This window comes from Eleginops maclovinus, chromosome 15 (assembly GCF_036324505.1).
Source record: "Eleginops maclovinus isolate JMC-PN-2008 ecotype Puerto Natales chromosome 15, JC_Emac_rtc_rv5, whole genome shotgun sequence".
Classification (NCBI taxonomy): domain Eukaryota; kingdom Metazoa; phylum Chordata; class Actinopteri; order Perciformes; family Eleginopidae; genus Eleginops; species Eleginops maclovinus.
The window spans coordinates 17513712-17657890 of NC_086363.1; the positions used below are offsets into that span (position 1 = coordinate 17513712).

At 39.8% G+C, this 144179-nt stretch overlaps 7 protein-coding genes and 1 non-coding gene across 13 annotated transcripts; 6 read left to right on the top strand and 2 right to left on the bottom strand.

The window, feature by feature from the left end:
- The first annotated feature begins 3726 nt into the window (after positions 1-3726).
- On the top strand, positions 3727-7084 carry si:ch73-91k6.2 (alpha-1,6-mannosyl-glycoprotein 2-beta-N-acetylglucosaminyltransferase). Its single transcript, XM_063902028.1, has 2 exons — positions 3727-3836; positions 3928-7084. Exon 2 carries the CDS (start codon positions 4178-4180, stop codon positions 5435-5437), a length of 1260 nt encoding a protein of 419 aa, XP_063758098.1. The 5' UTR covers positions 3727-3836; positions 3928-4177; the 3' UTR covers positions 5438-7084.
- A 422-nt stretch (positions 7085-7506) lies between these two features.
- On the top strand, positions 7507-15860 carry brox (BRO1 domain and CAAX motif containing). Of its 2 annotated transcripts, none has more exons than XM_063901498.1 (13): positions 7507-7688; positions 8160-8279; positions 8519-8625; positions 9134-9230; positions 9528-9623; positions 9726-9798; positions 10425-10530; positions 10732-10821; positions 11239-11324; positions 11422-11503; positions 12693-12843; positions 13773-13932; positions 14016-15860. In XM_063901498.1, the coding sequence occupies exons 2-13, from the start codon at positions 8179-8181 to the stop codon at positions 14097-14099; spliced, it is 1233 nt and encodes a 410-aa protein (XP_063757568.1). In that variant the 5' UTR covers positions 7507-7688; positions 8160-8178; the 3' UTR covers positions 14100-15860. The 2 variants fall into 2 exon arrangements, with proteins under 2 accessions (XP_063757568.1, XP_063757569.1); XM_063901499.1 differs by having other exon boundaries at positions 7553-7688; positions 8178-8279.
- Positions 15861-17084: 1224 nt separating this feature from the next.
- Positions 17085-36599, top strand: mep1a.1 (meprin A, alpha (PABA peptide hydrolase), tandem duplicate 1). Of its 2 annotated transcripts, XM_063901496.1 has the most exons (17): positions 17085-17294; positions 17503-17658; positions 18160-18214; positions 18319-18413; positions 20192-20391; positions 25390-25436; positions 25558-25598; positions 25839-25914; positions 26016-26133; positions 30499-30674; positions 31287-31508; positions 32056-32202; positions 32933-33148; positions 34021-34485; positions 35428-35601; positions 35685-35756; positions 35838-36599. In XM_063901496.1, exons 1-16 carry the CDS (start codon positions 17277-17279, stop codon positions 35732-35734), a joined length of 2256 nt encoding a protein of 751 aa, XP_063757566.1. In that variant the 5' UTR covers positions 17085-17276; the 3' UTR covers positions 35735-35756; positions 35838-36599. The 2 variants fall into 2 exon arrangements, with proteins under 2 accessions (XP_063757566.1, XP_063757565.1); XM_063901495.1 differs by lacking the exons at positions 17085-17294; positions 17503-17658; positions 18160-18214; positions 18319-18413; positions 20192-20391 and adding exons at positions 25072-25207; positions 25283-25307 and having other exon boundaries at positions 25392-25436; positions 35838-36595.
- Positions 23194-23275, bottom strand: trnas-gcu (transfer RNA serine (anticodon GCU)). Its single transcript has one exon. It is a non-coding gene; the product is annotated as a tRNA-Ser (tRNA).
- Positions 36600-37866: 1267 nt separating the features above from the next.
- On the top strand, positions 37867-48069 carry mep1a.2 (meprin A, alpha (PABA peptide hydrolase), tandem duplicate 2). The gene is made up of 14 exons (XM_063902096.1): positions 37867-37984; positions 38086-38107; positions 38189-38242; positions 38333-38370; positions 38446-38521; positions 38607-38724; positions 39278-39453; positions 40016-40237; positions 42031-42177; positions 45062-45277; positions 46404-46850; positions 46967-47104; positions 47249-47453; positions 47640-48069. The coding sequence occupies exons 1-14, from the start codon at positions 37922-37924 to the stop codon at positions 47788-47790; spliced, it is 2073 nt and encodes a 690-aa protein (XP_063758166.1). The 5' UTR covers positions 37867-37921; the 3' UTR covers positions 47791-48069.
- On the bottom strand, positions 48020-64214 carry LOC134876880 (adhesion G protein-coupled receptor F4-like). Of its 4 annotated transcripts, none has more exons than XM_063902094.1 (18): positions 64054-64214; positions 61385-61445; positions 60989-61001; positions 59994-60122; positions 58724-58876; positions 58491-58555; positions 58331-58389; positions 56960-57090; positions 55607-55834; positions 54469-54705; positions 54163-54303; positions 53870-54072; positions 53110-53292; positions 51100-52395; positions 50729-50770; positions 50516-50545; positions 50357-50433; positions 48020-49128 (listed from the first exon to the last, which is right to left on the bottom strand). In XM_063902094.1, exons 1-17 carry the CDS (start codon positions 64095-64097, stop codon positions 50365-50367), a joined length of 3084 nt encoding a protein of 1027 aa, XP_063758164.1. In that variant the 5' UTR covers positions 64098-64214; the 3' UTR covers positions 48020-49128; positions 50357-50364. The 4 variants fall into 4 exon arrangements, with proteins under 4 accessions (XP_063758164.1, XP_063758162.1, XP_063758163.1 ...); XM_063902092.1 differs by having other exon boundaries at positions 59994-60125; XM_063902093.1 differs by having other exon boundaries at positions 54469-54701; positions 55603-55834; positions 59994-60125.
- Positions 64215-65443: 1229 nt separating this feature from the next.
- LOC134877241 (trace amine-associated receptor 1-like) lies at positions 65444-73944 on the top strand. The gene is given in 3 exon segments (XM_063902673.1): positions 65444-65524; positions 72954-73049; positions 73051-73944. Coding segments are annotated over 3 exon segments (1071 nt in total).
- A 4174-nt stretch (positions 73945-78118) lies between these two features.
- Positions 78119-80192, top strand: LOC134877225 (trace amine-associated receptor 1-like). The gene is made up of 2 exons (XM_063902651.1): positions 78119-78132; positions 79220-80192. Exons 1-2 carry the CDS (start codon positions 78119-78121, stop codon positions 80190-80192), a joined length of 987 nt encoding a protein of 328 aa, XP_063758721.1.
- Positions 80193-144179: the final 63987 nt, after the last annotated feature.

Below are 144179 nucleotides of genomic sequence, written 5' to 3' on the forward strand. Positions count from 1 at the left end.
ACCGAACATGAAAAAAGGTCCTAAATGTATTATATGTTTTTTGTATATCCAGAAGATAACTGCAGTTTGTTGCCATGAGCAACTTATTTTGAATTTGGGAGTTATTCTGGGTAAAAATAAACACCAGTCACCGAGTATTTAAATATCCATTGAATTCAACAATGTTTAATGGTTTGCAACTCAGAACAGGGAGACAGGAACAGTGAATACAGGCACAAAAATACACTTGTATTTTTTTAAAAGGGCAGACAGGAAATTAAGAGAGGAGAAAGGCATTCAACAAAACCCCCGGAACATATTTCAATTGGGCAGTATGCAGGTTACATGGTATTCCAAGCAAAGTTGTGTTGAACATCGGGTCTATTTCCCTGTAGCTAGTAACTGTAAGAAATAATAATCAATATTATGTGTAATTACAACTCATATTTATTTCAGGTCACCTTCCTGAGAATCAATTTGTCGTTTCCTTTCCATAAACTTTTATGAGAACAATGGGATTGCAAATAACATGTTACTGTTCCTTTCTGCTTTGTACTAGTGCATGCTTTGTACTTTATTCAGGAGGTATATAAAAGTATCTATAACTGCACTGCAATAATAATTGTGTACCAGTAAACCTTGCCTATCGGTACATTCAACAAATCAAATTCAAAGGGAGTACACAACAATAAACTTTATCTAAACAACACTTCCCAGGGTGCTTTTAGCCTTGCTTTGCCAACATTTGCATTGAAAGTTTGCAACGGTGACTCTGACCAAAACCATTTTTCACTATATACACTTATTCCCTGTTACTTTGAGCTACAATTTCAGTGAAAATGATTTTTATTTTAAGATAAACATGGGTTACCTGCTTTGCTGCAAACCAACCACAAGGGGGCGTTAGTGTAAGATCATGATCTTATAATGAGCCAATTAAATAAAACATTTAGGCTTTATCTGTTGTTTAAATGGAAGATGGACACTTATAACAGAACAGCAAATGAGGGGACACAATTTAGGGAATTATGGGGACTTTTGTAACACATGTCATCTCAGGACAATATAGTTTCTGTGCATATAAACAGCTCAAATTATGTATGTTTGGAAGTCTACTAAAAGTTTCAAGACTAAATGACAAAGCACATTTAATTTCAACTTCAGAAAGGTGTATCTCTAATACATATACATTCTGCAGTACTGTTCGGAATGTCCCTGATTAAACCTAGGGAAAAATAGATTTTTGGCACTGTTTTGCCTACTTGATTTCCATAAATCAAGTAGGCAAATAGTTTCTGCCTGGCAACACAGTCCGCATGATTTGAATAGGGAACTATTTGATTAGTGTTACGGTTTATCTGGAAACACGCACACCCATTTCCACTGACATGACTGAGCCTTTTGTTATCTTGAAGGAAGTGGTCCATCAGCCACAGCAATAGCAGGCCTGAGGGTGCATTGCGTTCTTTTGGAGCTAAATGCTAAAATTAGCATGCTAAAAACATTTGAGCAGTCAGTAGTCAGTTATCCTCTGGGGACCAGGAATGACAATATCTCATAGAAATCATGTAAAAAGATGTTGAGATCTTAGACAAGCAAAATAGAGAGTCTGCATTAATGTGTATTATATATCCAATACTGTGCATTATAACTCACATAATTAGCCTGCAAAGGATTACAAAGCATATTACGAACTGTTGTATTAAAGCATCCTACAGCCTGTGTCATTGTGTCAGTCATGTAATCGAGTAACTAAAACCAAATTCACTTTTATATCACATTTTATGCCACAACGTAACCCAGAGTGATTTTGGAATACTGTCGACAAGGGTCTTTGTCTTGCAAAAAAATGCAAGGGGTATAAAGAGTGTATAGTTGTGGAATGTAATTAAGTACTTAGCTTACAAGAACCTCCTGTTTTTACATATTTCAATTTAACGCTATGCTAAATAATATTGCCCTTGTTACTTCGCTTCATTTGTCTTAATGCTTTAGTTACTTTGAATATTACAATTGTTCTTCCCCTTTATGTCAAGACAAAAACTACGCCTCTTGAAATTTGATGATTTTGTATGTTTCTGATCCTCCCAACAATAAAGAGTTTTTTGTATTTTGAGAACATATTCCTAATTCTTAAGCTAAATAGTTATTAGAAATCTTCTCTGATCAGCAAAGATAAAAACATGGCTGTCTTTCTGGGAAACTCATGAATAGGAAATCATTTTTACCCTGAAAGAAATTTGTTCAGGACTCCATCCTGCAGTTTTTACCAAAGATAAAAAGGATTCATGGTAGACGATAAAAATGCATCTACAACACATGACTTGTGTACATACATATACACACAGTTTGCATATGTACGGAGGTAGTTGGTTATTTAAAGTTCATTTTGAATAGTTATACATGATTCTCAAGGCTGACAACAGTTCTACAAACATATGATGACATACTGTACAATTTGACATACTTTGGGGTCATAAGTCAAACAATGTAAATTAATCTAAACAATGTATAGTGATACAATATAACAACAAATGTTCACCACAGTGTTTGCATGGGAATTTCCTTTATAAGACAGGACAACAGTTTTATGGTCGTTGAGCTGTCCCAGACTTTTTTTTCCATCCTGGTTTTATGACAGCATGAGAGGTTTAGTTTCAGTAGGAAAACCCTTTAGCTCTTTTGTTATAGTGAGTTCCTCAATAATCTGTGATTAGGTAGAAGAGAAGTATATGGAATGTTTACACAGTTGATATCTTATATCACATAACAGAGAGACAATGGCAAAAGCTTTTTTTTTGACTACTTCTCATTTGGAAGTTATAGAACAATAATCAAGGAAAACATAATGCTTCACATTGAACCAGCTTTCACACTGCAGAGTAAAACTTTAAATTAAATGAAAAAAGCTGTATAAGTGTTAAAAGCTGGAATTTAATTCCCGGACATGATTTATTGCAATTTTGGATAAATATTTTTGCTTAACTCAGTAATAAACACATTTGCAATATATTTACTACAAGAATAGCTATCTATAGCTATCAGCCTCTGGTTAAGGAGTAGAAAACAACTTTTTGTGAGTTATTTACACTGAATATCATAATATTATGCATTGTTTGACAAATAGCACTGCTATTCTTTCACATAACAGTGTCCTATTTAAGCTGAATACAGTCCCAATATCTGACACCGGTGCCTGCAACTCTAGTTTCATGTCCTGTTTTGAAGCCATTTCACTGGTATCATGTTTTTAGTTTCAGGGATGACACCCATCACGTCTTTTGTTATGTGTTTTGGTAAAATTTCAGCAAATCAGTTTCCAATTCAACCAGTCAAACCTGAACATGCCTTAAAAAATGTGTTGACATAAATAACGTTTCAGAAACTTCAGTTCAAAAACTTTAATAGTGTTTCTAAAACAGTTTAGCTATGGATCTAAAAATCATATGTCAATGTCATAAAATTCACTTTTGATTTCGGCAAAAACTAAGTATATTTAGTACTGTATAGGTAACATTTGAGTTTTAGTCACTTTAAATAATCATATTCAAATTAATAATACAAAATGTATAAATAATCACGTATCATTACAGATACACTTCATTGATTGTTTGGGGAAATCCTCAAGATAATCGACAGTATATGAACATGCCCTCTATTCAAATCTGGTTAATTTACATGTCCTCTCATGTTACACAACCATAGGTAGGACAATGATTCGCTGAGCAGCAGCTCACTCCCCCCCACCGTTGAATGGGTAGTACACGTCAGCAGTCAATGAAGTTGTACCCAAGATGTGTCATGTCCTATCATCCTCTTCCTGGTGTGAGCGTGTTGACACATTACACTTACTTTGGGTAAGTTAAATGGAGCAAACGCTACTTAGCTTATACTTTGACGACGACTTGAAACACAACATATACATAACGTGTTCTACTTTTTCTACAGGTGGTAAAAACAAGCGACTGCTGAGGGAAATGGCTCGGCTTTTAAGAGGAAATACAGTCATGCGAGAAGAAAAGCAGCCGTCATAAAACGTTTGACATTTAGTAAAAGACACGAATCGTTGGACTGTAATATTAAGAGTTTCTCAGCAGGAGGAAAACTGTTGCGAGGAAGTTTACAATGAAGGCGCTCGCGCTAAGGTGAAGGCAAGCCATTTCTGTTTAAGTCCAAAGTCTGTTTTTACCTTAAGAAAATGAGGTTTCGGCTGCTCAAAAAGAATCTGCTCGCGCTGCTGGGTGTTTCCTTTGTCGTTGTGACTCTCCTGTTTTCCACACGTGTATTATTAGTCAACGATAATGACACAACTGGACCCAATAACGTCGAGCCGGGACACAGGATAATGCGTCCTGGTGACCCGGGGAAGTTTAACTTTGGCTCGCCTTCAGAGTTGACTCAGTCCGTTTACAGTGCCAACTACAAGCAGTGTGTTCACAATGCAGATAAGTTTACAGGGGAGCCTCGGCTGGTGCTGGTTGTTCAGGTCCACAACAGGCCTGAATACCTCAGGCTGTTCATCAAGTCACTGGAGAAAGCTGCTGAGGTCCACAGCTTCCTCCTTATTTTTAGCCATGACTTCTTTTCAGAGGAAATAAACGCCATTGTGCACGGGATAACTTTCTGCAAGGTTCTGCAGATTTATTTCCCCTTCAGCACTCAGCTGTATCCCAGCGAGTTTCCTGGGAAGGATCCAAAGGATTGCCCTCGAGACATATCCAAGGACAACGCTCGCAAAACAGGATGCCTCAATGCAGAACACCCTGACTCCTATGGACACTACAGGGAGGCCTTCATCACTCAGACTAAACACCACTGGTGGTGGAAACTGCATTTCGTTTGGGAGCGAGTGCAGGCCATGCAGGGCTACAGCGGCTTTGTGATCTTCCTAGAGGAGGATAACTACATCCTACCTGACTTTTTCCACTACTATAAATCAATGGTGGAGTTCAGGAAGAAAAGCTGCCCCGATTGTGACATGCTGGCTTTGGGTAACCACAATGGCCTTACTGATTTCAACAGACTGTCCAATAAGGTGTTGACCACTGGGTGGATGTCCACTAAACACAACATAGGTATGGCCATCTCCAGAGATGTGTACTACAAACTGATGGGCTGTAACGAGGAATTCTGCACCTATGATGACTACAACTGGGACTGGACTCTGCAGCACCTCTCGGGAACCTGTATATCAAAGCCCATCAAGGTGCTGGTGGCACAGGGCTCGAGGGTTCTACACACAGGAGACTGTGGCCTTCACCAGAAGGAGAACTGCAGGCCAGAATGGGCCACACAGAAGGTGGAGGAGAGCCTTAAAACAGCCAAAGACGGCCTCTTTCCTCAATCTCTCACCCTTCAGGGTGCAGAGGCAGTGGAGCACAAGGCGCACATGAAGAACGGAGGATGGGGAGACGTTCGAGACCATATTCTCTGCAATAACTACGCCAAACGTCTTTGAACTGTAACTTTTCTTGGGTAAAATGTTATTTGGTATTCTGCAGATGTGCCATTCATACATAACTTTTCAGGGTTTCGGAAGCTGCACTGGGTTGTGTTTTCACTTGGAGTGTTCTCTATTTACAGCAAGGTCTTCCATGGAAATTGGACCAAATCAAGTCCAAAAATGCTGCATGTACACAGCAAGCTTTAAATCTTTTTTTAATCACCAAAGCTGCACAGTTGCCAAAGATTTTGTTGATATTTTTTTTGTTTTAAATGCAAGCTCAGCTCAATTTTATTTCACCGGGTTTGTTTTACTCTGGGTGCCTTACAATCCAAAACATTAGCTTACATTTATTGCACAGTGCTGGGTATAGCTATATCAGAACTTATTTGCTACTGTGTTGCATTCATGAACCATTACGTTGAAATGCTTTTACATGTGCCTTTATGGTACGATTTTAAGTGCAACAATAAAAAGGCACGTGTAATGTACTGTACAGACTTAATCAAACGTGTGTGACAATCTAACATATGATGGGAAACTCGTTTATACAACTGTCTTAAAGTGTAATGATAACATTATTTCATGCACATAATGACAATTTGTGTTACTGAATGTAACCTTCACTGTAGACAGGGGGCTTTTTTCTGAGGAGAGGTCAGCTGACACCACTTACTTACTCAGTCTCCCACTCCCCACTGCATTGACCCCTGGCTACAAAAAGAGAGCTGGATTGAAATTGATTTTTTTTCTTCTTCTTATGTTGTGATTGTATATTTGCTTTCTGATAGGTGAAAGTGACCTTTTGGAGTCTTGTTCAAGGTCTGTCTTCCTGCAAACATGAGGCATCTGTGATTCAGCATTTCTATATTTGCACCTTTGTTATAGTTTATTTTGGTATCCTTGCATTGGGACCTTATAAAAAGGTGTTGCTGTTCCTTTTCATTCAATTGTGAGTGAAATGTAAAAACATATTTACACTAAAAGAAACCTGAGAAAATTAAGTAAATATATTGTTGCTATTATAGCCTTAAAGCTGACCAAAAGTGCCTTTTTTTTAACCATTTTTACTTTGTGCCTAAATTGGTTTTAAGAAGAGATTGTTTTTAATAGTGCACTGCTAACATTGTTGTTAACCTAGTATATGCATCTGTCAGTGCTAGCGACTTGTAGTTCACCTCATAAATATATATATTTTTGGGTTTGAGATGTTGAGGGTTAAGTGAATCTTAAATTTCACAGAGATCTTCATTGTAAAATGTTTCATATTTACATCGCGTTGCCATCTTGCTCGCAACAGGTGACAGTGGCTCCATTCAGAGGAGTGGTTTAATCGGATATTGGTGCACCTCAGCGTCCCAAATGGAGATTCCTGGTAAATGAATATGAAGTGAATGTGATAATGATACAGATAAATCTTATGGTATGTTGAAAAGCACAATGGATACTTAAGGAACATGTCATAGCCTTAAACACAAAGATGTACTTTGTAAAAATGACTGGTATGTATGTATGTGGGATGTGTAATGACTCTTTAGTTTGTTGAGAATTATTTTTATTTTTGCTTGTTTTCTTTTCTTTCTGATAATCACTTGAAATAGCTGTTTGTTGTTCACCTAATGTTTGCCAAATGGGGAAAAAAATAAAAGGCAAAATGTTCAATGTTTGTCCCTTCATGGAAAAACACACACTTTTATTTTAAAGGTTTCCTTTTTTTGAAATACTATACAATTAAAGCAACAGGTAATTGTTAAAGAGGTTTGTGTGCACTTTCAGTAGATTCCAGTAGCAACCTGGAGATTTAATGTATTGAAAATAAAACAAATGTGAAATTGGTTCACAGCAAAACAGAATATGGATCTCAATTTTAGTAGTCATCCATATTTTTAAGCAGTTTGCATATTTAACACAACAATCTAAACAAATGTTAGGCCTTTATTAGTAAAATAGTTATCTACAGGAACAAGTTGAGGAAATTACTGGAAATAAAAGCAGAGAACTTGTCATAACTATTCACAGATTAATTTCGTACTCTGATAGGTGAAACATCAGTCATATCCTGTTAGGTAAGTGTGTTACTAATCCTAAACAAAAGAGAAGCCGATCTGACTTTTGTGCTATTATCCGAACACACCTCACATGACTAAACCGCGTGATTTGATTGGTCAGCGTCTACTCAGTGTTTATTTCCGGAAGTAAATTGTTGTCAGTGTCAGACTTTCCACTAGGATTATCAAATCTCACATTTACAGCACCAGAACGTCAGGTAAGCAGTGAAACGGATACTTTATTTGACCGAATACAATCCATTAATTTAAACGTGTGATAAGTCAGTTGTCACACTGATTAAATTATTATTTTTTACATTTCCAGATGTAGCCACCGCCAGCCGTTAGCTGTTGCTCTCCGTAGCTTACGTAATGGACTTTTGTGTACAGATAATTGTTGAAAACACGATTTATACTAGCCTTAAGTAACCACAGAGGGTTAGAATCCATTTTAAACATGGGAAGGGTGGATAGAGCCTCGTGAGGGTGCTAACACGGCCCAGTGAGTCGTAGCGACGGTAAAATGACGTTAGCTAAGATGACACATGAGCTAGCTAATCCTGCCCACTTAAATACCTGTCTATAATATGCAAACTACTTCCTAGGCCATCTATTTTACTGTATAAAACATGTATTATTACCAATATGCAATTCATTCATTCACTGTTTGTCATCCTGTAATTTTCAAGGTGTGTCCTCATCCACAGGATGGCACATTGGTTTCACAGGAACCCCCTGAAGGCAACAGCGCCTGTGTCCTTTAATTTCTATGGAGTGGCAGGAAGCCCCTCTGCCAATAAGATATGCAAGTACGTCTTAACTCTTTATATTACACTGGTTAAAGTTTTATCAAGTTGGACTGACTGTGACCATGAACACTTACTGAATTGTTTTTGCCTACCCTCTCTTTGTGATGATGTGATGTGCTGTGGTGCGCTCCTGTTACTGTCATTTGAGCACCATTTTGCCTTTAAAGGTTGCAATAGGTATTGGATATAATGACTCAGACTACAGGAATTATTGAATGCCATTTGTGTGACACATACAGTGACCTGAGGACTAACAGGGCGAGACTGCTGGAGATGTTCACTGATGTCACCTGCAACCCTGAGATCATGAAAAATGCCACAGATGCATACTTCTCGCTCCTCCAAGGTTAAATGCAATCTGATCTTTTTTTTCCTCTTTGTCTTGTAAGGGTGTTAATCTCCTTAAATCGGAGTGGGTTGGTCGATCAGTCTAAACAAAACGTTCATTAAAATGTTGTTTAAACCTGCAGAAGTTTTGTTAATCCTGGTAGAGATCCCGAAGTTAGCCAAAAAAGCAATTGTGAGCCTAACTTTTTAAGAGATATGCATAAAATGATGTTAAAAGATCTTAATATGTCCATTTGATTGAATGGTGAAGCCTAAAAACAGTTTCAATAGATATGGGAAGAGAAATGTGTTAATACCCCACATCTGATTGTTGATAACAAGTGTTTCATTGCCTAAAACACTGTAATTAAAATAACAACAACAATTGCATACTAGTAATATATTGTTAATGTTGTTATTCATATTTCTCTCTTTTTGCATTCTAACATTGCATTTGTTATTTGTGTTTGCCTTGCACCTAACCCACAGCTTCTCGTTTCTTTGAATATCGGTTTATAACACAATAGGCTTTATCACGTCTTTGGACGGAACTACACAGGAGAACAAGATGAGATTCATTCAGAACTTCAAGTGGACTGACACCTTACAAGGAAACACACCAAGGTAAGAACACTGATTAAATACTTCCATTTTCATTGGATGGAAGTATTCTATTAAGTGTTTATGGTTGCAATTCGAAGAAAAAAACTTAAAAAACAGTCAAAGATAAGTCAATCGTTTCTTTGTTACTCATGATATTCGTGTCTATCTACTGAACGTTCATATTTAAATCTACTTTTTCATTGTGTGTAGAAGTCCTCAAAGCAATGAAGACTTCACATGCTGCCGCTCATTTTGAAACCTTGCATTATTGATTATAGCAGTCTGAATAACCACCGTGTTTCCATCCTCTCCTCACAGTGCCCAGCAGGATGCAGTCTTTGAACTGGTCTCCATGGCTTTCAATGTAGCCCTGTGGTACACCAAGTTTGCCTCGAGACTAGCAGGGAAAGAAAAGTATATGCTTTTTTTGTCTGTATACATTTATGTTAAATCCGTTGTCTACCCTATATTTTTTTTAACTTTCTGACCATACTAACTAATGTTTTTCTGTCTTAGCGTAACAGAGGCTGAAGCGAAAGATGTTCACCGGAGCCTGAAAGTTGCTGCTGGTATATTCAAAACTCTTAAGGTAAGCAACCAAAAACAAGTTAAGACTGTCTCATATTTCCTCATATGCATATTTGTATGGTATACACAGAACCTAAATTAACTTTCTACTAATATTTGATAGAGTACTTAAGCCTCTGAAAAAACATAAATTGCTTTAATAACCTTCTGTTAATTCAGAGACCAAAGCACTTATCAAGAGACTTCCTGACAGTGAAGGACATTTGATCTTAATCCCCTTCATTGATGCCAAAATGTTATTTTGTCAACACCCCATTGGTATAAAGCAGAGGTTTTCAAACTGTGAGGTGTGTGTCCACGGGGGACGGAGCATGTTCTGACAATGAGAATCACTTGTTAGAACTTGCCTGAAAGAAATCACTTAAAAAAAACAACGGGTATAGAAAGCTGCCTTTTACTTGAAGTGGAAGTAAACAGAAACTGATGAAGGCTGATTTCCCGTATTTTCAATGGTGCAAATCTACTAATGTCAACAGATACAACAAAATGTTTTAGCCAACACACACTCCATTGTTATATGGCATCCCCTTTTCTTTAAATATAACTTTTGGCCAACATTTTATCAGCTGATAAATCATTAACTGAAAAGCTGATTTTTAAATCCATGAATTCACATGTTTGCTACAGGACGTCCACATCCCTCGTCTCATCACCCCGGCTGAAAAGGGCAGAGACCTTGAGCCCAGAGCAATGGATGCATACATCATCCAGTGCCAAGCAGAGGCACAAGAAGGTACAGAAGCCCCTAAAACTCTGCACTAGCAACTATAAAGTATTTGCACTCTTTAGCCATGAAAGCAGATAGGTAGGCAATGATGAACAACAAATCGTAATGTCTCCTTGTCATATCCGGGTTGTATTAATCCGTTATATATATATACAGTTTACCTTAAATCATGTTTTAGTTCTTTTCAATTTATTTATTTTTTCACAGTGACAATTGCCAGAGCAATTGAACTGAAGCACAATGCAACACTCATCGCAGCGCTGGCATTTGAGACGGCAAACTTTTATCAAAAAGCTGGTAAGTATTTTGGCATTACATTGGTTTTGCAGTGCTCAGGTACAGTTATGGTAACTTCTATATACATTTTAAAAAATCTAAGCCTGTGATAAAGAAGGGTCTCAAGGATGGAGCCTTGAGGAACACCACTTGTCATATTTGTCTGCTTGGAAGTGTCATTACCTGTAAAAACAAAGTAAAGGTTATGTTATGAAGACAAATGCACATTGCAGAGCTTCACAAAAGCTTACGTTATGACAAAATGACAGACGCTGACTCAACTTCATTTAAAAAGATGCCTGAGTTGCAGTGCCTTTGCAGATCAATGTCTTTTATTTGTGACAAAGTTAAGTCAAAACAAAATATCCAGTATAAGTGTATAACCGGCAGAATGGACATTTATAACAGGCTATTTAAGGTCATTATGTCCGTCCACAGACCACACGTTGAACACCTTGGAGCCAGAATGCAGTGGCAAATGGAGGAAGTACCTTCAGCTGAAGCAGCACTTCTACATGGCTTATGTAAGTTCATGCTAATCCTGATTCTCTTTACAGTACTTTGGTTGGAGACAAATAGATTTTTTTTCATAGAATTGTATTTCATTACTTGTGTTTGCAGGCTTATTGCTATAATGGACAGACGCTGCTGGCAAGTGACAAGTGCGGTGAGGCTATAAGATCCCTCCAGGAAGCAGAGAAGTGTACGTATAACTTTGAGTGTAGTGTTTTAGTGTTACACCTCTAAAGTGTTTTTAACCTCATACTGTATGTAGTTGTACAAGAGTTAAAGTGCCTAAGTAACACGCATTTTAATTAGATAGCACCTTCTAAAACTTAGGCTACAAGATGCTTATTATATGTAACAATTAAAAAAAAGTAATGGAACAACACAAGTATTACAGAGGACAGTTGCACATTTCATTTATCACCTCATCAACAAACCTTTAGTTAGTAATTACGCTTGTGTATTTCACTTGTGTTTTTTATCCATTTTAAGCAAACACACAAGTGAATATATTAAGTCTTTTCAATATAAGTACATTTTTTAGATAAGGTTTATTGTTACACACACACACACACACACACACACACACACACACACACACACACACACACACACACACACACACCGTGTTTTTCCATTATGTACAGTGTATGTATGATATTATGAATGTGTAGATGTCAGAAAATAGAGGCAAACAACTTCTTTCTTTGATGACACAAGGTGTGTATCATTCATTTACGCAGCTCAAGAAACTTTACTCCCAACATCGTACGTTACCATAGGAACACTCTGACACCGTCATGTATGTTTTCTTAATTTTTCTTGATTAAGTTCATTATGGAAAATAACACTCACTTGGGTTTAGTAGCACGCGACATAAGATTTTCATTGCCAACATATACGCTGTATCTGCTGTGCATATGACAAATAAAACCTTGAAACCTTGAAACCATGTAGTTTTAGCATCATTTTTTTTTTAGGTAATTACACTATTATTTATTTTGTATCATTGACACACATAAAATAAATAGTCATATATTTGTATTTCTTACTATCATTATTTTACAAGACATTTAATTTAGCTGACTCTTATCCAAATTGACTCTCTTATCCAAATTGTCAAATTGACGGCTTCATATTTGTATTTAGTGCCTCTACTGTGACATGTCTCCATGCTTTAATGTTCAAAAAGCTCTTTATTTGTCTCATACTGTCTGTGCTGCAGCACCTCTTTTCACCCCTTGTCTGAAACCAGAGCCCAGTCTGCTCTGATTGGATAGCTGGCCATCTCTGCTGTGATTGGTCAACAGCTTAGAGATGTCCCGCCCCTTAGTCCATCACTACACTACAATTTTGTTGTATTTACTTCACTCCTCTCTGTTCAGGTTACTCCCGTGCTGAGGCGCTTTGCAAAGAGTACCGTCAGACCAAAGGTCCGGGCTCCACGGCCAAACCATCAGAGCAGCTGTTCTTCCTCAAACTTGGCGGCGTCATTAAAAACACTCTGGAGAAGTGCCAGAGAGAAAATGGCTTCATGTGAGTCAGTCAGGGCACCGAGACTCACACACTGTACATATACTTTTGTTCCTACGAGGAACATCTACAAACGCGTACAAATGAGATGCAGTTAAAACTAAAATACATTAGATCACTAGAAAAAGAAAAAAAACTCTGAATAATTAAATAAATCTTTAATTTGAATCAAGATTCAGTCAGCTGACTCCTTTTCCATTTTAAACAACATTTTATTGACATTTTTTACTTTTATAGTTTAACCAAATAAAGGATTTTAGCCATTAAATATCTGTATTTTTGGTTCGTGGAGAAACAAGCTCAGCACATTTTAGCGCCTGGTAAAAACCTCCTGAAAGGTGATTATTGAAGGGAATTTAACAGGGAGAATGACCAAAGACAACTCCGGAGGCAGAAAGTCACTTGCTGTGCTTTTTGAATCTGCTCTTAAACACTGCATTAGTCTTGGCCTCTTCCATTTTTTTGTGACCAACTTTTTTCAAGCCATTTTCGATAGATTGCACAAACATACAGATAGAAATGATACAAATGTCAATACAGAAAAAGAAATAAGGCTACTTGCCCGATTCGATCATATCATATCTTATATAAGTTAATCTACTCACACATTTTGACATGGCATTTTATCATTGTGCATTAAGTTGATAATGCCCCCTCTCCTAAATGTCTTCCCACATATCAAGGTAGGAATGTCAACTGTCAAAGCTCTTGTGATCGAAAAGCCTCTAACGATTAACCTTTAGCATTGCTACAGATGTGATTGACAGTTCTTGGACTAAAACATCATAAACGAAAGATTATTTATTGATTAATGAATAGTAGATATCTGGGATTCCATTGTGTGATACCGATTTTCTTAGGCTGCATTTAAGTCTGCAAAAAGCACCCTTTTGTGATGGTCCTGAATTGTGACTTTTGTTATATTTCCTCAGATACTTCCACAAGGTCCCGGCCGAGGCCCCCCAGCTGGAGTTGAAAGCGAGTTACGGCCTGGCTGAGCCAGTCCCCTTCGAGCTGCCGCCTCTCAGTGAGCAGTGCACTCCTGAAGTCTACGCCACCTTCGATCTGACCAAGGGAGCCAAAAATGACAAGGTACTGTGGCAAGACTGCATCTCTGCATGCACAGACCTAAATCAGATTTTTCTACATTAATATTACTGTTTTTCTTTCTCCAGGCGAAGCCCAAGGAGGAGGAGGTGAAACCAGTGAAGGAGCCGGACCTGAAGCCTCAGAAGGACACGGGTTGCGTTATCTCATAAGCTTTCCACACTTTCTATTTTCAGCCTCATGCTTTAATACCATCTATTGTAATGATGGCATCCATGTTTCTAACCTCCATAGGAAAAATGTATTTTTTTGTTATAGAAATCCATGGTAGTTTACATACAGGCTGGAACATCTGTATTATAATTGACAACCCATTATCCTTGCATATAAGCCAGAGACACTCACCAAGTAACATTTTAGATACTGATATTTCAGGTTGTTAGTAGCAACTACATGTTCTAGTAAAACAATAGTAAAAAAGGCCTTATAATTTATAGCAGTTCTATAAATGGTGCCTTTGGCTGTCGGGCAATTCAAACCTCTTACAAAAGTGTCTGTTTTTATTTTAATTTAATTTGTTTTCATAATACCATGCGCCTTTTTGGCACTTGGTTGCTCTGGCCTGATTATAGGAAATAAAGAAAAGAAATTGCTTTAAGTTCAGGAAATACATCTAAATAAAAGTTGCAGTACTTGCTGGCATCTAAAGATATAATTAAAGACACATTTTCATCTTGTACATTTCCCAATACAGAATATAATGCAGCCAGCTGGGTGTTGGAAATGTCATTCCCAAAACCAGAAAACACACTTTTAACAAATAACAGAATTAAAATCGGGACAGACACGAACAAGACTGCCTTGCTGGTGCATTTCTATGATTTTGTTTTTGCTGTTCACAATCATTACTTTTAGATCACATGAGGTATAGTTCTTTTTATACATGATAATTGTGGTTTTTTTTGTACTTCTATTCATTTAAGAAATTACTCAAATGAGGCTGGATGATTACTTCACTTGCTTAGTGATGTTTATCCTGATAATAGCAGTTCTTAATTTATTTCCGTATGTAATGATATTTTAGCTGAAAACACGAATACAATGTAGCTCCAATCATATGTTTTGGTTTGTTTTTATGTTTCAGTGGGTCCATCCGCTGAAACATACTGTGACATGAAAGCTGTTGTCCATAGTTGACACCATGTAAGTAGGTATTGTACATTTTAGAGTGTTTTCCCCTTTCTTAAAGACAATGACATGAGCAAGAGCATGATCAGACAAACATCAGTGTCTGAAATTATTTGAAGTGTTGCTCCAATTTGTCCAAAGTCCCCCATGGTTAAGGCAAAACTATTAATCGCTGAATAAACTGTATCATACTGCCCACATGTACTCATTTATTCCCCTAGGAGACAAGTTTCCTCACTAAATTTCAAAAAGGTGACTGATCCATATTTATAGCACAGAAATCAGACCAGTGCTTTATTCTTTTCCAGGCTACTGTTTATTAAAAGGGTGTGTGGGAATACCATTATAATGTACGCTCCTTCTAATTCATGTTAAATGTATTTCTGAAAGTATTACATCATCCATAACACTCCACATGCTTATACTGTACATGTACATGATTCATCCTACCTATTAAAAGGAGAAAGTACCCAGGCTGTGATATCTTGAGTCTGAGTGATGTAATCAGGGTTATCTCAACTTGGGCTTTGAGATGTGGAACAAAGACTGTCTCAAAGCCATGTTACACACTAAATGTATCCATATGCACCTAATGTAATTATACAGTTTTAACAGTAAGTATACAATATATAATGTGGTAAATCATATACTTTCTATATAAAACTACATCTTTTAGGGAGTTGAATACTGTCAATTCAACTTCAAAGCCTAATGTGTTTCTAAGGTTTTTCACATTTCTGCTTTGCTGACGCGTACATTAAATACACTTTACATTTATTTTCAAACTTTGTTGATTTTCATTTTTTAACAACAGACAGACAGCGTGAAAACAGACAGACATCTTGGGTAAAATAAAATGCTTACCATCATGTAGTAGAAATGAAAATACACATACAAGCATACTGTATATACAAATCACACACTTGTACATACAGTATAGGTATTCACTTAGATACCTCTTTGTGCATACCTGGGTCCTTTCTGTCCCTGATTGACCTTTTAAAAGATCTGTCCTGGGTCTATGATGGTCCATTCATAGATTAAGGTCAGTATATTCGGCCCCAGCACAGGGTCAGGTAAAGCAAGCCTTCCAAACACAGTAAATACGTGGTAGGGACATCAGTTGCTTTTCAAATAGCAATTATTTTTCCAGTACTTTTCAAATGTTTTCTTAGCATGTCTCAGAGAGAAAGTCAGTTGTTCCTTAGTATTACATTTTACATTTTAATAAACATCTGACAACACTTTATACATCAGGCTGAATTCAGGGATAGCAATAACCAAAACAATTTGACACACATGTGTGACTTTATTTAATGGATCCAAAGGTTGTTTTTTTTGTCATATGCACAGTAGCTACGGTGTCGTTTTTGCAGGAAAAGTCCCAGGTAGCTCCCACAATGCAGCATATACTTAAAATATATACAAACAGAATGTAAAATGAAATACTAAACAGTGGGTTAATACTGTATGTACAGTAGGTAATTGAATGTCAAAAGGTACAATAAGAAGATTCACAACATGACGGATTGGAAAGTATCTGAATACATGTAAAAAAATAAATAAATGTGATCCCCTTACAGATAATAATAATAATAATAATAATAATAATAATAATAATAATAATAATAATAATAATAATAATAAATAGATGTAATCAGATCACTGGTACATTTTTAAAAAAAGATGGGAATTACGATGTTAAAATTAAATTTAAAAAAGAACGATGCCCAGGTGCACACATTCAAACACACATTTGATATTGAGGTTATCCAAATGTAATGGAAAGTAATCAGGTTATGTTACTTTATTATCGTGGTTTGGGTTAGGTTACTGATTAACATTTTTTAAACTAGTAACTAACGGAATACATTTTTAAGCCCAACTCTGGATATCAAACAGCTCTTTATCTGACTTTTAGGGCACCTAAGGGACATAAAAAGGGGAATATGTAAAGCCTTAAGGTGTTAGGACATGCTACACAGCGTAACAAGCCCAACCCCTTTAGCCTAAGAATGAAACTGATTGCATTAGGGACAGCTCTAGGGCTGCTCACCTGTGATAAGGTTTGCACTGCTCTGTTTGTCCTCTCAAGTGTCAAGAGTCCGGTGCTTTTCCTCCACAAAGCAGAGTGAGTGTTAGCTGTGACATGAGGAATAACTGAGCGTGTTGCACTGGTGTGAAAGAAAAGCTAATGAAGAATGAACAGCAACCAGGAAGTAAGTGTTGTAATAATGAAGCAAGACAAACAGAGAGGTTATTGTGTGTTGTGCTTAAGGACACTGGAGCAGCGTTAACTTTTAACAGCTCTGTGACTCTAGTTCATATTTACTAACGGTGTAGTCTGTATATAATAGAACCTATGACATAATGTCACAATGTGTAAATACTAACAAAAGCTTCTGTAAAACCGGTCCAATCTGTCAGACATCAGCAGACATACAGGAAACAGGGTTTGGGAGTCCTGCCCTCTCCAAACAGAGGAGGATCATCTACTTCTCCAGCGGTGAAACCATGGAGGAGGAAGACAGTGAGGAGGAAGAGGAGTCAGACAGGCCTCCCTTCACAGAACCTGCAGAGAAGGTGGGACACTGTTTAAGTGAGTAATGGAGTTTAACGGCACAGTTCTAGGCTTTGCAACCACTCAAAACGCTTTATCACAACACAGGTCAACATTTCCCCATCCACACGCTGAGTTACATTCACACACACTTACACAGCATTGGCCAGGAGCAACCTGGGGTTCAGTACCTTTTATTGTGAAAGGTCAGAAGGAAAGAGTTGATCTGGCCGTCATTGCCTGTTTGAAAGTTCAGAAAAACTGACAATATTCCGGAAAGAATATAGTTTGTTTTAAGCGCTGACTGTGTATCTTGTATCTTGTGTAACTGTGTAATTTCTAGTTTTTATGCATGCTTCTTGGCTCTTTGCTGTTACAATTGTTAATTTCCCCTCTGAAGGACATAAAGGTAATCTGATTCTGGTTCTTAAGCCATTGAAATAACATATTGTAATTGTTATCAAGGTGAAGTTCCCCTTTAGGTATGACTCATGTTATTTTTTCTCTTCTGTCTCCTCTCTCAGTCTAGGTTTTCCTTCAGGAATGTGGCTCTTCTAGTCGGGAGGATTTCCCTGCTGAGTACGTATTTAACAATTTAGTACATTCAAAGCATACAATATAAACAATAGATCCAATTTTAGCTTCGGAAGAAGTCTCACTGTCGTCGTTGTTGCCAAAAATAGCGTGTGATTTCCTTGGAGAAAGACTGGCCGGGGTCCTCGGACTGAAAGCAGCCAAATACCAGTACGCCATCGATCAACATCACCGTGACAACAAGGTAAAGTCATACCAACAAGCACCAAGACAAGCATGTTTTCCCAAAGTCAAATGTGCTATGTCACTTCTGAAAGAAACACTGAAGGGGAAAGTCTACATTATTAATGCACTGGTCGATTTTTTGATTTTGTTCCAAACCATGTGGAACAAGTGGAAAAAAAACACAACCAAGAATACACATTTAGATGATCACGTTAACAACCTATTTGTATCAGTAGCAATCTCAGAAGCACTTATACTACAAAAAAGAATTAGGATAAAACAGAAATGACATTTATGAGTTCAACTGTTTTCCCTTTTGTTTACGGTGATTTTATAAAATTTGTTTTCCCTCACCCACAAACACAACACTTATATTTTGAATTCCTTCTATATTCTAAAGTTTTATACAGCGGGGTTTGTATCTATATACTTTATAAAGTAAGTACAATAATGTTCGTATTTCAGAATGTTTCTGCAGCTCCACATTACTTCATACTGATATTTTTATATTTATTTATTATTTTGCCTTTGACCAGATATTGCACTTATTCCCCTTTTTAATATGCATATTGTGATTTTGATAAAAGCTTGGTTAATTGTGCAGCCTTGTTAGAAATGTCTTGTACATTAACAGTGTATTTTTTCAGTGCAGGAAATGTGTGTTAATAATACACTGACAGGTCTATGGAAGGATAGTTAGCTGCAGAGTTGGGTGTAACGCGTTACAAAAGTAACGGAGTTACAGTAAGGTATTACTGTTTGCAGTAACGCAGTAATATAATGCATTACTTCTGAAATGTGGGTAATATAATAGCCGTTACAATTCTCAGTAACGCAGATACAACACAGTTTAACCCGAAATGAGGAGGTGTTTAGTTTCAAAGAATTCACAAACATCGCGAGACATTCCGACACCAGAGAAATAATTGTGCAGGTAGAATAGTAACTCAGTGAGCCTGTTTACTGTTGGTTAAGAGGGCTGCAGAAACAGATTCACAATGCAGAGCTGTACGCCTTGAGAAAAGAACAGAGAAAGACAGGAGTGCGCGCAGGCCAAAGCAACAGAACGTAACTGTCTCTGGGTCTGCTGCTTGAACCCTGAGAAGTTCAGAGACTCGTGTCAGAGTGTTGAAGATATGCAGCCTCTGTCCTCTGTGGAATCACCGGCTTTTAGAAAGCTTGTCAGCCAAATCCCCGTTAACACACCAATGACAAGGTGAGCTAACGTTGAATAGAGGCTCGTTCATATACAGCAGGTCACAGGGCCGTGCAGAGGCTCCACTAACATGTTATTAATAACACACAGAGACGTAATGTTACCGGTATCATATTATCCAGCCCACTTAAACGGAGCATGAGTTAATTTCAGCATACTGCCATAGATAGCTTTAATTAATGAGCTGCAATAAACTACATTTTAGCATTTAAAGCCCTACTTTTGAGGTTATTTTTGGTGAAAGTAACTAAAAGTAACGCAAAACAACAACGTGTAGGAAATATAGGCCTGTAATTATAATATTATGAATGAAATGTGCGTTATTTGGAAGAAAATCGAGGTGTGACAGTGACATTGCTCTATAGTGGAATCCCCGTTCCCCCCCTTGTCCGTTCCATTTGGAAGACCCAGAGGTGAACTGTCAACCGCGGCTGCGCCCCCTCCCCTTTCCCCTTCTCACGCAGCTTCTGTGCACCGCACCTTCTCAGCAAGCAGGGGCGCCTGCAGATGCAGGGGGCGCCAATTTGCCAATTCCCCACAGTGATATGATAAACACTGCTCTTCCTGTACCTCACTCACAGACAAAAGGCAGCGGGGCCTCAGAGAACCTGGTGGAGGGAGGGTGGGACACGATCCGCCTGTCTAGAGGACCGGAGGGGAGTCATTATGGAGCTACGGGAGAAGAACGATGCCCGGCTGATTCACAGGCGAGCTGGGATCAGAAACCTCTGGACACAAGTGAAGGGTGTTACAACAGAGCGTATCAAGCAGATGAGCTTCAATCGAAATAAAACTAAGAGGAGAAAATCAGAGGGAAGAGGGGTGGTGATTTGATGTGAAAACCTTGGTTTAGAGTGCACTGTGTAACAACTTATAGAGCCCATAATATAATATGTAATGCATACGGATCACTCCTGGGGCCGCCTGGTGGTAACACAGCTCCGTAACATAACTAATAATATAATATAACTGGTTGGATCTGGTGGAATACAGTAAAAATGTCAAATATCACTTATTTCTTCAAAATGAAATTACATAAAATAAAATAATAAAAAAGTGGTTTCATTGGAAGTCAATAAGGCATTTTTGGCCATGAAGGTCTCAAAAAAATAATAATAATAATGCAATCAAATTAATTTCGTTGCTAATCTTTGACATATCCAAGACTTTAACAACCACCAAGCCCCATCCCCGTGCTGTTTATTGTATTGAAAATAATTCATTTGTTGTGTTTTTTTGTAATAAATAATGAGACAAGTCAAATAATTCACAGGCATTTAAAGGGTTAAAACCCTGAAAATTATTGAATGTTTGGTATTTTTTTTTGTGCATGTAAACCTGATAAAACAAGGTGAAAAGTTGACAACTATTAACTTAACAGCCCCGCTGGCTTAACCAAACTTGGAGCCAAAACTACTCTGAAATGCACAAATGTTCATGATGATTTGCTTGTAAATAGTATTTTATGTCTGTTTTTCTTCTTATCGCTTTCAAAGAGGGAGTGGGCGTTCCTCCCGGTGCAGGATATGCTGTCCAATAGCCAATGTCATCATCCAATCAGAATACATGTTGTCCAACATGTGATTGGACCTAAGCCAATCACACCAGGGCTGAAATTGGACGTAAGACAATCACGTGGGTTAGTTAGGAATTGTTAGGACCTGGAAGGAAAAGTGTTAAAGGACTTATGAAACGAATTTTAATTGTTGGAATTTCACAGTTTTGGGTGCTGATTCTAAAGGTTCTAAGCCTTGCGATTAAAATGAGATATTGTCTGGATAATAATTTATCCGGGAAGTCATGTTAAAACGGGCTCAAAAGGAGCCACATTTTGTCTTTTTGTGCGAATTCATTTTTTTATGCGTGACGCCATAGGGTTGACACAGAAGTTCTAGTAGTCTAACTGTAATGGCGGCGTCTATGGCTAAGACATCAAAGCACGTTGGAAAATATTGTGTTGCTGGAGGGCCAAATGGTGTTAGTTGCAAAAATAGCAGCTTCACTGAAGGCATCTCTCTGCACATGTTTCCGAAACAAAAAAATACTGGAACTGAGGCTGACAAGGAGAAGGCAAAGACAAGAGCATCTGTATCTGTAGGCCTACTAGAACTATCTGTCTCGCTCCTTTCACTTATTTCGGAAATTTCCAGATCTGACATTACTGGACTTGTTTTTTTAATATACATATAATAGTGTTCGCTTACTGTTCGCTTCTGAGAAAATACTCTTGAGCCTGCGTCAAAGCAAAGCATCTTCCTTGTCAACCGTTGCCATAAACAAAATGAACTAAGGTAGATGTAGCTGGTTGATCGATACATTTCGGCATAATAATGGGGATAACGCCATTGTTTATTAAGCTTACATTAAAACCATGTTATTATCACACAAGTTTTTTTTAAGTGGCTGGATTTCAAAGTGCCACTTCGTTAGGTTTCAACGTGTCAAAGACAGCGCAGCAGAATGCCATAGGCCTACCTGCGAAACCGGCATGTTCAAATCTTTTCCAGTTTACCACAGCAAACATACACTATTGTGTCATTTGATTGATAACATCTTAATAATAATAAGCGTGTAGTAGAAGCGATGGCTGTTTTGTGCCCGCCGATCCTGTGCCGAAAATGGTAACTTTCTTTCATTTCCATTAGCCTACCCATAGCCTACGGGAGGTGCAGAGAGCCTCTACAATATAGATATTAAATCGATTTGTGTGGCTTAAATTCAACGAAAGTTTTTCCACATAATGTTAGAGGTGTGTTCTTTCGACCTGCTGATGTTTGTATCAGAATTTTGGTTCCTTGATGAGATATAGGTCCATCAAATGTATGTTGTTTTCGCAGCCAGCCATACCAGCAAATAAGGGAGTCAACCCTATGACGTCACGGTCACATGGCCAATTTCGCACCCAAGGCCACATAATTCACACTTTTAAATGGCCGTTTTAACAAGTTATGCCCGGAAAATTTAGTTCAAGTTGGATTGATGGTTTAAGAAAAAGTCAAAATTTCATTTGAATGATAGATGAAAATTCATTTCAGTTGCACTTTTTAAGAGTTGGTAGGAATGGCTAAAACCTGGTAGGACTTATTATGATTTGGATTGGAGGGACGACAGATTCTTCTTACTAAATTCTACAGAGAGTAATAGAGAAGAACATTTCCCAGTTTGGGATAAATAAAGTACTTTTGATTCTGAAATACTTCTGAAAAGAAAGGGCAGCAGTCGAACAGGAGGTTAAAGTACGTACGTTTACCTTCTTACATCCTTGAGTTTAACATGCATCCATAATCTTTCTCCCCTTATTTTTGTAGGTTCTCTACTATTTGTCTATTTGACAAATAAATAAAATACCCAAAGAAAACTAATCAGAGTCTAGACAGCTCGGTGTGAGTAAAACTGTCTCAGACAAGTTTAGGGAGTCTGCAATTAGATGTAGTTTTTGATGTTGCACTTATACGACCTGTATAATTAACAAACACTCCGCGTATTGCAATGTTTCAGACGGATAGTATTTGTTGATGAGCCTGTGAAAAGTGGATATCCCTTATTTTTACAGTCAATGGTATCAGCAGAAAAGAAAATGATCCGACGAGGATGGGATTCGAACCCACGCGTGCAGAGCACAATGGATTAGCAGTCCATCGCCTTAACCACTCGGCCACCTCGTCTATGGTTCCCAATTTCAGTACAAGTCACTCCTTCTGTGTAGCACAAGTGAATAAAAGGATTTCCAAATTGATTAAAGAGTGTTGGATGATTCTGCAAGTAATTCTCTCTTTAGTTTGAACAATCACATTCAATGGATGACACTCACTGTCCTAGTAATTCGCAAATCCGACATTGCGCGCAAGTGGATCTTAAGGCTTTTCCCGAGAAATCGGCAGAGCTTATACGGCAAATAAACAAATAAATAAGTTACTATTGGTCTTCTGATTCTGTCATATCACCAATATCCCCACCATAACCACACAGTGCTAGTATGTACAGCGAGTATGTACGGCGACTCTATCACAGTCAGAATCTCCGTTAGCAAAGCGACTACTAAATACAAGTTGAACATGCGATCATCCTGACAGGACGGAAAATTAAATCGTTTATTGTTTTGTCATACTTTCGGCTTACACATGGTGTTGCTTATATGAGTAATAATCAAGTTTCCAAACCTTTTTCCCGTGTTCCGTGTTAGTGCGGTGGAAACCGTTATTTCCATTTAAACTGTAAAGCGATAACCGCGCCCCCTCCCACGTCACGTGACCATACTGTTCGGAACACTGTTAGGACTTCGGTTGAAACTCTTTGATCTATTTAGGAATATATTCGGACCTCTTTCGGACCTTGTTTGGACTAGTTTGGACCTTTTGTAATGTGTTAGGACATCAGAGTGCACGATACCTGTCACCTACATTATTTAAAGGCTTTTCACTTTCATTAGTATTCACGGAGTCACAAAACATTAGTTAAACTAGTTATGGCAAGAACGTAGCTTGCTAACGAGCTGTGCTAAATTTTCAAAAATGTGGAGCAAATCTCTCACCCTTAACCAAGCACAACATGCCTGCCCGGTTAGATTGAGGAACGTTGTGATTGCGAGATGAATAGCGAGGTTTTTACAAGCGCTGTCAGAAATATCTAACGTTTCGATTTTAAATGGATATATTATGTTGAGTGAGATTGGAGAGAACAAGGAGCTCCTTTATTGCTCAAAGCAGTACATGTTCTTTCGATATTCGTAATGTGGAAATAAATCAGCAAAACCACCGAATTCTCCATTTTCAACTGCTCCCTTAAACGTGTGGTCTATATACGATCTCACCACTTTATATCCAATCTCGTTTACAATCTAGACGCAAACTATTACCTTTGAATGAAACAAACACTAAAGGAATAAACGCAGAATAGTCCCTGCCTGGGTATTTGTTGCCATCTAGTGGTGCAATTAGATCATTGCATTTAACAAAAGTTCTTTACAAATCCTTATAGAGATTCTTCAATACACCTGAATGCTTCTGCAATGTTGGAAAAACATCTGGAGAAAAGCAAAGCCAACATTGGCACAACATCTCCTGTGGTACGTGAAGTCTGCACAGTAAAATGGTTTATATTTGGCAGTGGTTTGATGCATTCTGATTCCTTCACCACATAAGCCTCATGAGGGCCACCACTGATCGGATGTTTTTTTTTGTGGGGGCAAAACGTAGAAATGTAAATACATTTCCAATCATTGCAAAATTAAATAAATATGATGATAAATCGTGTTACCATTATAATTTGGAAAAATATCGTGATATGAGTAATCCGTCATACCGCCCTTCCCCTCCATCAGATTATAAAATAGTTTGGAAGGATGGTGTAAAAACAGGAGCATGCCACTGCAGACTTATGCACATGTCCACTCCATAAAGTAACTCACTAATGAGTAACACTGTTAAGTCAAAGTCATTCAGTTACTCTTTATAACCCACATGAATTTCATCACGGGCTAAAGGTCTTAGCTTGTTAACATGCACATTTATAGCAAAGCATTTACTTGGTGACACAGTGTGAGGATGGAGCGAGTGCTGTTATTGTTCGGATTGGTGGCTCTGGCCGCTTCATTCACTGTAAGTATTTATGATAGTAAGTGTAACGTGATCAACTATTAACTTTACTTACAATGTTTTTAATGTTTTATCCAGATACCTGTTTCCCCTGAGGTTCATGGTAGGCCAAACCATGATCATTCTTAAAAGAAATAACAGTTGTTGAAAGGTGATGAATAGAATTTAAGGCTTGTTTGTGTTACAGAGGTGTATGAGAATGGCGAGGATGAGAACCCCATCCTGAATAAAGGTGATATGCAGCACTTCAATTGTCCATTTCTCCTGCTCCTGAGAATAATGTGTAAAATAATGAGTAAAACTGAATTTTTGTGGCTCATTCAAATAAATGTGTCGTTTGTCTTGCACTGCAGGATCAGACACCAACCTGTTCGAAGGGGACATTTTAATTCCAGTACGTTTTATTTCGTAGCTTATTTGTGAAAAATGCTAAATCATTGCTAATAATGTTTTATTGGCAGCTTTCTCCTGTAATATCACATGTTGACTGTTGATCCACCTCTTGATTTACAACAGTGATATATTTATTTCAGATAACTATAAATGCTTTATTGTGTGTTTTTATTAGCCCTGATAAGGTTTTAGGACATGATATGTTAACATAGTAATTTATGAAAACCATCTTATGATACAGGAGGGAAGGAATGCCTTGATTGACAAGAGATACAGATGGAAATTTCCAATTCCTTACATTCTGGGTGATGATTTGGGTGAGTTTAGTTGGAATATTCAGTACATTCTGAAAACTACATTGACTGTAAATACTCACTGTCTTATTTGTGTCCTTCTTTTTTGTTGTTTGACCTCTTAGATCTGAATGCCAAGGGTTGCGTCCACCAGGCCTTTGAGATGTACCGGCTGAAGTCCTGTATCGACTTCAAGCCTTATGAGGGAGAGAAGACGTACATCAAGTTTGAAAAGAGAGGAGGGTATGGCTGTGTTTGCAAAATAAGCTGTTGGAGAATAGATACCAGTGTATAGAGCTAAACATTTAAATAGGTTTTGTGCAAAATGTTATTTTCCCCCAATACCATGCTGATATTATCCACCTCAATTTGGTCTATTCTCAATCACATCTTTTTTCCCACCCTGTTGCAGAAAATGAGTATCTCCTGTAGTGGAGTAAAGATATAATTATGCTTACATGATGGCTTTACCTCAATAATTTAGACACTGTACAAAGTATGAGTACATATAGTATAGGAGCCTATTATGGGTGGCTATGGCTAAGGGATCTGTGGTTAAATCCTCAACATGTTAAAGTGTCCTTGGGCAAGAAACCCCAAAATGTTGAGTGTATAGAAGTTGCATTCGATAAAAGCCTTGTACAGACACTTACAATCAATGAAAACCTTTTAAGAAAAAGAAGAAAGAATTCTTACTGGTCAAACAGAGGGGAAATTTACATTCCGCATTTGACCCAACGTAGTGTTAGGAGCAGTGGGCTGCCATATGGACGATGCCTTGCTCAGGGACACCTCGGTAGCACTTGGTGTTTCTGGGACTTGAACCGTAACCTTCCAGTTCCTAAGCCAAGTCCCATGGACTTCGCTACCACTTTAAAAAATAGGCATTAAAGGTCACAATTCATGCAAAATGCACTTTTTTTATGTGTTTTATACATAAATATGGTGTATAAGTAGACTCACAAAGTGTCAGAAAGTAAAGTTGTTTTTATATATATATATATATATATATATATATATATATATATACATATATATATATATAATACATATAATGGCACTGTTCTGGCACTGGAGAAAGCTATGTGCTGTATCAGAAACAATGCGCCACGTGCAGTGATGGGCAAGTTACTTCCAAAATGTAATACAGTACATATTACTTATTACTGTCTTTTTAAAGTAATAAGTAACATTACATTATTACTGTCTCTGAAATGTAACTTTACTTTGAGTTACTTTCACCAAAATAACCGCAAAAGTAGGGCTTTAAATGCTAAAATGTAGTTTATTGCAGCTCATTAATTAAAGCTATCTATGGCAGTATGCTGAAATTAACTCATGCTCCGTTTAAGTGGGCTGGATAATATGATACCGGTAACATTACGTCTCTGTGTGTTATTAATAACATGTTAGTGGAGCCTCTGCACGGCCCTGTGACCTGCTGTATATGAACGATTCTCTATTCAACGTTAGCTCACCTTGTCATTGGTGTGTTAACGGGGATTTGGCGGACAAGCTTTCTAAAAGTCAGTGATTCCACAGAGGACAGAGGCTGCATATCTTCAACACTCTGTCACGAGTCTCTGAACTTCTCGGGTTCAAGCAGCAGACCCAGAGACAGTTACCTTCTGATGCTTTGGCCTGCGCGCACTCCTGTCTTTCTCTGTTCTTTTATCCGAGTCTGCAGCTCTGCATTGTGAATCTGTTTCTGCAGCCCTCATAACCAACAGTAAACAGGCTCACTGAGTTACTATTCTACCTGCACAATTATTTCTGTGGTTTCAGAATGTCTCGCGATGTTTGTGAATTCTTAGAAACTAAACACCTCATCATTTCCGGTTAAAATGTGCTGTATCTGCGTTAATGAGAATTGTAACGGCTATTATATTACCCACATTTCAGAAGTAATGCATTATATTACTGCGTTACAGCTAAAAGTAATACATTACTGTAACTCCGTTACTTTTGTAACGCGTTACACCCAACTCTGGTGTTGGTCTGTGTTTATATTAGCAAGCATTGTTGACACTCAGAGCTAACATTGAATGTATCGATGCCGATATTTAGTTTTAAAGCCTTTACTGGCCAATGCTTATAAATTACTGATATCAGCTAGGACCTGGCGTACACATGCGTGGACATCACATTTTTGGTCATATGACCACAGTCGTTAATTCTGCTGAACTGTCGCCTCATGGCCACGTATGTGGGCACTTACACTGCCATCTGGTGGTGTCAGAAGAGTACAACACACTACGGTAAAAACCATTTTAAATGGCGGCAAACACAAGGGATAATTCAAGTGGCAGCTCCAAACACAAACCTCGACAAGATAAGAAGTCCTATCATATTTCAAGGCTTTTTCTGATTTAGATATTTATCAAAGCATTGTACGTTTGTCATGACATGCAAATTTGACAAAAAATGTGTAAAAATAACAATTTGGTATGCCTCTAAACATGATGTACACATGTGTACATAGGGACTTAGGTTGGTCAAAAATGCTAATATGTTAGCAAAAATGTGCACAAGTAAAATGAGGTTTACCACTTTTTTGGTGCCTGTATTTTGATGTCCTGCATCCGATACCCAACAATCAGGATGTAGCCTACTGGTCCAAAGCCTTGAGAATCACTGCCATCACTGACAGATTCACGCGCGACAGATTCTTCAGACTGAGGGGATCAATAAAAGTGCTAATTGATGATGATGTGCCAGAAGATCTGAGGAAGAGGGACAAATTCTGGAAGGTGAGGCCTTTTCTGGATCGGATTCTGCAAGGCTGCAAGTCTCAGAATCGACCTGAATGCGCATCTATTGATGAGCAGATGATTCCTTTCACAGGAGCCTGTCCATGCAGACAATATCTGCCAATGAAGCCAAACCCAGTTGGCATAAAGAACTTCGTTTGTGCTACAGCAGATGGCATTGTGCTGGACTTTGATCTGTATCAAGGTACAGGTGCACTGCTTGAGCAGGTCGAAGAAGAGGTGGGCCTGGGGTTGGGAGGCTTAGTCTTGGCTCGTCTGTGTCAAACTCTGCATCGTGGCACGAAAGTGTATTGTGACCGGTTCTTCACAAGCATCCGAGGTGTGGAACAAATGATGAAGAAGGAGATGTACATTACTGGTACAATAATGAAGAACAGACTCGCTGGCGCGAAGGAGAAGCTACCCTCTGACAAAACCATGAAAAACACAGGAAGAGGTACCTCATCAGAACTTTCCACTGAAGACGGAAAGTTGTGTGTAGTGAAGTGGTATGACAACAAACCAGTATTGATGATGTCTGTTGTTCATGGCACAGAGCCTGAAGACACCTGCCAGCGCTGGGACAAGAAATTGAAACAATATGTGACTGTCTCGCGATCAAGCATTGTCCTTGAGTACAACCTCAAGATGGGTGGAGTCGATTTGATGGATAGAATGATTAGCTACTATCGCATGAGCGCCCGTACTAAGAAGTGGACGATGCGGATGCTAATGCACTTCACAGATCTGGCTTTAGGTAACAGCTGGCTACTCTACCGCAAAGACCTCGCAATATGTGCTGCACCAAAGAAGAGCATCATGCAGTTCCTTGAGTTCCGTACGGAAATGGCTACGACCCTCTTGGCCCAGCATCACGGTCAAGGAAGCGATGCAGACCTGTCTGAACAGTCAGAGGAAGAAGACAACTCAAATCAAGGGAAGAAACGTCCTGTGACGGCAGTGCCCCATGTCTCGGTCCGCAGGAGGGCGAATGCCCATCTCCCAGAGATGATCAGCCTGAAGAACGCGGCGCGCTGCAGGGTAGCAGGCTGCACTGGAATAACCCGAGTGCGTTGTGTGACCTGCAAAGTGTTCTTGTGCTTGCAAGGCGATCGCAACTGTTACACAGCCTTTCACACATAGACACACATACACTGCAGCACAACACACACACACACACACACACACACACACACACACACACACACACACACACACACACACACACACACACACTGCTGCAATGCAAAATTTCACATAAGCCATACTGTAACTGTGACTCTCCAAAGGGGGCAAAAATGTTTTGTTTTTTTTCATTTTGTTTTGTTTTTTCACAATGATGTTCAAAATACATACAATAGTTGCCTATGTGGTATTATTAGATGCAACAGTGACAATGCAAAATGCTTTGAATGTTTTATATTTTGTTACAGGCATATGATGTCTTCCTGCAACTGCAAAAATGCAGTGTTTTCATGTTGTTTTTACTCTCCGATGTTCAAAACATGTTGCAAAACATGCAACATTATGTGTGTATAAGTTATTAATACATGCAAAAGCAGCCAGGAAAAAACTGCTGTGTTCAAGGTGGAAATAAAAGAGTTTTTCACTCTATTACAAAAAGGTGACTTTAATGTGTTTTATGGAAATTCAGACCGAGTGTCCACATATGTGGACATCATTTTTCTCTAAAAGTACATCATGTCAAAAGATGATACTTAGTTTTTATACTTATCAGGTTCCAATAAGCCCAAATAGCAAAGAGAAATAAAAAATGCATATAAAAAAACAGCTCGGGTCTTAGGAGGTGATGGGTCTAAATGAAGCTCACTTCATTTGACTGCTTCTCCTGTCCCAGGTGTTTCTCCAGCGTTGGGGACCAGCAGACCGGTCAGATTCTTTCCCTGGGGTCGGGGTGTGACCACAAGGCGGTGATCGAACACGAGCTGCTGCACGCTCTGGGATTCTACCACGAACAGTCCCGCACAGACCGGGACGACTATGTGGACATCTGGCTGGATCAAGTATCTCCAGGTTTGTCCATGAACTTCATGGTCTCTCCAATCATTCTTGTTTTTATGTTACAAATATTTCCTTACTGGAATAATTATATGACATCTTAATTTTAGTCCTCTGTGGCATTCCTTTTTTTCTTGAGCCAATTTTAGGGAGCTTAACGATATATTTGTGTCCTCCACCCCCATCATTTATTTCATTCAGAGGTTTAAAAAATACAAGTACAGTCGTAAGACATAATGAAGACATGTGAAAGGGACCCCCTGATAAGCTATACGAATAGGGACCCAGACATTTAATGTAAAGTATTTATATTATCTATTTTGTTATAATTGATATACTGTAAAAAATAATGTGTAAGTTATATTGATTGAAAAGATGCTAAAAGTGATGATTTGTCCAGCCAATTGGTGGTCCTGTGTCCCCCACAGCAAAAAGATCACCCCAACTTCAACCCCTATTTTTAATGAACATATACATGTCTTGTGCTATAATATAAAAAGGATTCAAATGGCGGTATGACGTGAAAAACTGTAGTAGATGCCTGACCGCTACAGCTTGCCATAGAGATGGTTAATAACCTGCAACATCCCTTATTGTGGCATAGTGACAACATGACATTTCCCACAGGAATGGGACACAACTTCAACAAATACAACGATGACTTCATCACCGATCAGAACACGGCGTACGACTATGAGTCCATCATGCACTACAGGCCCTTCTCCTTCAATAAGAACGAATCCATCCCTACCGTCACCACCAAAATCCCAGAGTTCTACAACATCATTGGCCAATACCTGGACTTCAGCAAGATGGACACCCTCAGGCTCAACCGGATGTACAACTGCTGTACGTAGATGAGTTTGTTTCCCATGTTGTTGTGTTTATCTTAAAAGTTAAGAATGGCCATAAATGATTGTAGTCTTGAGGCGGTGGGATTTAGGTATTGAAATTAAAAGAGAAATGGATACAGTATTGGAGGCGGGCCTGTTCATTCCCATGAAAGTTACTCAATGGACAGCAGAAAAAACGTTCTCCAATAGAGCATGCGCACTTGCGTATTGCTTTTAGTCCCGCCTCCAATCTTCTGCATCACTGATTCAAAAGATTGGGGATGGAAAATAACTCTGGATTTGGCTTTTAGCATAAATCCATTATAGCTTTTTGTAACTTTTCTAACATGTTGATTTAAATAGGAGCCATTCAAGTGTCCGTATTTGGTCATTGAATAACCCTTAAAAAATGTAAGTCAATGGGTAAACAGTATTTTTTGTAGTTCCACCAGTTGGTTTCAAGACCCAGCTCACTTCCTGGGGGCTTTAATAAATTATGTGCAAAAGCCTGCTGAGCTCAAAATGATTCCAAACTTTTAATATTACCCCCCTTCCACCCACAGCGGGTCCGCTCACCCTGCTGGACCAGTGTGCCTTTGAGTATGCCAGCATCTGCGGGATGATCCAGGCCTCCACTGATGACGCCGACTGGGTCCATACCAAGACCAGTGTGAATGAAGAGGATCACACACTCCTGGGAAGATGCAGAGGTCAGTGTCTCTTGAAAAATACCAATCATTATTCTCAGTAAAGAAGACATGAAAGAAATGTGCAAAAGTGACGTGAATGAGAAATGACCTGTACATTTTGTTAATCAGTAACCAAGTACCACGATATAAAGGTAAGGTTCCTTAGCTAATTAGTTTTTTGTTTGATTGTCAAATGCACTGCAAATAAATACATGAAAAAATAAATATCAATTAGATGGCTTTTACTTAAATGTATTATGTAAGAAATGAATTATGAAGCCAGGCCAAACTCTTTAATATTTGCCTCAGTGTGAAATCAATGGGTGTACCTCAAACTTTTATGATGTCTACAATACTCAAGGCGCCTGTCATGCCTGCATATTTTTCTTTAATGCCACAGTAAACGACTCAGTGACAGAATTTCCCACACAGTGTTGCATTCCTTGAATTAGAGGCCATAATGATGACCTGGATGATAAGCTAGGGTTTCACATGAGACTAGTTTCAGTTGTTGTGAGTCTCATGAAGTTTTGTAATATGTAAGAATGGGCTTGGTTATATATCGTTTATAATGTTTGCAATTATGCTAGTAATCCCAATTTAAAAATCTCCCAGTAATCTGCTGCCATCTTATTTGATGTCACTGTAAAGGAATACATTTGGAGTTTTTTGTATGCTGATTATCCTATTACATGTAATCCATTACTCCCCAAGCCTGGATGTTAGAGCATGTCCTGTCTTCCGTCTCCAGATGCTGGTTACTTCATGCACTTCAGCACCATGACTGGAAAGCCAGCAGAGTCGGCTCTGCTGGAATCCCGGACCCTCTATCCAAAGAGGAAGCTCCAGTGTCTGCAGTTCTTCTACAAGATGACCGGAAACTCCCAGGACAGGCTGGTGATCTGGGTCAAGATGGATGATGGCACAGGGGCTATTCGTAAAATGATGAAAATACACACCTTTAATGGTATTTAAAATAGTGGCATGTTTATAAGAACACATCTCACAGCAGCATCCTGGAAAAACACAGCTTTGCCTAAAGGCAAATATTAATTTGTTTACAGGTTAAAAGTATATTCAAATCAAGTTATTTTAGAACATCGGAAAATATACTTGCAAAACAGTTACTAACTGCTGAGAAAACATAACACACACAAAGGCCCATAGTTGGCAGGGACAGGTTTGAAAAAATGTTTAATATTTTAAAGGTGTAGTTCCACCCTTCAGGAAAAAGTTATGCCAAGGCTTATATGACAAAATGGAAAGCACTGTATTAAAACAATGAAGCTACAGCCAACATGTGATTAACATAGCTTTGCATAATAACTCGAAGCAGGTGGGGAAAAAAGTCTGGCTCTTTCAAAGTAGTCCAAGGTTGACAGGAATGGTTGAATATGACCTCAGGGTCGAAACACATTTCACAAAACACAAAAACAGCAACTCAAAAAACACAACAGTATTTGATAAAAAAAACAATTGACAAAGCAGAAAAGTATTTCACAGAACACAAGTGCAAAGAGTAACCAGCACAACATTTCCTCTAAGATTGGAAAGATACTTAAGTATTGGACAATGTTTCCTCCAAATATTTCTTCTTCTTATGAGCATAGAACAGCTGGGCTGAATATTGAATTTTTAGCTGTCAGTCAGGTGGCTGGTATATTTCTTTATGGTGTTTATCGATCACATTCAGCGGTGCAGCTTTATGGACTTAGTATTTATACCTATGTTTTTATTTTCTTATGATCATTCAAATTTTGGCAAGAAAGTGAATAGTGTTATTCCCAGAATGTCAAAGTAGTTCTTTGCAGTAAACAACTGTCCTTCCCTGTGCTCCAGCCGATTCTGACCACAAATGGAAGATCGCCCATGTCCCAATGGAGGTGGGGGTAAAATTCCGCTATGCCTTCCAAGCTGTGCGCGGTGATCCCTCTGCATCTGCCGGTGGCATCTACATAGACGACATCAGCCTGACCGAGACACGCTGTCCCAATGCTGTGTGGACGATCCCGAACTTCTCCAAGATCATAGAGACGGCCAACATCAACACAGTGATTGACAGCCCTCGTTTCTACAGCCCTGAGGGTTATGGTTACGGTGTCCGTGTGTATCCCTTGTCCACGTACACAGATTACACAGGGAACTACACTGGGCTGTACTTCTACCTCACCAGCGGGGTCAATGATGCTGTTCTGCAGTGGCCAGCAGTAAACAGACAGGCGACCTTGGTGGTAATGGACCAAGACCCTGACATTAAGCTACGGATGTCCACAGCTCGCAGCCTCACTACTGACATGAGGATGAGTAAGTGCTCCTTGTCTATTTCCCCCAGGGGCAACAAAGAGGCCCTATTATGCTTTTGGGGCTTTCCCCTTTTCTATAGTTTGTTTATATAGGTTTTTGTGCTTGCAAAGTTCCCTCCGCGGTGAGTTCCTCTCCGCAAACCAATGCTAAGATCTTGTCTAGTATTGATTATATCACCATGTATATAGTAGATTAATCAACATTCGTTTTGAAGGACAGCCTTTTATTAGTAAGTAACCATTGTAGGACGATGCCCTTTCTTATTACAGGTGATCCTGAAGGGGACATGAATGTATCTTAAAACATCTGACGAAGATAAAATCTCTTCAAACCAATCCATCCAATACAGGGGATTTTTTTTAAATAACTCAAGTATGACGGCGCTAATGTCACTTCCGGACAACATTTTGTCCCCGCCCATTTTTCGGCGAAAATAATGCATTAGAGCGAAACGGAAAATAATAGTTTCTTCATGTCTTAAAGCTGCTGAGTCATATATTGCACTTCAAACAACAAATAAATCCAGAGTTACGGTTTCATTACTTCCTCTACAGAAAAAAGGAGAGTAAAAGAAAGGATGTCATTCTGAAATCACAGTTTCTCGTCCACCGGCAGACCCACCGGACATCCATCCCATATTTATTCAGAGTGTTAAAACTAAACTGTCTCTGCCATCATCATTTGACACGATTTTCATATTTTTTGAGTTATTTTACAGTTCTTGACGAACAGAAATATTGTTTTCTGGCATTACTTTAACATTTTATGGGGAAAAGCACCCCTGTTACCCGCTTTACACAAAACCCTGCAAAAGTTGTTCTGATCCCCTTTTTCAAAACAATCAACCATAACACAACCAAGAAACAGTACCATTAAAACAGGATTGGGGTCAACAATGAAACGCCTACTCACTTGGCACCTCTGTCTTTTTGTTTCCTCTAGCATCAGATGGAAAGCTGTTTTGGGACAACCCCTCCAAGGTGGGAAAGTATGACGAGTCCTGCCGCTGCTACAAAAGTCAGACATGGGGCTGGAGGAACTTTGTCAAGCATTTTGACCTCAGGAGGCGCAATTACCTCAAGAACGATGACCTCATCATCTTCATCGACTTTGAGGGTAAGGTGGTGTTTTCTTGTTCAATATTTGTTGTGTTGGGGGGAGGATAAAGGCATGAGAAGTCATTATTTTTCCATCCACAGATATAAGATCACTGATCAAAACTGAAGTTCCCATTAAACCGGCGGAGTAGGGTCACACAGGGTAGACTGGAGGTAGGATATCAGACACAAATAACATCAAATGTGTTTGTGAAGTTACTTGTTGTGAAAAGATATATTTTGCGACATTTGCAGAAACGATGGAAAGAACAACGTTTGACCATGGATAAAGGATGGAAGACACTGCTGTGACACAATCATCATCTTCTTTAAAAAAGCTTGAAATTTGACGTTATATTTGGTGTCTAATTTATATATAAAAGGTGACATACTCTATATTCAGAATAAGCCATTGTAAATCATTTTTATCATAATGTGTTTTCCGCATTGAACTCCTCTAATAAAAACGATTAAATGAAGCTAGCAAAGAACAATCCTTTGGTGTGTTTCTTTTCTTTTGCGATGTACAAATGGTTTCCATTAGAGACAATGAAATAAGAGGAATGAATGCTTTAAGCTTCAAATGAACAAAAAAGTATTTATATTTGGTTTCAATTTCTTAAGAAATGCTTTACCCTTTAATTCTTTTTTTAATAAAATGCTTTACCCTTTGTTTATCGCTCTTAAAGGGGAACCCCACCAATTTACACCGAAATCAGTAAAAAGTCTATACAGTTTTATTTAAAAAATGTATAGCTCTGGAACTAGATAAAATATCAAATTCAGGATAGCCAGTTGCTAAATATGTTATTAAATGTGGAATGACTTTTATATTTTATTACTTTCAAATAACTGTTTCAAACTGGGAAATAATGATGAAACGTCCTCAAAACATAATCAAGCTTTTTTTGACCTAAAGTAACGATAGAGCCCTTTTCTGACTTTTTTATTTCACAGTGGGATACTTGTTTAGGGCTTTCTTGTCCAAATACATAGGCGCAGTGTTTTTTTTTCTGAGAAGCATGTCCAAAGGCATTGTGCATGAGTTAAAAATAAATAAAATAAACCAAAAATAAACATGTATGTATCCACTGTTTTTGTTTATTCATTTATTAGTCTTTGTATTCTGTATTTAATTTTATTATATGTTTAACTCATGCATAATGCCTGTAAACATGCTGCTGGGACAAAAATGTTTCCAATTGAGGATTAAAAAAGTATATCTAATCTAATCTAACGCGTCTTGGTGTGGTTGGCTGTTGCAGGGTTGGCAGAATCATGAGGCTTTAAGCACATAGATATGACAAGTAATTAAAAATTAACTGCTAAATTAATGGAGCTGCTCTCTGCAGCACTCTCTCAATGTCATCTGATTGTGTGTTGAATTTTTCCTTCAATCGAAATGTATTTTTTACGTCTACTCTATGCTATTTGTATTTTTTTATTTTTATGTCTTTTACTGTTAACTGTATTCTATGTGATATCAATTTTCTGTGAAACACTTTGAACTGCATTTATTGTATGAAAGGTGCTATACAAATAACAACTATTATTATTATTATTATTATTATTATTAGTAATAAATTAATAGAGCCTGTCTGGACACAAAGTGTTCCCAAAGGCTTTGCAGGCCAGCTTTCTTTGAAAATAGGCCAAAAGAGCAAGTGTAGGAGATTACATTTACTTTGTAATTTAATAATGAAACCCGTTGGTTCCCTACACCGGTCATCGGTTCAAGCAAAGTAATGCTGGTTGCATTATGGGAAAAATAGGATCCCACTCAGACCTGTGAATCACAGCCTACTTTGGAGCCACAGCTCACAGACATTTTTGTATTTATCATGTCATTACATTACATGTCACTTATTAGAAAAATCTCAATATCGCCTAGGAGAGCCAATGGGCTAGAACCGGCCCTGGTCCATGATGTGATCACTTCTTCTCCCAGCAACCACAACTGTAGCTGTCATGTTGACCAAGGCTTATTCCGGTGGGGTCTGGGTCATGAGCGTTTTTACATAATTGTAAAATACAGGTAACCACATTCTCAAAGAGGTCAAACCTGTAAACAACATAACTACCTGTTTTATTGGATTCCAGGTCAGTGTTCATATCACTTTATTGCAAATTCTGTTGCCTTTGTACTGGGTCAGTGTTGTTATTGCTGTAATTGCCTGTGCATGCCAGAAAACCTGCGTATGTCAGTGGTATCAGATTGTGAGAACACATGTGAAATTCCTGTTACTTATTATGCACTATAATGCTGATCAAAGTCCCCCTCCAGCTGCTGGATTCATTGGCGTGTTAACACTGGCATCAGAGACACACTGCATAACAATATGGGCTCAGGAGACATTTTGAGGAAAGTTGCTGCGCTTATTGGAGTATTTGCAGTTTTGAAGGTAGGGCATTTACATTCTTTTTAAATGGAACCTCATTGAGAAACAGAAATGAAGAGCAAAGTCAGGGTTGATATTAAAACACATTTCTGTTTCTGTGCTAGGTGCAAGCTGTTCCACTCACCGGTTGGTTGCTTCATTTATCATGTGCACATAAAACAGGCTTTTCTTTGACTTTTTTACTCTAACAATATGTACATCTTCCAGGTGACAATGCAGATGCTGGTGAACTGAGGGACGACATACTTGAGATCAATAGAGGTATCGTTGTTAAGCCCTGTTGATGCATGTGATTGTATGTTTGTTGCCTTACATTCATATGCACTAAACATGTGTTTTACGCAATTTTAGGGTTAAACCACCTGTTTGAGGGAGACATTGCGGTTGATGTAAGTATACATGGCGTCTGATTAGTGATGAACAAACTAAAAAGAATATGACAAAAGCTTCAATGTGTCTCGCAGCCCAGCAGGAATGCAATCGTTGATCAAACAAGAAGGTGGAAGTTTCCCATCCCCTATATCCTAACGGATTCTTTAGGTACGCAAAGGAAAATATTTCAACCAACAAATTCATTGAGTAGGTAAATATAAATGTGCTGATTAGGAGATTTTCCTTTTCCTAGATCTGAATGCTAAAGGTGTGATCCTCCAGGCTTTTGAGGAGTACCGTTTGAGGTCCTGTGTGGACTTCAAGCCCTATGAGGGAGAAAGCAGCTATGTCTCCTTCACTAAGCTGGATGGGTGAGCTGCAATGATTCAAGAACTGTTGCATAACTTTGTGAGCCATGCTGCCAAGTCATCAAAACCATAGACTTGTGTAGGAATGAGTCCTCAAAGCCAGTTATTGGTTAACATTTGACCACCTCTGGTTCACTCATCTCAAGGTCTATGTTATTTTGAATGTCCGGAGATGTGTCATAAAAAACAGCGGTTGCTAAAAAGTGACAAAATACAATTGAAAACGTCACCACGCCACACATTGGCTGCCTTTAGCTTAGTGCTGGTGATCATGTCACCGTGATGTAGTAGGCTTATAGCCTTAGTTCATAAAAGTAGAGTATCCTTAGCAAAGGAAGGCAAAAGAAACCCCAGTATCAGAAATATGTGTTTGCCACTGATCTTCCAAAATCAATTGGAAAAAGTCCCATTGCTTTTGAGCCCTTTTGATGGTCAACACCAAGTAATCTCTGCACCACTATGTTAAGATCTGGAAGGTGTGATGAAATGCTATATAGTGCTCAGTAACAGCCCCGTAGTTTTATTGTTTTGTTTGAATTTTCCTTTCCTTTATCAGATGCTGGTCATTTGTTGGAGATGATAACGTAGGCCAGAATGTGTCCATTGGGGCAAGATGCGACACTAAGGCAATCGTGCAACATGAGCTCCTCCATGCTCTCGGCTTTTACCATGAACAGTCTCGCTCAGATAGAGATGACTATGTCAAAATCTGGTGGGACCAGATTGAAGAAGGTGGGTCACAAAATTGTATTCTTTGTTTTACTTAGTGCTGTGACCAGGATTAAGAAATACATCATATTTGTCCATCAGAAACCCATCACCAAACAGACTGTGAGACATTATTCTACTGTTTAATTTGATTTTTTTGGTAAGTCTTTTGCAGAAGTGACCAAATTAAGATAAAGGGGTGGAGCTGCTAGCATAGCAAATACTTTGTTATAGCTAGCTATCTTGGTAGTAGAGCCATTCTAACAAACGTTAACTGTGATTAATGGGGATGCTTATTTTCAAAACAGATCCATAAAATAATACACATACTTACCGGAAAAAAACAGGGGACTCCTTGGTGTCTCAAGTACAACAGAACACTGAATGACACATTTTTAGGAAGCAAAAATGTTACAATCAACTGTTGTGAACAGAAAACACACTGTGAAAGTGAAAAGTTCTAAGAAGCAAAACAAAAAGGGAGGAGTTTTAGCATATACATATGCTATGTGGTAGTTCTGTTTAAAGGAGTTGATATACTTAGTCTCGTGACTATCAACATGACCTTGTTACTTTCTCCTCACAGGGATGGAGCACAATTTCAACAAATATGAGGATGACTTCATCATGGATTTGAACACACCATATGATTATGAGTCCATTATGCACTACAGGCCTCTGTCATTCAACAAGAACGAAAGCATCCCCACAATCACCACCACCATACCGTACTTTAATGAGGTCATTGGTCAGCGGCTGGACTTCAGTGCTGTAGACATCACCAGAGTCAACCGCATGTACGACTGTGGTAAGCAATTCTAGGTTCGAGAAACGCAACTGGTTCACATTCTTTTTGTGGCAGGGAAAGATTCCGTGTGTATAAGTACATTCACTAGCAGGGACCACGCCACACCATGTGATGTTTGTAGGCTTATTGAAAGAAGTGACAATGAATTGATATGGAGGGGGTGATGAGATGATTATGAAAAATGCGTTCTGTTTGTCTGGTCGGTTGGACATGCTGTGGTCCATGCAGAGGGAGACTCAGAGTGGGGGTTCCGTCTCCGGCATGATTCCGCTCGGGCTGATTACGGGCCTCCAGACAATTCCTAGAATTAGAAATTTAAAATATACACAAGTTAAATATGAATGGAGACAGGCAGATGATGGGGGGTTGTAGGGATGAAGGATGTCGGAATGAAGGGATGAGGAGATGCAGGGATGAGGGTATGTAGGGATGAAGGGATGATGGAATGAGAGGGGTGAAGGGATTTAGGGATGAAGGGATTTAGGGATGAAGGGATGTAGGGATGAAGGGATGAAGGGATGACAGGATTTAAGGATTCAGGGATGAACAGATGTAGAGGTCTATCGTTAAACGGGGTTGATAGGTGAAAGAATGAAGGAGTTTGACTAAGTATGAGGTAGAAGGGGAACTGTATGAGTAGAAGCGAGAGGATGGGTGGGTTACGACAACCAAGACAAGCGATGGCCGGATGTTTGGCCTTAGAGATGGGGTTGAGGCGTGGCCATGCTCCTGAACATAGGTTAACATATTTTATTGATGTATTGTCACACGACTATACTTAGAATTCATACACTTTATAAACAAAAATATTGGGACACTCCGGTATATGGGGGTTGTTTTTGTAGGATTAGCCTAGACCCCTTAGTCTTAATGCTTCATCTTACCAAGTAATTCTGGACCATTGTATGCTTCCAACTTTGTGGAAACAGTTTAGGGAAGGCCCTTTTCTCTTCCAGCATGATTGTGCCCTCTAGTCCGACATCAGTGTCTGACCTCACAAATGCCCTCTGGATGAATGGAATCAGAATCAGAATCCCTTTATTCGTCCCACAGAGGGGAAATTTAAATTTGCTACAGCAGCAACAGAGCCAAAGACAGCTTTACAAAAGAAAATACCCAATTAAAAAATATGAAGATAAAGAAAAGCACACAATTTACAAAATACACATCCTGTAGTGTGATATAGCAGCCAGGTAATATTGCACAGTTATTAATGATGGCATATTTCTGTTTATATACTGCACATAAATTGAAAAAAAACTGGTCCGTTTTTTTGTTTTGTTGTATGTATGCGGGGTCTACCAGGGGCCATGCTGGTTGTACAGTCTGACCGCTGCAGGAAGAAAGGACCTGTGGTATCTCTCCGTGAGACACCACGGGTGCAGCAGCCTGTCACTGAAGGAGCATGGGCAAACATTCCCACAGACATACTCGAAAATCATGTAGAAAGTATTCCCAGAAGAGAGGAAACTGTTATAGCGGCAAAGGGGGGACCAACTTCACTTTAATGCCTAACAATTTGGCATTTGGGTGTAATGTGTAGCTGTCCCAATACTTTTGTCTACATATTGTATCATTGTAAAGCTGCACTAAAAGAATAATCCCCTTACTCTTTAGTCCCCCTATCTATTTTGAGCCTTTTCCGCTAACCCTAGAGTGGCCATAAACTCTTTAATCTCTTTATGTGAAAACCCAACTAAAACTTTGTTGATCAGACATATTTCCTAATTCCCTGAACCCTCTGTAGAGCTTTAGACTTTGTGTATTGACCATTGATAACTGTTTTCTTCCAGCTAACACCCACACCCTCTTGGACCAGTGCTCCTTTGAGCTGATCAACATCTGTGGAATGGTCCAGAATGAAGCAGACAACGCAGACTGGGTCCAGACACTGAGCAACCCAGCAGATCCAGACCACACTCTGGCAGGGCGCTGTAGAGGTACTGAGCTAAATTTCTAGATCGTACAAAGAAAAAATATTAATCTGAATGTGTAACGTCACAAAAAATACTTTAAAGCCCATGAGGTGAAAACAACACATTGGTCAACAAGACTAAACCCTATTTTTGTTAAACCCACATTCACATACAGCCTCAATGCACAGCAACACACTCATGTATTTGCTTTCTACATAATATACAATTTTTCTTGGCTTTTTAGACATTCTGTTAAATTCTCTTATAACAGAACATAATAACCTCTTTAACATATTATAACCTTGAAAATCAAATATTGGCATATGAATGCAGAATCTGTTGACAACCAGCCATGATTTTGGTATTGGAAGCCTTCTAGCTACCATTTGTAATCAGAGTACAGAGCACATTGTCGGAACTGCAACTAGCTATTGTCAAAAGGCAATTCAGTCTTTATATTAGCTCAAAATTAGATTTCTAAATTGGCTACTTAATACGTTCCTGTCGTGGCCTTTACCTCCATCACCATTCCTGTGTCTCAAGTTGCTAATTGTACTGTGAACAAACCCCTGATCGTTGACGAGAAAGTCAAGAGCCAGTCTGAGTATGTCGTGGTGGGGAGAGGAGCAGGCTGGGCCGAAACGCAGTTAAAAAAAAGAGGGAAGCCATTTTAAATTGGAAATGAAGCTGGTACAAAAATAAATATCAGACAACCCACACCAGGAAACAATGACGCAAGCTGACAGGGAACAATAGGGAAGACCGTCATACAGTGGGGCAAAAAAGTATTTAGTCAGCCACCAATTGTGCAAGTTCTCCCATTTAAAAAGATGAGAGAGGCCTGTAATTTTTATCATAGGTATACTTCAACTATGAGAGACAAAATGAGAAAAAAAATCCAGGAAATCACATTGTCTGATTTTTAATGAATTAATTGGTAAATTCCTCGGTAAAATAAGTATTTGGTCACCTACAAACAAGCAAGATTTCTGGCTCTCACAGACCTGTAACTTCTTCTTTAAGAGGCTCCTCTGTCCTCCACTCGTTACCTGTATTAATGGCACCTTTTTGAACTCGTTATCAGTATAAAAGACACCTGTCCACAACCTCAAACAGTCATACTCCAAACTCCACTATGGCCAAGACCAAAGAGCTGTCAAAGGAGACCAGAGACAAAATTGTAGACCTGCACCAGGCTGGGAAAACTGAATCTGCAATAGGTAAGCAGCTTGGTGTGAAGAAATCAACTATGGGAGCAATTATTAGAAAATGGAAGACATACAAGACCACTGCTAATCTCCCTCGATCTGGGGCTCCATGCAAGATCTCACCCCGTGGGGTCAAAATGATCACAAGAACGGTGAGCAAAAATCCCACAACCACACGGGGGGACCTAGTGAATGACCTGCAGAGAGCTGGGACCAAAGTAACAGAGGCTACCATCAGTAACACACTACGCCGCCAGGGACTTAAATCCTGCAGTTCCAGACGTGTCCCCCTGCTTAAGCCAGTACATGTCCAGGCCCGTCTGAAGTTTGCTAGAGGGCATTTGGATGATCCAGAAGAGGATTGGGAGAATGTCATATGGTCAGATGAAACCAAAATCGAACTTTTTGGTAAAAACTCAAGTCGTCGTGTTTGGAGGAGAAAGAATGCAGAGTTGCATCCAAAGAACACCATACCTACTGTGAAGCATGGGGGTGGAAACATCATGCTTTGGGGCTGTTTTTCTGCAAAGGGACCAGGACGACTGATCCGTGCAAAGGAAAGAATAAATGGGGCCATGTATCGTGAGATTTTGAGTGAAAACCTCCTTCCATCAGCAAGGGCACTGAAGATGAAGCGTGGCTGGGTCTTTCAGCATGACAATGATCCCAAACACACCGCCAGGGCAACAAAGGAGTGGCTTCGTAAGAAGCATTTCAAGGTCCTGGAGTGGCCTAGCCAGTCTCCAGATCTCAACCCCATAGAAAATCTTTGGAGGGAGTTGAAAGTCCGTGTTGCCCAGCGACAGCCCCAAAACATCACTGCTTTAGAGGAGATCTGCATGGAGGAATGGGCCAAAATACCAGCAACAGTGTGTGGAAACCTTGTGAAGACTACAGAAAACGTTTGACCTCTGTCATTGCCAACAAAGGGTATATAACAAAGTATTGAGATGAACTTTTGTTATTGACCAAATACTTATTTTCCACAATCATTTGAAAATTAATTCTTTAAAAATCAGACAATGTGATTTCCTGGATTTTTTTTTCTTATTCTGTTTCTCATAGTTGAGGTATACCTATGATAAAAATTACAGGCCTCTCTCATCTTTTTAAATGGGAGAACTTGCACAATTGGTGGCTGACTAAATACTTTTTTGCCCCACTGTATATACAGTATCTCACAAAAGTGAATACAGCCTTCACATTTTTGTAAATATTTTATTATATCTTTTCATGGGACTACGCTGAAGATATGACACTTTGATACAATGTAAAGTAGTCACATTGTCATATCTTCAGTGTTGTCCCATGAAAAGATATAATAAAATACTTACAAAAATGTGAGGGCTGTATTCACTTTTGTGAGATACTGTATAAATATGGATAAGGCAGGAAAAAACACCAGGGCAGCAGCTGAACACAATCAGACAATCACACACAGGTGGAAAGAATCAGGGCAATTACAAAGGTAGCAAAAACAAGACATGGAAGAGAGAGAAAACAAGGCAAGAGGAGAAAATGCATTTAAAAATAGAACAGGAAACCAAAATCAAGATCAAGAGAAGAAATGTTGCCCTCAGAGACTTATCGTCATCAGAATAATATCCAGTGGGTTCTTAGACTGAAACATCAATAACAATATGCTTTGATCCTACTCCTTATTAGAACTCACTCAACACAATGGTTGCTTCTTCCTTTAGATTCCGGCTACTTCATGAAGTTTGACACATCTTCCGCCGCAACTGGAAACAGTGCATTGCTCGAGTCACGTATCCTCTATCCAAAGAGAGGCGAGCAGTGCCTGCAATTCTTCTACAAGATGACTGGAGCAGCCGGGGACCAACTGGTGATATGGATAAGGACTGATGACGGAACAGGGACCGTACAAAATGACAGGAAGATCCACACCATTACAGGTATTTAATTATAATTACTATGCCAGCACAGAAGTTGTCTATTTGAAGTCTTTTGAAATGGAAAACCCTTTCTATCGATGTAGTTCTGGCAGCAGTGATGGGCAAGTTACTTCCAAAATGTAATACAGTACATATTACTTATTACTGTCTTTTTAAAGTAATAAGTTACATTACATTATTACTGTCTCTGAACTGTAATGCGTTACACTACTTTTGCGTTACTTTGAGTTACTTTCACCAAAATAACCTCAAAAGTATAAACTGTAGTTCATTGCAGCTCATTAATTAGAGCTATCTATCTATCTGGCAGTACATGCTGAACATTAGGGAAAGAGCTAGAAATTAAACTCATGCTCCGTTTAAGTGGGCTGAATAATATGATACCGGTAACATTACGTCTCTGTGTGTTATTAATAACATGTTAGTGGAGCCTCTGCACGGCCCTGTGACCTGCTGTATATGAACGAGTCTCTATTCAACGTTAGCTCACCTTGTCATTGGTGTGTTAACGGGGATTTGGCTGACAAGCTTTCTAAAAGTCAGTGATTCCACAGAGGACAGAGGCTGCAGATCTTCAACACTCTGCCACGAGTCTCTCAACTTCTCGGGTTCAAGCAGCAGACCCAGAGACAGTTACCTTCTGATGCTTTGGCCTGCGCGCACTCCTGTCTTTCTCTGTTCTTTTCTCTGAGCCTGCAGCTCTGCATTGTGAATCTGTTTCTGCAGCCCTCTTAACCAATATTAAACAGGCTCACTGAGTTACTATTCTACCTGCACAATTATTTATCTGGTTTCAGAATGTCTCGCGATGTTTGTGAATTCTTTGAAACTAAACACCTCATCATTTCGGGTTAAAATGTGTTGTAACTGCGTTACTGAGAATTGTAACGGGTTTTATATTACCCACATTTCAGAAGTAATGTGTTACATTACTGCGTTACAGCTAAAAGTAATACATTACTGTAACTCCGTTACTTTTGTAACGCGTTACACCCAACACTGGTTGGCAGTCACTGCATTATAAGACTTATCAGAAAATTCGGTGTTGATAATGCTTTTTGTACGTGGAAAAATAATTCCCTATCCCAATCAATTTAAAATGAATTCCCTGCTTCTTGTCTTTCAGGTAATGGAGATGCTGCCTGGAAAATAGCCCATGTGACTCTCAAGGTGACAGAGAAGTTCCGATATTTCTTCCAAGGCATCAGAGGATCATCCACCTCCTCGGGTGCCATCTTGATCGATGACATCACTCTTACTGAGTCCATTTGCCCCAGTGCTGTCTGGCAGATCCCCAAATTCTCCAACCTCCTCACCACCACCCTACCTGGCACCCCGGTAAAAAGCCAGTGCTTCTACAACTCGGAGGGCTACTCATTCGGTATCAATGTTTACCCAAGGGGAAAAGACAGTGCGTACCCAGACTATGTTGGCATGACCTTCTACCTGTGCAGCGGGGAAAATGATGCAGTGATGGAGTGGCCAGCCAAAAACAGACAGGCAACCATCGTTGCTATGGACCAGGACCCTGATGTAAAACTGAGGATGTCTTCTACAAGAAGCTTCACCACAGGTAACGGCATTTAGAAAGAAGAGGGGTTTCTATCAAAGGAAGGGTTTTGCTTTTTTAAATTTCTGCTTTAGAAATCAATCCATAACACTGTTTTTCTTGACTCTTACCCCCCTCAGACACTGATCCCCGCTGGAACAAACCAACAGCTACTTCAGTTCAAGAATTTGGCTGGAGCACTTTTATTTCAATCAAGCATCTGCAGAGTAGGAGCTTCCTCAAAAACGATGACCTCATCATTACGGCTGAATTCAACGGTGAGAATGTGAAATATCAGCTCTTCCACGCGTCTATACTGGACCTACCCTAAATAAATGTTCTGCCAGATAACAGCTAGTTTTATATCTTCAGCTTCCAGGATTTCTTTTTACATTTTTTATTAATCTAACTTGTTTCATTAGATCTGACTCATCTGATCAAGACTGAGGTGCCTGTCACACAGGCCCCACCAAGTGATGAAATCCAGGATGAGAAGCCTGCCATCGAGGTGAAAATGAGACCGGAGGCTCGTAAACACAGAGAATCACGGGCTGCCAACCCGTGTGGCCCCAACCACTGCTTAAACGGAGGCATGTGTGTGGAGAGTGAAGGGGAAGCCTCATGCAGGTGTGTGTTTGATTTGACATACAGCGTGTGCCTATTTGAATGATTTAAGATGTTCATTTTTGTACATTAACCACTAGAGTTATCTCATTTGATGCTGGCTAAGTTACTTTTGCAATCCAGATGACACAGCCACCAGAAAAAAACATTTATTGTGCATCAAAGTCATTTAATGTGTGCTTCTTTCAGGTGTGCATCAAGCCAGACCACTTATTATTCTGGTAAGAGGTGTGAGAAAACAAACATGGACAGAGGCATTCTGGGAGCTCTGATTGGTGGCGCAGCAGGAACCGTAGTGCTGACACTGGCTATCTTCACCATCATCAGGAGAGCTCAGTGACACATCTTCAGGGGAATAATGTCCTCTGCATTCACCCAGCAGTGAAATTACAGCAAACTATTGAAGTGAGAAGTATTTATAAAATGTGATAAGCTAATTTTTGAACACAAAATGCATTTGTTTAGGGTATTTTGTGTTTGCTTCTTACATTTCTTAGAATGAGCCATGAAATCTCTTGAATGTATCCATTAACTCTGTTTGATATGTATGATAGAAATAATGACACCCATTGGATTTAAACTTCTTCATTGGGTAATACAAATAAAATACATGATATTCCTTGTCTTTACTTCAATACATATGTTTGGATACATACACTGGTTAGACACACAGGTTATAGTTCAAATCAAGTAGTTAACATTTACAGATTCAAGCAAAATTATCAAACCATGCCGAACAATCTTATGTCAAGCGTCTTTGAGCATTAGGAAAAGCGCTATATGAATCTCATGTATTACTATTATTAAACTTGTTAAAGGGGCCCTATTATGCTAATTTTCTGATTCACATTAGTATGTACTGTCTCTACTGGGACATGTCTCCATGCTTTAATGTTCAAAAAGCTCTTTATGTTTCTCATACTGCCTGTGCTGCAGCACCTCTTTTCATCCTCTGTCTGAAACCACAGCCCACTGCTCTGATTGGTTAGTTGGCCAGCCCTGTTGTGATTGTTCAACCGTTTAGAGATGACCCACCCTTTAGCCTATCACGTACAATGTGATGGAGCGTAAGCCAATAGAAGCCCGAGTGTTACTCACTATGTTACAGAGTCAAACAAAGGAGACCAATGGAGGCGTTTCAGGCAGGGGCGAGGGGGGTTGTGCTGGAGAGAAACTCCCTTTAGAGGGATTTTAGCCTTTGCAGTCCATTTACATGCATAACAACAAACTATATAACACACTGTACGATAGGGAAACCCCCAATAAGCATAATAGGGCCCAGAGAAAAAACTAAATATACAGCTCAAACACCATGTACACAATACAAAACATCCAGATACAGCTTCCTCTTAAAGCTAAACAGTTAAGTATTGTGTTTAACTTGTGGCACATAACAAACAAATGGAAATAGTCTGTATCAACTTCACCCTTAAAATATAAATGTATGCTTTAGCTAAATTCTAATCTTCAATTCTTTCTGCAGCAGAATATGACTTCATGGATGATAACCATTAGTGTAAGACTTACAAATAATAATAATGCTCAGTGCTATCAAATGAAATAAAAATAAACCTAGTTTTAAAACATTACTGTAACTATCTAGGAACTAAATGTATAATCCAACACAAAGCAGGATCGGTGGAGCTGCAGACAAGAGTGCTGTTTCCGTCTCCGCAATCTGAAATGTAGATATGAACAAGTGTTAAGAGTATTCATAGACTTCACATTTTCTTCTTACATTTAAAAAAAATTAAACAATAAAAGACCAAAATGTTATTAGTTGGTCCAAAAGGCAAGAGGGAAGAGCTCTCAACCAGGCTAGGAAACCTCAAACTAAAACACATATTCTGGGAATCATTTAGATTCAGACTTAAGATTTGAAACACATATAAGCAGGATAACCAAGACAGCTTTCTTCCACCTAAAAAATATTGCCAAAGTAGGCACATTAAGAAGCAACAAAAATGTTTACTACAGCTACGCAGATGACCCATCACTGATCTTTCCATCGACGTTGGCACCTCTGTTGTTTCACCGACTCAGACTACAAGGAACCTGGGAGTGACCCTGGCCAATCAACAGTCCTTTACTTCTAACAATGCTGCTACAACCCGATCCTGCAGATACACTTTCTACAACATCAGGAGGATACGTCCCCGGCTGTCCCAGGAGGCAACACAGGTCCTGGTCCAGGCTCTGGTCATCTAACGCCTCGACTACTGATTTAGAATGCTGAAGCCTGACTAGTCTTCAACCTCTCCCCGAGTTCTCCCACACTGCACTGCTCCTTCGCTCCCTTCACTGGCTGCCTGAATCCGCTTCAAGACAGTGGTACTGGCCTACCGAGCTTTGAAGAGATCAGCCTCTTCCTACATCCAGGCATTGGTTAAACCATACAATCCAGAACGTGCACTTCGTTCAGCATCTGCCAATCGGTTTGCTACTCCATCTCTGCGAGTAGGACCCAGATAACCCTCAAACCACGCTGGTTTGCTATCCTGGCTCCTAAATGGTGGAATGAGCTCCCCTTTGACATCAGGACAGCAGAAACTCTGAACATCTTCTGTCGTGAACTGAAAGAGTTAGCTTAGGCCTTGTAACAAATTCACCAGCTCTTACAATGGTATGATTTGCTTGAAGTGAATATATCTGCACTTTGCTTGTTGTTCAGAGTTTGATTCTCTATGTTTTTTGCACTTATTGTAGGTCACTCTGAATAAAAGTGCCAGCCAAATGAAATGTAGTGGTGAAGTAAAGTAAAAAGTAAAGTAGGTTATTTGGTTAACTTAATTACTGCTTTGATAAGTGCAGAAGATGAGTAAGCTTCTTGAATGTGTGCCAATTAAGATGTAACAAATGCATGGACAAATAAAATGTTACAATCCATGACGTGATCTAACACTGACCTTGGTCTTCATTTGTCTCTTGAGTAGGTGGTTGATGTCAAATTCTTCATGCTCTCACTTTTTCCTTTTGACTTTGCCTGAAGGTAGACAAAAAAATGGTTATGATGACTGTCAATATTATTTTAGGGTGTCATTCTGGATAATTCATTGGTACATTACCATAATGAGCTTAATCAATTCTTCTCGAACCTGTTAGGTGTAACACAAATAGCTTTAATTATTGACAACTTTTGGGCCCCATTAGTCAAACCCAGGCTTCCAATGGCCCAGGAAGAATACCCTACTCGTGATGACATGACATAAGGGAGATTTAAATACATAATTTAATATATTGACAGAAAATGGGAATGACAGACAAAATGGCAAACCTACCTTCTGCTCTGCAACACAACCTGTAATCAAAATGAAAAGCCCCTGCAAGAGAACAAATTAAATGAAATTAACCGATTTTACTTTTTGTGCGTGTTATGCTAGAAGAGGCTATCAGACTTGAAGTTAATGAGCATGCAAAATATTAGATTTGATACATCTATGTACACAAAATACACAAAGGTATATCTCAAAAGTAAAGACTTCCCTGTCAGTGTGTACAGATTGAAAGAGGTTACTTTTAGGAAAAAGAGTGCACTGGTATGAGGTTGGGAATTGGTATTGTTACCTGAGCTTAGGTGTTGGAAACCAGTTTGATTGATGCATCACTAATTTCTACAGTCTGTGTTGTGTGTGGAATGCTCTCAAATTACCTGAAAGGAATTGAGGATGGTAAAACTGTAGATGGCAATAGTATGGGGTAGACTGTTTTCATCCATCATGAGCTGAGCGAAGCCAATAATCCATGTTAGCCCGAAGACAGGCGTTAGAAAGACCACCACTTTGAGGATGCTTTTGGCTGTCTCCTTGTCATCTGTCTTGCTGGTCTCAGGGGCATTGGATTTCACCAGAGTTAAAATGACGACCACCATGGAAAACAGATTTGTCAAAATAACAGTTCCCACAGGAAGGAGGAAAGCATGCAGGGAACCCTCCAAGGTTCCTTCAAAAACTAGCCAGCATGATTTCCTCTCATAGTAAGCCTTCTCGGTGTATTTACAATACACATAGCTCGATCCCACTATGAGGATTGGGAAAACATAGCCAACGATGCTGGAAAAGAACATGAAGACTTTTTTCCTCAGGGGGCTGAAGACGAAGATGAGCTGGTGGACAAGCATGACACTCATGCACATCATCCAGTTGAACATGGCCAAGTAGAACAGGTGCTTGCATATTGTCAAAACTAGGCACCAGTTGTCACTGAGACTCTTAGGAGAGATGGAAGCCAAGAAACTACAGTTAGCGAGCAAGAGGAACACGGCAATGTTCACTATAGCTGTGTGACGGAAATGTGAAAGGTTGGATTTGACCACAGCCGACCACACTAGATACTCAATGATGAGGAAGATCAGCAGGGAGCAGACGGACACACCTAGGCCCACATATGTAATCATATCCAGGGCCTCAGTAGATACATCACTCTTGGACATGAGGGTAGCGAATGAAGTCAGGTGTTCGCATTCGCAAACTGTGTGATTACCATTAGTAGTCTTCACATTGCATCCTTTTTCTGACCATTCACAATTTTTAGTGTCCCAGAAAACACACATACGTCTGTTGCTACTAGGATTCTCTTGGGGGAACACCAGACTAATTTTGCTTATGTTGCTGCTCAGTGTGACTGATAGTAAGATGCTGTCAGGCACCGAATCGTGGATGTTGTTTTTTAATTTTCCCATTAGATTTTTCACTGCAACAGTTTTCATCGTTCCGTTGGTCTTGTTCATACTAACGGCAATGCCAAACACAGTCATATTGCAGTCAGGATCTGGGCAGAATTTTAGCTCTAGATTTGAAGAGTTCAATCCATTGCTGTTATTGACCTTAATATTCTTCACCAGATCTTCTACAGAGTGAAGATATGTTGATGATATGGTATGAAGAATAGACTTGTTGACACCACCCCACGTCTTGTTCAACATATTGCTTGCAGCATTAACAAAATCCTGAAACAGATTAAAATAAATAGTGTTAGGGGACATTTTATCTTGGGGTTTCACACCTTAACTAATTGAATCAGTATAAGCTGAAAGCAGTTACAAACTCTATCCTTTCTTGAATGCTATGTACATGTTTTGTCCAACTTAATTTGTATGTGCACATTTGGTCTTGGTATGCCCTCCGATTTATTCATAATTGTATGGAATAGTATAAATGTGGACTAAAATAAAGCTAATCAAAATCCAATCCATTCTTTACTGTGATGTGTTTTCCCCACGTTACATTATTTAAATGTTACAAACACATATTTTATCAACATTTATGTAATTCTATGTATCAGATCACACTCTTTATTATCATACATCTGACATTAAGAGATTTGTGTTTAGATCTGGGCAAAAATTATTGGACTGATGCTAGGTTGAAAGCTTAAGCTGAAGCAAATTTAAATCTTTCCAAAAAAAACCCATCAACTAACATCAAGGATAAAGAGTTTCATGGGAAGCTTTACCCGCATTACTTTGTAAGTGCCCATCTGAAACCCAACCTTTGAAAATGGATCTGCACTTTTTAATAACTGTTTTAACCTTTTTTTACAGTATCTGGGTGAAAAAATGTATGATACAACTGCTGGTTAGGAAATCCAACAGGAGCAATATAGGCTCAAAACTCCCCATGTATTTCAGTAAACAAAGGATTAATTATCAAAAGGGGCTTACAGGAAGGATACTCTCTTCCAAAACAATGAACTTTGTTGCCCTCGCCATCACATTTAGAACATTGATAGAAGCGGTTACGTCGGCCGTAGAGTCACTGGAATCATCGGATAAAGAACTGTTCTTAAGTCCTTCAAAAATATCCTCGGCCACCGCCTGGGTAGCCCCTTGTCCCTGCTCGAATTTCTAGAAACAAAATTAAACATATCTCAGTGATACAATGTACACACAAAAGTAATCCAAAAAGCAATGACTTTGTTGCAAAGCTCATCCAAATGTGAATACATTTTTTTCAACACAATATAAATGTGCTCATTGAGTAAAGGGCATTAGAGGATATTTAGAGCTGGCAATATATCATTACAATATTCTATAATTAGAAAGATGAATTTGTCTCAGATTCCTCCATTGGAGCAATCTCTGAAGCAGTCAGTCACTTGTGTTAAAAATATGCTTTTCCTGAAGTTTAAAAAAAAAAACCCCAAACATGGTTCGCGTTTGTATTAGTTGCATTCAAAATGATTTTGATAAAGCCATGCAATTTATATAAAAATGTATGATCTTATAAGGAGGTAGAACATAATATAAAAATGTTTCTGGAGGATTAATCTAGAATAATACCTTTTGCCTCATCAAGTTTTAGGTACAATAATGTATAAAAGTCAACATCAACTTACTCGAAAACTTGCCACTAGTATAAGTCATTTTTGACAGAAAAAAAACATTATAACTTTAAGGGTTCCAGCTGTAAAGCAACACTCACGCCTGCAGCATTCAGAACTTCGTTCAACTTTGCGTCGACGCAGTAGGAGAACACGTCATCCCATTTAGTGTTTGTACAGGTGCGGGACTTATAGCCCACCCTGCCCGCCGTACAGTTATCAATAATCACTGTGTTTCCTTCCGGGGTTTTTGGCCAAGATTGTCCATATTCATCCACAGCCGCGATGCAAAATTTTGCACCCGCTATAAATATAGACAAAATAATACATTATGAACATACCTATTATACCATAAAATAAGTTGCAAATAAAATGGTCGAATATGATCAGTTACCATAAATTACTAGGATATCCATTTTTTTTGTTTGAGTTTGAGCCACCGAGTTCTTAAAAGTGACATTGATAATGTCCGATTCTGTTGTTTTCATGCAACTGATCGAAGCATTGAACTCATAAACAACGTTTTCTCCAACAGCTGTAATATAAAGTGTAATATAAGTCTCAGGGTTGAAAAGCAATTTGCAGAACTATAGTGAATTTAAATTGTGTTGATGTAATCAATTACATTAGTGTTAATGCTACAACAAACAAGGGGGAAATAGGACAGGTAGTTTTGAGAGATACTGAAGGTTCGCCTTACATGTTTTGGAACTATTATATTTATCATCCTTCCGGTAGGTCCACCAAAAATCAAAGTGCTCTTTGCTGTTTAGGATGGTGGCGGTGACCGTCACCGTAGTATTGTCCCCTACCCCTGAGCAGTCCACTGTAAGAGGTTTAATCTTCAGGGTGATCAAGTCAGGCAGAAGGGCCACAATCAATTCTGTTTTGGCTGTGTGCCGGACTGACCCTTTCTTGAATTCACACTTGTATCTGCCTGCAGGGAACAAGTCAACAGCAGACTGAAAGTAAACAACTTAACCTTCCTGTGGTGTTCGGGAGAAATCTGACCGATTTACTACTTTCATCAATCATAAATATTGTGTTTTACATTTGATTGCCTCAAGACCTTACGTATTATATTTAAGCAATATCTGGTTTTGGGCTCTCGTTCCATTTCAAATGTCCACATAAGCTGTTTGCGTTTTAAATAAGGAAACCCCTTGACTGTGGCTCAGGTAGTAGCGCTGTTTTCAACCAATCGAAAGATGAAACAAAGTTGACTAAACCACTCAGAAATGTAATGAAAGTGGTAATAGGCAATTTGATATGTTCAAATGCCTACTGTGGAGGATTTCTGTGCTTCAAGGACTTTAACCGTTTGATGAATTACCTTAAGTATGGGGCTATTATATTAAGAGCCATACAGCTAAACCATTTGTTGTTACCATAACAGAAAGGAAAGAGGTATAAGTAGCTGTCTCATATTCAAGGCTTGAGAAGCGGTGATGGAGAATGACAATTTATATTTATCGTGTACGGTAATTTCCAGTCAGAACCAAAAAAGACATGCCCCTTAGGACAAATGTAATGTAGATTCAGCTACATGTTTAAAGAGGACATATTATGCAGATTTGTTTTCGTCAACGCATATTGGTATTGCGTGCCTCTACTGGGACATGTCTCCATGCTTTAAAGTTCAAAAAGCTCTTTCTCATACTGCCTGTGCTGCAGCACCTATTTTCACCTTCACCAGAGTTTTGTGTTGGAGCGCTAGCCAATAGAAGAGTGAGTGTCACATGGTTACGTCATTATGAAAAGCAAGTAAACAAACAAGTTCAATGGATGCGTTTCAGGCAGGGGGGGAGTGTGTGGGGAACTCCCAGCTGTGTACTCGCCTGACCAGATGCCTGTCGCATTTAGAAGATTCATTTTAACACAAGAACCGTATCCCTCTGCAGTACAGGTCTCCAGTTTCGCCACAGTGCCGGTTTTGATCTGATAGAAGCCTTGCTCCCCAAAAATGTTCCAGCTAGCACTTTCGGTCTTCTCTGTAAACGTGCACTTCATTTCTGCCGTTGAATTATAGAAAATCTTGTTCCTCGGGGACTCTATGTTAACCATCCCTGTGTGAAGAAGGAAATACAATATAATAGTTATAATTAGGATGGAAGTATGAGGTATAACCTTTCAATCCAAGGTGGAATTCATAAAATATTCTTTAAAAAAAGGTTTAAAATGGTACAGGACAGTAACAGGGTAAATGTAAGGGAGTAGGGGACATGTAGCACTACAGTCAGTAGGCTGATCAATTATTACATCATTTCTGAATTATTGGCATGAAGTCCGATAATCTTTTTGACACTTTAGCTAAAGTATCGACAAAGCGGCTGTCAGGGAGATACGCTCTGATGTATAATAGTTTATAGAATATTTGTGGCCTACACAGGGCAAATTAACTTCTGTATTGCGATATATATAATATTATCTGTTGCTACAGTGGTGATCCTGTCCCATTCCTGTGCAACTTCACAAAACTTGAGCATGATTCAGATGCCTATCCTCCATTTTCACCACATGGTAAACATTTGGAGCAACTCTTGGTCCAACTTAATGATGTGATTAATTTGTGTAAAACATTTTTTTATCGACTAAGGTTTCTGGATTTAAAGCAAGAAGTTAACATTGACAGCTCTAGTTTTACAAATAAGTACAAATAAGTACCAAGGTCACAGTTGTGACATGGGTGCTTTCTCCAGAAATCATACTCCTTCTTGTGATAAGATTATTGATTTACAGAAACTTGAGTTAACCATGTGTTTTTTTCTGAAAAGCAGCCTTCTTGTCCCTGCATAGATGTTATTAAACCTATATAAATAGACATAGACGCTGGGACCTCACCCATAGTGAAGCTCAATTTGTGTTGCTCATGCCGTTGCCATGTTGGCCTAACAAGCTAATCGAAAAACGTGCCTCTTAGGTGGAGCGTCCAACTGTTTTCGTACCCTGTTTAAATCCTCTTTACATTTGGGCATTTTAACATCGGGGTCTATGAAGATTGATTAGCTTTTGCAGCTAGCATCACATGGCCATTTGCAAAAATTCAAATATACCTCCAAATATCTAAAAATAATCAATAAACAGTAAGCAGATATTTATCTATCAAAATCATGCACAATAACAGTTGAGCAATATTGCTGCAGAGTAAACATGATCTAAAGGGATGACAAAACAAACGTATATATACTGACCTACAGTGTCGACCACAATAACAGCTCCAAGTTGTGCTTGTGCTTCATTCACAATATCCTGAAGTGTTTGAGTCTTAAATATGACACTGACATCTGCCACAAAGTCAGCAACCGTTTTCCCATCTGCGGTACTGATTTGGAAAAGATCGGTGGAGGATCATTGGTTATTAAGGAGTCAGTTTGTGATAAAATAAATGTGCGATTTGGAACTGAAATGCTCAGCCATGGTGCGGAAAGAATAAAAGGCACGTTTCTTAGGAGGAGTTTTTCCTTTTCAGTAGCAAGGGTCCAAGAGCTGAGGGTGCCGTGTGATTTAGACTGTAGAGAATGTAGAGCTGGCTAAGCCAAATTTGTGATATGAGTTACATAACATATACTTTATTTTACGTAAAATAATCCACGCAAACTGGACTGCTGAAATGATTTTTGAGGAAAGGAGAGAACTGGATATAGCACTGGAGGTCCCATATTTAGCCGACGTCCCGCATTTGATTGACAGTTGTCCATTCTCCGCTTTCATCCAAAGGTTGGTATTTAGAAAACAAAAGAGGGCTTTCATCATTAGCTGTGTCAGATGTCAATTAATTAACAGATAACAGTATTTACTTATGGGAGGGCGACTCCCAGAGAGTTTTTGTGAGATTCGGCCAAATTGTTTTTCAATTGCGCACGGAGGTGAATACGTTTTAAAGCGATATTTCCCCGAAACTCACAAGGAACGCCTGTTAGTTTCAGTAGAAATGTGTATTTTTAAGGGTTGGATAGACATTATCCATTATTATTATGTACCGCATTGTCCCACACAAATGTACTCTTTGTCCCACATGACTTGTTGGCACCTGGTCACCCCAGTGTGGGCCCATGGAGCATGTTCACTTGAGTTGTCTGTAAGCCCCGCCCCGGATCTCCTGCTCTTGGCTTAGAGTCAAATGAAAAGAGAGGGAAAATAACCCTTGATTTGGCTTTTTGCGCTTTTTACAACTTTTAGACGCCAATGATTTCAATAAGAGCTATATAAGTGTTTGTATTCTGGAGTTCATTTAGCAAAAAACATTATATATGCTGATTAACAGACGACTCTTTTCTAATGTAAGTCAATGGGAAAACATTTTCACATTCCGACAACTGTACTGCCATTATCAGAAACAGTGAGTAAGCAAATGTGATATGGCACGAATCGCAGGGACATGTTCATTCCTATGAAAATTGCTCAGTGCGTATGAAGCCAAAATGGCCTGACTCGAGTACAAAAAATACCATTGTCCGGGCTCATAGTGTGCGCACCTGCATCTTTCTGCAGGGTTATGACCGGTCTCTGCTGGGTTAAACAAACATAAAAAGTAGAAGACAAGTATTTTCAAAATAAAATACCTTCGATGGCTTACACTCATGTTCTCAAAGCCATTCAGTTCCTCCAATTTCAATTTAAGCTGTAAAAACAAAGAACCTTATATTATTTATATTTTACTTATGTATCACAGTGACAAACCTTTTTAAGAATGTATACATTTGTGATGAGAGCACAATATACCTGAATAGTAAGACCAGAGTCCCATGGAGCTATATCATTAAGTGACACTGATCCATTGATGCGAACTGTGTCAATTACAAAAATGACCATTTTTTTCATATCAACATGCATATTTGGAATGGAAAAAAAATGAAACAGCATTAACACAATGTAGAACACACTAGTGTGCACGAACATTTAACAGTGGCCCTTTTTCCATTACGTCCGTTTGTCACACCACAGCACTTGCTTACCTTTGACTTTGGCAATGCAGAGTGGCGTGATGTCGGACACGTTTTTTGTGCAAGGAACTTCTCTACAACAGTTGTAGTTGTAGCACACGGGGTTGCTCCATATGTAACCATCGGAACAGCTGCAATTGGTTTCATCTCCAATAATCAGGCACTCTAAAAAAGAAAAGCCCAACCTTCAAATCATTAAAGTCTTAGAAAGTATTTTTATACAACATAACCGCTCGTCTGTGTTCTGTCTTAGAGAAAATACGTTGGTGAAAGAAATGTTGGTCTCACCAATGTATTAAAGAAGTGTTAGTGCAGACAATTGTTTTTTTCAGAAAAAAATAAAATAAAATAAAAACCGATGATCAGGATTAAGATCAAAACATGTCAGCGGCATCTCCTGAGCAATCAGAAAGAATTCATTTAATTTCATTTTGGTATTGAGTTACTGCCTTATATTCAGCTGAATTGCTGCATGTTATTTCGTGCACTGTGATCCAGTTTGGCCTCACTGAAACAACACTTTTTACTTTAGCAATAGAAACGATTTCAGAGAGATAATCTACGTTTTAATATCAATCTTTTTTACAACCATAAAGGGCATGCTCATCAATACCAGTCTTATAATGACAGGTTACTGGCTTTTCCAAAACTAAAATAGTAAATATCTATTTCCCAGTCATTGACTTCTTTGACTTTTTCACACTCATTGCCAAATTTTCCAATTGCACTGATGGTGTTTCAATATGTTTTTGCTCTCCCTCCTACCTTCAGATGTTTATAAGATAAGATAGGATAAGATATACTTTATATGAACCAATTTGGGAAACATTTTTGTCACAGCAGCATGCAAACAAGGTATTGCACACAATGTGGAAATGAAAAGGAGAACAGAATAAACAGACATAAACATCAAAACATCTCAAATTACACAACAAAAACTGAATTTTAGAAAAAATGACTCATGTACAGCCACGGAAAAAATTAAGAGACCACTCCAATTTTTTCTTAGATCTTTATCTCTACATGTCTGGCAGCCATTCCAGTGAGTGTGTGTTGAATTCCAACACAGAGAACAATTGCCAGTAGTTTATAGAATACATTAAAAAAACTCAAACTCAAAACTCATATAACTCAAAAGACGTACCTATAAAAAATAAACTGATAATGAGAGAAACTGATAATGCTGAAGTGGTCTTTCTATTGAAATTTCCCATTCACTCTCTTAAAGACGAACCGTTTGGAATAATAATTAAAGAAAGAAGAAAGAGCTTCATTACCATACCTGCTACAAGTGTAGTACTGAGGGTCACTGTGTGTCCATCCACGCTCAGAATTCCATTCAAAACCGACAGGATAGTGTCGGCCGTCAGTGTGACATTACTTTCCACCATCAGCTCAGCAACATAGACATCTTCTAGAAGAGCAACACGAGATATTTTGAGATGTTTCATAAGTTGAGGTTTTATTACCATGGACAACAGGTGCAAACACGCGACAAATGGCCCAAAACACTTCCATTAGGAGAAACACGCTCCACTTTCAAACAGTGCAAATATGAAGACACAAATGTACCAAAAGACATGCAAATTAAGAAATGTCTTCACCAACTAGAGAACACATGCGCACAATACTTCTGCATACAGTGCTGCATAGAACCTCAAAACACAAGAAGTGATGCACACAGCTGGGACCAGAGCCCTTTTTGGCGTTCGGGGATTATAAAGTTGGCCAACTGCAACTGTTACTGGAGACTTACCGTTATTGCATTATTTTAACAATGTGAAAATATAATTCCTTCCGATATTATTGCAGATGTGGTGTTCTGTAAGCTGTTGTAGCTAACCTAGTCATTTCAAATTAATTTCAAATATACTGACAAAACACCTACAATTATGAAACAGACTGACTCTGCCTGACAGTAGGACATTGTTATAATCCCCCAATGTCAACAAGTGCTCCGGTCCCTGCTGTGCGCGAAAAACGGCTTTTACCACATTTTACATCTTTAAGACCCTAATAATTTAATTAACGGCTATAAAAGTGTTCGTACTGGGAAGTATGTGTAGAAAAGAAACGGGAAGACCACTAAAAAAATGTGCTTCAATGTTCGCCCCACTCCCTCAGGGATTGGTTCCGGGTCACTTCACCTGGTTAGCAAACCTCCAAATCAAAAAAGACTATTCAGTCGCAGCCTAGGCCTTTAACCCTGGCCCAATATGTTTACGTTTATAGTGTTTCACTGAGTCTCCTTTATGGCAATGTAGATAAGCAACTCACCTGCTCCAATGATCTGCAATGGAAAAAGGGTGAAAAAAAGAATGAGTCTTTCTGTCAAAATAATTTCTAAAATGCTCAAATTTGTACATGCTAAATAAACATGGATTTATATAGAAATTAGTTTTTTGTTATTTTAAGTGATTGTCATTTATGCATGCAGCACTCTTCACTATGTGCATCGAAATACAATTAGAATATAATACGTATTAAATTCAACATCAAATTTCTTTTTTTTTCAACAACATGGACTCAAGGACACTCTGCGACTTCTACAGGTGCACCATGGAGAGCATTCTGACTACACTGTAGTTGTGTATTTGACATTAAACCTTTGATATCTTAGTTTTAGTGCTGGCCAAAAAATGTATATCATATTCAAATGAGAAGCCTTTTTACCTGAGAGTAGAGGAAAACAGCTCCAATCAGAAAAATACAAACCCTGGAATACATTCTCACTCTGGTGTGGAAAAAAAGGCAATGACAATTAGCAGCAATTAAATAACGTGGTGAACTAAAATGCATTAACAAATGTACATACAGGAAAAACACACACATATTTGCCAAAGTCAGAAAGAACACTCTATATGTCTTATTCATGTTTTCCTTATGGGGATAAATAAAGCTTTATCTTAACAAATTGTACATCCACATGTCTTTATTAACAATGTATAATAAGTGTTATGAATTGGAATGTCTCTTAAAAGCATTTTGGCCAAGAAGGAGTTATATTTACTCTGCTAAATTATCATTAAGTTGGAGAGGGATATTCAATGTCCTCAGAAAGATAATTCAAAACCTTCTTTTCCTTGACATTTTCCATAGACATCAAACAATGTTTGTCTATCATGTTCCCCTGAGGATGATTCATTTTACCTCTGGTGCCCCACTAGGCTTTTTCTCTGATGTCTTCTTAGCTTACTCATTTTATATAAATGATTTGTGTCTTTAGATTGATCATAAATATAGTCAGCATTGGACAATGCCTTATTGACACATTCAAACTGAAAATTACAGAAAACTTGGCACACAGAACAAATGTTTTAATGTAAGTAATCAACTTGGGAAGTTCCAAAATGTATGAAATCTAAAAATATGAACTGTTTAATGATTACAATGACTTTTTGCCACATACTGATATTTTTCTCCAGTTCAGTTTCCATTTTCCATTCCAATGTATATTCTGGAGGTTTTTAATAAGGGGTGTATTCATATGTAATTCATAGCCTGATTTATGTTTGTATGTCGTAAAAAAAAAATGGATTTGCTTAAAAAAGAAGAAGCTTTATACAGTTTGTTTTAAATAATTGATGGAGTTATTAAAAGAGATGTTAAAAGTCCCCAGGGTAAAACACTTTTTTGTATTTTAACCTGGCTATATCCAACTTTGTTTTCAGGATATTTATGCACATTATCACGTCGAGTTAGAAGGTGCCCCATTTGCATATTTAAAACATATCATTTCAGAAACATTGTAATAAAAAAATAGTTGCCATCATTCAATTCAAGCAAGCAGTGGCGCAGACTGGGTCTATGAACCAAAGGTCGGACTAGAGAGGTGCCAGTTCACCTCCTGGTCACTGCCAAGGTGCCCAAAGCAGATTTTTATTTAAAATAAATAACATTTCTGACATTTTGGTGTATGATCTGAACATGTTTGTATCAAAACTGGCTTGTCACTCTTATCATCAGCGATCAGTTTAACCTTAAGGAAGGCTTGCGTTTTCAGCTTGTCAAGCTAGTGTTCATCACTTGAATTTGGACTATGAATGCAAACAACGAGTCGATGGTTTTGCCTGCTTCCTGTAACAGTGCAGTGACCACATAAGAGGCTCTATGTCCCTTGTGTGGTCAGAGGCCTGTTGATGCGGTACAAGTCATGCCCACTTCATTTTCATGTTGGGTGCGGACATGGCTTCAATTTAGCCATGTTACACACTGTGGTTATACGACCGCCATGTAATATACACTGAAAAGACTGAAACGTTGACCTTGATTAAATCTATTATGTTAACAGATTTCACATAACTGTATTAGGTGTGTTGAAGGCAATTATGTTATGTTTAAATAAACAAAAAAATAAATGAATACTAAATTAAAATGTTTAGGTTCAACTTAATATTATTGCTTTCAACTCACCTAATACAGTAATGTGAAATTTGCTGACAGATTGCATTTCATCAAATTCAACATTTCAGTTTTTGTTTATTGACTTGCACAATGGCATGACAAATATAGAGTAACCAGATCTACAAATGCATACTTAAAAAACACTTTTGGTAAATGTAGGATACTCAAGGAATCTTTTTTATTGTGTACACACAGAGTAATTTTGACCCATCCAATTAGGAGCAGTGGGTAGCTATGGAACAGGAACACATCCATGTTTTTACCATTATAAGTATTAAAAATGAGGTCATAATAATGAAAAATTATATTTTTCCATCAGAATTTTGTGGGTTCGATCCCAGCCCAAGCAGTCAACATGTCGATGTATCTTTGGGAAAGATACCTAATCCCGATTTGATCACAATGGTGTATGAATGTGTATGAAAGTTATTTCTCTAGAGCAATGTGCACTGCTCTGTGTGAATGACTTGTAGTGTGTAAAGCACTTTGAGGGGTTGGAAAGCCTGGATAAAGTGCTATATAAGTACAGTCCATTAACCATTTTAACGGAGGCAAAGGTCACAAAAGTAGCATTCCAATCTTTTATATTTTTGAAAAAGTCTGCAGAGACTCATCCAACACATTAAATGTTTTAAGAGGAAGTTTTCCAGGAACATAACACTACTTTCACACCTCCTGTCCACAACTTCACCCCCCCCCCATCAGACAACAATTTTTATATATATGCTAACGAAAAGAACATTACTTTGTACAGTGCAATAGCCTATTATACTGTTCATATCACAATAAAATATGTTGAGAATAAGTGTGGGAGGTAGTTTAACACCTTTGCATTAGCAATTTTACAGTCTATATTACAGTCTAACATACTTTTATCTAACCTTTGTGACATCTCATCTTCTTACAAATAGAATAATACATTAATAAAAAGCTCTTACCTTGGTTTGGACTTGGAATTATACAGAAAGCAGAGGCTGAACATGTCAACGTAGCCGCTGTGAGCAAGCAGAAAATCGTCCGTACTCCATATCTGTAAGGTTCACATGAGAAATAAAGCCAAAGTGAGTACATGTGTCAGAAGGACTGGTTTAAGCTGGACAGTGTGTGTGTGTTTGCGTGGGTTTGTGCGTGTTATCGGGGCGTGTTTTCCAGAATTGTTTTAATTTATTTTGTGCTGGAATACCATTTGCATTGATGGCATATCTCCATGCCAGCTGGACTTGACAACATACACACAGAGCCTTTCAGCTTTCCATGGATATTTGTCTACCAAATCTATCTCCTTCAGGAGGTCACATGGCAGCCGCCTGCCTCACACAAGTTGTGTTTGTGCTGTAATTCAGTAAACTGGCATCATAAACGACCTGCTGAAGGTCCTCGATTATTACAAAAATGATTGAAAAGTACTGTAAGTCAACTGTTCCTCATTTCAATTATTATTTTTATTTCCTCCCGAAAAGCACTCAATTAAATGTTAGAAAATTAAAAAAGGCCCTACGGCTTTACAAACATCTCAATTCCAGAATAACCTTTTTTTTTTTTGTTATATTCAACTCTGGAAAAAATCTAAAGATCACTCCAAATTGTTCTTAAATCTTTATCTCTACATGTATGGCAATGGCAACCATTCCACTGTTTGTTGAATTCCAACAGTGAGAAAAGAAAAAAAAGACATACCTATAAATAATAAAACAAGAGAAAAAATGACAATGCTGAAGTGGTCTCTTCATTTTTTCCAGGGCTGTATATATATACAGTGGGGCAAACAAGTATTTAGTCAGCCACCAATTGTGCAAGTTCTCCCATTTAAAAAGATGAGAGAGGCCTGTAATTTTTATCATAGGTACACTTCAACTATGAGAGACAGAATGAGAAAAAAAATCCAGAAATCACATTGTAGAATTTTTAATGAATTTATTGGTAAATTCCTCGGTAAAATAAGTATTTGGTCACCTACAAACAAGCAAGATTTCTGGCTCTCACAGACCTGTAACTTCTTCTTTAAGAGGCTCCTCTGTCCTCCACTCGTTACCTGTATTAATGGCACCTTTTTGAACTCGTTATTAGTATAAAAGACACCTGTCCACAACCTCAAACAGTCATACTCCAAACTCCACTATGGCCAAGACCAAAGAGCTGTCAAAGGAGACCAGAGACAAAATTGTAGACCTGCACCAGGCTGGGAAAACTGAATCTGCAATAGGTAAGCAGCTTGGTGTGAAGAAATCAACTGTGGGAGCAATTATTAGAAAATGGAAGACATACAAGACCACTGCTAATCTCCCTCGATCTGGGGCTCCACGCAAGATCTCACCCCGTGGGGTCAAAATGATCACAAGAACGGTGAGCAAAGATCCCAGGACCACACGGGGGGACCTAGTGAATGACCTGCAGAGAGCTGGGACCAAAGTAACAGAGGCTACCATCAGTAACACACTACGCCGCCAGGGACTTCAATCCTGCAGTTCCAGACGTGTCCCCCTGCTTAAGCCAGTACATGTCCAGGCCCGTCTGAAGTTTGCTAGAGAGCATTTGGATGATCCAGAAGAGGATTGGGAGAATGTCATATGGTCAGATGAAACCAAAATAGAACTTTTTGGTAAAAACTCAACTCGTCGTGTTTGGAGGAGAAAGAATGCAGAGTTGCATCCAAAGAACACCATACCTACTGTGAAGCATGGGGGTGGAAACATCATGCTTTGGGGCTGTTTTTCTGCAAAGGGACCAGGACGACTGATCCGTGTAAAGGAAAGAATGAATGGGGCCATGTATCGTGAGATTTTGAGTGAAAACCTCCTTCCATCAGCAAGGGCACTGAAGATAAAGCATGGCAGGGTCTTTCAGCATGACAATGATCCCAAACACACCGCCAGGGCAACGAAGGAGTGGCTTCGTAAGAAGCATTTCAAGGTCCTGGAGTGGCCTAGCCAGTCTCCAGATCTCAACCCCATAGAAAATCTTTGGAGGGAGTTGAAAGTCCGTGTTGCCCAGCGACAGCCCCAAAACATCACTGCTTTAGAGGAGATCTGCATGGAGGAATGGGCCAAAATACCAGCAACAGTGTGTGAAAACCTTGTGAAGACTTACAGAAAACGTTTGACCTCTGTCATTGCCAACAAAGGGTATATAACAAAGTATTGAGAGGAACTTTTGTTATTGACCAAATACTTATTTTCCACAATAATTGAAAATAAATTCATTAAAAATCCTACAATGTGATTTTCTGGATTTTTTTTCTCATTCTGTCTCTCATAGTTGAGGTATACCTATGATAAAAATTACAGGCCTCTCTCATCTTTTTAAATGGGAGAACTTGCTCAATTGGTGGCTGACTAAATACTTTTTTGCCCCACTATATATATTATTATATATATATAATATATATATATATATATATATATATATATATATATATATATATAAAAAATATATATAAATATTTATATAATATATATATAAATATATATATTTATATATAAATATTTATATATATATTTATATATATATATATATTTATTTCCTGCTCTTTTTGTCTTTAATGCCCTCACTTACCTTTAATATATGAACATGTATTGGATGTGCCTATTTTTATGTTGTTGTTAAACATGTTTGTCGATCAAGTAAATAAAAAGAGCATTTAAACAACTCAACCAATCCTATCACCTATATTACAAATCCATCATGGAAAATCTCTATTTAAAACGTATTCTTTGTAAATAAAGGCTATTAATTGGGCATATGGGTTTACATATGTGCTTCAATGGTGCCTCGATTGTGTATATATGTTTTAATAGTGTTTTTCTGTGCTTATTTGTACAGTATGTTTCCTTTAATGCCATCAACTGCCAGGGACTGCAGATGAAAAGTAGCCTTAGTATATTTACATGTTGGTTTCAAAATGCTTATGCTAATTTACGTGATTTGTCCTTTTTTAAATAAATAATTACAAAACCCTGTATTTGACTGTGACAGAACAGAAGAAAGCAACTTTAGGCCCACCAGCATATTGTTGTGAACCTATAAAGGGTGTATAAAATATAACACTTTATTGTACAGTAAATAGCATCAACAGCAACAGTATCACATTTGTAAAACGTCTACAACATTAAGTAGAGCGGTCATAGGTGTGGTTTCTGGGTCACTGACACAATGTCATTTATGTTATTTAGGTATAAGGACATTGAAAGTTATGTCAGTGAGAGGCGCTTGGAGGAAAGTAGGTTTACAATTTATCTTTAATGACATCAGTAAATATCAACCGTCTCTTGTTTAGTTTTGATGTGATCTTTAATATATGTTGGCAAACTTACACACTACACAGGATTGACAATTGCATATCAGAAGAAATTAATAAGTTGTAATGGCATATCATTTAAATATTTACGACAATACCTCAGAAAAGTTGAAAGCATGTAAGCAGGAAATGCTATTTACTTTTTTAGAAATTCTGAATATTAGAAAATAATGCTAAATGCTAATGCTAAAACAGTATAGTATAGACTTTCCCCTTCGTTAAAACGACCTCTACATTAAAATGGCGGCAATTTTCTTTGTCAACCTAAAGGAACTTTGCATATTTATGATGTTAGCTTAATGAAGTTTTGGATTGTGTAAATCCTTTGATACAGAGGCCTTAATGATTAAAGAATAAATATAGAAGAAAAATAAAATAAAAATAAAAATGAACACTACACATAAGCGTCCAAAAATGTATTGACATTATCAACTGTGCCAAGAGCTTATCATTCACACACTTATGACCCCTTTACAATCAACATTAAACTTTTAAATACACATCTGAATACAGATGAAATAAAAACAAACTTTTTAAAGATGGAATTTATCTAAAATAAATGACCTTTTTAGTTTTGGCCCCGCCAACTGTTGTAACTTTTTCCTCCCTGAGAAACAAGAGGAATGGAGACATTTGTTTGGGTGCTGGATATAAAGTGTTGTGTTAAACATACGTGTTGTGCATTCATACATTTTGATTCTTTGGATCAAATTCAAAACTGGCAAAATACTTATTAAATAAATTCAAATATAAAAACATCTTGACAAGAATTCCATGTGAAGGCAGATAGTAGCCTAGTAAGCCCAAATTTAGCTAACCCTAAGCCCAGCTCTGGTGCTCTGAATTCTAGTGGTCTTCGCCGGGTCTGATGTTTCACAGGTTAGTCCCACCAGTCCGGTTTGACTCCTGGTGGTTGTGTTTCTGCCGGCCAAATCCAAGCCGTCAAAGTTGCTAACTGAAGCTACATAGCTACCCACTGTCCTCTGGGCCCACAAAAAAACATGGGACAAATGAGATACTGTTGTTCCGTTGCCTTTGACCCAAGCTAATAAACAAGAATCAACACCTAGTGTTTAAACAGACCATACAGCCCCAATCTAGTGGCACATTAAATACACAGATGGCTTTCAGAAACTACGGCCTTCAGAGTTTGCAGTGAAGTTTGGTCCAAATGTTGCATACTTACATTGTTCTTACTTAGTTATTTAGATGGATCAATTGATAGATAAATCAAACCTATAAACTTAACTACTAGATGTTTTTTTAAATTAACTGATAAAAACTGATAAAAAACTGCAAATATAGATTGTAAGGAGGATGCTAATTTAGCTTAGCACAAATACTGTTACCAGGTAGCTGCTAGCCTAGTTCTGTCTGAAAGTAAAAGCCTTATACCAGTTATTTGTACAAAAACGGAGCATCATACCTAATAGGAACCCCTTATTTAAATATATTTAATCAAAGTAACCCTCTTTTGCTTTTATGGTATTTTGAGAAAGAAGCTTGGCATCATTAGGGAGGCTATGCAATAGTGCACCTATTTTCGGATCAGTGGAGCGCTGGTTCCAGTACCACTAGAGTAAGCATGTCGTTTTGTCCTTGGGCAAGTCACTTTACCCCAAATTCCTCCTGTGGGGATTGCCCACAGTATTGAATGTATGTAAGTCACTATGGATAAAAGTGTCTAACAAGTGACAGGTAAAGTAATCCAATCATTTGCGCAATATCTTTAAGAGGGCATATGTCAGTCGATGTGGAGAACCAGCATGTAAGTATAGTGTAAATTAAAAAAGCTTTATGTCAGTCAACATTTTGTGGAGATTTAAGTGAAGCTGAAAGTTCCACACTGTACACAGTTGGGGAGGAGTACAATATCAGGCTATGCAAATCACTCAACAGAGGACAAACAAGACAGAAATACCCACAGGCCGACAAGGACAGCTTCCGTAATTTGCTTAAAATAATATAAAAATACTTATCTATGATAGGAGTGTTTGTTTGTCAAGTTCCAACGTACTTTTTATTATGTTTTATAGGCTGTCCAGAAATGCTCAGATAATGTATTAATATGTGATCTGGTTAATTCCTGGAACTCTTTCGACCTGTTTGGAATTACATTTGCCTGATAGTCCTGTCCGAGGCCATTAGTCATTGTGATGCCACACCTTGAATAAACAAGTTCACTGATCTGTGTAAGACAGCCTTGCATAGTCTAACTGATTTAAATGGCAAAGTAAACCATGAGCTATTTTGCATCTACTTTGTGGACATTTTGTTGTTTGAAAAAGGATGTGTTTTTTAAGTACTCTTTTTAAGTTATTAGCCAAAAGTGGAATCTCTCAACATGCTGTATGCGATTTCCCACCAACACAAACAAATGAACACACATTGAAGTGCAACTCTGTTCACAATCAAAATACATCCTATCCATGGGTAAAGTGTGATCTGATGAGAAATAGTTAAAAACAATTGTTGCATAGTTCCTTCCTTGTGTTTCTGAGCCATTTAACACGTAGTCTTTTCATTTATTAGCTATGCTCACAGTTGTGGGACTTGTCTGGCTCATGTGGTTGTCTTTACGTCGTGTGGTTAATAAAAATAAAACAAACAAAAAGGCAAAACCAAAATGAAATTGTACACTGCGTTCAGATTACTCTGAAAAAAAGTTCCTGACTGAGAAAACTCATGTGAACTCGCCTTGAAGTCTAAATAACAACTCATGAAGACAACAGAACAAGTCAGAACATCATACCATGATGCAAGTGGAATAATTCCATAGAGGCTTAATAATAATTTTACACCTAAGAACTTATGGCCTGATATCCACTGAATAAACACCTTATAAAACTTCTTGTTTGTTTCTTGTTCCTCATTAAAGTGGACCCCGTGGGTTAACTATGTCATTACTCAGATCATTAAGTGGCCATAAATGCATTTTGCTTTATTTGTTTTGTTGTTGCTGGATAACAAACGGGCCCCAGGTTGAAGAGGTTGGAAGATGCAGGCAGAAAAGACAGAGTGTGTGTGTGTGTGTGTGTGTGTGTGTGTGTGTGTGTGTGTGTGTGTGTGTGTGTGTGTGTGTGTGTGTGTGTGTGTGTGTGTGTGTGTGTGTGTGTATTTCTTAGGTGGCTCAGGGACCAACAAAAACATCATACTTTCACACCTTTAATTGAAGGCTGTTGCTTCATATCTCTGTAGACGCAATTATGAAGAACCTTGTCTAAGCATTCGGATCAACATTACACTTTTAAACAAACATTTGAATACAGATGAAATAAAAACACACTTTTTAAAGATGGAATTCATCTAAAATAAATTACCTTTTTAGTTTTGGCCCCGCCCACTGTTGAAACTTTTTCCTCCCTGAAAAACAAGAGGAATATTTGTTTGGGTGCCGGATATAAAGTGTTGTGTTATACATACGTGTTGTGCGTTCATGAAACAACACGTTAATGTTCATTATAATATACAATATTATTTTCCACGCCAACTGTTATATTACATTTGGCTGATTAACCAAAGAAGAAGGAACCCTTAATCGTCCCACAGAGGGATTACACGGTAGTACTTTCAGGGACTTGAACTGGTGACCTTCCAGTTCCCAGGCCAAGTCCCTATGGACTTTGCCACCACTACCCTGCAAAGTAACCTACAATAAGTTCAAAAAACATAGAGAATCAAACTCTGAACAACAAGCAAGTGCAGATATATTCACTTGAAGGAAGTCATACCATTGTAAGAGCTAGGGAATTTGTTACAAGCATTTAAATCAAATTAAACACATGGACAACATACAGGAGATCAAATTGGTTATTTCATGTAAAGAAGCCGCATATAAACATCCCAAAAATTATATATAAATATTATAGGAAATAGAAATAGGAGAGCAATTTCATACGATGAGGTGGCATCAAACAAGGTGAACGTGAGCGCCTTTATTGTGACTTTAAAACAGAAAACATATTCCATCAACAATCCCACCTAAGTTATGTAAGGTGCTCTTTAACACATTCCACATCTTTCTGAGTAGGCTTGTAAGCAAAACGGGTCCCTGTTTGTGTAAACAAGGTCTACAGACTGTGAATATCCAGCAGTGGCTCAGTAGGGGCATGTACTGGGAATTGTAGGGTCGCCGGTTCAAGTCCCCGAACAGACTTGAAATATGGAAAGTGGACTGCTACTTGGAGAGGTCCCAGTTCACCTCCTAGGCCCTGCTGTAGTGCCCTTGAGCAAGGCACCGGACACCTCCAATCCCCCCTCCCCATTGCTCCCCAGGCGCTGCACAATAGCTGCCCACTGCTCCTAGTACTAGGATGGGCTAAATGCAGGGGACCAATTTCACTGTGTCGCTCTGCTGTGCGCATGTATATGACAATAAAGAAGGTTTCATCCTCCGATTCTAAGAATGTTAAAACACAAAATGATATGGATGACAGGTATCTGCCAAAACCAGGTTCAATTTATAGGCCATGCAATGGATAAAGATAGCCAATAGGTGATCCTCGGGGAAGTTATGGATGAACACAGCAGCTGCCCCATCACAACTCAATGAGTAAACTGTACAGTCCAAATTGCTCAATTCACAAATCAGATCATTTATTTTATCTGATGTAGTCTAACATATGATGATATTTTTCTAACAATTCGTTTAAATTGTTATGGTTTGGAAGCTAGAATGGGGAATTGAACCTTGAACTGTAAGGCTTGTTGCACCTCGAATACCATTTAAATAGCCCTAAAAGTGTTCACAGTTTGCGGAGCTCTCCCAAGATAAACTGGAGTCTTTCTCAGCTGAGCAGGGGGAACTAGAGTCTGAGTCAGCTTGAAAGGAGGAACTGGGTTCTGCCACAGATAAAATCGGGGTGTGGCATATAATGAAAAAAGGTGCAAAGACAGGAAATGAAAACCAGATAAGTGATAAGGATATTGTTGAAACATAATGAAACTGGATTAAAATGAAAAACAAACACAAAACTAACGTTTATGAAATGTTTACCCCGTCTGAAAGTGTCCTAAAAATGCAGCTGCACAAGCTTCTTGTCATGAATGAGTAAACTTCATAACAATCATTTCATAAATTCCCATGTAAAGAGAAAAAATACCGTCTTTAATAACATGGAACTTGATTAAAACGTTTTCCATCAGGCCATTGGTACAAGACTTGCCCCCAGCAATTGGGTCGGGTTATTTGACCCAAGGTCAGATTCATGCTGAAAATGGAGTATGCTGAGTAATAAAATTGCACACACATCTTTGTTGCTTGTTAATTTCTAGGACACCGTGTTCCATTTTTGATTGGAGATTTGTATGACTTAGAGTAATGAGATAGGGTTATAAGTAGTTAGAAGTCCAGGGCCTGCAGAGAGCCACAGTAGGACAAGGACATCCACACAGAAGGGTTTACTAGGTATGTCATGAAAATGTATGAAGAGCTAGGATAAAACAAATGTTTGAATTTTGCATTAATACTGAACATTTTGTTGGATGTTTAGAGCTGAAAAAATATCATTTGTCATCCTGTATGTAGTGGTAGCTGAATTATAGAGGCGCTTAAGCATTGAAATGGAAGGCAGCCTCAACTGGACTGATGCTCTCACTGAGATACATCCCTGCTATAAAATAGATGTCTCGTATGTACTGAAGAAGCAACCCTTCTGCAATCTGTGTATTGTTTCGTGTTTTTCTTGGCTCGTTATCTGTTGTAACTGTAGGTGGAAACCTGCTTGTAATAATGTCGATCATTTACTTCAAACAGCTCCACACTCGTACTAACTCTCTCATTCTCTCCCTTGCTTTGGCTGATCTGCTTGTTGGGGCTATCGTATTTCCTCTCACCATGGAATTCTCTTTAACTTATTGTCTGTACCATAAAGCTTTGTTTTGCAAAGTGCGGAGCACCTTTGATGTAACGCTGTGCACATCTTCTATTCTCAACTTATGTTGTATTGCTATTGACAGATATTATGCAGTGTGTCAGCCTCTGACCTATAGAACCAAACTCACTGATCCTGTTGTTGTGGTCATGATCCTGGTGAGCTGGGGGATTTCTGTCTTTATTGGTATTGGTTTCGTAATTGTGGAAATTAACCAAGAAATTCGGCTGATTGATGCTATAATGGCAAACATTTTCGGACTTGTTTTCTCGTTTTACCTCCCAGTTGTTGTGATGCTGTGTATCTACCTGAAGATATTTTTTGTAGCACAGAAACAGGCACGCAGCATCCAGAACACCACCACAAAGTCTGGAGCAACTGTCAGTAAGATAGAGAGAAAGGCCACCAAAACTCTTGCTATTGTGATGGGAGTTTTTCTGATTTCTTGGCTTCCTTTCTTTCTATGTATGACTGTTCTTTCTTTCAGTCATGTTTACATGCCACTTCCTTTTATTGAACTACTTAATTGGCTTGCCCTGTCAAATTCAATGCTCAACCCATTTATTTATGCTTTCTTTTACAGATGGTTTAGAACAGCTTTCAAAATGATCATATGTGGGAAAATAATTTGTGGGGATTTTACCAACTCGAAACTGCTCTGATTTTTTGTGAAGTTGTGCTGAAATGTTTTGTTTGGACATGTCTCAAGTGAAAAAGAATATTGAAACACAACAAGTACTATACACTGTTCTTTTTGAGAAAATAATATCACATGTAAATGTTTTCCAAGATTTTCTTTACTAATAATAATAAAAATGTGGATAATAAAATGCTGTCGTTTATGTATGGTTATTTCATGACACAAGGTCAGGATTTTAAAGATTGTATTCATACTTGGTTGCCAATTTAGACCATATTTCAAAAAGCAGAGTAATATCTTGCAGCTCTGACCATTGTAAATCCACCTTTAGAAGGAAGATGAACAAAACCTGTATATGAATACCAAGATTTAATTATACTGAGAATCCTGAAAAGCTACAGCAAATACGTGTTTGTTTCTGGGGAATCAAAAAATGATAAATCTGTATTATAATGGCAGCAAGTTGATGGAGCCTTCAGTTCCTCAAACAATGCTTTAATATTATTTAGATAAATAAGGTGGATACTTTGATAACAGTTTAAATTAAGCAGAAATCAAAGTCATGTAAACAATTACATACACAACATCATTTCACAAATTGCTTGTGTAGAGGTAAGAGGGTAAACGTTTGAGTGTGAGAAATGAGGTGACCATAATTGTCACTATGGCTAAGGAATACATTTGCAGTGACAACATTTCAATAATGTACAAAACAATATCAAGAAGCTTTGGGAGTGCCTTAAGAAATTGTGGCAAAGAAATGATAAACAATGTAAAGCAGCCTAGATACACAGATGTTATGATGTCATGTTTGAGCAAATACCTCTGTTATCACCTGGAGCCAAGCCTGTACCCACATGGATGCAATACAGGTATAGATTTGTTTTTCCTTGACAAAAAGCTATTATGTTATGTAAAAGCATGCACGTATAATTACTTATCCGCTCGTAGTCCTCTGGTATTAGAGCTCAGTTTCACAAAACAGAACTCTGTTCATTTATGGTGGCTTAACACTCTCTTGCTATCTTATGAATGATTTATGCCGTACATATGGAAACAGATTGACATCTTTCTGGAAACAAGTGTGTTTACTTAAAAACTACAACAGAAACGTTTAACTGAACAGTTTGAAGCCATAAAGAAATTGGTTTAACAACCCTCAGGCCATCAAGACATTGGTAGAATATAACTTGCCCCCAACTCATTGGGTGGTTTTTATCTGACCTAAGGTCAAATTCAGGCGAAAAGTTGAATCTGCCGAGCCAGGGACTGTTTGGTTTCATGGATAAGGATAAAATACATGATTACGTATTTTGTATTGATCCTTTTTAATAAATGCTTCGCCAGCTTTAGGGCACTTCACATTGCCACAAATGTTTTGGTACTTCCAGTAAGAGTGGTATTGCTATTCCTTTGCATAACGTGGCCAGCCTTACCAACCTCAATCTACCAAAGAAACCGTTTTTAAACTTTTGAATGAACTGTTATAATTTATTAACCATTTTTCAGTGTAGAAACTAACCGAGAACCAGCACCTTATCGTGGTGGAGAGGTTTGTGTGCCCCGATGAACCTGGGGGCTGTGTTGTCTGGAACCTTGTGTTCCTGGTAGGGTCTCCCATGGCAAATTGGTCTCAGGTAAGGGGCCAGACTAAGATTGGCTCAAAAAGACTCCATGAATAACACAATTGGAAGCGAGGATACCCGGCCCGGAGGAAGCCCGGGGTCCCCTTCTGGAGCCAGGCCCAGAAGGAGGACTCGTCAGCGAGCGTCTGGTGGCCTGGCTTGCCACGGAGCCCGGCCGGGCACAGCCCGAAAAAGCAACGTGGGCAACACCTACGCTTCTCCATCCCGTGGGCCCACCACCTACGGGAAACAACGATGGGGTCGGGTGCGCTGCCAGAAGGGTGGCAGTGAAAGCAGGGGGTCTCGACGGACCAGACTCAGGCGACAGAAGCTGGCTTTGGGGACGTGGAATGTCACCTCTCTGGGGGGGAAGGAGCCGGAGCTTGTGCGGGAGGTGGAGCGTTACCAGTTGGATCTGGTGGGGCTCACCTCTACGCACAGCGTCGGCTCTGGAACCTTACTTCTGGATAGGGGTTGGACTCTATTCTTCTCCGGAGTTGCCCAAGGTGTGAGGCGCCGAGCGGGTGTGGGGATACTCACAAGCCCCCGGTTGAGTGCCGCTTTGTTGGAGTTTACCCCAGTGGACGAGAGGGTCGCCTCCCTACGCCTGCGGGTCATGGGGGGGAAAACTCTGACTGTTGTGTGTGCTTATGCACCAAACAGCAGTTCAGAGTATTCGGCCTTCTTGGAGACCCTGAAAGAAGTCCTGTATGGGGCTCCTGAAGGGGACTCCTTAGTCTTGCTGGGAGACTTCAACGCACACGTGGGCAATGATGGAGACACTTGGAGGGGCGTGATTGGGAGGAACGGCCCCCCTGATCTGAACCGGAGTGGTGGTTGGCTACTGGACTTCTGTGCTAGTCATGGATTGGCCATAACAAACACCATGTTCGAACATAAGGATGCTCATAAGTGTACGTGGTACCAGAGCACCCTAGGCAGAAGGTCCATGATCGATTTTGCTATCGTATCATCGGACCTGAGGCCGCATGTTTTGGACACTCGGGTGAAGAGAGGGGCGGAGTTGTCAACTGATCACCATCTGGTGGTGAGTTGGGTCGAGTGGCGGGGGAAGCCTCTGGACAGACCTTGTAAGCCTGGGAACGTCTGGAGAAGTCCCATGTCCAGGAGGCCTTCAACTCACACCTCCGGCGGAGCTTTTCAGGCATCCCTGTGGAGGCTGGGGACATTGAACCAGAGTGGGCGGTGTTCAAAGCCTCTATTGCCGAAGCTGCGGCGGGGAGCTGTGGTCTCAAGGTCTTAGGTGCCTCAAGGGGCGGTAACCCTCGAACCTCGTGGTGGACACCGGTGGTTAGGGAAGCCGTCCGACTGAAGAAGGAGGCCTTCCGGGATATGTTATCCCTGGGTACTCCTGACGCAGTTGCAAGGTATCGACAGGCCCGAAGGGCAGCAGCCTCAGCCGTGGCCGAGGCAAAGCAGCGGGTGTGGGAGAAGTTCGGAGAAGCCACGGAGAAGGACTTTCGGTCGGCACCAAAGTTGTTCTGGAAAACCGTACGACACCTCAGGAGGGGGAAGCAGGGTACCATCCAAGCTGTGTACAGTAAGGATGGGGCGCTGTTGACCTCAACTGATAGTGTGTTAGGGCGGTGGAAGGAACACTTTGAGGAACTCCTGAATCCGACAACTCCGCACTCTATGTTAGAGGCGGAGCTGGAGAATGGCTTCATCGGTCTGTGACCTTCAGCACTCACTGGATCTGTTCGCGGCCGAGTGTGAAGCGACTGGGATGAGGATCAGCACCTCCAAATCTGAGGCCATGGTTCTCAGCAGGAAACCGATGGACTGTCCACTCCAGGTAGGGAATGAAGCCTTACCCCAAGTGAAGGAGTTCAAGTATCTCGGGGTCTTGTTCTCGAGTGAGGGAACAATGGAGCGTGAGATGGGCCGGAGAATCGGAGCAGCGGGAGCGGTACTGCAGTCGCTTTACTGCACCGTTGTGACGAAAAGAGAGCTGAGCCAGAAGGCAAAGCTCTCTGTCTACTGGGCCATCTTCGTTCCTACCCTCACCTATGGTCATGAAGGATGGGTCATGACTGAAAGAACGAGATCGCGGATACAAGCGGCCGAAATGGGATTTCTCCGCAGGGTGGCTGGCATCTCCCTTAGGGATAAGGTGAGAAGTTCAGTCATCCGGGAGGACTCGGAGTAGAACCGCTGCTCCTTCGCGTTGAAAGGAGCCAGTTGAGGTGGTTCGGGCACCTAGTGAGGATGCCACCTGGGCGCCTCCCTAGGGAGGTGTTCCAGGCACGTCCAGCTGGGAAGAGACCGAGGGGTAGACCTAGGACCAGGTGGAGGGATTATATCTCTTCGCTGGCCTGGGAGCGCCTTGGAATCCCCCAGTCAGAGCTGGTTGATGTGGCCAGGGAAAGGAAAGGTTGGGGCTCTCTGCTGGAGCTGTTACCTCCGCGACCCTGACGGAAAAGCGGGAGAAGATGGATGGATGGATGGATGGATGGATGGAAACTAACTATTTTGATTTAAAATATGTGATTAATTTATCCAAACATTTATATGTGGGTATTTACAGCAATGTTTGTAGCTGCTGGCTTTATGAGAGTAAACCGGTGCTTGAAAAAAACATATCAACAATGTTTTTATAATCAGGCCTACTCTCACTGTCTGAACGGTAGACACGGGTCCACACTAAGAGTCTCGCCATATTTGTGTTAAATAACAATTCCAATTTGAATTAAGAGAGCCAAGAAATTTGCAGAATACTAGCTAGATAGATATTTGCTAAATAGCTTGTCAGATGGGTAGCTAAGTTAAGTTAGCTAACACGGAAGATGGATAGCAAACGTTAGCTTTTTAGATAGATAAATGGACGGACGGACGGACGGACGGACGGACGGACGGACGGACGGACGGACGGACAGACAGACAGACAGACAGACGACAGACAGACAGACAGACAGACAGACAGACAGACAGACAGACAGATAACGTTAGCTTGACAAGTTAAGTTTTTATCAACACTGTGGGCCCTTCTTTACCCTTCTGGCGGTGAGTTATTAAAAACTAATTCAACATTAAATAAAATTTGACATGAGCTTTACAACAGGCAGACCGGCTGATATGTTTTGGTACTTCCCATAGCGTCTCATAGCAGGGGCCCTGTACCACAAGACATAATGACTTATCAAAATATAAAGGATTGGACCATTGTCGTGACCCTGCGAGTCACACACACAGGATGTGTGTGCTGTGAAACCATCTGATCACCCAGTGTAGCTGTAAATGACTTTGAACAAAACTAATACATAAGCGTTTTAACCACATGTTGGAAAATAGACGAGGCTACATAAGGTGTATAAATAATTGTTTTAGCACTCTAGACAAAATAACGCTGCACACATATGCACTGCAAATTGTCACCTTTCTTTGTCTTTGGTTCCTTTCACAGTGCTCCTTACACCCATTTCTGATTGGACAATGGAGATTTGAAGTCATTATAGTAGTGAGATAGGGTTATAAGTAAATGTTAACAGTGCAGGAGTGAGCCTCAGGTATCAAGGACATCCTTACTGAAGGGTTTGATAGGTATGTCATGAAAATGTAGAAAGAGCTAGGATAAAAACAATGTTTGAGCTGTGCATTAATACTGAATATACTGTTTTCATCCTGTATGCATAATACCTGAATCACAGGAAGCATGGAAATGGAAGGCAGCCTCAACTGGACTGATGTTCTCACTGAGATACATCCCTGCTATAAAATAGATGTCTCGTATGTAATAAGAAGCAACCCTTCTGCAATCTGTGTATTGTTTCGTGTTTTTCTTTGCCTATTATCTGTTGTAACTGTAGGTGGAAACCTGCTTGTAATAATGTCGATCATTTACTTCAAACAGCTCCACACTCGTACTAACTCACTCATTCTCTCCCTTGCTTTGGCTGATCTGCTTGTTGGGGCTATCGTATTTCCTCTCACCATGGAATTCTCTTTTACCTATTGTCTGTACCATAAAGCTTTGTTTTGCAAAGTGCGGAGCACCTTTGATGTAACGCTGTGCACATCTTCTATTCTCAACTTATGTTGTATTGCTATTGACAGATATTATGCAGTGTGTCAGCCTCTGACCTATAGAACCAAACTCACTGATCCTGTTGTTGTGGTCATGATCCTGGTGAGCTGGGGGATTTCTGTCTTTATTGGTATTATAATTGTAGGAATTAATCAAGAAATTCGGCTGATTGATGCTATAATGGCAAACATTTTCGGACTTGTTTTCTCGTTTTACCTCCCAGTTGTTGTGATGCTGTGTATCTACCTGAAGATATTTGTTGTAGCACAGAAACAGGCACGCAGCATCCAGAACACCACCACAAAGTCTGGAGCAACTGTCAGTAAAATGGAGAGAAAGGCCACCAAAACTCTTGCTATTGTGATGGGAGTTTTTCTGATTTCTTGGCTTCCTTTCTTTCTATGTATGACTGTTATTTCTTTCAGTCATGTTTACATGCCACTTCCTTTTATTGAATTATTGAACTTTCTTGCGCTGTCAAATTCAATGCTCAACCCATTTATTTATGCTTTCTTTTACAGCTGGTTTAGAACAGCTTTCAGAATGATCATATGTGGGAAAATATTTCAAGGTGATTACACTAACTCGAAACTGCTCTGATTCAGTTTTGTTATCCTGAAATGTTGTATTGGCTTAAAAGAAAATGAAAACTATACACTGTTCTATATTTGGAAGAAAATGTTTTGAACTTTTCTATTTTATTTTTTATCTAACAATTAAAAGAAATTTTAACAAAATGCTATTAATAAGTATGGGTACTTCATGATACACACAAGGTCTGGATTTTAAATATTAGTTAAGTATAGTTTGGTAAGACCTTTAAGTTTAGTTTTTCCATTAGCCTTAAGGTGTTGTTTCTATTTAGTGAGACTAAATCATGATTAAATCAATCCATTTTATTCATGGCAAAAATGCCATGTCTCTTTGTCCAGTTGCCTGTCACTGCCTGTATCGGGTTTGCTCTCCCCCCCAGCAGAAACACCCTTGCATGTGGCAAAATAACTTAATAATCAAAATTAGCAAATGCCGTTAATACAATTCAACTCAGTATCCAATATCAATGTTCAGTTTGGAAAATGTAATGTTACTGATTTCATTTTTGTGAAATATAGAGGACAGATTTCTATGTTTTAGCCACACTTATGGCAATGAGCTTTTCTTGCCTGGCATGGTTTTGCATCATGACTCTTTCCAAGTGTAAATGAGAGCATAATCATCAAAATGGCAATTATTTATCAATAGCTCCATAGCTACTTGAATGTGTGAATGATGTTAGAGACGTTTAAAAAAGTGGACAAACAAGTGTTACATTTTGACCAGTTACATAAATAGTAGAATTAATATTAAGTTCCACAACATGTAAATGTCTGATTCTAAATCAACGCATATTTTCAGTATGCCAATTGGCGTGGTGCACTTTATCGAGGGGAAAGTAGTTTTTTGTAAATCGATACTTGACATATAATATTATTTGCATGACAATAATTACAGTAGAAAAGCCTTTTTAAACAAAATATCCTTAATTTACACTACCGTATTGGATTAAGTAATACATTCATAAGTAATTAGCTCTTAAAGCCGAAGTCTAGGGAACAAAAGTGCAAGCAGACATTCATATTAATGTATTAGAATAACAAACCCTCATCATGACTCATCCATCAAAGACTAAAAATGTCAAGTGAATATACAAGTGCTTTACTTATCAAGTGAATTAGGCGATAATAGTTTGATATTCTTAAACGTATCTCTGTAAAACGGCATAATATGTATGATAACTCAAATAAATATTTTACAAGCTCTCTTGACTGAACACTATAAGAAGTACTACACACCATTTGCCAGTGGGTGATGCTAGAGTCCCAGCCACTACAAAGTGCTTCCCATTACCATGCTCATGATGTGTGTTCAATACAATATAGTGTTGCCCCTGCAGGCTCACTGGGTAATCTTGGAAGAGACAGAGCAGGGGGGTGTAACGTAGGGTGAGCCATCAGCCTGGAGGGAACGATCGAAGACTTTCCTTAAATAGACAATGGTTGATTTGACTCGGCTGCTTCCGCCAGTGCATGGATAATAGGTGCATTGGATTAGTGTCATTACAGTAAACATCTGTCTGATAGGACCCCGCCCAGAAGGCCAGTTGTGCGAAGCCAGAGAATCTCATCTCAGAAGCTCAAGCAACAGCAGGTTCCTAAACCTAAGGCTTGTCAGTTGTAGCTGTAGAAAGATATAATACTGTTGAATTTACAGTTTAAGGAGTAATGTAATAATACTCATGTTCTCATACTGTTCTCATACGATTTACAGTTGAGTTTATTTATTTGACCAATAGACGAAACTGACATGAAACTGCTGTTAAAAAGACCCTTTTCAGTCTATCTGAAAAAAAACAATGTTCTAATAATAATTTATAAAATTACTTCATGATGCATTTTCATATTTTTCATTTATTAAGGCTGTTGTTGTGTTGAACATTCCAGTTAATATGTCCAAAAACTCAAGGGGTTATTTGAATACAATGTTTGCAAAAACACGTATTGTGAAGCCACATTCTTTTGGAAAAAATGAGTGCCACAAACTATTAGAAGTTGGCAAAACACAACATGAAATGGGACATAATTAGTGTTAATAAAGAGTGAATAAATGGAATACTTAACATGTTCGTGAAAGTCATGTACTGTATTTGTTTTTGATTGTTGAGTTCATCGAATCCGGGTCCCAAAATAGGCTCCTAAAATCAAAAACAGAAATCAAATTGGCCTTGCACGCACAGCTCACCAACAGAAAACATGTTAGCCTTTAGAAATTCAGTCAAAGTTTTTAAAATGTATTTTAGCTAAGCCGCCTGAAATAAGATTTTTGGTTAAAACAGGATTAAGAGATTTTCACATTTTGTTCCATAACATAAAACAGGTCAGGAAATACCCCAGTCATGACTGTTCTAAGCTTCAATGTATTGTGTAATAAAACGAGTGACTACATTAAACTACTAAATGTCATAAAGCTGAAAACGAGTTTGCCGTCAGGTTTATCGCAACAATTATGTAGCGCATACAGTATAAACCTTAACATTAGCTTTGTATTTCTGGCGATTGCACGTAAGCTTCAAAAATCATGAAATGTATGTAAATATATTGAGCTTATCCTGATGAAGAAATCATAAAAGTATCATAAATCTTAATCTTTTCTGCAATATTCCGAAATCTTATTGAAAAATCACAGTACTTTTTATCAAGGGAGCCATGGCGATACCGACTTCCGGGCCGGCATAACATACGTCGTCAATGAGCCACTCTGTATCCCCCTTGGATGGCCTCATTATCACTTCTGCCATCTCAGTGTGATCAAAAACTTTGGAGCAGCTCCAAAAATACATATTTATGACACTGCAGGTCCCTAACGAGTCAACTTCTGACCCTGGAAGGGCCTCAGTCATGTTGGTTGCCTGGCTTAAGCATTTGCATGTGCAGCCATACCTCTTACAGCAGCTGTTTATTGGCAGTCAGCTTTTGGGAGATACTGCAACTGTTGGGCTCCTCTATAAAAATGCCATCTGATCACTATGAGCTTTGATGTGATGGCATTGGGCCAGTGTAAACAAACACTTGGATTAGAAGCTTGCCATACAAAATGAATGACCATCTGGCATCAGATTGCTGTGGAGAGAGACAGAGGCATTTATCAGCCAGTTACCATCAGCTATGTTTACTCTTCCCTGCTCCTCTCTATGAATTTTAGTATTGGCCTCTCTAATAAGCCAGCCTGTGCTCACTGAGACTGTACTTTGTCAGGGTACTTCTGTGTTTTACCGACCTATCCCAAGATACCGTTCATCGTTAAGGTCAATGTCTGAAGACAACAAGGTTCACTCGTGTGTTTTATTTTCCAGGAAATGTTTCAGGCGTTTAAGGAATTTTTAAGTAGGAGTTGCTGGCTACCAAGTTGGTGCTGGGGGAACGGTGGCACGGACTGGTGGGGCCAAAGAAACGTTCCTGGCATGGACTGACCACAAGACCTCCGAATATCGGGACTGCCAAGAGATTGAAACCCGACTTTGTTTCATCGTGCTGGCTCCATTAAAATCAATCGTACACTCTTTTCTACCATTTTGAGCTGGACGACATCCGTAGGATCCAACCTTCCTTCCTCCTACCTGCCTTGTTGAAGCTGTTACATGGGATATCCGGAGTGACGTCAAGCAGGGTCTCGTAGACTAATGTAAATAATTACTATCCTCTTTCTGTCCTCGTCACCCTGTCGTCATGGTAGGGGCATATGTCTAAACTGAGCAGTATCCAGGGGTTGGGAGGTTGATCAGCCGCCTCTGACAGGGGGTCTGCGGCATTTTATGACAAGAGCACAAGCTGACCTGAGATTTGAGTTTATTATTTAGGACATCTGGGCGCCTATTTATCTGGCTCCAGGTGACCTAGATGACAGTTTTAGTTAGACATAGTGTCCGTTCGTATTTGGTCTGGCGCTTGAAGAATGTTATTTATCCATTCGGAACTAGTTAAAAGCTCTTCGTACAGTGGAGATCTTGAGAATTGGATGGGCAACTGCTTTGTCAACTCGTGGCAGCAGCACATGTGTTGTCAGTTCTCCGTCCGTTAACTTCATAATAAACCTTCAGTGTTTGCCATCAAAGATCCAGCTCTTCCTGTGTCTCTCTGAGTTTCGTCTCCATTGCTCCACAAGTTTCCATTCCAGAAAGGACATTGGGTAATTCATCATCCTGCCCAGTCTGGGCACAGAACCATTGATTAATTGAGTTTTGGACAGATAACTGCAGTTGATTCTGCATATCTACAATTTCCTATAAAAAACAGGAAGCTTGTTAGTAGACTGCAGATATTGATTGGTATATAGAGAAGAAAGTGGCGCTTAAATTTATTTTAATTCCTCTATGCCCTGCTAGTGGTTTTAACTGATTCTGGCAAGAAACCCCTGACTGCAGGCCGCAGATCGGGGCGGTGACCAACCTGGGGAGGAGTGAAACGTTTGACTCCTTCCCACACTTCCGATTCCAAGGTTCCTTCCAGATCACATCAATTAAACAACGCACATGTTGGCAAGTCCACAAAGTCCACGGAGGTGACATGACAAAATAAACCATGGAAGTAAGCGAGCCTGCCAATATGCATAATTTTTTTTGAAATACAATGTTAGAGCAGTGCATTCACAGTGGTCAATTTAGAAATGACCAATTAAAGTCAAATTACCGCACCACTTTTAACATAATTAATGTGACCGATCGTTAGCAATAAGGCGCTTTAGCATGTGGAGCTAATGTTAGCTGTTCATAGGGTGCCAATATCATTTAGACAATTTTTCTCATGGAGCAATAACGTGTTTGTAATAATCATGGTTTTTATGAGTATGCTTATTTTCTTTGACGTATAGAGATACGTTAGTGTGATAGTGGAGGGTGAGCCTCAAATAAAGAAATGCAGCAGCGTTCTCTATCACTGCCCCTTCTGCACATTGAAGGGCGCACACATTATGGTGGACTACCACATTAAAGGGCATGCTTCAGTGAGACACAGGTACACCTTCTTTCTTTATTGAAAATATTTGATGTTAATATTTTTTAGAATTTTCCATATTATTTCACAAATAAAGCACTATGTATTTTACTTTATTTGTCACTTGTCACTTTATTGTCATTCCTGTCTTTCAGAGTTCACAATCGTAAAGTGTGGTCTGAGTTGCAGAAATTTAACACACATTCATTGTTGTTATTCTCTAACAATTACAAACAGAGGACAGTTTCAGAAGCACTTGAAATAATATAAGCACCATGTAGACCCTCAAGAGACCCTTGTGGCCCCTCAATTGAACCTAGTGGCACCTCAAGAGACCGTCGAAGCCCCTCAAGTGAACCCAGTGGCCCCTAAAGAGACAGTGGAGGCCCCTCAAGACTCAGTGGAGGCCCCTCAAGTGAACCCAGTGGCCCCTCAAGACACCCTACTGGCCCCTCAAGTGAACCCAGTGGCCCTTCAAGGGAATCCAGTGGCCCATCAAGAGACTCTAGCAATTCTATTCTCTAACAATTATAAACAGAGGACAGACCCTGGTGGCCCCTCAAGAGATCATGGAGGCCCCTCAAGTGAACCCAGTGGCCCCTCAAGAGACCGTGGAGGCCCCTCAAGTGAACCCAGTGGCCCCTCAAGACACCATAGAGGCCCCTCAAGTGAACCCAGTGGCCCCTCAAGAGACCCTGGTGGCCCTTCAAGTGAACCCAGTGGCCCCTCAAGAGACCCTGTTGGCCCCTCAAGTGAACCGAGCAGCCCCTCCGATACAGCCCCCTAAATTACCCACCATACAAGGCAAAACAAAGGAACTTGTCCACACTGTAAACTGCAGTTAAATCAAAAGAAACTTCAAAATACACTTATGCAGAATGCACACAAATTATTTTGTGAAAGAGATTTAGCATGTGAGTGCATTGATCCAAAAATGGTGTGTTTGCAGTGGAAAAGTCCTTTTCTGGTCCATGAACACCCATACACGTTGGAAAAAATACTTGGGGAGCAACACAGAAAATATTATGTGAGGTTAACCAATGTCAAATTAATGCTGACCTTGCTGTAAGGTGTGGGATGCTGCCATATGAATGCCAGCATTTGAAGTCTCTATTGTACTGCCCATGTTCACAAAACACACCGGCCATTTTAACGGAGGAAGCCTTGGTGAAAATGGTTTGCAACAGATGAGTTGGTGAGGGAAATCAAGACTTATACAGTTGCAAAAGGAGGCTGATGCTGATGGTGTGCCCCTGTCTGTACATCTGACGGTCAGTGGACCACCAGAAATATACCATCTATCAGTGAATGAGCCCAAGGTGTCCTACTATAGTAGGCTTGGAAGGATTGTTGTAGGATATGACAGCAAGAAAAACAGTTGGCATTTTCCTTGTCCAAAAGCAAGACAATCGTGCCTACACAAAGCCATGGCACCCACAGGCTGTCATACAGCAGAGCAGAAACACACATGTCCTGGTTGGCTTTCCAAAGCACTTAATTCCAAAAGAGACTAGGTGCAAGGAGTGTGATGGCATACTTGGTGACCCCGTACTGATAACTGCAAAGGGAGGATTCTGTCAAATCAGGTGTAGTTGAAGGTGAGTAATTCGCCTTTCGCTAAGCCACACCCTAGAATGCAGACTGGCCAATCACAGCGGAGCCAACAACGGACACTTTCATGACAGCGCTCTATTGACTGTGTCTCAGATGTTCGTACTTTTAACACTGTCGTTTGTGGACTATAAGAAAGATATGGTTAAACGTTGTGGCTGGGGCACTTGTAAGACTGATAGTTGTTACCCAGAGAGGTTGGAGGGGGGTGTGCATTTTTTCCCTTTCCCCAAACCAAAATCAAAGCCTGACAAGGTAACCCTCAAAGGCATACTGTAAACGTCTACTTCGGTCAGAAACAGCATTTGCTGTTTTGTAAAAGCCAGACAGCAGTTCAGCTGGAAGAGCTGTCAAAAATGCCATGTTGAAAGTATGTTTGTCGGACTTAACAACAATAACCAAGGGGGGCGGGGCTTAGCGAAAGGTCAATTCTGTCATTGATTCTAGCTTCTAACACCTTTTAATAAACATGATTGCCACATACAATGAATTATAGAATAAGTAGTTCTACTGGTCTCAAAAGGCACGCATAAATATTTAACAATTTTGGTTGGAATCTCCTTTTTAGGAATATCAACCTACAGGAAGACATGCCTCAAATGCAACATGATGTACAGGTACCAGGAATTGGAGGATGGTGTCCACAATTTTGGTGACCACATAATCCTGTCTCTGCACTTGTGCCTGTCATTGAGGAATATAATACAGGTGAAAACATATAAATATGAAAATATGGTGTGCCCACCCTCAGTTATGCTCAGTTAGACACCAAAAAATGAATGTACATAGTCACACAACAACATAAATCCAGGAACACACTAACTGATTTGCAAACATTTCAAGGACACAGAATACTCCACGTGCACACACAACGCATAGCTTATTCACCCAAGCAGTGGGTTTTGAAGAGACAGGCCCAGTGGGCTTGACAACAGCTTGCTCAGCAGTTTATATAATTCATTATATGATTAAGTACATTTACCAGCAAACACTAGACAAGAATTACATGATCTAGTAGTATTGTTAAGTATGGTTGAGCTGCACAAAATGTAGTGTTTTGGGCCTGACTCAATGTGACACAAACAAAAATAAATTGTGGTTCGTTTTCAAATGGTCATTTTATCAAAATAATATTTTGTGTTTTTAAATTATACTAGCAATGGATGCACCTCATCATTTTTTCCAGACCCACACTGCTGTCAGTAGGCTAATTGAAACATTTGAGGCAACAGAGAAGGTGTCCTTCCCAAACAAGTACAAGGTTCTTCATCTTCATTTTGAGGCCCTTACTGAACATGATTACATGTGTATATGATGTGGATACAATCCAACTGTTGTGGTGATGGACCTTCACAAAAAAGGTGTATTTAATATGCCAGGTGAGTTTGATAAACTGTTATTTCACATCAGCTAATCAGTGCCTGCATAATAGCTCCTTTCTCTGAATTATGATGTATAAGCACAACATATTTTTTCCCCAGTGAGTGAAATCAAGAGCCCATCCGAAGACTATGATGGTCATGTGGACATCAAAACATTCTGGGTTGCTGTTACTTAGGAAATGCTCAACCGAGGTTTAATTCCATGTAAGTCAGCTTTTGAGAACAAGAAACTTCTTTAAAATGTATTAATGTGTGAGATTGAGTGGAAGTTGTCTCTCAAACACTACTTATCAGAATTATTTCCAATGGTGGTCAGAAGAACCCTTTTGTTGTACCATGCCACCATGGATTGGGCCACAAACCAGACGGTCAACTGTTGTCCTTAAAACAGAATACGAGAAAATCCAGACACCCAACCACATCTCAAGTGATGAAAGTGATGACCAGCTGATTACCGGAGAGCGGCTAGCTGATGAGATTCTAAACTTGGAGGTAATTCTAATGTGAAACAACATTGCTAAGTGCACCTCTTTGGTGTGACAAAAAAATAATGCTTCATCAACAACAATGGATGCAAAACACATTTTTATATAACAGTTAGAGGAAGTAAGGGCACTGTGTGGTTTGGACAGCAAGGGCTCCAAGACGGATCTTGTCATCAGACTACGGGAGAAGATGTCAAATACGGTTACCTACAACAAAGTGTTTGAGAAGGTGTGGGGAGCCTCTGGTAAGTGAGAGAACATGTTAATGCGATTCTAAGAAAATTTGTTAATAGCCTTATCCTGTAGTTTTGTATATTAGGCATACATTCAGTCCCCAAAGATTAATATTTTGAAATAACTAATATTTACTTCTGTTGTCTTGTAGGTGGCTTGGCTGTCATCACTTTTCCGTGTGGGGTCGTGTATTCTGTGAAATGTAACCTTAGAGCAGAGAGTGTTTCCACCAGGGCAACAGCAAAGATGAAGGTGATGTCCTCAGAAAGATAGGACTTGTGCCTGAGCTTGTTGGTCGCATCAACAGCCAGTGTGTGGAGCAATTGTTTTCAGGGATGAGGAAAAATAATTATTTCTTAAACATGATGACACCCTCAAACCACATATTTCTGCAAAGAAATAGTTTGCAAATCTACAATGTGGCAGAGAACAACAAAGCTAAACAAGAATTCAGCAAGATTGTTCCAGCTAACACAGCAATGCAGTTGGATAGCCATGGAAAGATAATGTTAGGTATGATCAAACATTGCAATTTCTACTTTTTCGTAACTGTTTTTTAGATAACATAAGGTAACATTTGATTTAACAGCTCCTACACCACAAGCTGTGATTTCCACCACGTCCTCGGGCCACAGTACAGACAGTGAGGAGCTACTGGAGTGTAAGTCAGATGCTCGTATTAACATTAGAGTTGTATGGTCCAATGTGAATTTGTCATACTTAATGAGTATTCTTTGGTGGTCTTTCCTCTAGCAAATGATGACAGTGAGCAAAGCGACTTCACTAGCCTTCTAACTGAACGGCAAACAGAGCATGTTGGGGACAGGAGCTTCAGCACATACAGACACAACAGGTGAAGTGAATTACAAATAAATTATACATATCTATAAAGTATGCCTTATAATATCAACGATGCAGGGCTTGGTTTTTATCCCATAGCCAGGCCAAGTCTTGGATAAGTAAAATAGTCCATCTGAACACATGGCATGTGTGAACAACATAGTCCTCACTTGATCAGATTTTGTTTGGCTGAGGAAATGAATGGGATGGTAAGAGTAGAGAACATGATGTATTGATACTTATGAGGCTTATTGATTGCGTGCATGTTTATTTAATTATTTACAATGTTTTAATGTATTTGTATGTGCCTGCATTCTGCCAGATCCTGAACAGCTGTCTCAAAGTTATTGAGAAGGTAGTGAAGCTCTTTTTAAATATATAAACCAAATAGAATTAGTACACGCAATATATTGTTACAATAACAGATTATCAAACTACGTCTCTTACAGAGTAAACCCTGTGTTTGCTGCAAGCAGATATGTTATAGCTACATGGTTTCCTTCATCTTTACTGAACCCCACGCTTCATTTGCTGGTATTTTCTTTAACTATTCATCCATTTGTTATTTAGTTACCTATTGTTTTGCACCATTGGGATACTCACATTTTATATTCAACTATTGTTTTCCCATTGCCAGGGAAATGCAGCAAGTCTGCAGTGGATTCTTCTTCCAGTATGGGAACCTGGACATTAGACACTATGTGTAAGTACATTTAGTTTTGCCTTTTTTTGTTTAGTTTGTTTCCTGTGCGATTACATTTGTCATTTCTGATCATATCCTTTGCAAGAAGTTAAATGTATCATAGCTTAGTTTTATTAACTACTGCATGTAGTTTTTGCAACTTAACTTTGAAAGGTGTATGTCAATATGAGTCTGTTCATATCTGAACACATAAAATTAACAGATACTGAGGCCACAAGCTAGGGAGATTTTCTTTCTAGACCCCCTCTGTGGCACTGGGTGGAGAGATGAAAGTCGCACGGAACCACTCAGGTTTTTTAGGCTCCCAGTTTCATTATTGCTGGATAGTGGTAGTTCTGTTTTAGACCACTTATCCATAATTGTTTTTTACAAATCTATGGCTCTGTTTTATATGAACTAAAATACTGTATACATCATTTCTGATTTGATGTATGAAACAGAGGCATACATGAAACTTATCACGGAGGCTGTTCTGATCCCATTATGACATTCTTTTTATTAGGAGTTCGAGCCTTTGGGCTGATTGAGTTCCAACTGTGTTCAAAGCGTTTATGCATGTGTATGGAGTGTTTAAAAAAGCTGTTGAATTGGACTTTTTCTTTCCTTCCACACACACTGTGTTCACAGAAACATAGCTCAGATCTTGGCTCCTGGGCCTTGGAAGACGTTTGCTGTGGATGATGTTCAGGTTACATGTTTCTTTAAATAATTTGAACTGAACTGAACAATTTGACTGTCATTTCTTTAAGAACAAAAACCATGTATACCTTCCTCACACTACAGGGCCTACCAAAGCAGGGTTACTACTTACAACTGTGGAGTGTTTGTATTGACGGTAAGATAATGGTTATTCACTATATATTAGTCCTGTTGGGCATACTGGGGGGGCACATCTTCTCTATTCAAAAATATAAACTCTTTGGGGGTTGCAGTTTTTCTTATTGTTATTATTATCATTACTACTATAAACCACTCACTTCTCTAAATGTACAGTGACAGGTACAGTGGGGCAAAAAAATATTTAGTCAGCCACCAATTGTGCAAGTTCTCCCATTTAAAAAGATGAGAGAGGCCTGTAATTTTTAAATCCAGGAAATCACATTGTAGGATTTTTAATGAATTAATTGGTAAATTCCTCGGTAAAATAAGTATTTGGTCACCTACAAACAAGCAAGATTTCTGGCTCTCACAGGCCTGTAACTTCTTCTTTAAGAGGCTCCTCTGTCCTCCACTCGTTACCTGTATTAATGGCACCTTTTTGAACTCGTTATCAGTATAAAAGACACCTGTCCACAACCTCAAACAGTCATACTCCAAACTCCACTATGGCCAAGACCAAAGAGCTGTCAAAGGAGACCAGAGACAACATTGTGCAGGTGCACCAGGCTGGGAAAACTGAATCTGCAATAGGTAAGCAGCTTGGTGTGAAGAAATCAACTGTGGGAGCAATTATTAGAAAATGGAAGACATACAAGACCACTGCTAATCTCCCTCGATCTGGGGCTCCACGCAAGATCTCACCCCGTGGGGTCAAAATGATCACAAGAACGGTGAGCAAAAATCCCAGAACCACACGGGGGACCTAGTGAATGACCTGCAGAGAGCTGGGACCAAAGTAACAGAGGCTACCATCAGTAACACACTACGCCACCAGGGACTTCAATCCTGCAGTTCCAGACGTGTCCCCCTGCTTAAGCCAGTACATGTCCAGGCCTGTCTGAAGTTTGCTAGAGGGCATTTGAATGATCCAGAACAGGATTGGGAGAATGTCATATGGTCAGATGAAACCAAAACAGAACTTTTTGGTAAACACTCAACTCATCGTGTTTGGAGGAGAAAGAATGCAGAGTTGCATCCAAAGAACACCATACCTACTGTGAAGCATGGGGGTGGAAACATCATGCTTTGGGGCTGTTTTTCTGCAAAGGGACCAGGACGACTGATCCGTGTAAAGGAAAGAATGAATGGGGCCATGTATCGTGAGATTTTGAGTGAAAACCTCCTTCCATCAGCAAGGGCACTGAAGATGAAGCGTGGCTGGGTCTTTCAGCATGACAATGATCCCAAACACACCGCCAGGGCAACGAAGGAGTGGCTTCGTCAGAAGCATTTCAAGGTCCTGGAGTGGCCTAGCCAGTCTCCAGATCTCAACCCCATAGAAAACCTTTGGAGGGAGTTGAAAGTCTGTGTTGCCCAGCGACAGCCCCAAAACATCACTGCTTTAGAGGAGATCTGCATGGAGGAATGGGCCAAAATACCAGCAACAGTGTGTGGAAACCTTGTGAAGACTTACAGAAAACGTTTGACCTCTGTCATTGCCAACACAGGGTATATAACAAAGTATTGAGAGGAACTTTTGTTATTGACCAAATACTTATTTTCCACAATCATTTGAAATAAATTCATTAAAAATCCTACAATGTGATTTCCTGGATTTTCTTTTCTCATTTTGTCTCTCATAGTTGAGGTATACCTATGATAAACATTACAGGCCTCTCTCATCTTTTTAAATGGGAGAACTTGCTCAATTGGTGGCTGACTAAATACTTTTTTGCCCCACTGTAGATCGTTATAGATGTATACTGCTGTCCATTCAGCTGTGTTCCCTCTCTACCCTTCAGCTTTCCCCTTTCACTCCCTGAAGGCCTTAATCAGGTGTGCAGTGGACTCAGGTGTGGGAAAGGGGGCGGTGAGGAAGTACGGAAAAATAAAGGGGAGCCTTTAGCTAGAGGGGGTTCTTTACTTGTGGAGAGAGTTAGCCTGTATGTTAACCTATAAGTTACCCTGGGATATAGGGCTGGCAGTAGGAGCCTTTAGAGCCCCGTAACCAGACTCAAACACAGCGTCAACCCCTATTTTTCCTTTGGACAGCGGCCGATGAGCATTATTTTTGTAGATATTCTTCTTCTTTTTGCAGAGTTTTTTCGTGCTGGAATATATTTTTGTTGAGTGATTTTGGTAAAATGTTTTCAGCCTATCCTAAAGACTGCAATTTAAGTTGGACATTTTATTGAGGAATACTTGTGTTCTTGAATTTCTCTACGAGGCAAGGAGTCCAAACGAAGTAGTAAGGTTATAATAAAGCTGATTTATTTTCAGTTGTGATGAAGATATACATACTCAAAATTGAGGTTTCTGGGTTTAGTGAGCCACAGACTGCAAGCAGGTTCTTTCATTTCCACCCTGAGCCTCGACATGTGACATCACACAATATTTATACTTTATGAAAGAAAAAAGCAGCAGTCCCTTTATGACAACACATATGTGTATTTTTGGGTTTGGTGTGTGTTGGTTTCTGGTTTGAGGACAGGCAGAAGTCCTCGCTTCTTGGATCCAGTAAGTAGTCCTCTACTCTATCATATCATTCCTCTCACGTGCAGTACCCAGGTGCATGGCACCACTATCTCTTTCTGCCCTCTCTTGGGCCTCTAGGCCTTCTCCCACAATTCTGGAATGTGCACTTAATGTTCACTGTGAATAAAGTAGCAGAATGCAGTTCCTTTCTTATGTTTAGCTCACCATAAACTCTGTCATGAAGCTCACTTCTCTTCATAGTTTGAAACTCTCTCTGGTAGCTTTTATACATAAACATGTCTTTATGAGCAAGCAATAAAAAATCAATAATATCCTTCATAATCCAGAATAATTCTATGTTTGTAATTTTGTTGGAGGTATGTGTATGTTTTGGGCTCATTAAACTGTGTATGAGCAGCCAGACCTACGTTGTTTCGGGTTTAGTTGGGGGGGAACATTATTTGTTAGTGGACACTTTATACCTGAGCCCCACTCCTTGCCAGGTTGAATAACCCCAGTAGCTCCCAAACCTTCTTTCTTGTGCAACTAGGCTTAGAATACAAGCTGATTGTTACAGTACATTGTAGTGGATGCAAGGTTTTTTTGGCGTACATGTTAACCCCGTATGATTATATTTGTCAAAGACAAACATGCTGCAGATAAGGTGATGGTGGTGTCTCGTTCTTCTTAAGAACTTTACCATGCCGTAAGTGTCTTAGATTATTTTACATTTTTAATTGACATTCTTGACATCACTTGTTTCACTGAATATATTTAAATATTGAAAATATGTAATGTATGTCATTCACTCACCAAGGTCTGCAGAAGAGACTTTGCAAAAAAGAGAGGCGACATGAAGAAAAAACACTACAGGTAGGAGGTGTTATATGATGTATGGTATTGTCTTATAGCAATTGTTAAAGACTATAGTCTTAGCCCCCCTGGCACTCCAAATATATTTCAGGATGTAGAACACATCGCTGTAAAAAAGTCTTGGGATGGCACCTCAGCATCCAGCTGTGCAGTATCAGGTACTGTTTTAGTAAGGTGAATGCTTGAATACACATCCCGAGTGGTTTGAAATGTGAGATGTCACTGACGCTATTTTGCTGCCATTTCCCCATTTAACTGTATTTCTCCATCATTATACCATTTATAGCCTATTCCATGGCTGATCTCCTGTATTACTACTTTTATTATTCCCTTACATAACTTGACAATCTAAATTTTTCTAGACGATACTGAAGACCAATCGCATAGCGAACTGGGACCTGGGAACTTGGTATGTACTCTGTGTGTGTAATGCTGAAGGCTTAATGCATAGCCAGATAAAATAGTTGTGATGACTTGTTGAGTACTTATTACTGAAAACCCTTCATTAATAGTAGTTTTATTTGCATGCTTTTGTGGTTCTCTTCAAGGATAAATACGTTGCCTTGAGAGACGCCATCGAGGCAGCAACATGGTGCTAAACGCAATCGTTTAACAGCAGAGTTTCCCTCCCAGCGGTGATTGGGACAGACGGGAAAGACCAGAAGAGAGCCTTTAGAGAGCTGAGATCAGATGACGGCACGGATGAGGAAGAAACCCATCTACTGGTAGAACCGTTCCCTTTTTGATTTCCAATCTCAAAGAGATTTTGACCGTTACTTGACAAGAGGAACTTAAAACTATTTGCCTCTTTTAAAGAGTGCCAGTGAGGCCATTTGCGTGCTGTGAGTGTTCATTATTATCTTGTTAAGATTAGTTTGCTGTGACTTACTATCCCACTTTGTTATTGATTTGTTTTCTGTTATATTTCTATCAATTGTTCATTGTTGAATAAAAAGATGATGTTGAGGCCAGCTGAGTCTGGTATAAGTTAATGTACAAACGACATTCAGCTAGTCACTATAGTCTGTCTACATTACATTGAGGAAAATGTTTTGGTAAATGCAAAAGGTTACATAATGTAGCATAAGCATATATGTTAACAAATGACTTAAATGTACTGCAAGCAAAAACAAAAAAACATCAGACTTAATCGAAAAGGCTGGCAATTAAATTTGCAGCTAGGAATTTCTTTAAACAATTGTTCTCTAAATGTTTAAGGTAATATATTCTTGACATTTACTTTTCTTTAAAGTTGTACCATAAGCCCTCTTCATCAGTATTAGGGCAGATTACTACAATGGGACTCATTGTATAACATAACTCGCACATTCTGGAAGTATGTTATAGATGTTTAAATAATAATTCTTCATGCAAAAAGGAGACTTTTATTAAAAAGGTATGTGTATACTATTTTGATATGTTTATAGGAGACCCCACAATATTATAAGTGGGATATAATTTAATTTGATTCAGCTAACTTGTCAAGTTTGTATTGCATTATTTTTTATTAACATGCATGCAATCCTTATAATAAAAATTCACTAGTGTAATGAGTTTTGTATGATGCCATGTTCATAATTTTCTTCTTAATGCAGAATGGACGTTTGTGAATGTGCTGCAAGACCTCCGCCACCAGGAGGCGTGTTTGACTCCGCCCTGTGGTGTCTGTGGCCTGCAATCAGGGGTATTTGATTCTGGCCGCACCAGGAGTCACATATCATGCAGGCAAGATGTTATGTAATAGTATACTAAGCTTAAAGATGCCCTGTTGTGCTTTTTAAGGTTTTCCCTTTCCTGTAGCGAGTCGTTTAGGTTTATGTGCTTGTCAATGGTCTGCAAAGGCTAAAATCCCTAAGCAAGGAGGGGTTCTCTCCCACACCCCCGATCCCCAACCCCCACCCTTTGTGTGAAAAGCCTCCTTTGGACTCCTTTGTTTATTTCCGTAACATTGTGACAATACTGTGTAACACTCACGCTTCTATTGGCTAGCACTCTAACACATTCAACGCGATAGCCTAAGGGATGGGACATCTCTAAGAGTTTGACCAATCACAACAGAGCCGGCCAGCTAACCAATCAGAGCAGACTGGGCTCTGGTTTCAGACAGAGGGTGAAAAGATGTTCTGGAGCACAGGTGATACTGATGCCTTATTCTTTTTGTATTTTGTGACACACACACACACACACACACACACACACACACACACACACACACACACACACACACACACACACACACACCACACCTCACCTCACCTCACCTGTCTGTCTCTCCTTTTTTCCCCTATATTTCTTGAGGTTGGATGATGACTCTTCCAGTAGCCTTGCCTGTCTGTGTGCCAAGTTTGAAAATAATCTTTAATTTTCCTCTTTCTCTGATAAAAGAATAAGTCCAGTCATCACAGCTGTCTATCTCCCGCCTCCTTTCCGCAGCACATATCTCGATTAATCCCAAAGTTATACTTCACAGCTCAGTTGCTCTCCTCGACCAGTCCATCGTTGCTTTTTCACCTACCACTCATTCTTCCTCTCTGTTTCTTATCTCTGTTCCTCCTTTCACTCCGATCATATCCCACCCTTTCTGTGGCCTGATTTACTCCCAGTTTCTTCTCCCCTCTTCTTTGGATTCTGTCTTTCCATCTGCTTCTCTGTATCCCCTCCCCTCTCCTTCTCCATCCTCGGAGTCCTCAGTCTTCTCATTGCTGTGTAACAGAGAGTGACATGTTTGGCAGTTATTCTGCTCCCTCCTCTCATAAGGAATTACTGTCCTGACCCACTTCCACATGCAGCCTCTGCCACATCTACATGGCCGTGAAACACACTGTGTCAGTAACTGCCAAAGAAAAAGATGTGCTAATTTTGTTTGCTGCATGCAGACATGTGTAATGTACCTGTATATCATGCAGGGATTAAATCCATAATTAGCAGTACTATTAATGATATTAACAGTAATAGCTAACTTCCTGTAATGTTAAATGTTGGCAGATATAGCTTGTTAAATCATTCTTTTGGAGCTTTAAGCTGCTCTATATTGCCACTTTTCCATCAAACCAGTTCCGGTTCAAGATCCGTTCTTGCGCTTTTCTGGTGTTTATCTGGTTCTACTCTGTAGCACCCCTTGTGTGTGTTGCTAAACAAAACTTGCAGCATTTTGTTGTTGTTGATCAGGCTAATCCCGGCCCCGCCTGCGACGTAAGAGTGACGTATTTGGTTCTAGATCTTGCCGGGCAGCCAAGTGGGGCAAGCTAAGATTGGGTTTTCGGTGCTTTGAGCTGGCCCCGCTGCGGTGGAAACACGAACAACCAGATCTTTATCAGGCCCTAGCCCGGGACCGGCTCCGGAACCAGTTTCCCAACTGGAGCCCACCAATCATATCCACCTCAGATCCACCTCAGCCAGTCTCTGTCCTGAGGAGTCCTCTGGACACTGTGGATGTGGTGGGAGACAGGAGAATGGCAGCCAAGCTGTCCTCCCTGCCGGACAATGTGTCCCACCCCCTCCAGGACACCCTGTACGCACTGTGCAGCTCCTTCAGACCCCCACACATATAACAACACTGACTATAACACCACCTTGTTGTTTTAATAACTGTGCAATATATACCTGGCTGCTATACCCCAGAATGGTTTCTGAGGTCTATTTTTGTGTATTTTGTAAATTGTGTGCTTCTTGTATATATTTTTTGTATCTTGGGTGTAATATTCAGCTGTATTTGGCTCTTTTCTGCTGTATAAATGAAAATTATTCTAATTCTGATTCTGATTCTTCTACCCACCCCCAAAATCCAAAGCTTCAGGGAAAGAACCTTCTCTGGGGCAGCTCCCAGACTCTGGAATTCCCTCCCCCAAGATCTCAGAGATTCCGAGGCCCTCACAGAGGAGTCTACTAGCCTCCTCGATCAATCCATGCCCATTGCCCCAACTCTCCCTTATAGTGTAAAGCGACTTTCAGTCCTAGAAAAGCTCTATGAAAATATAATTCATTATTATTTTTATTATTATATACCAACCAAGACATGGCAAAACAACTCATTTAAAACATGACTCATGAAGAAAGCAGAACATTTTGCAGGCAAATCAGGACAGATATTTTCAACTACAAGACAGAGAGTACTCCTGCTGGATGTGTGACATCTGATGGTTGCAGACAGAAACTCAGTAGGTCAATAGCATACCAAGGCTTTGTTTCTGTGACCTTCCTTTTAAATCTACCTGTCATGACATGTAATGAGTGGAATCATATATTGAGGATGAAAGTAGGCTATTTGATTCCAAACTCAGGGAAGGGAAGTAAGTCTCTATATCAAAAGATGTCTGCTAAAAGTGTCAGGAAAAGAGTTGGCTTCTTTATGTTGGACTTCCATCACAGTCAATCTTTTAAGCTATTTCAAATATTCACAACATTTATTATGTAACAGTAAAGACAGGTGTGCAACACAACCTGATGGGTGTTAACCTCCAACAAACACCACTCCCTGACCAATGAAAGTAGAGTAATACAAATAAGAGAAGGCTAAACCAATAAACAGATCAGCACAAAGTTGCTGCCTGTCAAATTGACGGTCCAGCCCCATTTCTGGTAAAAACAAAATTAGTTTTATCAAGCCTAAAAGCTTCTGTGTCCTTAATTGCACATCAAACAACAAAGACTACCCATCTAGTAAAAAGAAAATGGACACCATTCTTATTATTTTCCATCTGAATGGCTTAGACCTCTCAAATGACAACAGGCATTTTCACCCAAAAAGGGGCGTGGCCATGATATAGAAGGAAAGTACCAACATGGGTGAGATAGGGTGAACCAATCAGAAAAGGAAAGGGGTGGTGGTAGGCCTATTAATTGAGAGCAGAGGGTGGAGTTTTGCAAGGGTATGAGTATAACAACAACAGCGCAAATCATTTTTGTTTTGACAAGATGTCAGGAGTGGGAGGGAAATATCAGAGGGACGGAGGTCAAAGGTTTGACAGAACAGTACGTGATATTTTGTGTTTTTATGTCAGTACTGGATATTTTTCTTTTGTAGAAGCCTTAACTGTTGACCTGCATATTTACATTCTAGAATGTCAGATTTGTTCATAATTATGATGATGGTGTGTGTGAAGATGGTATGCAAGTATGCCATACTATAACACATTTTAATTAATTTAATTAAAAGGGAATTCAATATTAATTTCAAAGTTAAAAGTATACACTTGAGGATTTTAAATACTTAAAACTCACACACTTTTACCACGTTTAAAGGGAAAAGTATACTGTATATAAACAGAAGTGTGTTAATCAGTCATTGTAGAGAGTGTTCTTACTGTAGCTACTTCAAAGATATGAGAGCCAAAGTTAATTACTGTAGGTGAGAAAATTGATACCACCCTTTTAAAATTTGAGAGCAGTATATGTTTGCAGTTTAATGCTCAAAGTTGAAAAAAGAATCAGAGCAACACACTCACCCACCAACACACAGACAGTAGACTTGGCAGCATAACATGGATTGATGCCATAATCTGTGGTTGCCACATTTCTCTGGGCTCTGTTACATTGCAGTAGATGCGGCTCCAGGAGTTTCACACCCTGCTTTCAGTTTCTGCTCCCTGTTCCCACACTGATACACCGGTAAGGGTAGGATATCAGGTTAGAGAGACCCATAGGCTGCACTCTTACATCCATTTGATTCAGAACACGGGACAAGCTCAGTATCTTTACAGTGCTCCCCCTGAATTTATTTTTAAAACATTTTAAACCTCAAGGAAAATATTTACCTCTACCTAGTTGAGAGGTGAAAATACAGCCAACGGGGGAACTAAGTGTCGTTAAGGTGTGATGGCAGCATGTTCAGGTGAGTGGCACCATGCAGGAGAGAAAGGGATCGACCACATCTCAGCCAATTCACCTATTTGACGATATATTTAAGACATAATGTTTTGCCACATTGCAATGTGTGAACCATTGGTTTGTTCCTCTGGTTTCCTTTTATTTATCACAGGACGATCTGTGCACACAAAGGCTGTAAAACGGGATTAGTTGCAGATGAACTTAAATTGTTCCACATCGTTATTTTGTTTTAAAGAATTTAAGAAACATGTTTAAACTACAGTTAGTTCTACTTGCATAAATTTAAATCATTTATGTTGACATAACTCATGTTTGTTACAGAGAAAATCTTTTAAATACATGCTCTGCATGAGATATTTTGTCATCCATTATTGTACATCTATTATATATATATATATATATATATATATATATATATATATATATATAACTGTTGTTTTTAAGGTTTTAATATGGCACAATAAAATATATATATATATATATATATATATATATATTTTGAATCAATACATTTATAAAAATAGTAATAAGAATTATTACAATTTTTATTTATAATATTACCTGATTTTATTTATCATATCTATATAGAAAAAGTAATTTAAAGCCTTGTTTTCACTGAAATAAATGTATTTCTGTTTATAAAAATGTTGTGTACTAGCAAGTATGGCTATTTAAAAAAATGAATAATGACAATAAATATGAATAAAACTTTTTTAAGATTCACAAGTTCATAAATAAGGGTTAACAGTAACAGGCACTGCATTAATGTATAGTTAAATGCAGTTATCATTTGGCACTGGTCTCTATGAATAGAAAAAAACTGAACTACCCTCTAAAATACCTAAAAACTACTTAAAATTAGCAGCTACTTCATCTTAAAGAGGAAACAAAATATGTACTTGGGGCCACATTATTTTTGACAAATAAGAATATAAGCATCAAATAAAAAACGCCATCAGTTTCCTAACCTAGCTCAAAGCTCAAGTAGGAAACTGTTGTGCTAAGCCTCGGCAAAAGTCTGCAACAGCCAGGATTCCTTGTAAAGCAGCATGGTATGTCGTACTTCCTTTATTTTCCTGGCATCTCTTAACATGTGAGCAAGCGCATTGCACTGCTACCTCTACAGCAACAGAGGACAATCTTATTTGCAGGGGCTCTATTTCCTGCACAACCAATTTAAAAGTATTACTACTACTGCTTTCTCAATCTCGACCTCTCTCTAAATCATTTACCTCCATCCTTCAGGGTACACCAGGATGCACTTGGCATGGTTAATGCTAATCCTATGGGTGATGCAGGCTGCTGAGGGGTGTCCTGATGTCTGCAAATGCTCAAGGAAGTCCGGTCCAGAGAAGTCAGAGGTCAATTGTCACAAGAGGGGGCTTCAAGCATTTCCCTCCCAACTGCCCTCTGATGCCTGGATCCTCAAACTAGGTAATTACTCTTTCATAAGTCATATCATACCCCCGATCCTTGTCATTTTCAAAACACTCAATACTTGTGTGGGTCATAACTGCTTTGGTAAATCACATTTTTATGTGATTTGTTTTATTATCTGTTCAGTTGCTGGTTTGTAGTTAATGCTATTCTCGGTTTTTGTGCTCTATTTTTATTGGAAAGCACTTATGTTTGAAGGGTTTTATAAATAAAGTTTATTAGCTATCCAATTTTGTTTCTGCTGTCTTAAGGTGAGAATGGAATAACTGAGCTAAAGGCTAATGCTCTAAGATCAATTCAACATATTGAGAGCATCAACCTGGAACAAAATATCATCAAATCCATCCACCCCAAAGCCTTCTCTGGTGCCAATCGACTGACGCTCCTCAATCTCTACGGCAACCACATCACCAACCTCCCACCGAGGGGATTCCAGGTAAAGAGTTGCAGAGGATTTGATGCCATGTAAAGGAATCACAACCCTATGATTTGACTAAAGGATCGTTTGTTTAGGACCTCCTGAACCTTCGCTTTCTGATGCTGGGACAGAACCAGATTGCCGCCCTTAAACCAGAGATGTTTGCTGGCATGAGGAACTTGTCTGACTTAGACCTTCCTCTCAACGCGCTGACAACACTCCCGTCTAATGCCTTTAAGCCTCTGATCGCCCTCAAGGTTCTGGACCTTTCCATGAATCGCATCCAGAAGATATCTCCCAAGGCCTTCACTGGACTCAGAAAGCTCATGTTTCTCAACCTAGACAGCAACAGGTCATCATATATGCATTTATGGATGCCAGAAGATAAATCTTTCATTCCATTTTCTAACCTTAACCATAGAATATTGTATCAAACCATGGTGTAACAGAATCATCAAGTATCGGTGTTCTTTCTTGGTCTAAAGTTTGTTTGGATCAATATGTCCTCCAAACTAAACAATAAAATGTGTTTTTGTGAGTAAGCCATAGAACAACAGAAAGAAAAGTTTGACAATCTGACACGCCTACATCCGGACGAAAAAACAATGTTGACTGCCGTTAGGCAATGGGAAACCATCAGCAATTATTTTATTTAAAGTCTGAGGTTATTCTTTATTCAATTATTTAATTCAATTCTGGGCAACATTTAAAAAAGAAAGCACTTTATAGAGTTAGTTAAGGCCTTGGTAGGTGGGCTCATGGTAGAACCTGCTTGAAGTGAATATATCTGCACTTTCCTTGTTGTTCGGATTTAAATCTCTGTGTTTATGGCACTTATTTTAAATCACTTTGGATAAAAGTGTCAGCTAAAATACATGTTATGTAATGTAAAGGTTATCCATCTAACTAAGGATCCAGCTGTACTTCTTTCTTTTTTTATGTCATGATTACTACAAAACAGGAAGTTGTCCTTTAGGCAATAGCTGATGTTGTGGTTCTTGCAGGACAGTCTTATCTGGAACGTCTAAAAGGCAGGGAGATGTGGACGTATTTTCAATGCTTGGCCCAGTTCTAAATCCAGAAAACAAAGAGAAATGTAACATCTGTTTTAGATTCATTGTAAAATGTATTGATGTCAATTAATAAAATCTAACTTTTCCCAAATCCAGCCTGAAGAGCGTTCCTAATGGAGCTTTCAGAACGCTGCCATCTCTTGAGATGCTGGTGTTAGACAACAACCTTCTGTCCACACTGAGCGCGTCAACTTTTGATGGCTTGGGCAATTTGCAGGTAACTCAGTGACTTGGGTTTATATATGGACAGAAACCAAAAAAACTAAGACAGAATCTGTTTAAATATATTCCTTGCTAAATGATGCATGAATAGACCACTAGGTGACATTAATACTTATACCACTTGCATATCCTTAATAAGTTCACTGAAATTGCAATGCACACGTTTTTCTTCTTGCTCGTTGGTAAACTAAATGCTACAAATAAATCAAATGTGCTTTATATTTAACCAGGAACTCTACCTGAGGAACAATGAGCTGGAGCAAATACCCCTTGATGTGTTCAAAAACATGGCAAAGCTTTCTCAGCTGGCTCTCAGTGGGAACCGCCTGAAGACATTGGACGCAAACATGTTCGCCCCTGTTCCTGGTACGACCACCATTCTGCCTTTCATTAGTACTTTACAGGAACTAAGTAGTGATTTAAATCAGTAGGGATACAAATGACTATATGATTTACCTTCTTTTGTGTCAGATCTGAAGAAGCTCCACCTCCATGATAACGCGTGGCAATGTGACTGTCACATCATCTCCTTGGTGCAGTGGATTGGACAGACCAAGGTCACCCTCTGGCCGCGGGACTCCGTCAGGTGCACGGGTCCTACGGAGCTTCAAACCAAAAGCCTCTCCAGTCTTCAAGCTAACCAACTGATCTGTCGTGCCTAAAGCCAGAAAACAAGTATGAAGAACAGTGTGGGCTTTTAAAGATTCAGATGATTATCTTAAACTTTTATTATATGTACACTTAATTAGAGTTTGGAGAGGGAACTCCTTTATTTATAGCGACGTGTTGATGTTTTCAGCTTGCATTATAGGTTACATTGGCTAAACCATCATATATATACAATTTTGACCCATAGATGAGCATGTTTTAAAGCATTAAAATCACTAATCACAGAAATGATGATGTTTTCATTCATAAGGAAGAATGTGCATTAGTGTTGCGTTCTCCAACAGCAACGTACTAGTGCTGTCTCTTATCTCCAAATCAAACACAGAGATTAATATTCTAATCTCATATTGCTTTTCATATAAACCCTGCGCAGGTTTGAAAAGTGGCGGATTACATGCAATGGGATTATATTAATCCCATTCCAAGAAAAGGTTTCTGTGATCTTTTATGGTGGATGTAAATTAAAAGCCTTTTTTGGATAGAGCCATGACTGGCAGGATGTGAAGAGCAAGGACTGTCAAGGATGGCTGGATATAATGTAAATCTATTGAAATTGTAATCCCTAAATTAGATTAAAGTGAAATAAGGGAGGTGATTCAGGCTGAGGATGCCGTGCAGCCCAGCAGTGATTCAGTGCATTATTGGACACCTCACATATCGTGAAATAAATTGTTGAGACATAAGACTACATCTCCTTCTGATAGTAGCTTTTTTTCTTCCGTACTCTAGTTTCTAGAACAACCTGGTAGAGCTCGCCACCAACAGCGTGTCATTGTTCTGGGGAAGACAGAAAATTGGTTTGGTTAGCAGTCAATTAACCTTTGACTCATCCAGGGATCACGATCGTTTTCCTGGATAATAAAAATTGTCTGGAGAGCTAAGAGAGAGTTAAGTTAGCTGTTAGCTGTCAACAGTTGGTAAACGGAGGTTCCATAGACGAGAATTACTGTGCATTAACGCTTTACTCAGTAAAACTGCCCAGGTAAATTAGAACATCATCATGGTTCAATTATCTTGTAAAAGCACTACACAGGACTCCATTACCTACATTTCACATTGTGTATTCCTTGGATACTCTATGTTACTAGATCCAAGTAACACACCTGGTTCAGCTGGAGGGAATAAATTAAGTGGTCAATAAAAGAACATTTTATGCAGCTGTGTGCATTTACTGTACAAATCACACACATTTATTCAATAGTGCAGACTCATTAACTGACCATGCTTCGCCGATTCTGGCTGGAGTGTCAATTGACAGTAGTTACACAAGTTTCAAAATGAGCTACAACTGTGCGCGTGCACGCATGCGTGAGTCATACGTGCACTCCGATATCAAAATAGCACTACAACCAGTGGCGCTGGTGGAGTTTTCTCCAGGGGGGGCTATAACTCCAAAATGTATATATATAAATAAAAAAAAGCATGCATACATGTACTAAGGTATCAAACGAGTGTATTTACATAAATGAAAACAACAAAAACAACATTATAGATAGATAGATAGAATTGCAAAGAGAAACAAGTGCGATATATAGAGTATGTACAGTATATGCAGTTAAGAGTGATTATGTAAAGATATGGGCAGTATAAAGAGGTGGGAATAATTGGCATAGTATAAACAGATGTAGTATGAACAAATATACAGATGTGCTATATTACTATACAGAGGGCCAATATACATATATAATAAATATCTATCTATCTCTATATCTATATATATTTAAATAATATATATCATATATAACATGGACAATACACATACTTTATGACAGAAGGCTGTGACGTCAGCCCCGCCGCCAAATCCAGCTGCATTCAGCTCCGGGCGCAGGAGAGGTGCGCCCCAACATCGTCCTATCTCTTGTATTGAAGAGGAGCTACTGCGCATGTACAACTTTTAACGAGAGTCTATTCGCCTTATTCACCTCAAACGTTCCACCGAGCCTGAGGGGTACACTTACCACTTCCGGGAGTTCTCACAACGCGATTTCAATGGCGCCTCACTGCTGTGTTCCCCAATGCACATCATCAAAAAGGAAAAAATCTAACCGAGGACAAACTTTTCACCGTTTCCCCATCGATCATGGACTACGTCGGCAATGGATAGTAAAAATCAGAAGGGATCCTGGTCGTAATTTTAAGGTAAGTTTTATTGAGTTTTAAGCAACATCAAGCAATAGCAACATGCACCTAGCGCTGTCTGGCTTTGCTAATTTGAAACAAGATAATACTGTATTTGAGTAGATATCAATGAGGCTTATGTGATATTACATCAACTAGAGATAACATGTTAATGAGATAAAATCAACATGTTGTTTTCAGTCAGACAGGGAAAGGTACATCGTTGATAAAACTCATAATGAACATTTAGCAAGCTGGTTTAAACTGTGGCACTGCTCTGCGAACTGAGCAGTTTGCCCACTTAGCACTATGATACCTGTTGTACGGTGACTCATTTTTCCGCACCGAGGGAAAAGACCTAGCCCTCACAAATATGTGTGTTGGGCTCCTATTAACTGTCGATTAAATACATGTTAAGTTTTAAATAAAATCAAACATAGTTGTTCTGTCCTCACCAGGCGCCCATTCACTTGACTAGACAGACAGCTAACGATAGAACGACGGAATGACTTTCTGAGGCAGAAGTGGATTTTGAACATTTACTCCATCCTTCAGGTTTACAGAATTCTTCCTTTTTCCTTCCAAGTGACCGACACAGTGAAACCTTACACACGGAGAGGAGTCCTAGCCACCATCAACGGACTATTCGATCCACTGGGGTTTGCTGCGCCAGTCACAATCCAGGGAAAGATGCTGCTGAGAGAGCTTTCAAGCAAGGCTTTGGATTGGGACTCTCACCTTCCTGCAGACAGGGAAGCTGAACTCTGAAAGGCAGTGGAGCAACAGCACCATAAAAAGCTTTTTTTTTTCATGTGCACATTTCAATCAAGGGAAGAAATGCTTTTTTCTTCCAATGACATTATTTAGTGATGAAAGAATTTCTATAACGCTGTACTGTGTTATCTCCCTATTTTCACCACTAAATGTCTCTTTTTCTGTTTGTCTTCATCAGCATTCAGTCAATATAACTTAAATTAAAATAGTTTAACCGTTAAAGTGACAAATTTTCCTTCATGGAGGATTACAAGAAGGGACCTGTTCTTAAACAGTTTTACAACAAATGAATACCAGAACAATTGTATTCAGTTTAATCTGTGCTTTAGTGCATATCCACTTTCTCGTTACGGGATCAGAACATTAAGGAAATATTACATCTATTTTTTCACAGCAGCAATTTCAAAATGAACCTCAACAGTGCCATTAAAACGATGTTACATCCCAAAGTATTTACCCTGCAACATACTGCAGCTTCACCTAAACAAGTCTTTGCGTTCAGCCCTGAACTGAAGTGCTGCAAATGAAATGCAATTATGGTCTTAAAAAAAATAAAGTATCCCGCTGCTGTGCTGCCGGACAGATCCCCAGTGGAACCACAGGGCGAATTACGTCACACCAGAGGTCTAGAGTCTAGAGGAAGTCTTTGATCTCGATCGTATTGCTTTCCCTAGGGGGTTAGAATTGTCAAGATCCTAAAACAAAATAAAAGGCAGGATTAATAATGAGTGTTTCCTCACTAGAAAGACACTAGGTGGCGCTAAAACCCCAAAATATTCCAATGCCATGACACTCCTCGCCTGGTTTTGCGAGATACCACTATAATTTTAAACTATATAAACACACCAATTACAGTCTCTAAGCACAGTCCTGTAACTCTCAGTTGTCGTGGGACATGAGAAGCACTGTTTCAGATATAGGCCTCTGGTAGGTCTTGGCTGCTCCGTTCTTGAAGATCTTGACCTCGACCTTTCTGACCTTACCATCTTTGTCTGGGAAGGTGTTGTTGATGAGCCCCATTGGCCAGTCGTTGCGACTCACCTGCTGGTCTTTCAGCAGCACCAAATCTCCAACTTGGAGGTTTGGACGGTTGGCCTGCCACTTTCCTCTGCTCTGAAGTGTCCCAAGATACTCCCTTCTCCATCTGTTCCAAAACACCTCTGCGAGGTGCTGCACCTGCCTCCATTGCTGCCTGTGCAGATCTTTTGCGTCAAAACCTCCTGGGGGAGGAAGAGGAGTGCAGACCTTTTGGGTGAGAAGCATCGCTGGCGTGAGTAGGAAAGGTGAGTCTGGGTCTGTCGTGATAGGGGAAAGTGGTCTCGCGTTGATTATGGCTGTTACCTCTGCCATGAGAGTGGAAAGCACTTCATGTGTCAGCTGAACGTGGCTGAATTGGAGAAACATTGCATCTAGGATGCGTCTGGATACCCCTATCATTCTCTCCCAGCTGCCTCCCATGTGAGAGGAATGAGGCGGGTTGAAGACCCACGTGCAACCTTCTTCTCCTAGGTACCTTCTGATGTCGGACAGGTTTGGGTCTGTCTGCAGGAACCCCAGCTCTCGACAAGCACCAACAAAATTGGTACCGCAGTCAGATCGAATCTGTTTGGCAGGTCCACGCAAGCTGATGAACCTCCGGAAGGCATTGATGAAACTGGAGGAGTCCATTGACTCTATCAGCTCAATGTGGATGGCGCGTGTACTAAGACACGTGAAAAGGACAGCCCACCGCTTGCTGTTCGCCTGGCCTCCCCTGGTGCGCCGTGTGACAACTGACCAAGGACCAAATACGTCTAGGCCCACAAAGGTAAAGTGTGGTTCCATGCTCAAGCGATCGGGTGGTAGGTCTGCCATCAACTGAGTGTTTGCTCGGCCTCTGAGTTTTCTGCAGGTGATGCAGTTGTGCAGGACGTGCTTGATCAGTCTTCTTGCTCCAATGATCCAATATCCAGCAGATCGCACTGCTCCTTCTGTGAAAACTCGACCCTGGTGCATCACTCGCTGGTGATGGTGCTCTACGAGCAGTTTCGCAACGTGACCCCCTGGAAGAACAAGAGGATGTTTCTCTTTGAATTCTAGATCGCCATGTCTGAGCCGTCCTCCTATTCTCAATATTCCTTCTTCATCACAGTAGGGACTGAGTTTGTGCAGAAGACTATGTGTGGGGATGTCTTTTCCAGCGGCTATGCAGGTAAGTTCCTCCTTGAAGGCCTCTTTCTGCACACCTTTGATGATTATGTTTTCTGCTTTTGCCAGCTCTTCAATGCTGCGTGGCTGTTTGCAGTAATGCCATGAACGGCATGTCTGATCCTGTGCTTTGTTTTTGACGGATTGGACAATATGGACTAGCAAGCTCATGGCCCTGATCAGCTTCTTCCATGTAGAAAACCGCTCGAACCTCTGACATTCAAGCTTAGACCCTTCAGGGAGCAGGTGAGTGGCGGCTGCTCGTACCTCCGCATCTGAATCAGGGTCAATGAGGTCGTAGGATTCTGTGTCTGGGTCTTTGCTGGCATGTGACAAGAATGCAGGCCCCTTGAGCCAGGCGCTGTCACTCAACATGGCTGCAGACACAGACCGAGTGCCCATGTCGGCTGGGTTACAGGTTGTGGAGACATAGTGCCATTGCATAGGTTCTGACGATCTTCTGATACGTTGCACCCTGTTGCCAACATATACGTAGAACCTCCTGGTCTGGTTACTAATGTATCCGAGGACTACACGACTGTCTGTGTAGAATTCAACAGCATTCAGATCAATGTCCAATTCACTGGCGATGATCTCTGCGATTTCCACGGCTAGAACAGCAGCTCCCAGTTCCAATCTGGGGACGGTGTGCAGACTGTGGAGCTAGTTTGGCTTTGCCCAGCACAAATCCGACATGAGGCTTCTCCTCTGCGTCAATGACTTTGAGATAGGCGACAGCTGCAATAGCTTTCACTGAAGCGTCTGAAAATACATGTAGCTCTTTCCTTGTTGCCGATGAAACTGTGGTAGCAGCATAAGGTCTTTGAATCTGTAACTGCTGAAGATCGCTGAGAGGATCTCTCCATGTGTTCCATTCAGCTTCCCTGTCTGCAGGAAGGTGAGAGTCCCAATCCAAAGCCTTGCTTGAAAGCTCTCTCAGCAGCATCTTTCCCTGGATTGTGACTGGCGCAGCAAACCCCAGTGGACCGAATAGTCCGTTGATGGTGGCTAGGACTCCTCTCCGTGTGTAAGGTTTCACTGTGTCGGTCACTTGGAAGGTAAAAGTGTCTTTGGTTAAGTCCCATCTCAGGCCTAGGCTCCGCTGAATAGGTGTAGCATCAGCATCTAGGTTAAGCTCTTTGAGCCCTTTGGCGCGGTCGTCGACAGGAAATGCTTCCATGACTTCCTTGCTGTTGGATGCCACTTTGTGAAGACGGATGTTGGATATGGCAAGCATCTTCTGTGTCCTTTTCAGTAGATCAATGGCTTCGCTGGCTGTGGGTCGTGACAGAAGTCCATCATCCACATAGAACTCCCTCTCAATGAAGCTGCGTGCATCTGAGCCAAATTCCTCCTCGCCGTGAGCTGCAGCGCGCCGAAGTCCATATATGGCAACTGAAGGAGAAGGGCTGTAGCCGAATACATGAACCTTCATGCGATACTCACAGAGGTCTTTGGCGGGATCATTTTGTTCGTGCCAGAAGAACCGCAGGAAATCTCGATGGTCTTCCCTGACAACGAAGCTGTGAAACATTTGTTCTATATCCACAGTCACTGCAATGGCTTCACGTCTGAACCGCAACAAAACGCCGACCAAGCTGTTGTTCAGGTCGGGTCCAGACAGCAGGACATCATTGAGTGATACGCCATGGCTCTTCGCACTTGAGTCAAAGACCACCCTGATTTGGCTAGGTTTCTGCGAGTGGTAAACCCCGAAGATGGGTAAATACCAGCACTCTTTCCCAGCTGGGAGAGGAGGAACCTGCTCAGCGTGGTCACGATCAAAAATGTTCTGCATGAAGGTGACGAAGTGCTTCTTCATTTCAGGTCTTTTCTCCAGAGTGCGTTGGACAGAAGTCAGCCGCGTGAGTGCCTGGTCACGACTCTGAGGTAGGCGTTCGCGAGGTGTTATGAATGGCAGTGGGGCAACCCAGCTGTTCGCATTGTCCATGAACATCTCTATCTATGAGCTCTAGGAACAGTCTGTCTTCCACAGAAAGTCCTATCTTGTTGTCATCTTTGGTTGTCTCAAAGATTGTGCTTCCTAGTGTGCATTCAAACGATCTGTGAATGTCTGGAACGGCTGTCTGTTCAGACAGAGACCCAAACTTCTCCTTGACATGAAGCCTGTTAGGACAGGGGCTGAAGAAGGAAGGGCGTTTGTTCTCTAGGATGTTGGTGCGGTAAGTTTGAATAGCTGCAGGCCTATGAGTGCTCCCTAAGCAGACGTCACCTACGATGACCCATCCCAGGTCCACTCTCTGCGCATATGGAGCATCATGTGGACCATTCCGCTGCTCTCTCACTTTGTGGACTCTGAGTATGTCGCGACCCAGCAACAGGAGGATCTTGGCTTCAGGATCCAGTGGTGGGATGGAGTGAGCTATGGGCTTGAGGTAAGGGTGGTATAAAGCCGCTTCAGGAGTTGGGATCTCTGCACGGTCGCTTGGAATGTTGTTGCATTCTATTAGCTTGGGCAAGGTGAGCGTTGTAGTTCCATCTAGTGACTACACAATGAATCCTGTGGCTCTTCTACCCGTCATCTCTGCTGTCCCAGCGCATGTACGCAGTGTGAAGGGCGAGTCTGATCCCTTGATGTTGTACATGTCAAAGAAGTCGGGTCTTGCAAGAGACCGGTTACTTTGGTCGTCTAGAACCGCATAAACTCTTGTCACTCTCTCTGGGTGTGCTTCAGGAAAGACCTTAACTAAGCAGATCTTGGAGCAGGACCGTGCACTTTGACCCTCTCCACACACCTCAGTACAGCTTGAGTCGACAGTTGGTGGCGGTGTTTCTTCTGCGCTCTCCCCGCCATGCACAGGTAGTGCCGGTGGCGGTCCAGGATGGATCACATTATCACATTCTTTACACTTAATGACTGCAGTGCACTCTTTGGCCATGTGACTTGTTGATGAGCAGCATCTAAAACAGACACCGATGTCCTTCAAAAGGGCTTTAAGTTCCTCTAAGGGTTTGCTGCGGAACCCTCTGCAGCGCTTGAGAGGATGCGGCTTCTTATGAAGGGGACATTGCTTCTCAACATCACCAGCTTTGTGGCCTGAAACCTCCCTCTTGTCTTTCTCTTGTGATACGTCTGTTTTGTGGGCAGACACTAGACTCCTCTGCGGCTTCTTACCAGGGGCGCATTGCTTTAGGTACTCCGTGTTACCAGTTTGCAGCCTGAAACCTGGATCGTTGCGTGCTCGTGCCTCATCGCTGACGAACTCACAAAAGAAGGAGAATGGAGGGAAGGTTACACCATGAGTGGCCTTGTACTTGTAGCCCTGCCTAAGCCACCGCTCTTGGAGGTTGTATGGTAATTTCTCCACGATAGGAGAGACGCCACGTGCAGTGTCCAAGTAGCTAAGGCCAGGGAGATAGCCTTCTAGCTTAGCAGCTTCTAATTCGTGAAGGAGGTCGCCGAGTTCTCTCAGCTTCACTGGATCCTTGTTGGTGACCTTTGGGAAGTTTGTGAGCCTGTCGAAGAGTGACTTCTCTATGATCTCTGGGGAACCGAAGCATTCTTCTAAGCGTTCCCAAGCCTTGGTCAGTCCGGTAGAGGGGTTACTTACATGCACAGCTCTTATTCTCCTGACGTGCTGTGCAGATTCTCGCCCTAACCACTTAGTTAGGAGGTCCAGCTCTTCACTGGCGCTGAGGTGTAATCCAATAATGGCGTTGAAGAACGATGATTTCCACGCCCAATAGTTCTCAGGAGAATCATCGAACTGTGAGAGGCCGGAGGTTATCAGATCTCTGCGTGCCAAGTATCTAGCTACATCGCTAATGTCTGGACTGCCATCTACTGGCCGTTGTGAAACACTTTTGTGAGGTGAGAACTGTCCTGCACCAGCTGTAGGTTGCCATGGAGATGTGTGATGAGGTATAGACTTGGTGGGTTGCGGTGCTGGTCTGGTAGGGTTGGGCATTTTAGAAGAATGAGCTTCAAGTGTGAACTCAGTAAGGCGCTGTCTCGGGGGAGACTCAGGTTTCAGCACATGAATTATTGGTGATATAGGTCGTACAAGTGGCTTAACATTTTCTGTTAACTGTAGCTGAACATATTCACGCGTTCTCTCTTCCACTTCTCGGCAGAGTGATTTATCGTCAACCTCTTCAGGCTCATCTTCTACTTCAAGTGCGTTAGCTTCTTCTAAAGCAGCCATCACCTCCTTTTCATGTCTGAGATTGTTTAATCTAGCTTCAATTTGTGCTTTCTCAATCAGAATATCTGACTCCTTCTTGGCAAATTCAGCTCGTGTGCGGGCTGCTTCCAATTTAGCATGAGCTGCAGCTTTGGCTCTGCTAGATGATGATTTGATTGATGCAAATTTACCGGAGACGTACGAGCGACTGACCTGGTTTCCATAGTAGATTTAGGTGCCGTTTTGGGTTCTACTGCGGGGTGTTGAGATGACTCTTCAACTGTCGTTTTCCCATCCATCATTCAGATATGCTGTGAGCCGGGTGTGAGCAGTGTTGAAGATGATGAGAAGTAGGACACAATTGAAGATGACTCTCCTTGAGTAGTTCTGCCCGCTGTGCTGGATGCTTTTTACTGTTCTGTCCTCACCAGGCGCCCATTCACTTGACTAGACAGACAGCTAACGATAGAACGACGGAATGACTTTCTGAGGCAGAAGTGGATTTTGAACATTTACTCCATCCTTCAGGTTTACAGAATTCTTCCTTTTTCCTTCGTAAACTAAATAAACAAACAGAAATGTACATAAAAGTGTGTTTGCTTCATCCTTCTACATACATACACAGTGTAGCATAGAAATCACGTGAGGAAAATAACATGCTAGTTAGCTTGCTCGCTCTACATGACTTGCAGAAATTCTTCAGACATTCTATCTACACAAAAACGATTTATTGCCATTAATTTGACTACAAATTAACTTAAGATGCATAAAAGCATAAATTGGTCCTTCATACACAAAATCATAAACATTGACTTACAAGCAAAGCCTTAACAAGGGCAAGAACGTCCTTCAAGGATGAGCATCTCTTCACCTTGGCATGTTCTGACTCAACTGAAGTAATGAACTTCCTACTCTAGCTAGATTTGACATCACAGGAAGTTACATCAGCTGAAGGTAAGTTTCAAAATAAAAGGCAGGATTAATAATGAGTGTTTCCTCACTAGAAAGACACTAGGTGGCGCTAAAACCCCAAAATATTCCAATGCCATGACAATAGTACAGTCAACAACTCCATATCACATCTAAGCTTACTACCCCTAGCTGCTACACGCTAGCAGAAACTGAGGTAAATTAGCGTCCATTCTTACCTTCAATGTCGTGGATAAAACCTTCGATCCAGTTACTGTATCCTTTAATTAACACCGCCCGGGGGATGTTGCAGTCGGTACTGGCCCACTGCTCCACATTTTGAATTGTTAATTCTGGCAAACAAGAAAGGTTGGTGGTCCACACTGGAGTTTCCATTGCTGGTGCTGCTGAATCTTCCATAGATCGTATGCGTCGGAGTCAAACTTCCGGGTTTGTGTACCCCTCAGCCTCGTTCGAGTTTCAAAATGGCCGCCAGGTGACTAAGGCGAATGGGCAAAGATTCCTGCGCCCCAGGGCGGAAATACGTCCCCAATCAGACAATGTCAACGAACGAAACAACTTTACTCATCATTAACTATGAAATATTTATCTTGCACATCTAAAAAAATATATACATACATTTCGAAATATTTTTATTTTATTATTTCATTTTTATCAAAAAAAAATTATGTCTTATTCAAGGAAATGTGGTGAGAAGTGAGTGGTGGGGCGGCGCCCTAGCGCCCTCTATTGGCCAGCCGCCACTACTACAACCCTGTGTAAAATATTGTATTACGATAATAAAATTGTGTACTTTAAGCTACATCTAATGTCTCTGTTCAGTTTTTATCACAGTATCATATTTTTCAGTATCAGGAATTTCACAAGTATTGGAATCAACTAGGGCTGCCCTAGAATAAATATGTTTCTCGCCGACTAATATGATATAGTATGATTTATTTTTAAAAAACACACGTACAAATAGAAAGCCAAGTCACAGCGCACCACTGACGGACGGAGCAGTCAGCCTGTCAGCGGTACCACAGGCAGAAGCTCCGGTAAGGTTTCTTAATGTGTGTTCAACGAGCTTTTATTTATTTATTTATTTATTTTTCGACTAATAGACTATTTAAAACATTTTTTCACCACTAACGATTAGTGGACTAATGGGGGCAGCTCTAGAATCAACAAATATTGTTGATATTGTGACCGCCATTTTCACACTGATTTCCTATTGTTGTAAACGCAACCTTTCTCTTCCTGAAAGAGACACTCTCTCTTCTGTTACACATTAATGAACATCCACAGGACAGAAAGAGACAGAGCAGTGACAGTTACCTCAGTTTTGGCTGAAAATAGAGAGATAGTTAGAGAGTAGATGGGGGAGAGAGATGTGAAGGGACGAGGGGCTTGAGACTGGGGGGTAGAAGAGCATGACGTCCTGCCCTAAGCTTTCTGTAATTGACAAGGTGACTCCTATCGATCTCCCCATACAATATCTTTGACATGAAACACGGCATCATCTCACACTCCGGCGGGTGAGAGAATTGCCATAATTTCCACCTGCAGTAAACCTGCAATTATGGGAGCGCACCCGAGAACAATATAATAGCTAGGCTTTGTTCCGGCTGCAGCTCTTCCTGCCTCTGTTGGTGGATTGTGCACATTTTATAGCAAAGTAAAGACTTTTTTCCCTCCTTCCCTACTTTATTGGTATGTATTGTATTGGCTGCTGAACCCCATCATTTATGTTTAGAATGTCTAAATAGTTGTAGTGTACCCAGTGTTTATTTCTTTACACAACACGTGGTTGATTGACACATATTATTATGCGTGGGTATAAAAGACCCTTTGTAACATGCACCACGATTAAATTATGTATTATTATTATAGTGTGCTTGGTAAAAATATCCCATTGCGTCCGGCAAGCCTGTTTTAATTGTTCAGTTATTCAAGCTGTTATGTTTTGTTAAGATTTCTGGGATCCATTAGGCAATCTAACACGGCTATATACTTTTTTTAAAAAGCTCAGGAAATAGCCAAATACAAATGTAATGGATATGTTTCACGAGCAATTTTTTCAATGTGGATGCATTTATGCCCATTACAGAACCTACATATTACATTGCATCATTAAAGAAGACATATTATGCTTGTTTTTTCAGGGGCATGTATGTATTAAGTGCCTCTTCCATGACATGTCTCCATACTCTAATGTTCAAAAAGCTCTTTATTTGTCTCATACTGCCTGTGCTGCAGCACCTCTTTTCACCCTCTGTCTGAAACCAGAGCCCAGTCTGCTCCACTGTTAATTTTGGCAGCTATTTTAGATTTAGACTCAGTCTTTAGATGAAAATTGTTATTAGTTTTAGTCCTTTTTATCCTTCATAGTTTTAGTCTAGTTTTAGTTGATGAAAAATCATTACATTTTAGTCAACTTTTAGTCAAAATGTTTTCTCTCTTTAAACCAATTCAGTTAGGCAAATACAGGTATCTGAAATTGGAATCAAGTTGACAGTATCAAGTGTTGAAATTCGTAAAGCAACATTTTACTCTCTTAACACTTTGTGTAACATCTGGTGTTATGCTATAAGGGTCACGCAGAGGCAGATCGCCTATCCCTTTAAGAGAGAGAGAGGGGCGTGGCGCTGCACGTGTGTGTGTGTGTGTGTGTGTGTGTGCATGGTAGAGCGAGCGAGAGTGAGCGAGCGTGCATGTGTCTGGAGAAGTGAACCGAACATAAACAACAAAAGCGTATGTCCAGGGCCGGTCTGGAAGGGGTCCCAAAAAAATACAAAAATAAAATACAAATTAAGATTTCTCTCTGATCCTGCATTAAGTGTATCGCCGATTGTGTCTCACTTAACAGCACAAAGAGACCCTGTATGTTTGCTTCTGGTAGTTTCCTTATTGGCTGTTAACCATTTATTTTTTAAATGTATCAAAAGTCCCCCCTCCCCCCAGTGGGAGTAATCGCAGGCTCAAGACGTGAGATCGACATTCAGTTAGTTGGTAGCCTAGGCTAAATAAAATGTCTGGAAACAAATCAGGTTTTCTAAAGAGAAAGCATTATGTACGGAGGACAGAAAACACAAAAAAGGAGGCAGAAAATGCAAAGGGAGTCTACAGTTCTTGGCTGAATATACGAACGGCAGACGAATTTGAGGATACTGGGTCCACCGACTTTCCCAAGATCGTAAGCGACGCCGAAAACGGCTTCCTGGTGAAATGGCAATGGATGAGCCTTTGACAGGCGCGGTGCGCGATGTTGCTTCTGGGCCCAGAATAGCGCAGGACCGGCCCTGGCCTGCATATGTGTAACAGGTTTTAATAAATACAACGACCTCCAAAAGAAGCGCTTGCCTGTCTACCCAATTTGGACAAAGTAGGTTATTCAACTCGAAGCCGGAAGGGGAAAATAAAACGTCCTGCATTTTGAATGTCCGATAGTCCACCATTAACACTTCAGTCCCGTCTTGTTTCGTCAACGAAAACAAAATATACATTTTGTCATAGTTTTTATTATCAAAAATCTATTTTTAGCTCGTCATCATCTCGTTTTAGTCATGTAAAAAAGGTCGTTGATGAACATTTTTCGTTGACGAAATTAACACTAGTCTGCTCTGATTGGTTAGCTGACCGGTCATTGGACAACCACTTAGAGATGTGTCAGAAATGTCCCGCCCCTTAGCCATAACCTACAATGTGTTAGAGCACTGTCCAATACAAGCACAAGTGTTACATTGTGATGTCGCTATGTTACGGAAGTAAACAAAGGAGTCCAATGGAGGCGTTTAAGGCGGGGGTGTGGGAGAAAAACTCCCTCTGGAGGGAACACAGGGAATTCAGCATTTGTAGACCATTTACATGCACAAAAACCTATAGAACACACTACAGGAAAGGGAAAACCCCAAAGCAAAATAAGGCCCCTGTAAAGACATGTTCAACTCGGAAACCAACAAATACGGAGGATCAAAATCATGTATTTTATGTATCAATACGCATACAGACTCAGACTAAGCACAGCGGTAATCAAAAGAGGAGTATAAACATCTTTAACTCATCTTACATACATAACAATCTAGATTTCTTTTGTCAAAGTGAAAAGCTTACCAGGACATGAAAGGACTTCATGTAGCACAGTTTATCTAGTTGAAAGGGTAAATTATGAAGTTATAACAGATTTTCGGATTGTGTACAGCCACGTGGATCTCAGAGGGTTACATTTAAACTTGATACAGCACATTTAAACACTATACTTTTTAGCAGTCCCCACTAATTATTGATATGTGGAAATCAACACTCATCCAATTGACCTTTCGCTAAGCCCCGCCCCCCTTGGTTATTGTAGTTAAGTCCGACAACATCTCAGAATACCGCATAGTTTAACTTAACTGTCGGGTTAAAGACAAAAGTCTTACCTTAAAACACACCAAAGTGTGCCGGTCGATCCTTGAGGGGTTCAGCTGAGAGTGAGGACGTCCACAAAGTTTAATCCACAGGCGACACTTGTCAGGCTTTGATTTTGATTTGGGGAAGGGGAAAAAACGCACACCCCCCTCCAACCTCTCTGGGTAACGACTATCAGTCTTAAGTGCCCCAGGCACAACGTTTAAGCTTGGTCGGAGTCCGTGGTTGGCTCCGCTGTGATTGGCCAGTCTGTATTCTAGGGTGTGGCTTAGCAAAAGCGATTTAAATGTTGACTGCAATAAATACCAATAGACTACTATCTTTCTAATCCATGTACTGTACCAGCAATGTTAGACAGCCAACCACGCACAAGCTCAACTTTAAACGCTGTTTTGCCATCTTAAAGGTCTCCTATTATGCTATATTTCAACAATATATTGTAGGGCCATATCAATACAAAACTGTGTTTTGCTCAAAATACAAACAGATCACCCATTGTAGCATGCCTCATACCCCTCTATTTCAGCCCTGTTCCCGAAGTGCTGATTCTGTGACGGTCGCCCTTTTACAGCATCATGCGGCTCTCCTCTGAAGAGAGAAGTTTCTAACGGAGACACTCAGCTAAACGCTGCTGTGATTAAACCCCATATTATGTTCCAAACCACGTCAAGCATTATTTCTGAAACACTTCTCAGTGTTTACCTCTAGAACAGAGACATTATATGTATTATATAATGTGTATATATACAACAACTCAATGTCCCTCCTGCAGACATCCTGCTGAACACACAGAGGTGCTGCAGAGGGGATTCAGCTCGCCAACTGTATATAGGGGACGATAGGTTGGGACGCGTCTCGTGGCCAGGAGTACAATGTAAAGCCAGCCCACATTTCCGATATGACGTCATAACCGAAGCACATCTGGATCAGCTCGTTTGCACCCCCGTTTTTAGAGATGTGGGTAAGGAGGAAAAGAGAGAGGGTTGTATTTTCTGACACTTTGTGAGTCTCCTTACACACCGGGGACACATATGTATGTACAAAAGACAGCAAAAAATTGCATTTTGCATTATAGGGCACCTTTAACGCCAGCACTCCTTATATTGATATAGTAACGCTCGCTATTTTTGCAAAACCTACAGATTTGTACCTGCTGTTTTTATGTTAGCTACCATGCTGACTGCCACATGCTTAACCTCTCTGCTAACACACATCAACAAGATCATCCATGTTTTAAGGATAGCGCAGAAACAGAAAAAAAAGAAACCGACTTAAGTAAGATGTTGTGTTTGTCAAAATAAGTTTTGCAGCTTGCGAAGGAACTACTGGCATCCTTTTAGCAAAATGTTATGGAGGGATTCCTTTTTTTATGGAACTAGACAGAAGGGATCTTCCGTGACGCGACACACTTTTAACAATGCCACACAGCAGTCTCAGAGTAGCAGCATCGCACTCAGGGGCAGTGGAGGCTGAAGAGAAAACTAATAAGAGGCAAAAACTCAATCAGAAGGAAGCTGCAGATGTCCAGGATTCAATTTGTTCACATCATTTGAGGGTATGTGGGCGCTTACAGGAGCTCTGGTGACAGAGTCCGATCAGCTGGTTTATAAATACTGAGGTCAGGAAGCAGTATTGATCCATTTAAGAGTTCCAGTACACTGTGTATTTGAAACTGTATAACAAAAATACAATTCAATCATCAATAAAGTTCAATCTTTCTTTCTTTTTCAGCTGAGCAAAATTGGTAAAAATAAACATAATGACTGAGATGTATAATGAAAGTATAACCATAGCAAAATAGTGGTAGTGCATATGTGAGATTTTTAGTGCACCGTTATCGTAGTTTTACCGGTTTACACGAGTATGTCATGCATCATCTGTCTACTGATATGGACGAATGCCAGTAGTCTAACTAAGTAGTAACTGTATTTTATGGGTTAATTGCGAGCTAACTTTTGGATATTTTATAATAACCAGCTTACTGGGCAACAGAAAAAAGAGATTTGACGATGCGGGGCTAATATACTAGTGACTCAATTGTGTTGCAGGTTAATATTTTTTAGCGTTAGACAACAACAACAACAACAAACTACTGGATCTAGAATTAAAAGATGAAATGCCTAGAAAAACCTTTTGACAAAAAGCTTTTGCAAAAAACGACCAGCTTGCTGCACATTATGCCTAAATCAATCACATTTTGGATCTGGATTCAGACTCTCAGTTTCTGTTTGTCCAATAAACAAAGTAAACACCTGTTTTCCCCAACATTAAACTTCAGACAAGATGTTTTCCTCTGCTGCAGTGGCCAGGGACAGCATCTCTCTGTAGTTATTTCCATTATCTATTTCCATATTTTGTATCTCTTTGAATTTAAGTTTTCCATTCCCCTACCATAGAAACTATGACATAGGTCTTTACTTTATATCTAATCTAAAAGAAACATCACAGTGAAACCCATTTGAAAAAACCCTAACCCTTACTGTTTCTTTCTGTCTATCGCTCTCTCAATCTACTTTACTCATGCTCTCATTCTCCTCCACCGTCTTTCTCCCCCCCCCCTTCTGCCCTCCCGCCTCCTCCCTCCTTGAATCCTTTCCATTCTTCCTTCCTTTCACACCAGTGTGAGGCTCTTATCTGCGCTTCTCAAAAAACGCTGACAGACATGTCTCTAAAATGGCTTTTCCCTGTGAAAAATCCCACCGGTCGCTTAGAGTAAGTAAAAGGGCAAAAAAACCAAACATCTGGTAGCTTGATGACATATTTTTGATTACACATCTTGCAAAGAAGCAGCTCCCTGGGAAAATCCAAGGGAATACATGACACAACATAGTGAAATTCCATGTAGCCTAAATGGAGACAAACATTGTTTATCCATCCATCCATTGTTTATTTATCTATCCATTCTCAGGGGTATTTAATACCCGCAAAAAACAAACCCTTGTCCACACAGAAGCCACACCACAGGTCTCTCAATACCTTAACTTAAAATACTATATTAAAGCACAGCTGTGGCTATTTAGTAACACTATATGACCAGATGGCTCATAATGAACTTTTTTTTAAATGTGTGAGAACTGTATTTTATTCATATTCGATTTACATGTATATAGACTTCTTCTTGCACTATTTTTATTTTATTTTTATTTACCATTTTATTGGTTTTATGTTGTATATATATGATGCTGCATTGTTGGAGGAGCCTGGGACTTTTTTATTGCCATATCTACACTGTGGCTAATGTGCATGTGACAATAAAGCCTTTGAAATTTGAAACGTGTTAATGTAGGGTACTGCTCATGCATCCTGCTTCAGTTGTGCAGTTTCTTAAAAGGAGAAGCATAGACTGTGGCACTGAATAACAAGCAAGGACCAAAACCAGCAAATTAATTAGCATTTCACCATTTCTGTTAGCATATTCTTTTTTTTCTCCAAGTGATTTGGGTCGGATGCCTGAAAATGGTCTGTGGTGAACACAAGCTGATCAGATTTAGTTAAAGGACATACAATATCTTAGTGAATACCCCACTGGTGAATGTCCAAAGCTTCTATGTGTTATAAAAATGGTGGTTGCTAACACGTGACTGGTTCAGAATACTAAACATCATACACCGAACAAGAATCCGCCTTTAGCTTAGCAGTGGTGATGCGACTATCGTTAGATTTGTTTCTGGTAATTGGATCTACACTTCAGAAATGAAAAAGTATTGTTGATGTTTAGATTATGCTGTTGAACAAACGATGCGTCATAAATGTTTGATTATCACATATGATTTTCTATAATACGAATAGAAAAATCCCGTTGCTTTTTGTTAAGGGACCTTTGCAATGATGACTTCAGGGTCGGTCTAGGAAAATACGTCATCACTGCAACAGTATTGAATGAATTGAGTAGAGGTGGTCATTGCAGGGTGCATTGATGTGCTCCTCAGTGGACCCAGAGAATTTCAGATTTGGAAAGTCATTTTTCTGACTTTCTGATAAATGATGACTTCAAGCTCATGAATACACCAATTTCCAGGTACGAATATTAGAGCATATGTTGAGCCTACTGTATATAGCCTTATGCTAGGATGCTAAACCAATCCATTAATGCATGGGAAAGATGGGGGGAAGCTCTGTAAAATGGGCATTTACTGTAACAGGGTGTCACAGAGCAAATAACGGCTTATTTGAAGTATCAAAACCTAAAAATATAATACATTTACTTGCATCAACTCAAAGGAAACGGACCAGTGAAAGGGTTGGCCTGCACATCACTCACCAACTAACAGTTTTGCTGATGTTGCCAGTTAATTTATCATAGTCCAACAACAGTGGCCACGCAAACTTGTTTTGCTCTTGCCTTTCCACGTGACTCCTCCTCTGTGGATAACCTCAAGATACAGTTAATTACTTTAGTGTTGCTCCAGAAAAAATCTGTCAAAGATAAGGGGCAGAAAACTGCTGACATAGGCTGATATGGGTAATAGTTAGCTTTGAGACCAAAGTCCTCCCTGCCTCATTATCATTCCTCTCCATTTTTCCACCAAAAGCCCTGGTATTATGAGAGGATTTCCTAAATTAAATATTAGTTCATAGCAGATGAAGCGGCAGAGGAGATGATGTGTGTAGAGCAGCTGGAGCAGAAGTAGCACAGAGTTCAACTGCGGAGCTAGTAACTCTGTGACATTGGGGTCAATGCATCTACATTTCTTTACTGGCAAAAACTACAGCTGATCTTCATAGTAATTGGAACAGACTTGTGTTAGTATGTTCATCAACAAGATGCATGTTGTCGCGAGCTGCCACCAGGGGGTGCGCGAGATGAAACATGTAATGGTGGTCTGGTGTAAAAATATTACAGTGTGGTTTTTTAAGTGGGATTTTTCCATAGGCTACAATAAAAAACAGGAACAATAAACATTTCCATTGTAATCCCTTTTATTTTAAATAAAAAAACTATAATTTATTAGTTTTTGATAGAAAAAAACAAAGCTTTGTTGCGTTTTTTGGGGGATGCGTCAACCCGGTTGGGACGTAGAAGGGGGTGCGCCGCAAAAAAGAGTTTGGGAACTGCTGCCCTACAGGATGCCTGAAGTGTTTAAAATTAATGTCTCTATTAGAGGTGAAAGGTGGCTCACAGATAGAGGGTTCTATTTGGAGTCTGCATGTTCTACCTGGGTCAGCATTGGTATTCTCTTGGTTCCTCTGGCTGCCTTCCAAAGTCTAATGTCATCCAAACTCTAAATTTCTCTAAATCTCTTAGTTCTATCATTGTCCTTGTCTATGTTCTACATCTGTCATGGTAAGCTAACAACAACAACAAGGGCCTACTGACAAAGCCACAAGCTGTCAATCATACTCGTCAAAAACCAGCAAAGCACCTCACCGATCTTGACTTTGCCGACAACATCGCAATCCATTCTTCCACCCTCACAGATTCTAAATCCCTCTTGCACAACCTTGACTACACTGCTGCATTCATGGGGCTTTAAAAATGCTAAAACCCAATCATGTATGCAAGGAATGGCCCTCCCCTCAAACTCATCAATGGTATCAAATACCTATGATCATTCCCCTCGAAAAAGCCAAAACCTGGGCAACATGCAATAAACTGGACAAACAATGGCGATCTTACCTGCCCAAAAACCTGGACCCTCAATGGTGGATTTCATCATTGTCTACACGAGTGCTTTACCCGCCTTCTTCGCAGGGTACAAAATCTATCCTGGATGAATCAACCAAGGGTACAGCAGATACATGGCAACATCCCATGTCTCCTTAAGCACCGAATTCTGGCCACTGTTGGAAAATGTGAACTCATTTCAGATCTAAACATTTGTTAAGCCTTTGAAGAGGCAAAAACTAAACTTAAAAAAGGTTTAAAGATATGGGCAACCAGAAAGGCTGTAGTTTGGGTTTCTTATTAAAGTACTCCAGCTTCTTAAATCTCTCTAAATGGCAACTGGTCAAAACACCACACTACATAGATATATTGCCTTTGTGGAAGGCCTTCACTGAGGAGGGGTTTAACAATCAATACATGCTGGCACAATTCAATGTTTGTGCCTAAAGAGCAAATATATCTTCTAACTCATTTGTTTTTTATTGCTTCTGTCCATAGATTCTCCAGGGAGTGATACCAGCTAACAATGCATTTCATTCACTGTATTTGAATCAACAGGTATTCAGTAAAAGCAATAAACTGTCAGGGGTTGGGGAAACAGGACCCACGTGCAGTAAACCAAAGGGAGGCAGGTATGGGTCGTAACAAAAGGCGAGCTTTATTCAAATTAAAGCTGTATTATTAAACAGAGAAAACCCTCACCTACACTAACCAGGGGACACAGGGACACCAGGAACAGGAGCAGACAGACGGACGGACTGACAGGAACAGGCAGGTAACATGGACAAGATAAGGTGGGAAACAACGACAACCGAACAAGAGACAAAAGGGCAACAGAGACTAAATACACAAGACAAGACCCAGCTACAGAGGGGAGGAGAAACACAGGGGCAACAGGTGAACACAAAGACATAATCAGGCAAAGGAGGGAAACTCAGACAGGACGTGAAACTAAACATGACACAAGAGGGAAAACATTTCAAAATAAAATAGGAAACAACAAACACAAAACAAGGATAAATGACATAAACGGAAAGGGTATCGGCACCATATTAGCCCAGGCAAATGCGGCCCATTGTCCATTTTGAATCGGCCCTCAGCATGAAACTTGTGCTTTCCTTATATTGTACTTATTAAATACATATGTAAACATATATTACACAGTAGTATCCATGAGTAATAAGCCAACTTTTCAAATAAAATCAGTCAATTAAATTTGAAAACCTTTTTCTAAAAAAATCTTGGTTGATAAAATAAGCCCAATAACGTATTTGTAAAACACAAGTGAAATGTACCCTTCATATTTCCCCTTATTATAAGCAATCTGTAAACCTTTGATTTCTGACACCTGCATTTGATTGATTTTGATAAGTTATCAATTAACTTACAAACAATATACTTCACCTCTACTGAGTGGCCCAGCCCTTCGTATGTTTTTCTATGTGGACCTCGTGGAAAAAGTTTGGATACCCCTGTTTTAAAGCAACATGATGTGAGTGTTGCTATGTTTGATTTCCTGACATCATGAATTGTTTCATTGCTTCTGATCAGTGTGTTAACACTTCAGTCATATTCTTATAAAGTTTTTTTAGTTTTTTTATCGAAACACAAACAAATGACCAGAGCAAGGTTTTGGGCGTAAACTCAAAAATGTGCTACTTATGACAATTTTACACAAATCCTCATTAGGAGTAAATGATAAATTGTCACGATTTGGCAAGAGATTGGACCCACAGGCAAAAAACACAAGGTAGGTGTAACGACAAACTGTAAAGTGAGGTTTAATTCACTAAGGCTGGTAACAACTGCTGGAAATAGCTGGAGAGGGTAGGCAAAAACACAGGGGCAGCTGATGATTTGAAACAGGTGGATAGAGTCAGGTCGGGGTAGACTATCATAAAAAGACAGGAAGTAAAACAAGACAAGACACGAGGAGTAAATAAAAAATGTAAAACTTAGAAAAACAGCATCATTACATATATTATGTCAACAGCAACTTGAGCGGCTGGAGTAGGAAGGTAGTGACTCTAGTTTGTCAAGTTAGAATAAAAAGTATGCTAAAATAGTTATTAGCAGATCCTGTTAAAATGTGTGTACAAACTACTGGATTGCTGATAGTAAAGAAAAATAAAAAATATGAATCTTTGGCAAGTACTGAAAAACAAGTGGATAATCATATACTAGAGAAGTCACACCTAATGAAGTTTTAATCATTGTTTCTGCAGATAAACATGTCTGCGTTTGCCCTTAGCAGTTACATCAGAATCCCACTCAGCCACCCCCCCCCTGTAGATTGCTTTAATGGCGCAGGAAGGTTATGTCCTTCACTTCTCTTTTCTCACCCTCCCTCCCTCCATCCTTCACTGTCTACTCACTCCATCTGCATGGCCGTGCCCTCTTTTGTTCTTGCAGCGTCTCTGGCTCACCCCTGTGGCCACTCCTTTGAGGGCAGCATATCAAACACATCCAAAGGATTTCTCTGTAGCTGCCTGTTTAACGATGTAAAGCCGAAATATAGAAAAACATTACCATTTTTTTTTTTACATTTCAGTTGTTGTAGGAAGCCTCTATTTTCACATTTTTTAAATGTTTTTATAAGTTTTTAGGGAAATTTTGTAATATTGCAATGTCAAATAAAATAAAATCAATCTAAATAAAATGTGTGAAATATGTACATGTTCTAGACATTGTAATACCACAAAAACAAGCATTTTACTAACGTGATCTGACAAATCTAAATCCAATAAAACAAAGAGGTGGCTCGGTTTTGAGATTTGGAAGTTGTGTGAGTTTAAGGCCAGAGGGTGAGACCTATAAACACATTTAGTACCAAATAGCATTGTGAGGATGAACAAAAGGACCCTTTGACTGTGTAAATGGAGTCTTTAAAAAAACACATTTACTGACTTTTTTAGGATAACTTAAAGTGATGTTGTTACAACTGGAACCTTGTATCCAGAGCATCATTCTCCTATTTATTTTTTTGAAAGCTTTAACCCTGAAGAGGCAATCCTGTTACATATTTATCCCTCTCTCTGCAATACAAATGGGACTTGTGCTCAAGGGAGGCATACTTGAATGGAAATAACAGACGAAATGTTAAAACGGTTTTAAAAGTACATTAAAATACATATTTAATTGTACGAATATTCCACTGATCTGTGTTATCAAGTAGTGTCTGTATGATTCCAATGTTTTATTTTGTCACCAAATTTACAGAGCTCCGGTGCACAAAAAAAAGAACAGAGGTGAGGCAGCAACAAGCCCAGCCCCCCCTCTGATTGTAACGCCTCAGAAACTAAATAGAGCGTGGGCAATGAGAGCATGCCTGTTACTATCTTTGTATGTCCCTAATTACATTTTTGTAGAGCCCTTCATTACATGCCCTCGCCTCCCATAGTTGAGGCGGCTCATTTCACGTATGTGTCAAAAAAATGTAGACTCACTGGTATCATTAAACTGCAAATTCAAAAGGGAGGCAGTGATCACCAAGGGGAATCTTAAGCACTTAAAATAAAATAAATAAAGCTTGAAGGCTTCTAGCGCTAGCAAAAAATGACAGATAAACTGAGGAAATAAAGTGGCCAAAGTCAAGGATATTTCTGCCCGGAGGATAGGTGGACAGACTTTTGTTTACAAGTCAAGGTAAGACCGTGCGATATATCCTTTCATTTGTGTTGAATATAAATAGTGGAACTTGATTCGTCTACAAACATGAGCGTATAAGTAACCAGCTGTAGGTCTATGCATGTTTTCCAAAAATGCTGATATGAAATTCGTAACATATTGTCACCTAACTGATAGGCTAGTCATTGTCCAAACACCTAATAAATGGTGAATTTAAGCTGACTCTATGGAGCTCATGTGTGTAAATCTTGCGCTGAAACTAACCAGTGTGTTTCCATCCATTGACCTCGCTTGAATACAAGGGTCAGAACCCGCATGTAGATCCCAGTTTGCAGGGCACCCAGTATTTTAACCAGCAGATGCTCTGGATGATTTGGCAGTGTCTTTAACCATTCTCATGCTCGTGTGTCTACGTGTTTCTGCCATTTTTTCTCAAGCTTTCTTTCCCAATGTCTGTCAGTGTTTGTTCCTTGTAGGCTCTGTTCCCGCGGTGTGAACATAATTTATCCAAGACGAGAGCACTATGATATGCAGTGGGGTGATTTGACGTCACTGTAGGTAATAGTTTGCATCTGGCTCATTTGGTGTCTTAGCCTCACATGTCTACCTCTATCAATCAGTTTTCAATTACAATTAAACTGGGTAATCGGCACACCATGCTTCTCATTTTCTTAAAAATGTCAATCTCTTTCAATCTCTAAGTCACTCACAGCTCACGCCCATTCTCTCCAGCCCTGACAGTGAAGGTATTATAATCTTAGACGACACAGTTGGAGGCGATTGCGCTTCAGCTATCTCCTGGAAACCGTCACTTGTCACTCACACACTTATTTAGTCACTCACTCATTTCCAGTACAGTAAGACCACACAGGGAGAGTCCAATAGCAGTATTAGTAGTAATCATACCTATCAGTTATGACTTTACAGAAGCTGTATTCTTGGTATTTTTACATTGACAATGAATTGAATTTACTTGTGTGTAATGCAAAATAAGTTTTTCCTACAACCATAGAACATTTGTCCAAGACTTTTCTGGTTTCCTCAATTCTAGTTAGGGTTAGGGTTTTTCTAATCTGACGGAGCCTTGACATCCCAAAGTGCTTTCATCAACTAAATGATTAATTGTAAAATGAATAAACACATATTGTAGTGTGGGATCCCGGCGCTACTGTACATGATCAGCAAGCAGCTCTACTGTCAACGAAACGTCTCTGATAAACCCTCTCTACACTACTGTCCTGGGGCAAAAAGTCCAATCAATACTGAAATAATAAGGTAAACAAATCAATCAAAGATTTATGGCCAAAACATCCTAATATTTTTAACATGCAGTACTGTGTAGGGATTACATTTTTTGTTACTGTGTGAAGACATGATTCAATATCCTACAGTAATCCTATTGTTTAGGGAGAAGAATGCTTATTTTTGCCCTTAAGAAGCATTTTCAGATTTCCAGACAGTTGGTTATCAGCAGAGCTTAGTTTTTTCAGGCGTGATTGGTTACTATGTGTCGTCTTCTCATACCAAAATACAGATTTTAAACATAAAATGTTAACGGGATGCCAGAAAATAGTATTTCTGTTCGTCAAAAACGGTATAATAACTCCCAAAAATAAAAATGCTGACAAATAGACCATCAGACGGCAGAGACAGGAGAATAAATAGGGGCTGAATTTCGGGTGGGTCTGCCGGTGGACGAGTGGCAGGCAGCAGATTTACACTGAAACTGAGATTTATTATATTGTTTCTTTTAGTCTCCTTTTTTCTGTAGAGAAAGTAAAGAAACTGGAACTGTTGTTGTTTGAGGTGCAATATATGACTCAGCAGCTTTAAGACATGAACAAACTATTATTTTCCGCTTTGCTCTAATGCATTATTTTTGCCGAAAAGTGGGCTTGGCCGTAATTTTGGATCGAGGTGACGTTAGCGCCCTCATTCTATATTTCTCTAGAAAAACCCCTGTATATTATCCTTCGAGAAAGTTAAAAGTTATCCAGTTATTCATGAAATTTAAACAGAGAAAAAAGGCGATATAAGAAAAATAACAAATGTTAAACCACAAAAACTAATCTCAGCTCTGGCTTGTACTAACACACAGGAGAGTCTGGTATTGAGTTACTCATCCAATTTTCCTCAATTAGTTTTTAGCACTTCACAGTAAAAAAAATAAAGCTCAGCACAATATGGATTAAGCTAGTTCATCTCGTTAATCTCTTCCTCTCTAACACAAGCACTTGTGCACAAACAAAGCGTGTGGCTAATCCCCGTCCACCGCAGATACAATTCATTACCATCCTGCGAGGAGTCAGCCACTCAGTCCATTCTAATTAATCCCAGGCTACCTCTTTTTTTCCTTTCACTCTCTATCGCTCCCCCCCCACCACACACACACTTTTCTTCTCTTAATTCCATTTTCCTTACTTCACCCCTTTCTGTCCGAAACTCTTTTTTCAATTATTTGCCAGGCTGCAGACTTTCCACAACCTTTCCCGTGAGTGTCAGATCTGTTGTTCAGGCCTCGCCTATTGGAAAAGAAAGTAAAACCAGCAAAGCTTTACAGGCCTTATTATTTTTAGGGTTTTCTCTTTACTGTAGAGTGTTACAGTGGTATGCAAAAGTTTGGGCACCCCTCTGAGATTTCATGACAATTTGCTTTTCCTTTATAATAGAAGATCACAGCAACAACATTTGTTTTCCTACAAAGATGTAGACGTTTTAGTGTTTTCCAGACCAAAATTCTTAGGGTAGCATTACATAGTTTTATTATAATAAAATAAAATGCAAAAAATGGGATGTGCAAAAGTTTGGGCACCCTTATAAATAGCATTCATTTCAACACCTGTACGGATTTATAGCTGACAGGTTGCTGCACAAAATTGCTTTGATTAGCTCATTAGACCTTCAATTACAAAGACAGGTGGAACCAATCATGAAAAAGGCTATTTAACAGAGGTAATAGCTGGCTGTGCCTGGCCTAGGTTCTTTCTTAGGGAGTGGCAAGATGGGGACCTCAAAACAACTCTCCACTGACCTGAAAGCTAAGATAATCCAACATTATAAATTAGGAGAAGGGTACAAAAAATTATCTGACAGGTTTAAACTGTCTGTCTCCACAGTCAGAAACGTAGTTGTGAAATGGAAGGCCACAGGAACAGTCCGTGTGAAGGAAAGATGTGGTAGGCCGACAAAAATAGGGGAAAGGCACAGGCGAAGGATGGTGAAAATGGTCACAGAGAAGCCACAGACCACCTCCAGAGAACTACAACAACATCTGGCTGCTGATGGTGTAGTTGTTCACCGTTCCACAATCCAGCGTACTTTGCACCAGGAAGAGCTCATTGGAAGGGTGATGTGCAAAAAGCCTTTCCTGAGTGTTAATCACAAGAAGAGTCGCATGAGGTATGCAAAAGCACATCTGGACAAGCCAGAAGCATTTTGGAACAAAATACTGTGGTCAGATGAGACCAAGATTGAGTTATTTGGTCATAACATGAACAGGTATGCATGGCGAAAAAAACACACTGCATTCAATGAAAAGAACTTGTTGCCCACTGTAAAATTTGGTGGAGGATCTATCATGTTATGGGGCTGTGTGGCTAGCACAGGTACTGGAAAACTTGTTAAAGTTGAGGGCCACATGAATTCCTTACAGTACCAGGAGATTCTTGACAAGAATGTTCTAGAGTCAGTCACAAAGTTGAAGCTACGCCGGGGTTGGATTTTTCAGCAGGACAATGATCCTAAGCACCGATCAAAATCCACCAAGGAATTCATGCAGAAGCACAGGTACAATGTTCTGGAATGGCCATCCCAGTCCCCAGACCTTAACATCATTGAAAATGTATGGATTTATTTGAAGAAGGCTGTCCATGCACGGAGGCCAAGAAACCTGACTGAACTGGAGACGTTTTGTGTGGAAGAATGGGCCAAAATACCACCTGCCAGGCTTAAGGGACTTGTCTGTGGCTACAGGAGGCGTCTACAGGCCGTTATTGCAGCAAAAGGAGGCAATACTAAATATTAATGGAATTATTTCTTAGGGGTGCCCAAATTTATGCACATGCCTATTTTTGTTTGAATGCACATAAACATGTTTCTGTTTGACCAATAAAAGTTATTTCACTACTGAGATGTTTCTGTTACCATAAGGTATAACATATGTTAAAATGAAGTTGCTGCTTCAAAAGCTCAGCAAGTGACAAACTGATGCAGTGGTTTTCCTAAGGGGTGCCCAAACTTTTGCATACCACTGTATATAGGTTTTTGTGAATGTAAATGTTCTGCAAAGGCTAAAATCACTGTGTTCCCTGTCGGATGTAGTTTCTCTCCCACACACTCCCCCGCCGCACTTGAAACTTATACATTGGACTCCTTTGTAAACTTCAGAGAAATAATGACATCACTACGCAACACTCTCACTTCTGTTGGCTAGTGCTCCAACACAATGTATGACATCTCTTAGTGGTTGACCAATCACAAAATAGCCGGCCAGCTAACCAATCAGAGCAGACTGGGCTCTGGTTTCAGACAGAGGGTGAAAAGAGGTGCTGCTGCACAGGTATGGAGACATGACACAGTAGAGGCATTACAAATATTAATCTGAAATGCAGGTCAGAAATATCTTCAAATAAGAAAATGGAAGGAGCACGTAGAAGTTCATACACCTGCAATGAAGGTGCTCTTTCGAAAAGGAACAAAAATGTTGAAAAATAACAAAAGTCCAAGGCACTCTTCGAGCATGTAAAAAGCCTTAAATATCCAAGGTAGTTCTTAGCCTCTTGTTTTACTGAAGATAAGGGCGGTCATCAACAAAAAACAAAGTACAGTATGTTACACACTGTATAGATTTGAATCAAGTAGATTGGCATATTAATTGTATTCTCAGGTCTTTATGAGGAAGGCAGGATCTGAGATGACAGGCAAGTTATTAAAATACAAAACCAGAAACTACTATGTTTGTGTGGAACTTGTCACACTATGGCGCGATATGTGGGAAATCCGTTGTAATGGTTTATTTATCCATCAGGTGGAGCGAACGGAGAGAGAAAAGCTCACAAATGTGTACTTTCAATATTTGTTTTCATATCACCAGGTCATGACAATATCCTAACTTCACAAAGCATCAACTACTTCATTAGCTCCGCAGGTAAAGCCCTTTAAACCCTTGCTATGCAGACTTGGACATCATTTTATTTTTTTTAAGTCAATTTACATGTTGACAAAGTTTGATTTTAGCATAAATAATAAAGTTTGTGTTCAAAAGGGGGCAATAGGAAGCATAGAAGCTTTTCTAGTCCTACCCCTTCTAGCAATCATTGCTAATCGAAACTCATACAGAGTTCAATGCATCTCTTTGTACAAATAAAAACAAAATAAAAATAATATTAATCAAATAATCTTTAAAGGTAAACCAAAAAAATGTTTTGTCAAAGACAAACAATAATCCTGAGAAACCATTTAAAGTTTGGTTTTTGGAATAGTTTTTTTACTTTCAATAATGTTTCAGTGTTTCAGCGCATCAGCTCACAGTTATTCCACAGATGAACACCTCTTGTTGTGATGCAGTGAAGTTTGGAATTTGTTAGTACAGGTGTTTTTTTGAATATGCAGTTTCCTCTCAGTGTGAACAGTCCCTGGATACTATGAGGCAGCTGTTGATTTGAGGCTTTGTGAATTACCACTGTGTTATTCCCCAGCAGGACTTGGCGGGGAAGGTTGTGAACTTTTCTAAAGTTATGACTCTGGTGGTCAAACTGATCAACTCGATTAGAGCAAAAGCGCTTGATTTGCTGCCCGAGATAAAGACTTTTCTGGAGACAAGGAACATGCGGAACGTGCATGATGAGCTGTCAGATGATCAGTGGCTGCTGGACCTGGGGTTTCTGACAGACCTGACGGCAAAACTGAACGCACTGAACAACGAGCTCCAGGGAAAAGACCGACATCTGCCCCACATGATAAGCGCAGTGAATGCGTTCAAGGCCAAGCTCGGTGTTTGGAACACACAGCTGAAAAACGGGAGGCTGACACACTTTCCCAACCTGGAGAAAATGTCACAGGCCATCGGTGACAAGGACGCTGTTCACCCTGAGCAGTACTGTGTTCACCTGGACAAAGTGGCAGCAGAGTTCAGTCAGCGTTTTAGTGAATTAGACGTCATGGAAGATCTTGCTGCATTCGTTTTAAACCCATTCCTGACCATTGATGTGGAACAGGTAGCTGCCAAATTTCAGTAGGTGTTTGCTCTGCCTAGTGGGGTTGGCATGGAGATGGTTGATTTGCAAAATGACATTGAGCTAAAAGTAAGATCACGGGACAGTAACTTTGGCAGCACATTGGTCAGGGCCGGGCCTTCGCATTGGGATTCATGTGGGTTAATACGTGTGGACCAAAGGGTGAGGGTCACTGACAAGCATAAGTTTCACTTTCCTTTTTTATTTTAATTTCGAACCTTCGTAATGAAGAATATATCTCTCTCTGTTGTCCACGTTCATAAAGCATGAAACAAACCATCAGAGACCACGATCTTTTGCCTTTCATGTTGGCTGGTGAGTTCTCTAGTTGTGAGATATTAAATAACATGTTTTGGTTTTACAAGTCAGTTTAATCTATTTAATATTTTTCTGGTTATTCCCATAACCTCTGGCATTCTGAGGAATGTAACTAATTGGTGGATTTGAACCTGGGACCTGTTTAAAGAAATAATGATAAGTTGATTTGTTTGTCCCTTAAGTGTTGTGATCGTTGTTGAAATTGTGAGTGGGGAGTATTGATGTCTAGTTTGTAAGCATACTCCAAAAACAGCTTCCTCATAAATCAAGAGATTTTTCAGCTTGACTGCTTAAACATGCACAAGTTGTGAACATACAGTGGTATGCAAAAGTTTGGGCACCCCTCTGAGATTTCATGACAATTTGCTTTTCCTTTATAATAGAAGATCACAGCAACAACATTTGTTTTCCTACAAAGATGTAGACGTTTTAGTGTTTTCCAGACCAAAATTCTTAGGGTAGCATTACATAGTTTTATTATAATAAAATAAAATGCAAAAAATGGGATGTGCAAAAGTTTGGGCACCCTTATAAATAGCATTCATTTCAACACCTGTACGGATTTATAGCTGACAGGTTGCTGCACAAAATTGCTTTGATTAGCTCATTAGACCTTCAATTACAAAGACAGGTGGAACCAATCATGAAAAAGGCTATTTAACATAGGTAATAGCTGGCTGTGCCTGGCCTAGGTTCTTTCTTAGGGAGTGGCAAGATGGGGACCTCAAAACAACTCTCCACTGACCTGAAAGCTAAGATAATCCAACATTATAAATTAGGAGAAGGGTACAAAAAATTATCTGACAGGTTTAAACTGTCTGTCTCCACAGTCAGAAACGTAGTTGTGAAATGGAAGGCCACAGGAACAGTCCGTGTGAAGGAAAGATGTGGTAGGCCGACAAAAATAGGGGAAAGGCACAGGCGAAGGATGGTGAAAATGGTCACAGAGAAGCCACAGACCACCTCCAGAGAACTACAACAACATCTGGCTGCTGATGGTGTAGTTGTTCACCGTTCCACAATCCAGCGTACTTTGCACCAGGAAGAGCTCATTGGAAGGGTGATGTGCAAAAAGCCTTTCCTGAGTGTTAATCACAAGAAGAGTCGCATGAGGTATGCAAAAGCACATCTGGACAAGCCAGAAGCATTTTGGAACAAAATACTGTGGTCAGATGAGACCAAGATTGAGTTATTTGGTCATAACATGAACAGGTATGCATGGCGAAAAAAACACACTGCATTCAATGAAAAGAACTTGTTGCCCACTGTAAAATTTGGTGGAGGATCTATCATGTTATGGGGCTGTGTGGCTAGCACAGGTACTGGAAAACTTGTTAAAGTTGAGGGCCACATGAATTCCTTACAGTACCAGGAGATTCTTGACAAGAATGTTCTAGAGTCAGTCACAAAGTTGAAGCTACGCCGGGGTTGGATTTTTCAGCAGGACAATGATCCTAAGCACCGATCAAAATCCACCAAGGAATTCATGCAGAAGCACAGGTACAATGTTCTGGAATGGCCATCCCAGTCCCCAGACCTTAACATCATTGAAAATGTATGGATTTATTTGAAGAAGGCTGTCCATGCACGGAGGCCAAGAAACCTGACTGAACTGGAGACGTTTTGTGTGGAAGAATGGGCCAAAATACCACCTGCCAGGCTTAAGGGACTTGTCTGTGGCTACAGGAGGCGTCTACAGGCCGTTATTGCAGCAAAAGGAGGCAATACTAAATATTAATGGAATTATTTCTTAGGGGTGCCCAAATTTATGCACATGCCTATTTTTGTTTGAATGCACATAAACATGTTTCTGTTTGACCAATAAAAGTTATTTCACTACTGAGATGTTTCTGTTACCATAAGGTATAACATATGTTAAAATGAAGTTGCTGCTTCAAAAGCTCAGCAAGTGACAAACTGATGCAGTGGTTTTCCTAAGGGGTGCCCAAACTTTTGCATACCACTGTATATGTCATTAAAATATGGACCTACAAACGTCTCACACACTCACACACATGCTTTCCAGCTATGTTCAAATTACTTTGGATGCAACTGAGTTCCGCTCTTATTTTTTAGAGCACAGTGAGAGGCTAATGAAAACATGTAATGATGATTGTTATGCACCTGCAGTCAGCCAAATATTGGAACAGTCTGCCTGGGGGAAAAGGGTTTTAGCTTAATATAAATCTTCCCTGTATGTCAAACAAAACTGCATTCCCTCATAAACATTACTACAAACACATGAAATCTAAACTTGTGAGTAAACAGACCCCACTGCTGTACTCACACCTAGTGTTTGTGACCTTCAGCCGATAAAAGAAAGGTCAATGTGGCTTTTTAGAAAACGAGATCAATAGATAGTGTACCTCGCCATAAACCGACACACTGTTACTATGCAGGCACACACAGTTTATCCTGTTATGACTCATTTTGACCAACCAGGATCATAGGAAGTATGTCAAAACACTTTAAATCCCTTTTTTTTTTTACACAAGCTAAATGGACATGAGCATAACAAACAGTATTTTGAGTGTTACTGCAGAATATAAAATCTTACAAAATCTCCAAATCATTTTTGTTATTGAATAGAGAGCTATATAATACACTATAAAAGGAATAAATTACAATATTGGACATAGAAACTTTTGGGGGATTTTATTGGTTATCTGAAGGATGTGGAAATGCAAGGACTGGCTATTCATGTACCAGAAGATCAGAACTGCTAAAACATTATAGCCTAGATCATCAACATTATGGAAGACACCATTCTTATCCCTGCCTATATGAAAACTGCCCATTTTCATGTAAAACATGGAATGCACTACTGAAGCATCTTTGTACACAACACCATTCTCAGCAATCCTCAAGAGCACAGATCTCACATTTTAAGTGCCATGCTTGTGACGATAACCAACTTGCTACTGAAACAGACTTTTTTCACCACACTGGCCAACATTTGAAAAATAATGAATCAGTTCCTTGTATATATGTTGATTGTTCATATCAAACCAACATATATGGAAGTTTCCACACTCATAAATGGAGAAAACACAAAGTGTGTACAGTTAGAGATTAAAAACCTGGGATAGTTCACAGATCACTCTTCAATCCCTCTACTTTGGATTCAGTTAACAGTGACACTGAGTTAAATGAGGATTTACAATTTGAAGAACCAACTTTTGAAGAACCTAGAGATTTGAGAAAAGATGTTGAGCTAAAATTAGCCTCAGTTTTACTGAATTTGGAACATCGTTACCTGGTGTCAAGTGCAGCTGTAAATATACTCATTGAGGAAATGCAATATCTCATTGGGACTGTGTCTGTGCTGATCCCTCAGAAGACTATCACTCAGTTTTTTGTGGATCATAACTATCAGGTAGATGAATCTCTTGTCCAAGAGTTAGCCACAGAACTCTATACCTCACATCCTATTCAACTTGTTATTGGAAAAGAAGGCCCATTATCTACTGCATGGAGGCGCAAAAAATATTATAGAAGTAAGTTCTGTGTAGTGGAACCAGTAGAATATGTAATTGACCGAAAGAACAGAAGGTCCTTTCAACAATTCCTGTACTAAAAATGTTGCAGCAGGTTTTGAATTGGGAGACTGTCCTCAGCAATGCAGTTAATTTAAAGGAGAAACTTCAATCAGTGTCAAGTGAGAGGCAGGTATACAGAGGTCTCTGGGATGGTGCAAACTTTAAAGAAAACAGTCTTTACTCAAATGTGTGTGCAGTTTCATTAATTCTGTATATAGATGATTTTGAGGTTTGCAATCCCCTTGGCACTTCGTGCAAAAAACATAAAATCTGTGCCATATACTGGATTTTAGGCAATCTGCCACCTGGTTCACACTCTTCATTGTCATCAACCTACTTGGCTTATTGATCAAAAGTGATGAGGTGAAGTTGTATGGATACAACACAGTTCTAGAACCTTTGATTAATGATATCATTGTTTTAAAGCAACATGGAATATTTGTGGCGAAGTTAGGAAAATGTGTAAGGGGAACAGTGCAATGTGTTGTTGCTGACAACCTGGGTGCTCATAGTTGTGCTGGTTTTGTGGAGGGTTTGGAGTTGGAGAGAAAGTGCTTATGTTAGTAAGTCTTGTACAGCTGAGAAATTAGATTTTCAAAAGAGGGACGTAGGAAGTGGAGCATTCTCTTTGAAGACAGAGGAGGGTCACGCAAGACATCTTAAAACACTTGAGGAAGAATCGTTGGCCAATTGTTTTGGTGTTAAGAGGAGGTGTGTTTTGTCGGAAAAACTTTGTTCATTTTAATGTCACTACTGGCTTTCCACCAGACATAGTTCACGATTTATTGAAGGAATTGTTCCTCATGAAATAGCTCTTTGTCTCTCTGTGTTCACCTCGAAGAAGTACTTTACTTTGGAATTTTTGAATAACTCTATAAAAACTTTCCCCTTCAAGTGGACAGACAAAACAAATTGTCCCCATTCTGTGCCTCTTACCTATACAAGAAGGAGAACAGTCGGTGGCAATTCTCACGAGAATTGGAGTTTGCTCAGGTTTTTGCCACTCCTCCTGGGAGAGAAAGTGCCTGCTAATGACCCTGCCTGGAATCTCCTCACTGACCTGAAGGACATTGTTAACCTCGTTCTCACACCGGTGCATACGGACGAAACGATAGCTTATTTGAATTTCAAAATCTCTGAGCATAGAGTACGTTTTAAGGAGGTTTTCCTAGACTCCGACTTGCTTCCCAAGCATCACTTCTTGGAACACTACCCACAGCTAATCTATCAGTTTGGTCCTGTAGTTTCTCTCTGGACTTTAAGATTCGAAGCCAAGCATAGCTTTTTTAAGAGAGTTGTACGACACACCGGCTATTTAAGAACTTGTTGTTGTCCTTGGCAGAGAGACACCAGTTATCTATGGCACACCAGCTCTACTCATGTAGCTTTCCTAAACCTCTCCTGGAAGTGAAAAAGTTCTCAACTGTTATCATTGACGTCCTGAAAGATGATATTGCTCAGGCTGTCAAACACAAGTACCCAAATGTGAAGGAGGTTTCTTTGGCCGAAAATGTAATCTATAATGATTTAACTACAGACTTGGAATGATCCTTGCTCATGGTTCAATCGAAGGGATGCCTGCATTCACTGAAATCATACAGATGGTGGTTCTCAAAAAGGAACTGTCTTCATTGTTCACCTCGCCTTCAAAGGAGATTGAAGTTCTTGAGGCATCTCAACTGACCGATCCTTATCCCCTGGCAGACTACAGAGTTGGGGCCATGTGGCTTATTACACTCAAGCGATATATTCAAGTTTAAGGTCTGCATAAAGTAATATCTGTTTGGGGTGGGTCAGAATCAAAGTGGATGTGATGAATTATGCAGGTTCATTTTGTTTTCACTGTAATTAACATGAATGGTCATATAATTTAAATTCAACAGAGCTAATGTTGCACGTAAAACTATTTGTTCATAGCACACACTCAGTCAACCATGAAAAATGCACATCTCTAATATCTCTTTCTCTCTCTCCAAACCCCACCTTTCTCTCTTTCCCTCCCACTCAGAGGATCTCCAAACATGGCGAGTGTCCCGCGGCTCCTGGTGATTTTAGAAGAGGACAGTCGCATCAAGCTGGAGCTTCCTAATGGCATCCCATCCTCAGTTGACGAAGTCATCCAAGAAATAAAGAAGTTTTGTAGTCTAACTAATGAAATACGGCTTCAGTACAAATACGCAGATTTTGGCACTTGGGTTAACTTAACTACAACTTCAGAACTCAAGGATCTTGCCACTTTCAAAGTCATTCATGTAGTACCCAGTGTGACTTTATTGTTCGAGCAAGTGGACTACCCTGTGGATAAGGCCAATTATGATTCCAGTATCTCTTCATCTGCATGCTCGGATGACACATTACCCATAAGCAGCCCTGCTTGGGACACCTACAGAAAGGAGCAGTGGCCCAAGGTGTTCCTCATCCCTACTTTCTGTCATTCAACAGAATCCCAAATTAGGGATGGAAATGCAGAGTACCAGAGAAGCCAGGTTAGACTCACTCCCAGCTCTAAAATGCTTTCCAACATACTGGAGACGCTCGCTGACAAAGTCTACTCATACAAATCCTATCCTAGCGATGCAGACTTCAGTGAAGTGGCAGAGGCACTCACACAGACACAACCATCTGAAAGAACCTGGGTCCTTCAACCACAGTTATGGATGGAAGCAGAGACTCAAGACTAAGATGTATAACTATTGCACATACCTCAAATCTCACAGTTCATTATCTGATGAGCTGACTGTGAATACTGTGAAAAGAAAGTAGCCGACGGATGCCCACCCAGCAAAGAACATCAAGAAACCTAGGCGAGCTGAGTCTAACCATTACCCATCTCTACCTTTCAACTAGATGCCAGAGTCCATGGAGCAAGAGAGAATGACCCTCTTGTCTGAGGTAAAGAAAAGGAACAATGTCCAAACAATAAGACAGAAGATTGCTCAGACGTTCGCATTTCGGAAGCAAGAAATTGTCGACAAGAAAACATCTTTGCACGATATCATCGAGAGATGGCCAGCACTCTTCGAAGTTCAAGAGGTACACTAACTTTATTCCTAATATGGATCAATATCTGTATATGTGTGTAATCAAATGTACGTAAGGCTAAATCACACGCTTTTGCATTAGGCACATATCATTTGTCGGTCTTTGATATATATACCTATACTACCTATATTCCCTAGGTGAACGAAAAATTCCTCAGAGTAACCACACTACCCCTTGAAGCAAGGTTCATGCAGAAGTGCAGTGAACTGATTCGAGTCATCAGAAAGAAGGGTGGAGCATTCCGGGAGAAGTCAAAGCTCTTGCCAATTGTGGAAACGGTATGTACAGATCTTTTTTACTTTACTGCTAACTTACATATATACCTCAATAACAATAGATATATTTTTTAATACATAATCAATATACATTATTTATAGCATCGGTCACTGACACGACAAAGTAACCTTTTAGCGGTTTTAGAGGTTTCATAGACTTGGCACATTCATTTCATGTTTTTCTACATGTTTATAGGTGCAGACATCCATTATGGCGTAAATCGAAATTCTTGGCCGTTTTTTCATGGCCTTAATATGGTTGACACACTAATTCACTGATATTGTAATTATTATTTGATCGACTGATGTTAAAAATGTCCAGCCTTACCTTTACGCCAAACTATGCTCGTTTGTTCATGTCTCACACTCACACTGATTGTATAGACGAACTGAACAATTAATATTAATTATTGTCACTGTCTTCATGCAGGATACTGACACCACTACAAAGAGGGAGATTGCTCGCAAATGTCTCATCCTCAACATGGGAGAATCGGTGGAGGACCAAAAAATTCCTGGTAAGGCAAGATTACCGTAGAGGTGTTAAGATGCTAGCTAAGGCTGTCCACTTTATATGATGTGTGTCACATTTTACATAACATTTGAGTTATTTAGCAGGTGCTCTTATCCAGAGTGATTTACAACAAGTGCAATAGGAGAACAAGTCAAATTCAAATATCACCAACACAGCAAGTAACAAATAGGCTGTCCTAGTAAGGCAAGGCAAGTTTATTTATATAGCACATTTCAACACAAGGCAATTCAAAGTTCTTTACAAAAATGAAATGACATTTAAAACACTCATTTAAAAGCAACAATATAAAATGGCATTTAACAACACTCATTTAAAAGCAAAGATACATGAATAAAAGTTTCAGTGCACACATCTGAAATGTTTAGGTCTGACTCAATCATTGCTAACTTTTTAGCAGAAATAGTTTTCTCTGAGCTCCCTTTCTTTCTACTTCCTTTTTTAACTTATCTGTTAGTTATTTCAAGTGTTTCATGCTAAACGAACCCCCCTTTGGAAAATTCTAATCTGACCCCATGGTACTTTTGAGTTTTTGTCGAAACTATTCAAATTTTTTGAATGTACGTAGTTAAGTTTACCTTGTCTTTTCTAGGACTTTTTTGGTGTCCTCCGTGAACCAGGGTCTTGAAACCAAAACGGCACATGTTGTAGCAGCGTTTAAAAACAGTTACGCTATTCATCTGGTGGGGAAACCCAAGCTATATCAATTTCAGATTGTCTTTTTCCTAAATCATTTTCCAGGTGTCGGAGAAAGAAGAGGCTGGACAAATTCTTCAGCAGGAAACTATGGCAATCTTCGTCATGAGAGATGCACAAGGCGCTATACCCAAAGACATTGACATCATACTCGAGGGACAAGAGGTTGTGAATAAGTTGGCGTCTGTTGCAAATGCTTTCGCCATTCTCCTGGGCTTCCTTTATGCTCTCAATCTGGAATATCCCAAGACAGGACAAGAAATTGACATTTGAATATATCCAGAAAGTCTTCATGGAGCTGGACCCGAAAGGCATGGCCACCAAGGTCAAGAAGCTGTATGACCAGCTCTACAATAGAGCTTAGTTCAGGTTTCCCACACGTCCAAGTTTTCCAGTCATGGAAAATGATAAACACAAGAAAACGTATGTGACTGTCCTGGAGAATGAGAAGGTTACACACCTGTAGTGTGACTAGTTATGGTTCGTCATTCTGAAGTAGAACTGTTTGAAAATATAAATACTGTCTGAGCAGTTACCCTGTGGCACTGATGGGCTCTGCTCTGGCTGGTCAAGTACGCAACTGTTTTTCATTTGGTTTAAAAGGTCAATAATGTGTTCGGCTGCCAGCTCTTCAAAGTTCCAAATCTGACCCTTGAGAACTTAGCTTACTGGCTAATTTAAGACTTGACTGACTTTACACAATGTTATCTAAATCTGTAGAATGTCTTCATGTCTAGTCAGCTCAATGTTAACCCCACTTGAGGATTTTACATTTCAGCATGTTTGGGATTCCAAAGGTAATGTTATTGGAGTTGAACAATGTTAAGGTAAATCAGGGTGTCTGTGGAAGACTTAGGTTGTGATTTAAAGCATGCAAAAACTAATTTAAGGAAAAGGGCTTAAAAATACAGCAAAATTCAAATTCTGTAAATTGTTTTACCCATAAAGGTAATAATTATTCAAATTATTATTATAATTTAGCCATTTTTCTCAATGTAAACTGATGATGGTAATATTTTTGCATGCGTATATGCTACAGAGCAGCAGTTCCCAAACTTTTTTGTGGCGCACCCCCTTCTACGTCCCAACCGGGTTGAAGCACCCCCCAAAAAACACAACAAAAAATAAAACGCAACAAAGCTTTGTTTTATCGCCATATAAATAACTTTGTCATGAGACGTTCCACTTGACAGTTTCCCTGATTTCAGCCAGTTAATCATATTTGAAAGAATGAATGAAACGAGTTGGCGCGCATATATCCTAGCCTACAGTGAAACGTAGAAGAAGACAGCCGCTGTATATTCGTCAAAACGGATATTTCGTTGTTGAGCTCTTAATGAAAAGTATTTACATTAAAAACATGTATTGAAAGACAAATTATTACTTGAAAAAATAAAACAAATAAGGTTCAATTGAATGGAAGGACAATTATAAATTGGATGGAGTACAGCTTGAAAACGTTTTTTCAGTGTGGCTCCCCCAGCCCATCCCCTGACCTGAAACACATTGGCCCCATAGTACATGTATGGATCCACTCTCACTTGTTCCAGATTGTCTTGCGTGGTCTGCCAAGTTCTTCAGCGTT

What these genes read in the sequence shown, in the direction of transcription:
- si:ch73-91k6.2 (XM_063902028.1), top strand. Translation starts at nt 4,178, where the DNA reads ATGAGGTTTCGGCTGCTCAAAAAGAATCTGCTCGCGCTGCTGGGTGTT.
- brox (XM_063901498.1), top strand. Translation starts at nt 8,179, where the DNA reads ATGGCACATTGGTTTCACAGGAACCCCCTGAAGGCAACAGCGCCTGTG. An exon ending in TTACAAGGAAACACACCAAG is followed by an intron (nt 9,231 to 9,527) that starts GTAAGAACACTG and finishes CTCTCCTCACAG; the next exon opens with TGCCCAGCAGGATGCAGTCT. An exon ending in AGACTAGCAGGGAAAGAAAA is followed by an intron (nt 9,624 to 9,725) that starts GTATATGCTTTT and finishes TTTCTGTCTTAG; the next exon opens with CGTAACAGAGGCTGAAGCGA.
- mep1a.1 (XM_063901496.1), top strand. An exon ending in ACTCCTGGGAAGATGCAGAG is followed by an intron (nt 32,203 to 32,932) that starts GTCAGTGTCTCT and finishes TTCCGTCTCCAG; the next exon opens with ATGCTGGTTACTTCATGCAC. An exon ending in GAAAATACACACCTTTAATG is followed by an intron (nt 33,149 to 34,020) that starts GTATTTAAAATA and finishes CCTGTGCTCCAG; the next exon opens with CCGATTCTGACCACAAATGG.
- mep1a.2 (XM_063902096.1), top strand. Translation starts at nt 37,922, where the DNA reads ATGGGCTCAGGAGACATTTTGAGGAAAGTTGCTGCGCTTATTGGAGTA. An exon ending in TATCCTAACGGATTCTTTAG is followed by an intron (nt 38,522 to 38,606) that starts GTACGCAAAGGA and finishes TCCTTTTCCTAG; the next exon opens with ATCTGAATGCTAAAGGTGTG. An exon ending in CATTACGGCTGAATTCAACG is followed by an intron (nt 47,105 to 47,248) that starts GTGAGAATGTGA and finishes TTGTTTCATTAG; the next exon opens with ATCTGACTCATCTGATCAAG.
- LOC134876880 (XM_063902092.1), bottom strand. Translation starts at nt 64,097, where the DNA reads ATGTTCAGCCTCTGCTTTCTGTATAATTCCAAGTCCAAACCAAG. An exon ending in TGCGACAGGCATCTGGTCAG is followed by an intron (nt 54,706 to 55,606) that starts GCGAGTACACAG and finishes TGTTCCCTGCAG; the next exon opens with GCAGATACAAGTGTGAATTC. An exon ending in TGGAAGAGAGTATCCTTCCT is followed by an intron (nt 52,396 to 53,109) that starts GTAAGCCCCTTT and finishes AATCTGTTTCAG; the next exon opens with GATTTTGTTAATGCTGCAAG.